Below are 144179 nucleotides of genomic sequence, written 5' to 3' on the forward strand. Positions count from 1 at the left end.
AGTGTGATCTCGCGAGATCACGCTGTGCCGTGAGTAAGTCCCACAGTAAATTTACCGTGTCTGGAGTGTGAATAGACATCGCGTCCTGGCTGGAGGTGATGTCTATTCACTCTCAAGACACTTCAGTAAAGTTAATGTGGGTGTGTATGTGACAGCACACTGTGATCTCGCCACATCACGCTATGCTGAGTTCAAATGGACATGAATGGAGAGAAGTGTATGACGCTGATTGGTCACTGATTGGTCAGCCTCATATACTTCTCTTCACAACGCCCACTTGGTCAAAAGTAAAAAAACGCCCAGTTGGGCATTAAGAAACGAATTAGCATAAATCTAAAATTGCTCATAAATTGCTCAAAATAGATAGTTTTTCAAAATAAAAACCACTGTTTTTATCTACATTACAGCGCCGATCACATTATGTAAGAGATAGGGCACTTATAATCTGGTGACAGAGCCTCACACAAATACAAACTACACGTTCACAAGACATTTTATGTATATGTCCCCCAGCTCAGACATTAGAGGGGATGTACAAAAACGAAAGAAAAGGAAACTGAACCAATCAAATCTGATTATATTACAACATGAGATGTGATTGGACACTAAAGATAAGTGCTCCAGTATTTAGCATTGTTCACATAGTGCAGATTTGCGGCAGATTTTTCTGCAATTTTTAAGTCAAAACCAGAATTGGATTCAGGAGAGCAGACACTTCAAATCCTTCCTTTATATATTTCTGCTGTAACTGGTTTAAAAATAAAAAAAAAATACATGCAAAAACTGCACTGTGTGAACAAGGCTTTAGGTTTTTACGCCTGAATATTGCGAGTAAATCACGGTCGTGATGGGACTTTTATACTTCCCTATCGGTAATAATTTGCACAATCGCAACATTTCTGACACATTCAATATCCCCAATATATATAACACCGCCCTTATTTCTACCTATCACCCCTAATCTCCCATATCACATTGTGAATCATTTCCTCAATGTGCTAAATAGTAACTCAAGTTATGTAAATCCAATCCAGCAATCGTAGGTGTTAAAATCTGCATGGCACACACAAGTGAATGGGTTAACTGTGCATTCCTGCTGAATGTGTTAAACACTACACGTATTGTGTTGCACACACGTACAGCGATTCCCTGCAGGGGTTAAACAGCTGAGCGCCCTCCCTCCAGCATTCCAGGCTTCGCTCCCAGATCTGCGCATGCGTCCTTTTGCGCCTTGCGCCCTGTGCCAGATCCCTACGCAGTGCGCCCCGGACATAGGACTGGAGGAGGGGGACGAGTGAGCAGAGCGCAGTGCTGCGGCCAATCACTCAGGAGCAGCAGCAGGGGCAGAGCTTCGGGTACACAGCACTTTGCAAACTTCTTGTGCCAAGCAAAAGTTGCCAGTGCGACCCATAGAGAGGGAGCTGCTACCCGCGGGAGCTACAAGGAAGCGGAGCAGATACTTTGTATCCACCTCTCCTCATCTCTGTTCCCGTCTCAGCCCACAGGACTCCCCTCTCCTGCATTCTTTGTCCTCTGCCTGCATCATGCGCTGGATATCCTTCTCCCCTCTGCTTGTTTGCACTTTAGCGCTCAGCAGCCTAAGTGTCCTGGCTGACAAGACTAAAAGTTGTGTGGAGGTCCGGAAACTTTATGAGTCCAAAGGCTTCAACCTGAATGATGCTCCAGTCCATGAAATCAATGGTGAGTGTATTTTTGGGGGATGGTGGAGGGGGCTTTGGTGAAATCTGGTAGGATTTCACTATATTAGGTAACAGATGGGTGAGGATTGGGCTGTTTATGGGGTGATATCGAGCACCTGGGACTATTGGAAGCGATCTTTGCGTCATGTCGTGCTGATGTGTCCGTAATTCCATATCGGAGCAGCCTGGAGTGGGGGGCGCTGTACCGGTGATTTCTCAGGGCTCTGGATAGGCTGGAGAAGAGAGGGCGTTATGGAAGAATCCTTACCCCACCTCTATTTTTCTGGCTGTGGGGCCAGGTAAGAAGGGAAACGAAGGAGCCTCCAGGGCCCCCGGGGCAGACCTTTTAGAGCACAGGGACTGTTTTGGGATCCTAAACTGGCCATAGACATGAAAAAATTCCTATAAAGAAAACAAATTGTTTCGAATTAGCCAAGAATCCCATAATCGACCCTACGATGTGTTACCGTGCGATCAGTTTTCTTTAAGTTTGACCCACACCAGAATGTCCAATGTCACCGCTCATTGGATCTCCCATGCTTTTCATGATAATGATCGAAATCCTAGCCATTTCAGTTAACCATATGTTGGTATTGTAGGATTATCATGACGAGGGCTCATTATTGGTTGTACCGTAGAAGAAATGGTTACGTTTTAGGCCAACTATAGTGATTCAGACTCCGGAAACAAGGTCTGGATTGGGTTCAGTCATCCAAGTGCCCCCATCAAGCATGTGTTATGCAGACGTGGTTTGCTCCTACATTCACACTCTTTTATTGCACCTTGGGGCAGGATTTCCTAACTCTACCTTATTACCTATTGGACGCTCCCTCCCATTGTTTGTGCTAATGCATTGTGCCATGTGTAGCTTGACTTCGCATTGTTTGCTGTACCCCTTGTATACTCTTGTTCAGTGCTTTATGTTCTTTGTCAGTAGGTGGTTTATAGATGCTGATTAGGTCCTATATGAAGCTGATTGAATTGTCTCAATGTTTCCATCTCATGTTTCTCAATCGGTTCAATCGTAACTATTTACAATATATTATTTATACTTGTAGGCTTTGCTATTTGTGTCTTACTTACCAGGTGGTGGTAGGGTTAATCTGATTGAACAAGAACCCTTTGAGTTTTACAGATGGTCTTTGAGAAGTTGTCTGGCACCTTCTTGTTCCTTTTCAAAATGTTTGGTTTAAAAATATTCCACTTAAACTTTGCCATGAAATCTGGACTTGAAGCAATGTTCTGGAGTCCTATGAATAACACAGTAGAGGGAATTTTTTGGGTTTGGTTATTCAATAATAAGTATTTGCTGCCAAGGAGTGGGCACATATCCTTTTTATAGGATCAAATTAGTGACTCTAGCTAAGAGGGAAATAAATTCTCAAGTCTGATAAACAGATTGCCTTGGGGGTCTACTTTAAGTGCTATGGATTTGGCTTTATGCAGCTTAATTGTAGTCTTAGTGTAACGTTGTATACAGGATCTTGCAATGGTATAGGTACGATTGCTTATTTACCCATCTTTCTAAGGTGCCCACATACATGAGCATTTTACCCTGCTCTGTCCTCTGTTAAAGTGGTTGTCCAGTATAAAAAAAACACAACACATTTTCCTACACCCTATTAGAGAGTTTTGAGTTAATAGAGGGGGGTCCTCTGTTCAGGATCCTCATCTCTTGGCCAGAGTGGAGAGAAGTTACAAAGAGCGTCTGTTGCTCTGGAGGACCTGTCCTGCATTATACAGACAACCCATTGATTTAAATGGGCACACTGTAATTCTTCATTTCCCCTGTGGTGGCGGTGCAGAGAAATGTCACTCTTACTGCCAAGTTTCCCCACAGATTAAAGCTGATCGCTGGGGATACCAATAGGGGGACACTTTGATAAGCTTTTTGTCAAAGGATCCTTCTAACAAGCAGCATTTGTCCGAAGTGGAGAACCCGTTTGAGCCTGTTAAAGAGGCTCTGTCACCAGATTATTAGTGTCCTATCTCCTACATAATCTGATCGGCGCTATAATGTAGATAACAGCAGTGGTTTTTATTTTGAAAAACGATCATTTTTGAGCAAGTTATGAGCAATTTTACATTTATGCTAATTAGTTTCTTAATGACCAACTGGGCGTGTTTTTACTTTTTACCAACTGGGCGTTGTAAAGAGACTTAGGGTATGTGCACACGTAGTAACCAAAAACGTCTGAAAATACGGAGCTGTTTTCAAGGGAAAACAGCCCCTGATTTTCAGACGTTTTTTGAGCAACTCGCGTTTTTCGCACCGTTTTTGTGGCGTTTTTTACGTCCGTTTTTGGAGCGGTTTTCATTGGAGTCTATGAGAAAACTGCTCCAAAAACGTCCAAAGAAGTGTCCTGCACTTCTTTTGGCGAGGCTGTAATTTTACGCGTCGTCGTTTGACAGCTGTCAAACGACGACGCGTAAATGACAGGTTGTCTGCACAGTACGTCGGCAAACCCATTCAAATGAATGGGCAGATGTTTGCCGACGTATTGTAGCCCTATTTTCAGACGTAAAACGAGGCATAATACGCCTCTTATGTCTGAAAATAGGTCGTGTGAACCCAGCCTTAAGTGTATGACGCTGACCAATCAGCGTCATACACTTCTCATTGTTCCAGCCCAGCTTCTTTCACAGCACAATCACGCTGTAACAATGGGCTGGAACAATGAGAAGTGTATGACGCTGATTGGTCAGCGTCATACACTTCTCTTTACAACGCCCAGTTGGTATCATACACTTCTCTTTACAACGCCCAGTTGGTAAAAAGTAAAAACACGCCCAGTTGGTCATTAAGAAACTAATTGGCATAAATCTAAAATTGCTCATAACTTGCTCAAAAATGATCGTTTTTCAAAATAAAAAACCACTGCTGTTATCTACATTACAGCGCCGGTCAGATTATGTAGGCGATGGGGCATTTATAATTTGGTGACAGAGCCTCTTTAATATATTTTCTTAGTTCAAATGGTCTCCTTCACTGGTAACGGATTCTGGGGGACAGCCACTAGAAGCAACTAATACAGTGCCCTTAAAGCCCCTATTACTCTGGCCGATAATCAGCTGGTGCAGCGAGCGCCGATCAACGAGACATTGTTGATCGGCGCTCGTTTGCTCCCGTCACAAGGAGCTTTGTATGGGAACGAGCGGTCGTTACTCTAATCACTCGTTTCCAGACGTTATGATGTCGGCAGCGCGTCTCCCCATTTACACAGTGAGATGTGCTGCTGCCAACGATGATATTTCACTTTTTTAAAACGATACGATCAGCAGATGATCGAGCGTTTGCTCGGTCATCTGCAGATCGCTACCTAGTTTAAACAGGCCCATTATCGGCAACGAGCATTTACACAGTGCCATTATCGGCAACGAGCATTCCCTGAACGCTTGTCTGCCCGATAATCGCCCAGTGTAAAACACCCTCAAGGCGATGTTCACACTTGTTGTATTTTCCATAGGCAAATCCGACATGGATTGTCCTGAGGAATCTGCAGCTAAATCCTTCTCAAATTCTCAATGTGTGAGCATGGCCTAAGGAGTCCTCGCTCAAATTTTTACAGACTCTAAATGACATGGACATCTGGATTCTTATGGAAAGTGATTCTGCAGAACAATAGCGATGTACATGCTATTCATGGTCTGTGAAAGGGTGACAACGCCTATAGATGGTATTGACCTCCATTAAAGGTTGCCACACACCATCTCAGAGCTCGCTGAATGCTTTTTTTTTTTTTTAAATAAAGAATTAAAAGCGCTAAAAAAAATTGCCACTGGTTCGCAACTTGCAATTGTAACTTGTTACTTTGTATAGGTAACTATGAACGTTTTTAACGTCTGGCTATTTCAAAATAAAAAAAAATAAAGTTGGCTTCTGGAGTGGTGTAACTGGCCACTAAGGGCTACAGTATTTTGTTCACCTAAAAGATGATCCGAACTCTTTAGTTGTTCAGGAAATTGACTTGTCCAATTACCACCAAAGTCACGCTACCCTCAAATCTTCCAGTTAATAGGAGGAGAAATGTAACATAATTTTTCTCCTTTAAACCTTCCAGTCAATATGGAAACTCAGCCAAGCACAGATCCTCTAGTGTTCTCCTCTGTAGGTGCGCTTTTCAGAGCAGCTGGTAGGCTCCTGTGTTTTTTTTTTTCCAGGGACGTCATTTAGGCCATAAATAGATACTGTTGGAGAAATGGGAAGTGTCACTCCATCGTTCTGCTTATTTCTGTACTCTGTAATGCATTTTTATTTGAGCGAACTGTTGTTGGCTTCCAATGCATGTGACACTACACTGCCCCACTACTGTACATCGTGACATCATTGCAACTTTTTGCTTTTAATGTGACATTTTTGGAGATGCTTTCGGCAGTCGCAGGTCTACTGCTGTTAAAAATCATGACAAATTCTCTAAAATAGTATCACAAGGTGCTAGAAATACTGCAAGGGCAATTGTACATTTTGTGGCTTCGATTAAAGTATAATGTATTCATATGGCTCCCTTTGTGTTGCATGGCAGCTGATCAGGGGCCCATTTATGATACATGTATGTAAAACCGAACTTGTAGTGATAGGTACTCTTCAACCGCCACCATTTGGAGGTTAAACAGCAGATGTTGTTGTGTTGGTTTTATTGCTGTTCTTACTGAATTAATTATAAGGCTACAGTAATTTGTATGTCCGGGGCACACATTACTGGAGACGCTAGGAGTCCGTATGGTTGTTTAGTAGCCAGGCAATTAGGACTTCTGTAGGCAAAACGCCAAAAAGTTGCCGTTTTCCACGTCCGAGGTGTACCCGTGTGGGACGCGTTGTCACGGATCCCCCACAGACTACAATCTATGGAGGGATGCGCGACACGCTGGAAAACAGGACATGTCCTATTTTTCAATAGACCGTTTACACGCTCCGTTGAAACAACAGTCGTGTGAACGGCCCTATTGAAATACATGGGTCCGTGTGACGGCAGTTGTTTTAACAGCCGTCACATGGACGAGATCCACATTCGTGTGAATGTGCCCTAACTCAAATGTAAGCTGTGAAAGCCCCACCCCCCCAGAAATACCAACCTACAAATAGGCGCACAGTTCAAAAAGTTGTCCTTTAAATACTCCTATCTTTATTGTACCATAGATTTAAAAAATAAATACATAATAATTAAAATAAAATTTACCGTAGTAAATAGCGGAATTAGAAATAGGAGATAAAACATTATTCACACTGATTGAGCGCAGTCCCCTACTGGAGTCAATAGTCAAATGTCATAGAACTAGAAGTGAAATATAATAACTAACATGTATCTGACTAATGCAAAGTAAAATTATAAATAGGGGTGATTGGTGCGGTTAGTTCTTATATGTCTAATTATAGAGTGGCATAGAAAAGTATATATACAGACCAGCGGCGTGCCCACGGCGCATTTCGCCGCTTGTTCTGGGGTCTTCTTTCTTCGCATTAGTCGGATACATGTTGGTTTACTATATTCCACATGTTTAGTTCTATGGCATTTGACTATTGCCTTCAGTAGGTGACTGCTTTCAATGAGTGATGTCTTATCTCCTGTTTTCAATTACGATACTTTACTTTTTTGTTAAAATCTTTTACAATAAAAATATGAATATTTTTAAATCAACTTTTTGAACTGTGTGCCTTTTTTGTAGGTTGTTACATTTTATTCTCTTCAAATGTCTGCTTTGTGAAGTTTACGGTGTGTGCTGCAGGCCTCTCGTCACTACCTGGAGCGTTGTGCCGTATTCTTGATGAGTCCCTTTCATCAGGCCAGAAATAAGTTGTAAAACAGACCCCAAAATTTGACTCCAATAGAGAGGGGCTGTGCGTTACAACCCTCATTGTATACCTGTTACAACTTTGTCAATTTTTTATTTTTTTACCACATCTTGATGCCCCATAAAGATTGCAAATAGTCTTCTCTCCCCTTCTCTCTAGTTTTGTCTGTTTCTGTGAAAGAGGCCGGAAAGACTGAATTTCTGCAGACGAAATTCGATCTGAGCCACCAGAAATTTTTGTACCCTTCAGAATGAGAAAAATGCGCAGAGAGTCTGCACTTTGAGTGAAGTCTGGTGATAGGGGGACATTTCATGTTTTTGTCCTTGTTCTAGGCTAGTCACACACACACACACACACACACACACACACACCACCCCCCCCCCCCTTTGATTCTCCTGGTTTGACTTTTTTCCCTGGTATTTTTCTCCATAGGCTTCATTCTAAAATTAAAAAAAAGGCAGGAAAAAGTACAAATGTCTTAAAGAGGCTGTCACACCACATTATAAGTGGCCTATATTGTACATGATGTGATCGGCGCTGTATTGTAGGTTACATCAGTGTTTTTTATTTAGAAAAACGATCATTTTTGACGGAGTTATGACCTATTTTACCTTTATGCTAATGAGTTTCTTAATGCCCAACTTGGCGTGTTTTACTTTTTGACCAACTGAGCGTTGTACAGAGAAGTAGATTGTAAGCTCTTGCGAGCAGGGTCCTCACTCCTCAGGTTTGAATTGTAAATTAACTTTGTCACTATGTAATGTCTGATATTGTTTGTTTTCATGTTCCCTCTAAATTGTAAAGTGCTGTGTAATATGTTGGCACTATAAAAATAAAGATTATTATTAAGTGTATGACGCTGACCAATCAGCGTCATACACTTCTCCCCATTCATTTACACAGCACATAGTGATATAGCTATATCGCTATGTGCAGCCACATAAACACACATTGACGTTACTGCAGTGTCCTGGCAATGAATATACATTACCTCCAGCCAGGACGTGATGTTTATTCAGAATCCTGACACTTCGCTAACACAACTTACTTGATCACTATGTACAGCCACATACACACACATTAACTTTACTCAAGTGTCCTGACAGTGAATAGACATCACTACCAGCCAGAACGTGATGTCTATTCACAATCCTGACACTTAGCTAACGTTTGTGGTTAATTTACAGCACAGCAAGCGTAGTCTCGCGAGATTAGGCTGTAAACTATGAAATTACTTTGTATATGTATTTAAAGGCTTTAGTGTTTTTGTGCAAGTTTATAATTAGGTTTTATTAAAAATTATTTTTACTCTTTGAGATACGCTGCTTTGTATCCTGTATACAGATCAGCTGTATCTTACGTTGAATCCTGTACCTGTCAGATCCGCAGGATCCACCGGTTATCTACCACATCTAAGTTCGTGTGATTGATTGCAGGACCTGCTGACACTGAACCAGTCAGTCCTGCAGACCTGACAGATTCAGGTCTTAGCGCACGATACAGCTACTCTGTATATGGGATACAGAGCAGCTGTATCTCAAAGTATAAATAATTTTTAATAAAAACTAATTATGGAGTTGCACAAAACACACTGACCTTTTTAATAATTTTTTTTTTTTTTTGCTTTAAGAGGTTTACGTAGCCTCTAAGGGAAAGAATGTTCCCAAGTTTTGCAATGCAAAGTTTTTGGGGAGGATGTCAAGTTGTTGCAGTAAAGGGCTTGATCAAAAATATACCTGTAAATTCATGACTACCCAGCCAGGTAAGTGGGGATTTAGCTTGTGACTTATCACTGACCATGTGATCCTGTAGGGTAATTTGAGAGTAGAGTCAAACATCTAGGGGTTCCATGAGTAGATAGATGTTTTCTTCTATACTATTATAGTCATCAAATATGGTAAATGTCTGCTGATAAATATCTCCAGTAATATTGTTTGGCCAAAGTTTAAATGTGACTGTGGAAGATTTAGCCAGAGACTAAAAGACTCCTTAAACTCCTGGCTGTGTGTTCTACTGTCATATTTTAACTTCAGACAAGAGTGCATCAAATAACTATACTGGAGGTACAATGTGAGCTTTGCTTTGAGCAGAAATGAATAGAAATTGGTGGTATTTTTGCCAGGTTTTGCAATTTACAGCAAAAAGAGTAACAAAAATTCAACTCCGACTTCGCGTTGTAAAAGCCCTTCTACACTGGGCGATAAGCGACCTGTGTGGCGAGCACCGATCAACGAGACATAGTTGATCAGCGCTCGTTTGCTCCTGTCACACGGTGCTATGGATGGGGACGAGCGGTCGTTACTCCGATCGCTCGTCCCCATCCATTATTATCATGTCGGCAGCGCGTCTCCCGGTTTACACAGGGAGATGTGCTGCCGACAACAATAATTCAGTCTTTGTAAAACGATACGACCAGCAGATCGAGCGTTTGCTCGTTCATGTGCTGATCGTTCCCCTATTTACACTGGGCAATTATCGGCAACGAGCATTCCTAGAATGCCCAATATTGTAAACCCACTTAATGGATGAAAGGGCATGCTATTTCTATAGAGGGGGATAGGTGGCTGCCAGACACGCTTGAATATCTTATGCTGTTAATCATTGTTTTTCTCAATAGAAGACAGGGGCGTAGCTAGAGGCTCATGGGCCCCGATGCAAAAATTCTTACTGGGCCCGCCCCCTCCCCCCCCGCAAACTTCTCATGGCCTAAGTGACCCAACAATGCAGCACTAGCAGCCGGGGCGTCACTAAGGCTGGGTTCACACACACTATTTACGGACGTAATTCGGGCGTTTTAGCATTGAATTAGTCCGAAAATGCGGCTCAAAAGCGTCGGCAAACCTCTGCCCATTCATTTGAATGGGGCTAACGATGTTCTGTGCCGACGGTCATTTTTTTTTACGCGCCGCTGTCAAAAGGCGGCGCGTAAAAAAGTGCCTGTCACTTCTTCAGACGTAAATGGAGCCGTTTTCCATGGACTCCATGGAAAACCAGCTCCAATTACGTCCGTAATGGACGCAGCAAAAGACGCCTGCACATGCCATTACGGCTGAAATTACGGTGCTGTTTTCTCCTGAAAACAGCACAGTAATTTCAGCCGTAACGGACGCTGCCGTGTGAACATACCCTCAGGGCTTAAAATGTCCGGGAAATAGCCCCAATACATGTGTCCGCCCCAAAAAAAAGTGTGTATATGAGACAGCATAGCATATCTATAGCACTACCACCCTATAAACTATGGATAGGATTAGATACAGTGGCTGAGCAGACAGTATCACACATGATAGGATTAGATACAGTGGCCCAGCAGACAGTATCACACATGATAGGATTAGATACAGTGGCTCAGCAGACAGTACCACACATGATAGGATTAGATAACAGTGGCTCAGCAGACAGTACCACACATGATAGGATTAGATACAGTGGCTCAGCAGACAGTATCACACATGATAGGATTAGATACAGTGGCTCAGCAGACAGTATCACACATGATAGGATTAGATACAGTGGCTCAGAAGGCAGTATCACACATAATAGGATTAGATACACAGCTCAGCAGACAGTATCACACATGATAGGATTAGATACAGTGGCTCAGCAGACAGTACCACACATGATAGGATTAGATACAGTGGCTCAGCAGACAGTACCACACATGATAGGATTAGATACAGTGGCTCAGCAGACCGTATCACACATGATAGGATTAGATACAGTGGCTCAGCAGACAGTATCACACATGATCGGATTAGATATAGGGCCCAGCAGACAGTATCATACATGATTGGATTAGATACACAGCTCAGCAGACTGTATCACACATGATAGGATTAGATACAGGGCCCAGCTCGCTGACATTGCGGCTCCAGCGCTGGACCCAGGATAGGTAAGAATAATAATTTTGCTTCTTTATGTGTTACTGATTATTTTTGTGTTTGTGTTTTTTTTTATAGGTTCGGTTGTTGGACTTCGGATACGAGGACTTCAATGATGGCGTTTTTTTTATTCTCAATAAAATGGTTAATGAGGGTTGTGTTTTTTTATTTCAATAAAATATTTTTTCTATGTGCTTGTATCTTTTTAAACTTTATTATCACCGCCTTAGTAATGGCCGCTGGCTGATTAACAACCTCCATTACTAAGGCGAGGCTTAATGTTAGCCGGTGCAGAGGCTACACTAACCCCCATTATTACCCCGGTACCCACCGCCACCAGGGGTACTGGGAAGAGCCGGGTACAAACCAGTACCCGACCATCTGTAGTGACGGGCAGGCACCGGGGTGGCCGCAGGCTGGTAGTATTAGGCTGGGGAAGGCCAAAAACAGTGGCCCTTCCCACCCTTGTAATGCTGCCTGCTGCGTTGTATCTGGCTGGTTATGAAAATTGGGGGGGACCCGACATCGTTCTTTCCAATTTTTTTATTTTTTTTTAAATGACGTGGGGTCCCCCCCATTTTCATAACAAGCCAGATACAATAAAGCAGCAGCAGCAGGCAGCATTACCAGGATGGGAAGGGCCACTGTTTTTGGCCTTTCCCTTCTTGATAATACCAGTCTGCGGCCACCCCAGTGGCTGACCATCACTACAGATGGTCAAGTACTGGATCGTACCCGGCTCTTCCCAGCACCCCTGGTGGCGGTGGGTACCGGGTAATAAAGGGGGTTAGTGTTAGCCTCTGCATCCGCTAACCCTAAGCCCCGTCTTAGCAATGGATGCTGTCAATCAGCCGGTGGCCATTACTAAGGCGGTAGTAATATAGTTTAAAAAAAAACCACAAAGACATAGAAAAAATATTTTATTGAAATAAAAAAAACAACCCACACAGCCCTCATTGACCATTTTATTAATAAAAAAAAAGCTGTCATCGAAGTAGTCCTGGAATCCGCCGTAGGCCAACAACCGAACCTGTAAGAAAACACACAAAAAATTATTAGTAACACATGTGTTAGGTTATGTGCACACACACTAATTATGTCCGTAATTGACGGACGTATTTCGGCCGCAAGTACCGGAACGAACACAGTGCAGGGAGCCGGGCTCCTAGCATCATACTTATGTACGACGCTAGGAGTCCCTGCCTCGCTGCCGGACAACTGTCCCGTACTGAAAACATGTTTACAGTATGGGACAGTTGTCCTTCAGCGAGCCAGGGACTCCTAGCATCGTACATAAGTATAATGCTAGGAGCCCGGCTCCCTGCAGTGTGTTCAGTCCGGTACTTGCGGCCGAAATACGTCCGTCAATTACGGACGTAATTAGTGTCTGTGCACATACCCTAAGGCTTAGATACAGGGCCCATGTGTGATACTGTCTGTGGGACCCTGTATCTAAGCCTACCACAAGGTAGGCTTAGATACAGGGTCCAGCAGACAGTAATCTTATACAGTATAAGATTACTGTGTGCTGGGGCCCTGTATCTAAACCTACAGTGTGGTAGGCTTAGATACAGGGCCCAGCAGACAGGATCACGCATGGGCCATGTATCTAAGCCTACCATGTGATTGGCTTAGATACAGGGCCCAGCAGACAGGATCACACAATCTGTGATCCTGTCTCATGGGCCCCCTAAGCCTGCTACATCGTAGGCTTAGGGGTTGTGCAGTCCCTAAACATTGATGGCCTATCCACAGGATAGGCCATCAATAGCTGATGTGTCGCCCGGGACCCGCAAATCAGCTTTTTTGAAGGGGCCGCAGCACTCGTACGAGAGCTGCTTCCCCTTCATTTCACTACTCGCTCACACTGTGAATCGCCGACACGGATTCACAGTGTGACCGGAATGAAGTGACAGGAATAAAGGGGAGCAGCTCTCGTACGAGTGCTGCGGCCCCTTCAAAACAGCTGATTGGCGGGTCCCGGGAGTCAGACCCCGCCAGTCAGGGCTAAGCTTACCTTCCTCTCCGGCCGCGGCGGGAGTTCTGTAGTCTCGATGCTGTGCGCGGCGGCATAGCGCTGTGACGTCATGCGCTGCGCATAGCGCTTGACGTCAGGACCTCCGCTGCGATCCGGAACCAGGAAGGTAAGTAAAGTATGTTACTATAGTAACAGGGGCCCGCGGCCCGAGTTACTATAGTAACTTTTTATTGATGTGGTGCGGGGGGCCGTGGGCCCCCCTGGCTTCGGGGCCCGGTCGCAATTGCGACCGCTACGACCCCTATAGCTACGCCAGTGATAGAAGACCTTGAGACACTTGGACTGTCCCCTTAGCTTGTTGATTTATTCAGCCAAAATTATCATGATCGGTTGACAACCACCCCTAACACTTTCGTTTTAGGTTTTAATTTCATAATATTTTTTCTTTAATGTTGCTGAAGCTCATTGAACATACTGGTTGTTGATTCTGAGTCAATGGCTGAGCATGTAAACAATTCTTCCTAAACTTGTAAGGCCTCATGCACACGGCTGTTCCCGTAATCACTGGCTGCGATTGCGGGCATGGCCGGCCGCGGTTTCTGTTCGTGCTCTCATACAAAGTACTGGCCATGCTCCCATAAAGAACGAAAAGTAGGACATGCTCAATAATTCCCGTCACAGTTCTACGGCACGGACACCTATCCGTAGTGATACGGAAAGGTGTCCGCGGCCAATAGAACCGGGTGGGTACGTAATTGCGGACCGTATTACGAACCGCAATTACGGAGATTTTTTACGGTCGTGTGCATGGGGCCATAATAATAGTTTTTGTTTAAAGGGTACCTACGTTTTCAGGGGACTCTTCAAGAATTGTTTTTATATGTGTCTACATCAGGAATAACACTATTTCTGGCCATTATATGACTTGCATTCTGCTTTTTTATTTTATTTTCTTAAGCAGTTTTCCCCTCTACAGGCTCTCTCTAATTCTCAGTTGTCTCTGTGGAGCCTAATGGCTATAATGTCTTCTATACACTGCACATATAGAAGAGGAGAGTCCTGCTCTCCTATCTCTATCACATATATATAGAAGCTGCAGCAGCATGGAGGCGATTATACAGAAGTAGTGAGGAGTGTAGCAGAGAATCCAGCACTGGGGTGACACAGAAATCTAACCAGCAGCCTGTGTCTTTGTCACTCTGCTCCTGCTTACCTCTCCCCTCTCTATAGACTTGTATGCAGTGTGTCTGACTCACTCTCTCTGCTCTCTCCTCCTGCTCCACCCTTTATGGACTTGTGTTCAGCATGTCTGTATCTGACTCACTCTCCCTTTCTAAAACCTGCCCTCCCACCCTTCTTTATGCGGTCCATCAATTTGGCTTGGTAACCAGGGATGGATTTCGCTTGACAACGGGGTGGACAGCAGATTACAGAAAGGGCGACGCCTAGTGGCAGTAACTTCATACAAAATTAGCATGGATTAAATAACTACATTTTAACAGTAAGTAAATTACAAAATTAATCTAGATCAGGTATACTATTATATCAGCATAAAGGCCCTTTTACACCGTCTGTTAAGCGGCCGGTGCCTTGCGCCGATCAACGAGACATCGGTCGTTACTCCGATCGCTCGTCCCCATACGTTATCATGTTGGCAGTGCGTCTCCCTGTTTATACAGGGAGATGTGCTGCCGACAACGTTGGGGTATGTTCACACGCAAACGCAAAATACGTCTGAAATTACAGAGCTGTTTTCAGACGAAAACAGCGCCTGAATTTCAGAAGTTTTTGCAAGTACTCGCCTGAATTACGTCTGAAAATAGGTCGTGTGAACATACCCTTAATCTTTTACTTTTTTAAAGCGATACGACCAGCAGATTATCGAGCGTTTGTTTGTTCATCTGCTAATTGTTCCCCTGTTTACACAGGGCAATTAGAGGTAACGAGCGTTATATTATTTGCACGAATAGAGTCCCAGCATTATATTAACGCTCGTCTGCACGAGAATCGTCCTGTGTAAAAAAACAACTTTTAGTTGTTTTAAAAGTTAGTGCCCATTTATAGTTTTGTTTACATCTGCGTCAGGGCTCCGTTCTGGCGTTCTGTTTGAGCTTTCCGTCACAACGGAGCCCTGAATGAAACCAACGAAAACCATAGTTGTGACGGAGTCCATAACGTAGTCGGCTGCCCTATTAATTCCCTCAAAACAACGGAACCCTTGCACAACGGAGACAAACGGAAACCATTTGCACCGGATCCGTCACCATTGAAATCAATGGTGATGCAAACGGAAACCTATGGTTTCCGTTTGTTTGAGTAAGGGTTCCGTTCTGACCGAAATCTCAGACGGAACACCAAAATGGAGCCCTGACGTAGATGCGAACGAAGCCTAAGGGCTCATTCAGACGCGCGTAAAACTCATCCGTGTGCTGTGCGTGAAAATCACACACCGCGCAGTGACCCGTTGATTTCAATGGGGCCATTCACACATGCAGGAGTTTTCACGAAACTCACAGCATGTCCAATATTGGTGCGTTTTTCACGCACCTACCCGCCAATTGAAGTCAATGGGTGTGTGAAAATCACGCACAGCACACAGATGCACATCCGTGTGCTATGTGTGATTTGCGCATCAATTCCATTGAAAAAAGAAACCGATGTGCTTTGCGAGTGCGTGAAAAACACATGCCACTCGCAAAGCACAGATGCAATAACGGACCAGATTTACGAGCGTATTTTAGGTGCATAAATCTGTCATGCTTGTGTGACTGTAGCCTAAGGGACAATTGGTTAAACAACCCTAAGGCCTCATTCACACGACAGGGTTTCCCGTCCGGGTGCCGGCCGTTCATAAATCGGCCGGCACCCGGCTGCATTAGGAATAATAGACCCCTAATGGGGCTATTCACACGACCGATTTTTTGACGGCCGGGAAATCCGGCCGTCAAAATATAGGACATGCTCTATTTTCGGCCGGGTGCCCGGCTCCCATAGAAGTCTATGGGGCCGGATAATACACGGCCATCACCGGAATGTGTCCCGAGTGATGGCCGGGTTTTCAGTGGCTTGCGCTTTATCTCCTCCTCCTCCTCACAGCGCAGAGTGCATGTGAGGAGGAGGAGTTGATGCCATTCGGACGAATGGCTACGATGTACACTGTGTGGCAGGGCCGGGGTGTACAGCAGGTGGAAGGGAGCGCTGCGCTGGCTCCCTTCCCCTGCTTGTTAAAAGCGCCCTGGCCTGGCGACACCTTCCATGGCGCCGCTAGCAGCAGCTGTTGCTGCTGCGGCTGCTACTACTGTAGCGACGCCACTATAGCAGAGCAGGGAGGTATCTCCCCGCTCTGCTATGTGCTAGCCCCACTTTAGCTCCTTGAAGGAGCGGAATCCCCGTGTTTTCGGGGATTCCGCTCCTGGACAGAGCGCTTGATGTCTCTGTCCATATCTGGGCAGTGACATCAGGGGAAACTCCTGAAGCGGAATCCTCGAACACATGGAGTTGCCGCTGATGTCACTGTTCAGATCTGCCCGGCCCGGCTGCAAAACTTTATGCAAACCGGCCGAGCAAAATGGCCGATTTTAACGGCCGATACTCGGGCTCGGGCGGGACCCGGTCGTGTGGATCCCGCCTAACAATCTCAGATCAGTCATCTATTTGAGATGTTGACTTGCTTTTAGATAAAGGAAATAACAAACACATTTATTGTGTTCAAGAGCCCATAATATGAAATATGTTTATCACGTTTTTCGAAGGGTCAGCAAATTTACTATTTTCTTAGGAAATGTTAGGCCCATGCACACGAACTTATTTTTGTGGCCGCAATTCACCCGCCAATCTGCGGGTGAAATGCGGCCCCATTCATTTCAATGGGCCCATGCACGTGACCGTGGTTTCCACGGTATGTGCATTGCCCGGGCGCCTAGACAGCCAAAAGATAGGACATGTCTTATTAGGGCCGCATTTTGCGGTCCAGGCTCGTTGAAATGAATGCACACGCAATGTACACGGGCCGTGATTTGCGGGTGGCACTCCGCGGCCGTCCGAGCCGCAAATCACGGCCCGCGTACACCACTACGATTGTGTGCATGAGGCCTTAGTCGTCTTTGTCTGGAGTTCTTATGCAAATAAAGGATGCTTCCAGTGAGGAGCTCAGCATTTCAGCTTTATTTGGTTTGGTTATGCTGTTTGTTTTCTTTAGTCCTGTCTGTTTTTTAGAATTCTCTTGAAAAATCAAATGTGTTTACTGGAATTTCTGTGGACATTTGGTGGTCATAAATGTGTGTTCTGTTGAGCTAATATGTTAGCATTGGAGAGAAGATTTCTAGGATGTTGGAAGTCTGGACTTTAATTGTTTACCCCCCTCCCCCAGGACCTGTTAAATCTGCTGCTTCCTCCCCCATCAGTATACAGCTTGCCACATCTACCACATCTTGACCCATATTGTTTGATATTTTGTTAGTTTTACATAAGTAAAAATGCAGTGAAGGCGCCATGGCATCCTGATAATTCCGTATGACCCATGGTCACACTTGGTGCATGTGAAGTAATTATAACGAACAATAAAAATCATGCCTATCAGAAGTAACAGCTCATTTGGACGTGAAGACTGCAACGTCATATTATGTTTATGATTAACAGGCCGGTCATTCGGAAGGAAACCGTCCAAACACTACAGTTTTTTTTTCTTGATCTTTCTAAAATAATACAGAATAAAATTCTGCAGCGGAAATGTAAGGCCGTGATCCCCCTGTGTTGTCAATTTGCAATGTGTCTATGAACATGTCCCTATAATATAGATCATTCTTGTAAAAAAATGTAACAGTGCCCATGACCTGCAACAGGGGATACAATATGGGTCCATCTTGTATTCCCATGTGCCTCCAATTATAATAAAAAAAAATAAGATGGCATGCCCAATTACTCAGAGAGGGAGGCACCATAAGGTGGCGCACAGTGTATATTCTAGCCATTAAGTGGATTGGAACGGTTTTGTTCACATTGCCGATTTGTGCCGCTTGTAGATCACGCTGTTTTTGGGTTTGGTTTTTCTCAGCATCTTAATGTGGACTTTTTTTCCCTAATGAATTGGGGGAAAAGTGTGAACCATTTTTTTACATATTGTACTGCTGCATTTTCCCTATTGCCCTTGTTGGCGCTGCATGTGTTGTCTACATAGACCTTGTCAGGAGCTCCTTATCAATGCACCTTGATTCAGCCACAGGCCTATTTATTAGACAGAAAACTTGCTTAGACTAGCACCCTGTCAATTATTAGCCGGCCCTATACCCTTCAGCAGCAGCAATGTTTTCTCTCCTGTTTGTAAGTTGTAACTCCGATTGGACGCGCGTTATCCTGATGTAACCTTTTACGTTCCCATTTTTAATGTGTAACGTGAACATATTTGACAACCTAGAAACTCTTCACTCACACCTGGGAAACATTTTTCCCCCTGTTCCTGGAATGGCGGAGGTCTAGAGATGTTTGCTGGCTCTGTCGCATACACCTCTTGTGTTAACTGAAGCTTTTTTTTTTTTTTTCCTTCTTCTCAGGAAATCCTGGTCTAAAAGAACCGTTTACATTTTCGGTAATATTTTAGATTTTGGACGGCTCCCCTCATACCAGGGATGCGTAAGCAGTGGAAAGTCTGGTGCGGTCTTTCCTGCCTCATAATGCTGCAATTGATTCCTTTTGGGACACGCTCAGTTGTTTGCTTGTCTAGGTTTGTGGCTTCGTACCTGCACAGGACATAGAGCTTTGCTCGAGGAGGGATAAAGAGGGAAATTGATACATATGGTAATTAGTAATTATTATTGTCTGATTTATTGTTTGAACAGATCAAGTTTTATGTTAAATCTTTGATATTGTTGTGCTCTCGAGATGGAGAAATCACTTTCTAAAGAAAGTGGTTACTAATGTTCTCACCCTACATTCTATTTTTTTGTCCTATCCCTCAGCTTCTTCCCAAGGCTGCTGCCTTTATTTGGACTTTTGAATGACCTACTGGACGGCTTTATCTTACAGAACAAAAGAGATGCCTTTTTAGCCAGAAACCTTGGGAGACCACCAAGGACTCTGAGCTCATGCAGCGCAACTCCGCACCACACTCAACAATAACAAAAATGTATGACTGAATGGTTCAAAAATGTGGAGTGGTAGAAGCATTCATTTACATCCAGAACACTGTCACAACACAGACAGACCCAAGCAAATACCGCCAGTCTGCTAAAATAGAAGGGAGCATAAGTGTTTACAGTTACTTGTATGACGCATATATGATCGCGTTGTCAGCCATATGTTCCACAACAAATCTGATCCATTGGCCGTTTACCAAAAATATCTGCAGCAAGATGCAGCATTCCAAATGTGTCTACATCCGTATATACATTTAAAAAGGTGTCTGCACTTTTGTGAAACTTATGAAAACGCTCTTGAAATTTGGTTTACATTTTTTATTTTTATTTTTTTTATTTGGCATAGAGTTCTGTGTAAAAGCATTTTGTCGTAATTTCACCCTTGTATTTGGATGAGTTCTACTAGCGAACTGCTAAAATCGCCGATTATCAGTTGGGTTTTATGCATTGTAATTATACCATGAACGATCTATAATCTGGTTATCGCGCTTGAATATGTTTTTGATATTTTTTATTTTATTGCCAAAAACTGAAGTAGATCCAGTTACCTATTCTCTACTACTTTCAGTGTTTGGGACCGTGCCATAGAAATATATGGATGTAATCCTGAATGAAAAAAATGGCAGTCCGGATTACACACACAGTTTTGAAGCAGGTTTTTGGCTCAATTTTTTTTGAGCCAAAGCCAGAAGTGGATCTAAAAGGAACGGTATAAAGAAAAGTCTGATTCATCTACTTCCTTTTGTGTCCAATCCTGTGTTTGGCCAAAAAACAAAAACATGGCCAAAAACTGCATCAAAACTAAAGCGTATGTGGTCTCCTGGCCTTACACTTCATAACCTGTTGATGGAGCACAGACCATTATAGGTTGTCACGGCTAGACACGGCGATCCTGGTGTCATGAAGGAGGAGATTCTAATCTTTTGTGTATGTGTGAAGCAGCTTCATTCTGATAGGACAGCGTCAGAGGCCGTGAGGAGGCTCCACCTCAGGAGAATCGATGCGGTTACCTCCCACTTGTCTAGTATGGCCTCATTTACATATTTCAAAAAAAGCTCAGGACTTTTAAAATAATAAACTTTTTGGGACACAATTTTCACTAGTATTATCAGTGTGACTGCGCCTATTAGATTAGTTAGGAGATAGGGCATTACTAAACTTGTGATGGGGCCTCTTTAAAGAGACATCCCCTTTTTCTACCTTCCTGTTAAATCCAGACCTTTTTTGTTCTATAGCTATTTCCGCTCACGATTACGCCCCCTCCATGCTGTGATCAGGATACTGTACACATTGAGAACAGCACCTTGCAGTGAAGTAGAATTCTGTCAGAACATTTGGTATTTTTAGTTACATGAAGGACAGAATTTTTCTTTGCACATATGTTCTAGTCTTATTTGTTCCCGTCTGCTCACTGTTGGCACATGTTCATTGATTTTTTTATTTTTTTTCCCTCAGTTTGTTTTGCAGACTGCACATACATTGTAGAATACACTTCCTTCAAGGAGTTCGGTGCGCTCCGGCCCAGTAATCATTTATGAGCGCACATGTCACAAGCTGCCTGAGGCTGTTCTAAACCTTGCTTGTTTTTCGTCTGCCCTGATGTCCTAGCCTGTCATCCACCTGGGGATGAATATGAATGATGGTCTACTCCTTAATATGTAGCAATGTTGTACCTTTTACTGCTGTTAGGATTTTTTGTCTTTTATTTCTACGTAATATGGTGGCAATTCATAGACTAGAACATTTTTGTTTTCAGCGGTTCTTTTCCTAGCCTGATATGTAAACTCTTATAAATATGTCCTCTGTGTCTCTTTAGAATATTCATGGGCGCCATTTATTATATTTGATTCAGACAGTAATGTTGGGGTGTGTTCTTGTTTTTTTGGCTGGTCAAGGTGCAAATTACGTCACTGGTGAAATTACTATTGACTATTTGTATATTTATGCCAACTTTTAACCAGCTCCAATGGACATTGGGAGACCATCTTGTATGCTTGTTGCACAAATTAATGGTTGGTAGTTGCTCAATCTGGTCTCTGGCTCGCTATGGGAAAAGCCCAGTGGTCGGAGGTGAAGAGTGCATAGATTATAGAAACTCCAAGACTTGCCCAAATTATTATTGGCTGCTCAGCCGCCATGTTATGGTGTACAATATCTGTAGTGTTTTTGGAGCTGTTGGAATATAGTCTCACTATCTGACATATGACTGTACAAATACATAACCTATCCAGAAGTTGAAAAATGTTTTTCACAATCCATCATTTTGGATAATTGAGGTATTACATAACATGTGTTCTTGTTGTCTCATCACTTGTCTTTCATTATTAGTTACAGATTATTCTGCGCTTTCTCCCGGCAGAATTTTTTTGATAACCTGAGATAGTACATCTGCTTTTATGCAAAGACATACAGTTGTTTCAGAGAAAAGTAATGTGAATGCATGTTTATCTATCCATGCCAAGATATACTGGGGAAAATGTTGTTCCAAGAGCTGTCGTGTGCCAAGACCTCCGATAATTTTTGAATTTTTTTTTTTAGTATTGGGTCGGTTGTTCTCCAGTCTTTGGCAGTACACAGTAGTCTTCTTTCAAAGGTTTTGTAAATATTAATTTTGACATCCTGAAAACACTGCCATCTTAACTTTTTGAAAGGAGTCCTGTTCATATTTATGAATGCTCAATACTGCTGTATTATGCCGATGTAGAATATGGCAATTAATGGGGAGATGCCCGGCATCCATTACAACAGCCATCTTTGCTCTGATTGAATCCAGCTTTTAATGAACCTAGGGTGTGTATATTGTCTCATGTAAAAGATCTGTAATCGTTTCATAGCAATTTATAAAATAATTCTCCGTGAAAACCCTATCCAATTCCTACCGTGGTCACTCGGAGGGGGATTTATGTAAATGTTCGGATATACGGTACTTTTTATTATAATATTTCATATCTATTCCTCAGTAGTTCACACTGTTCGATACTAGGTCAGCTCCATTTACTCTAAACCTATCAAGGAACGTGGGCATATTTCTGCAGTTGGATCATGATGATTTCATGTGAACTGTCAAACATTCCCCACCCTCTCTCCTTAATTTTATCTATGAAATTATTTCCGTTGCCATAATAAACTTTAATGACATGAACCAAACTTTGTCTTAGAGGGACGTCAGAGTTTAAAAGTTTAACTTCCATGCCATAGCAAATTAATATCTGTGGCCAAATATAAAATGAAACAAAAAAGACCAAGATATGATTAAGTGAAAAGAACTTTTGGCATGAACATCCCACATGATGCAGCGCAGAGTTTACACCATAATCGTTTTTTTTTTCTCTTTTTTTTTTTTTTTATCCGTATGTTAGAACTCTGACCTGTTTCTTGAAATGGCCACAAAGTTTAATACGTTCACTGTTACTTTGGGCATAAATTGTCCAATGTACAGACCTTGCTTTAATACCCTGGTCACATTTTGTCTAAACTTTGATAGACCCCATAGAGTAGCCAAGCTTTTCTCACTACCAGAACTTCATTCTCTGTTGTAATGATGGAACACAGTATAAATTATGGGTAAGGACTTATTCAGACCGATTGTAAACTTGGGTGTAGGGCTGAGCGATTAATCTAATTAATTCGCCATTTCAAGTTGACACGATTCTGGATTTGCCCAGAATCGTGAAATCGTTACAGGCCCCGCCCCCATAGCAGGAGAGAAAAAGCTTTATTAACAAGCAGACACGCTGCACAGCGCATCTACTTCAGTGAATGCCCACAATGAACAGGAGCGCGAGAGAGAGGATTGGGGTTTGCTAACTGTGTTTATCCAGAGATTGCTTTATTCAGAGTCCCGTTCTCCCAGGCGACTTCTTAACCCATTCAGTTTCTGGTGCATTTTAAGGGTTAAGAAGCTATAGCCACTCTATAGCTTCTTAAAGAGGCTCTGTCATCACGAGTGCCCTATCTCCTACATAACGAGCTGGGCGCTATAATGTAGGTGACAGTAATGCTTTTTATTTTGAAAAACAATCTATTTTCACCAAGTTATGAGCGATTTTGGCTTTATGCCAATGACTTTCTTAATGCCCAAGTGGGCGTGTTTTTACTTATGACCAAGTGGCCGTTGTGAAGAGAAGTGTATGACGCTGACCAATCACTGTGTGCCGCCATTTTCTGAGCGACTGCACAGTGTAGGTGGATTAGATACAGTGCTAAGCAGACAGTATAACACTAACCTACGCGAACATAATACACATATCACATACACAAACATAAATTACCTGCTTCTGCCGCCTCCGCTGCTGATTTCTTGCACCTTTGCTTCCTCGAACGTATGGCCGGAAGCTGCGACCGGAAGTCGTCATCTGACTGTCAGGCAGCAGCTTCCGGTCCACATGAAGATGACGCTGGATTTCGCTCTAACTAGCTTAGTTTTGGCCTGTGTGGGAGCGGCGCATGCGCCGTTCCCACACAGACGGCATACACTGCTGTGAATGGAACGGCTCCCGTTCGCATTCTCTATGGGGCTGTATGTGCCGTATTCCATCTCTGTATGTGTCGTTAATCGACAGAGATGAAAAAAAAAATGGCAGCCCCCATAGAGAAGTAAAAGTAAGAAAAAGAAAAAAAACACAAATAATTTTTTTTGATTTTTAATATCACATTAAAAGCAATATTGTAAAATAAAATCATGACCCCTTCCCTTTAATCCTCAAAGCGATTAAGTTGGTTATCCCACAAATCAGACCTCCTTATTGTCAGCCCTGCAGAGACCCATGATCTATCTGCACAGCGTTTCCTCTCTTGGTTTTTTGGTTTCCTCATTTTGTATATAATGCATTTTCTTGGTGTTCTATTATCGGAGCCGCAATATGTATTTGATTACGAGTGACACTTGAATCCTCACACGCTGAAGTTAATCGTAGGGGTAACAACAACGGCTTTCATTTGTCCAGTTAGAGGGAGTCTAGTTTTCCTTGGCAGACACTTCAGAGGAAGCAAGATACTTTGGCCCGAATAAGCAGTTGTTCTATTCACTCCAATGTATTGTCAAATTTTTGCCCATTGTCTTAATTGCCTTGCTAAAACTGAGTGCTGCTTATCCGCAGCCGAAAACCGCCTCGGATTCATAGACGCAAAGTGGATTACAAAGTCCTGGCTGAAGCGTCTTTGCTTTCAGGCATTGATCTATGACAAATTAGCGCTTGATTTGTGTAATTGTCTTGTCCAACCAGCAATAGATTGGTTTCACTTAGGGACTTGGGGGAAACAATAAAAGAAGATTTATGATGCAGTGATCAATGCTTAAGCCGTCTTGTGACCTCCAGATATGATCTCTACATTTCTAGACATTTATCTATAATTGGCCTTGTAAGTGGGGAGACAATGAGGAAAAAAAAAAAGCCCCTATTATCTCTGCACTTCCTTCCCTTCCTGTTTATGAAATTCACGCAATTATACAAGCATTTCATCGCTGTAGCTATGTCAATAAACGGCGGCAGGGAGGACTGTAGCGGCGGTGCTGGAACGCCACCGATCTGTGAGTTAATGGATTTTTTAATGCATCCCTCCTACCCCTGCTACTTTTTGGAATAACTCTGAAATCACCTATAATACCAATAAGCTGTGGAAGTAAATCCAAAAAGTCCATCACCAGCAGTCAATTTCAAGGTGCATTGGCAACCTGCCTCCCTCGACTTATCCAGCCCTGACTAAGGCTCCATGCACACGTTTTTTTTTTTTGTCCGTGTGCTATCCGTGTCTTAATAAATAGCACACAGACCCATTCATGACTAATGGCTCCATGCACACGATTGTGGTTTCTACTGGTCCATATGGACTCTCTCGCCAATTCAATTCACTCCTATGGAACATACAGAACGGATGCAGAGTACACAGTGGACTGCAAAAATGGACAACGGATTCGTGGCTTATAGACGCAATACACAAATTGTCATGTGCATGTATCCTAAGGTAGTAGATGAAATGGCAACCATTGCTGGATCGGCTGCTCAGCATGATTTTGCCCTATAATTGCTTTGCTGTACTATCTGTGTGGATTATCAGCAGCCACTGTTTTTCGTTTTTTTTTTCTCCATCTACTGAATGGTATTTTGTGATGGAATTTACTTAAAGTTGTGTTTAAAGAGGCTCATCAGATTATTAATAGACAACTGGGCGTGTGTTTACTTTTTTACCAACTGGGTGTTGTACAGAGAAGTGTATGACGCTGACCAATCAGCCTCATACACTTCTCATTGTTCCATCCCATTGTTACAGTGTGATTGTGCAGTGAAAGAAGCTGGGCTGGAACAATGAGAAGTGTATGACACTGACTGGTCACTCACTGATTGGTCAGCGTCATACACTCCTGTACAACGCCCAGTTAGTAAAAAGTGAAACACGCCCAGTTGTCTATTAAGAAAGTCATTAGAATTGCTCATAACTTGGTAAAAAAATTATCGTTTTTCAAAATAAAAACCACTGTTTTCTACATTACAGCGCCAATCAGATTATGTAGGAGATAGGGCACTTCTAATCTGGTGACAGAGCCTCTGTCTATAAATAAACTGTATGAAATGTGACAATTACTCCAATACGGTAAATATTCTGCTGCTGCCGCCCTTCTAGTGATCCTAGCTAAATAGTGCCGTTACTAATAAATGACCATGTGTTGGGAGTATTTGTTGTAATTTACCCCTATAATTTTTACATTTCTAAAATAAGCCTGCAAAATTATTATTTAGATTGTGACACTAGCGGGGCTATGATTCATTCTTTAATATTTTAGGCACTTGATTTGGTCAATGATGGAATTTCTGATAAACCAGCTCAAGGCAATGATCGCTCCATGCTGGATAAGTCATGAGAGGTGTTTTAGAAGGTGGAGGCACAATTGAGAGACACTGATCCAAAAAATAATGTTCATATTTTTGCTGCACTAGGCTGGTTTCACATGTGGCATTTTACGCCACGTATTTGGCTGCATTAGTATACAATTTAAACGTATTGCACTTTACACAAAGCTCTCCCCAGTACTGCACCTCATTACATCCCCTCCCTCATATGTCTACCACCCCACCCATGCTCCACGTTCTGCCAATGATTTTAGATTAACATCAGGGGCGTAACTAGGAAAGCCTGGGCCCCCTAGCAAACTTTTGACTGGGGCCCCCTCCCCTGGGTATCACACAACCCCCCCCCCCCCCTGGTAGATAGACCCTCCCTATAGATTCCGTCACACAGCACACCCTGTAGATAACGCCATACAGCCCCCAGCCCCCCCCCCCAAAAAAAAACAGCCTATAGTTTGTCCTACAAAAGAGATGTATCCCCTATCCACAGGATAGGGTATACATGTGTGATCGCTGGCAGCGATAAGGAGAACGGGGACCAAAAGTCCCACAAAGTTCTCCATGAGAAACATCGGACTTCTAGGGTCTGCGCAGTTAAATGAAAGGAGCACTGGTCACGCATGCGCACAAGCGTGACCGGTGCACAATTCGTTTCTATGGAGCTGCCGACAGACCCCGGAAGTCTGAGGTTTGTCATGGAGAACTTCGGGGACTTTCGGTCCCCCGTTCTCCTTTATCGCTGGGCGTCCCAGAAAACCCACATGTATCCCCTATAGGGACGCATGTCTTTTGTATGAACAATCCCTTCAGTGGCATCGCGCTGTAGCAGCCATATGGCTGCTAGCGGAGCCTCCAGCCATGGGGAGGGGGGCCGTGCTGGCGGGCGAAGCGGGCACCTTCATGCTGTGGGCCCAGTAGCAACTGCTACATCGGTAGTTTACGCCACTGATTAACATCCTCCTTAATTCGAACTTCCCACTCCAGTCTCCAAGATTTTTCTCATGCTGCACCAGTCCTCTGGAATTCACTACCCCGGTCAATCAGATTTTCACAATATTCAGAGTTTTAAGCATGCCCTGAAAACACATCTTTTTAGACAGGCCTATCACATTTTCTAATCGGACTCCTTTCCTTGGCCCCCTATTACATTAGTCATGACAACTTGACCCCCTTATTCAGCAGTATCCCCCACACGCCTTGCACCCTAATGCAGCTCTATTTCCTCAGATTGTAAGTTCTTGCGAGCAGGGTCCTCACTCCTTGTTTGATTGCTAATACGTTTTGTCGCTATGTATTGTCTGTACATGTTCCCTCTGAATTGTAAAGTGCTGCGGAATCTGTTGGTTCTATATAAATAAAGATTATTATTGGTGGAATTGTTGTGGATTTCACCCTTTGCATTGCATCTATATCTGCATGTAAAACATTACAATTATGCGGCGAAATTGCTGCTAACAAATTTGTGGGGTAAAAATATGGCACGTGTCAATCCACCCTTAGAGTCTACATATAAGGCCACGTTCACGTGGCATCTATTCAGGCTGAAAAATACAAGGCTGGTTTCAAGAGAAAACAGCCTCTGAATTCAGGCGTTTTTTTAAACTGATTTTCAAAGCGTTATGGATTTTTGTAAGCCTTTTCAAAACATATGTTGAGGCATGTATTCATTTTCCTGCAGTGTCGATGGGAAAATGCTTCAAGTTGTGACGTCACTTTTTTCTTCAGAAAAAGCGTGGTGAACAGCAGCACACGTCTCCCAAGTTTCAATCAATAAGTTCTTTTATTGGTCAAACATCCAGTAAAAAAGGCAACGTTTCGACCCGTGACAAGTGGAGGGTCTTTCTCAAGTCACTTTTTTCTTAGGACTCATGCCCACTTCAGTTTTTTTTCTTCAGGGTGCTATCTGTTTTTTTTTTAATGGATAGTACCCTGACACATTCATTTCAATAGGGCCATGCACACGGTTCAGTTTTAACTGAACCGTGCGGCCGTTCCGTCAAAAATAGGGCAGGTTTTACTCCTGCCCGTTTTTGACTGAACACTCTCGGCCTCTGCATTGATTTGTTCCGTGAAACAACAGAATGCACACGGAAGCCATCCGTGTGCGGTCCGTGATTCACGGAACAGTCATTAGCGGCCGTTTAATGGCTGACGGAAGTGTGCATGAGGCCTTGCAAGGCATTTTTTAATTCAGCAGCATAAAAATACGCCTTGCATGAACTAAGTTTTTCCTTAGAAATTAATGGAAAGCTTATTTAAAGTGTATTTTGGAGCGTAATAAGAGTCTTACTCTTCGAAATATGCCGTGTGAACATGGCCTAAACCTATAAAAAAAAAAAAGACATGCAATGTTGCTGCCACATGGAAACATTTTGTTTGCTCTGAGCAATGAACCAGTTTGGCCTTGAAGGCACGCTGAATGTACAAAATAAAGCTTTTCCCTTAATCTCCTCATTTCCTTTGATCCTACACTGTCATATTGCAGTCAAAACTGGTGGAATCATGTAATTATATGTGTCAGGAGAATTTATTTTTCCTCCTCCTCAAAAAAACCTCAGATTAGACCTGTCTCTGGCTGTTAGGCAACTGACTACAGCAGGAGCCCTTTTCTATCTGCTTTAGATTAGGTGCTCAAAAATCGTCCACACAGCCCTCTGCAAAATGGAAGGGAGAAATGGTAGCTGCTATTCTGATTTACTTTTAGTGCTCATTTCTTAAGAGGCTCTAAGAAACCAGATATAACTTCCCTATCTCCTACCTCATCTAATAGGCGCTTTGATGTAGTTTTTATTTTTATTTATTTTTTATTTTATTTAAAAAAATTGTTTGACCAAGTTATGAACTGCTCTTCATTCCAGCCCAGCTTGATTCAGAGCACAGTGTGATCTCACGAGATCACACTGATGTCACTTCCTCCCGTAGGTCCTTCACCGAAGCGATGGAAGACTGAACAGACATCTCCTCCAGCCGCTGCTGATTCGGGTAAACGTCCTGGCACGGCTGGAGGAGATGTCTGTTCAGTCATCCGGTGAAGGACCTGCGGGAGGAAGTGATAAGGAGACGAGATCACGCTGTGCTGTGAATCAAGCTGGATTGAAGAGAAGTGTATGACTGATTGGTCAGCGTCATACACTTTTCTATAAAATGCCCGCTTGATGAATAGAAAAAAAGGGCCAGTTGGCAATTTAGAAAATAATTGCATAAATCGAAAAATGTTTTTAACTTAGTCAGTACAAAATTTTAAAAAAACAAAAAACTTCTCTACATCAAAGCGCCTATTACATTAGGTAGGAGATAGGGAGGTTATAAATTGGTGACAGAGCCTCTTTAGTTTGGTTTCTGCTGGTACATACTTTATCTCTGAAAAAGATGGACAATGATTAGACCATGTGTAGTTAGCAAGCGGATGATTTATTATAATCCAGTCCATAACAAATCGTCATAAATTATTTTGATTTCTTCAGAGATTAATTTGTGACCCTAGGCTAAACTTTATCTTTACCCATAGTAGGGCTGGGCGATTATGACCTAAATCCAAATCACGATTAATTGAACATGTAACCAAGTACGATTAATGCAGTGCCCCCTATTTGCATTCCACACCATTTGAATTCAAATTTATCACCTGAGCCTGCTATATAATATACCCTGACACTGCCCCCACACAGTATATTGCCCCAATAGTGCTCCCCACACTGTATAATGCCCACATAGCTGCCCCCAAACAGCCCCAATAGTACCTGATAAAAATAATATACATGCTCACTTAACCCCGTTCCAACGACGAGTAGAGGAGATCCCTCTGTCCCTCCGCTCTGTATATCTCGGCGCAGACAGGCGTGATGATGTCACTGCCTCGCGTCTGGCATTACGTAGTGAATGGTAGAGCAGGGAATCTTATGGCGCACTGCTCTACAATTGGAATCCACTGTATATGCGTCTTGAAGATGCAGATACAGTTTAAAACGGGGAAAATATTTGAAAAAAATATTGCAAGAATACGTCTAATTGCTCTGAATTTTGGTTTCGTTTTTTTTTTTTTTTTTTTTTCCCAGCCCTAACTCAGTCAGGTTTCTAGTTTTCTACACAATGACCATAATACCCAAGAAATAAAGTCCTATTTTTAATTTTCTTTTTTTTTGGGCACCTTGTGGTTTTGCAAGTCTGGCTGTGTGATCAGTACAATTAACAAGTTTTTAACAAGTCTTTCGTCTTTACTTCACATAGAACCCACTGTGGGCCCTTGACTGTTCAGAAGGGAAATGTAAATTCAGCATTAACTGCTTTTGTCATATTTACACACCATTTTCTTTTGGTTTTCCTCATTTTGAGAGGATAAATTGTGATTAGAGAAGGTTGTCTTTTGGGAAGCCTTGACTAGGAATACACGTGTGGTTTTTATAGCACAATCCTCCCCTTCGGTGTTGAAAGTTTAAGCCTGGAAGAAATGATTACATTCTTACTTCCATTCCCTAAAGCAATAGTCATTTTCTCGTCTGGCCAAAGACACTTCAGCGGTTCGGAAGATAACAATATGGCTGACAGCTTGAAACTTCGCTTTTATCAAGAGCAAAAACTGGCAGCGTTCCCTAACTTTATTTTCCGCCTAAACTGATGTTACTAAGTGCAGCTGAACTTTATGGATTGTAGCGGTGTTGCAATAAAGGGCTTCTTCTGTTTCACAGCCAGATCTTAACATGAAATGTAATGATTTTTCTTACTTTTATAAACACTCGTAGATGTAAGAACACAACCGTTCCTATCAAAGAATCTGATTTAGATTTGGCCTTTTTCTGGTCGTTGGGGGTCTCAAAAATCCTCATTGATTATCCCAGTGCAGTGCCGTGACCTCCATAGTGGCATTACCTAATTTACTTGCCTTGGGCCACTTGTGGCTGCCATAGCTTCTCCTCTCCCGTGGTATGTAAACATTTACAAACACTGGGAACAGGTCCAAGGGGCATGCTGCCTTCTGCAATGGCCCCCCCTATGTAACCCTTATATACCGTATGTGGCCTGCTACAAGCCATTCTGCAGCCTTGTCCATGTCGCATTTCTTGCCCAAATGTCTGAACATCCCAGTCGTGTGTGATATTTAGTTCCTAATGCCTGAATATCCGAGAGCTAGTGTTATGTTACTCTTTTATTTGACTTTTGTGTGGCTGGTGAAACTAGTAGATTAACATGTTGCGTCACTTCTGACCACTTGATGGCGTGAGTACCTGTTAGTATTTTCAATGACACTGAAATCTTATATACATTGGGGATACGAATATGAATATCATTTTTTTTTCCATCTGCCTGGTCTTTTTATTTACTTGATACAATTATGGACTATACTATCGCTGCTGAGCAGAGGTTGGAAATAAAAGTTGTCCAGGGGCTCGGAGGTGGAGGAGTCTGTTTTAGTTTTTGGTCAGCTAGTCCTTTTATCTTTTTAAGGTTGTGGAATGCGGAGCAAAGCCTGGCTTTCTTGGAATTCATTAATGGGTCTTGCTTGCAAGTCTGACGTTGGTCTTATGGGTCAAGCTTTGAACATGCCTGGCTGCTCATCTAAAGCAAATGCATTCTCAGCTCTAGGGGCATTGTCTCTTCGTTTCTATGTTTATAGCAAGCCAATTGTTTAGCAGAGCTCTTTGTACTTGTACTTTGTAACTCATCTTTGTTTTTAGTCGGTACCGGTATATAATAGAGTCAAACCGTAAGCCTCTAGGAGGGAGTATTGGAAATCTTTTCAGCATAACCAAGTAATCAATGGAGTTTGATAATTAATGTATTGGAATTTATTCACGGTTATTGTCTAGTTCGTCTAAACTCGAAGATTGCTTCGGGATTTTTTTTCTACTTTTGTACTAATTTCTGTATTTCAAAATTTTAAACCGCAGTTGTCACAGAAATAGATAATAGTCAAAGTTCATTCATATATATATATATATATATATATATATTTTTTTTTTTTTTATTTATTGCAATTAAATGGAGTACTTACCATGTGTAATTTAAATGTCTATTATAGGGATTAGTGATCCTTACAATGGGTTATTTAAAGTGAAGCTTCTCTAATAATGAACTCAATGCGTGTTTTATATATTTATCATTTGTAACTTTTAGGAATAACACTTTGAAATAGAGAACATTGCAAATCAAAATAAAAACTGTACCATGAAAAAGAATAATTGCAAATTAATTTATGTAATTATATTTCTAATAAAATATACACATGATGATGAGCTTTATATTTTAAGTGCTCTTGGCTGAAAATACATTGGATGGTGACCTCTGCCATTTCTTTAATGTCTGGATATTTGGGCTGTGCCTTGGACCTAGTGAAGTGTTTATTTGATGATTTGCCTGTGGGCAAACTGCCTACAGATTAATTCATAATGTGTGTGGCCACAATGAGATTCTTCAAACAAGCATGCATTTTTAAGGTGGTAATTAAATTAATGATATTACCTTTTGTTCCATCTAGTAGAACTTCATGGTCCTTGCTGCCATTTAAGGCTTCGTTCACATCTGCGCTAGGGCTCCGTTCCGACGTTCCATCGGAGCTTTCCATCAGAACGGAGCCCTGACAGAAACCGTAAACCATCACCATTTCAATGGTGACGGATCCGGTGCCAATGGTTTCCGTTTGTCTCCGTTGTGCAAGGGTTCCATCGTTTTGGAATAGTGCAGTCGACTACGCTATTGATTCCGTCAAAACGACGGAACACTTGAACAACGGAGACAAATAGAAACCATTGGCACCGGATCTGTCGCCATTGAAATCAATGGTGATGTAAACCATAGGTTTCAGTTTGTGTCTGTCGGGGCTCCGTTCCGATGGAAAGCTCAGACGGAACGGAGCCCTAGCGCAGATGTGAACGAAGCCTAAGCTTGTAATTTTTGCCATCTAGGGTGCTCTTACCGGAACGTATATTGGAACGTATATTGCCACTTGACAGTGTTACTGAGTTGTTAGCGTGTTTCGACAGGCATTTAGTACTATCTGTATGATTGTGTTGGCTCTGAATTTCTGACATTATCAGCTTTGGCAGTTAATTCATTCTTTTGTGTATTCAGCTCAAGTTAAGAAATCAATTCAGATCAATGACATTAAAACTTTTAACATCCCAATTATGTAGGTGCGGCGTGCTCTGTCCTGACAAGCTTAATTCATAGTAAACAAACGTCTACATCTCATTTGTCACTTTGCGAACTACAGCTCCAAAGTGGATAATACACAATAAATCAAAATTTTCTGATCTCCATGTATTCTGCTAATTGGACTAAAATTAATGCACTGTTTTGAGTTGATATCCTTTTGCCTTGGAAGAAATGTATCTTTGGTAGGCGATAGAAAAAAGTGCCCTTTCATGGCTCCTTGCCTCTACTCTGCCTCAGTTAAAGAGACTGTCACCGCATTATAAGTGGCCTATCTCCTACATAAGGAGATTGGCGCTGTAATGTAGGTGACTGCAGTGCTTTATATTTTGAAAAACGATCTATTTTTACCACATTAGGAGCGATTTTAGCTTTATGCTAATTAGTTTCTTAATGCCCAAGTGGGCGTGTTTTTACTTTGGTCAGCATCATACACTCCCCTGTACAACGCCCTCTTGGTCTAATCAGTGACCAATCAGCGTCATGCACTTCTCTCCATTCATTTAGACAGCGCATAGTGACACTGCGTTATTTACTATGTGCTGTCTTATACTGACATATTAACGTTACTGAAGTGTTTAGACCGTGACTAGACATTCCTTCCAGACCGGACGGGATGTCTATTCACAATCCCGGCACTTCGTTAACTTAACTTCCTTTTAAAGGTTGTCGTCCCCCCCTCGTAACACTTTTTAACAGGTTACCTATAGAATTAATCTAGCAGTAAAGGAGTATTAGATTTATATTGCATTATAGGCTAGGGCTGCATTCAGTTATAAATGTTGTCATTGGAACCAGCTGACAAATGTTTAGTCAGGCACCTAAGCTTTGCTGAGATCTCATAATGCAGTAGGTGAGTTAAAGAGGCTCTGTCACCAGATTTTGCAACCCCTATCTGCTATTGCAGCAGATAGGCGCTGCAATGTAGATTACAGTAACGTTTTTATTTTTAAAAAACGAGCATTTTTGGCCAAGTTATGACCATTTTTGTAGTTATGCAAATGAGGCTTGCAAAAGTCCAAGTGGGTGTGTTTAAAAGTAAAAGTCCAAGTGGGCGTGTATTATGTGCGTACATCGGGGTGTTTTTAATACTTTTACTAGCTGGGCGTTCTGACGAGAAGTATCATCCACTTCTCTTCAGAACGCCCAGCTTCTGGCAGTGCAGACACAGCGTGTTCTCGAGAGATCACGCTGTGACGTCACTCTCAGGTCCTGCATAGTGTCAGACGAGCGAGGACACCGGCACCAGAGGCTACAGTTGATTCTGCAGCAGCATCAGCGTTTGCAGGTAAGTCGATGTAGCTACTTACATCGTAAGTGTTCGAATAATGATTCCAGACAAGTATTTCCAAACTTATCTTAAATCGTAAAAAAAATATCATTGTTTACTCGCCTATTTAACAATGTTACATGTCGACTATCAAACGATTCCTGTTTACATACCACAATGTCAGAACGACCAACGATAATTTTTATGTTCGCATAAATTATTTGCGTGATCAACCAGCGTTTTATCACTAGTCATTACATTTCTACACCTGTTTACATAACGTGATCATCGTGAACGATCGCTCGATAGCTTTTGGATCTGACGATTATCTGCTTGTCACTGGGCTTTTCAGATAAATACATAGTTCCTGGTGTAAAGAGGACATTTCCAAGAAGGCAAGTAACCAGAGCAAGCAATGTGCAGACTGATCCACCGAGAAATACTGAGAGATCAGCTCTGAAGCCTACAGAATTGTGGATGCAGCTCTGGGCTATGCTACAGGATGTAACTCTGGATCAGTAGAAGATAAATAATGCAGTGTATTACAAGAGAGATATACAATGCGTATCCAGATTTGGAAATATACCTTAACCCCTTCCCGACATTTGCCGTACATGTACGTCATGGAAAGCATTGACTTCCCGCATCTTGCCGTACATGTACGTCAAATGCAGAAGGGGTTACCGTATCAAAAATAAAAGTTTTAAAGTAAAGATGGCTGCTGTTCATAACAGCAGGACATCTGTACACGATGCCCAGGGGGGTGTCGCCTCCCCCCCGCATCGGCGATCGCCGCCATTGGCCGTTCAATTCAGACCGGCCAATTGCGGCTGTTTGCGGCTTTTGCCAATCACTGTGCCACAGGGCACAGTGATATGGTGGTGATTGGTGCTGTCTAGGACAGCACCAATGACTACCATGTTCCATGTAAAAAATGGCGGTGATGCCAGCCCCCAGATCGCTATGGTTGGTCGGTCAGCACCGACCGACCAATCGCAGCCATGGCGGGTGTTTGAAACACCCTACACCAGCCCTGCCCACCTCATTCCGGTTAGGAACGGTGAGCAGAGCTGGTGTGACCGTCTGTGAAGCCAACTTACCGAATCTGAGGCCTTCTGTGCTGCGATCCTGCTGTGACGTCTTCATCCGACTGCTTCCTGCAGAAGAGTGAACCGTCATCATCATCAACTGTGCTGCTGCTGATTTTTTTTTTTTTTAGCAGCAGCACTTGTTTTTTTTCCTAAACTTCTTATCCCTGTACCCTCCCCCCCCATCCCACCCTCCCCATCTTTCCCTTTTTACGTCCTGCGGCCGCCGAGTGCGGATCAGTGACCGCCATCACTGACCGCCAATTTTTGGCACAGGACTTCCTTTTTTTTTGTATTTTGCACCTCCCTGTGTGCGCCCTGCGGCCACTGAGTGCTGATCAGTGACCGCCATCACTGATCAGCATCCGTGGTAATTTTTTTTATTTTTTGGCCTTTTTTATTACTGCACCTTTTTTTTGCGTGCGCCCTGCGGCTACTGAGTGCTGAGTCTAATAATCAGCCTCAGTGGTAATTTGTTTACGCAGGTTTTTTTTTGGCCTTTTTTTCTTCATTTTATAAAACTGTAAAAAAAAAAGACTAGCATTAGAGTAGCGGACGTTTACTGACGTCCGTTTTGTAAAAAAAGATATATAGCAGAAGTTCTAGCTATATATTTTTTTATACAGTTTGAATAAATTGACTTCTTATAGTTAGCGTCCATTTAGTGACGGACATTTAGTTCGTTCACTAAATTTTTGATAGCGTAGCGACAGTTAGTATAAATTTATAGCGTTATAGTCAGTGTCCGTTTAGTGACGAACATTCAGTTTTTTTTAACTGAAGTTCGTTCACTAAATTTTTGATAGCGTAGCGACAGTTAGTATAAATTTATAGCGTTATAGTCAGCGTCCGTTTAGTGACGAACATTCAGTTTTTTTTAACTGAAGTTTGTTCACTAAATTTTTGATAGCGTATCGACAGTTTTAGTATAAATTTACATCTTATAGTCAGCGTCCATTTAGTGACATACATTCAGTTTTTTTTAACTGAAATTTGTTCACTAAATTTCTGATAGCGTAGCGACACAGTTGTAGCTCAGTTTTTTTTACAGTTCTATATTGAACGTTCAATAAATTTCTTTCTCCTAAATTTTTCTTATTCTTCTCTTCTTTTTCTTTTTTTTTTCCTATAAATTTCATATTACACGTGTAAAAGCACAACATACAAAACCACCTCTATAAAGAGTATTACACGTGTTGAAGCACTACATACCCCCCTAATAAAAATGGCCCAATCATCTCAAAGGCTCTACTCCGCTGAGGAGGCATACGCCATCCTGGCCTCTGACACTGAATCGGCCAGCGAGGGAGAAGAGGAAATTGCCCCATTCATCTTGACCTCATCATCCTCATCCAGTGATGAGGAACCCCCGCAAAGACGCCCCAGGACATCAGCTGAGGCAACCCCCCAAATGAGCGATACCCTGTGGAACCCACCCCCTGATAATTATGAGCCTCACATTCCAGATTTCACAGGGAGCTCTGGAATTCTATTTGAGACTGTAGGCCTCGCAGAAATTCACTATTTCAATCTGTTTTTCACTGAGGATTTTGTTAATGTAATGGCGGCCCAAACAAATTTATATGCCCAACAATTTTTAGCCCAAAACCCCACGTCATCATTTGCTAGGTGGACCCCCATAGAGGCAGCGGAGATGATGAAATTTTGGGGCCTTGTCCTACATATGGGCCTAGTAAAAAAACCAGAGATTAGGCAATACTGGAGTGCGGACATTTTATACAGCACCCCATTATACCACATGGCAATGACCCGGGCACGATTTGAAATTATTCTGAAATTTTTGCATGATAATGCACAGTGCCCGCCCCGTGATGACCCCACATACGACCGCCTATTCAAAATCAGGCCAATGATTGATTATTTCTGCACCAAATTTCAGGAAGTGTACACCCCCGAAAAGAACATAGCAATAGACGAGTCCCTTGTACATTTTAAGGGGAGACTAAAATTCCGCCAATACCTGACAAGCAAGAGGGCGAGGTATGGAATTAAAATGTACAAGCTGTGCGAGAGCAGCTCAGGGTACACCTACAGGTTTCGGGTTTATGAAGGGAAGGACACCAGGATAGAACCTCCAGAATGCCCCCCTGTCCTGGGAGTTAGTGGAAAAATAGTGTGGGACTTGATGCACCCACTGCTGGACCAGGGTTATCACCTTTACGTGGATAACTTCTATACCAGCATCCCACTATTTAAATGCCTCTCCACCAGAAGTACTGTAGCATGCGGCACCGTGCGCAAAAATCAGAGAGGCCTCTCTAAAAATATGATTGGGCAACCCCTAAGAAAAGGAGAAAGCAGGGCACTACACAGCGATAACTTGTTGCTGGTCAAGTATAAGGACAAGAGGGACGTCCTTATGTTGACCACAATACACGGTAGTGGCATCACCCCTGTCCCTGTCCGAGGTAGCACCACAATGACCCCCAAGCCAGACTGCATCCTCGGCTACAATAAGTACATGGGAGGTGTTGATCTCTCTGATCAAGTACTGAAGCCGTACAGTGCCATGCGTAAAACAAAGACGTGGTACAAAAAGCTGGCCGTGCACGTGGTACAGATGGCATTGTATAACGCTTACGTGCTATACCGATGTGCAGGCCGGACAGGGACATTCCTTCAGTTTCAAGAAGCGGTTATCAAGGCCCTTGTATTTGGGGACCAGGAAGGGGAGAGCCCCAGTACTTCTAGAAGCGATGGTCCACGTATTGTACCAGGGCAACACTTTCCTGGCGAAATCCCCCCCACTGGTAAAAAGGGAAGGAGCCAAAAAAGGTGTAAAGTGTGTTACAACAGAGGGAGAAGACGAGACACAACTTATCATTGTGAAACCTGTCCCGACAAACCTGGCCTGTGCATAAAAGAGTGCTTCAAAGTTTATCACACATCCATGGATTTTAATTGAAACATTTTTTTAAATGCTCACTATACCCCTAGATAATTTACTCAAGGGGTGTAGTTTCCAAAATGGGGTCACTTGTGGGGGGTTTCCACTGTTTTGACCCCTCAGGGGCTTTGCAAATGCGACATGGCCACCGCAAACCATTCCAGTTACATTTGAACTCCAAATGGTGTTCTTTCCCTTCTGAGCCCTGCCGTGTGTCCAAACAGCCGTTTATCACCACATGTGGGGTACTGTTTTACTCAGGATAAACTGCTCTACAAATGTTGTGGTGCTTTTTCTCCTTTAGTCCTTGTGGGAATGAAAAAAAATTTTGCTAAACCTACGTTTTATTGGTTAAAATTTACATTTTCATTTTCACGGCCTACTTCCAATAAATTCTGCAAAAAGCCTGTGGGGTCAAAATGCTCACTATACCCCTAAATAATTTACTCAAGGGGTGTGGTTTCCAAAATGGGGTCACTTGTGGGGGGGTTCCACTGTTTTGACCCCTCAGGGGCTTTGCAAATGCGACATGGCCACCGCAAACCATTCCAGTTACATTTGAACTCCAAATGGTGTTCTTTCCCTTCTGAGCCCTGCCGTGTGTCCAAACAGCCGTTTATGACCACATGTGGGGTACTGTTTTACTCAGGATAAACTGCTCTACAAATGTTGTGGTGCTTTTTCTCCTTTAGTCCTTGTGGGAATGAAAAAAAATTTTGCTAAACCTACGTTTTATTGGTTAAAATTTACATTTTCATTTTCACGGCCTACTTCCAATAAATTCTGCAAAAAGCCTGTGGGGTCAAAATGCTCACTATACCCCTAGATAATTTCCTCAAGGGGTGTAGTTTCCAAAATGGGGTCACTTGTGGGGGGTTTCCACTGTTTTGTGCCCTCAGGGGCTTTGCAAATGCGACATGGCCTCCGCAAACCATTCCTGCTAAATTTGAGCTCCAAAAGCCAAATGGGGTTCCTTCCCTTCTAAGCCCTGCCGTGTGTCCAAACAGCAGTCTATGATCAAATGTGGGGTACTGTTTTACTCGGGACAAACTGCTCTACAAATGTTGTGGTGCTTTTTCTCTTTTAGTCCTTGTGGAAATGAAAAAAAATGAGCTAAACCTACGTTTTATTGGGAAAAATGTAGATTTTCATTTTCACATCCTACTTCCAATAATTTCTGCAAAAAATTTGTGGGGTCAAAATGCTCACTATACCCCTAGATAATTTCCTCAAGGGGTGTAGTTTCCAAAATGGGGTCACTTGTGGGGGGTTTCCACTGTTTTGTGCCCTCAGGGGCTTTGCAAATGCGACATGGCATCCGCAAACCATTCCTGCTAAATTTGAGCTCCAAAAGCCAAATGGGGTTCCTTCCCTTCTAAGCCCTGCCGTGTGTCCAAACAGCAGTCTATGATCAAATGTGGGGTACTGTTTTACTCGGGACAAACTGCTCTACAAATGTTGTGGTGCTTTTTCTCTTTTAGTCCTTGTGGAAATGAAAAAAAATGAGCTAAACCTACGTTTTATTGGGAAAAATGTAGATTTTCATTTTCACATCCTACTTCCAATAATTTCTGCAAAAAATTTGTGGGGTCAAAATGCTCACTATACCCCTAGATAATTTCCTCAAGGGGTGTAGTTTCCAAAATGGGGTCACTTGTTGGGGGTTTCCACTGTTTTGTGCCCTCAGGGGCTTTGCAAATGCGACATGGCATCCGCAAACCATTCCTGCTAAATTTGAGCTCCAAAAGCCAAATGGGGTTCCTTCACTTCTAAGCCCTGCCGTGTGTCCAAACAGCAGTCTATGATCAAATGTGGGGTACTGTTTTACTCGGGACAAACTGCTCTACAAATGTTGTGGTGCTTTTTCTCTTTTAGACCTTGTGAAAATGAAAAAAAATTAGCTAAACCTACGTTTTATTGGGAAAAATGTAGATTTTCATTTTTCACATCCTACTTCCAATAATTTCTGCAAAAAATCTGTGGGGTCAAAATGCTCACTATACCCCTAGATAATTTCCTCAAGGGGTGTAGTTTCCAAAATGGGGTCACTTGTGGGGGGTTTCCACTGTTTTGGCACCGCAAGAGTCCTTCAAACCGGATATGGTGCCTAAAATATATTGTAATAAAAACAAGGCCCCAAAATCCTCAAGGTGCTCCTTTGCTTCGGAGGCCTGTGTTTCAGTCCATAAGCACGCTAGGGCGACATGTGGGATATTTCTAAAAACTGCAGAATCTGGGCAATAAATATTTAGTTGCATTTTTCTGGTGAAACTTTCTGTGTTACACAAAAAATGGATTCAAAATGAATTTCTGCAAAAAAAAACGAAATTTATAAATTTCCCCTCTATATTGCTTTCATTCCTGTGAAACGTCTAAAGGGTTAAAACACTTTCTGAATGCTGTTTTGAATACTTTGAGGGGTGCAGTTTTTAAAATGGGGTGACTTTTTGGGGGTTTCTAATATATAAGGCCCTCAAAGCCACTTCAGAACTGAACTGGCCCCTGTAAAAATAGCCTTTTGAAATTTTCTTGAAAATGTGAGAAATTGCTGCTAAAGTTCTAAGCCTTGTAACGTCCTAGAAAAATAAAAGGATGTTCAAAAAACGATGCCAAACTAAAGTAGACACATGGGGGATGTTAATTAGCAACAATTTTGTGTGTTATAACTGCCTGTCTTACAAGCAGATACATTTAAATTGATAAAAATGCTATTTTTTGCAATTTTTCACTATATTTTGGTGTTTTTCACAATTAAATACTGAATGTATCGGGCAAATTTTGCCAGTAACATAAAGTCCAATGTGTCACGAGAAAACAATCTCAGAATCGCTTGGATAGGTACAAGCATTCCGACGTTATTACCACATAAAGTGAAACATGTCAGATTTGAAAAATGAGGCTTGGTCAGGAAGGTCAAAAGTGGCTAAAGAGGGAAGGGGTTAAAGTGAAATTGGTAGACTATCTTCTATCCTATTGCCATCTTATCATTGTGATACATAAGATTGAAGTCAATCTGTAAGAAAAGTATGACACAACCATTTTGCAAAACTTAAACTGCGTTAATGTAGGGGGCATTGCTCACATTAGAATTTGTAAGGGGAGAGAAATGGGGGAAAAAAATGGCTACTTACAGGAACAATGTTGTCTTTTGCATACCTTCTATTAGCGAGACAATCGGTGTATAGATATCAGTTGGCTAGTGGTGCACTCTGGGGCTCATTACAATTATTCTCTTCTGTTGCAATAATATGTGGCATTATTTAAGATTGACCAGTGACTTGTCAATGTGGATTTATGTTTGTTCTTCAACTTGCTCCAATTTCTTAAAGTGGTGAAAAGTAACCATCCCTGCTAATAGTTGAGCATTACTTGGTTTGACTTTCCAGGTGGATTTTTTTTTTCTTTCTTCTGTCAATTAGTCCTGTGTTGAAATTTTGGTCTCCACATATGTTTCGCAAATCCCACCAAAGACGCTGCTGACCTTTTATGAATGGCATAATGAAGAGTTGTTGAGACATTAGGATTATAGATGTGGAAAGTATGTCTGAATTTATAAAACACAAGATAAAGACTGCTGAAAACGCCTGCTTACTGCAGATATCTGCAGGGGGATGATTTAATCAAGGAAATCATGGGTTTTGCAGTTCCCAAACATGTATGTGAAAGATTCTGGAGATTGACTGATTTCCAGATGTTTCCCTGTTTACCTTGGAGACCGAGTTCCTTTAAACAGCAAAAACGTTCCAGCTCTCAGGCATCCCAAAGTAGAGATTTCGCTAACTTTTTTTTAATATTTAAGAACTAACCAACAAGCTAGAAATGCTTACGCCGATCTGTTCAACCGGCTGTCTCAACAAAGACCAGGGATTAACTTTCACTTGACAATTATTTATGGATGCCATTACAAGTCTGGTATGTCCTGGCCCTTCTACATGTATCTCTGTAGGCTTCTAATGTCTGCGCTGGATATGGTCATCACCCTCTGGAGACTCCAGAGTTATGACGTTTGTTTTTTTTGTTTTTTTTTTTGTTTTTTTTTAAACTTTGTTTATTAAAGCGTAACAGAGTCTTACATCACAAAACATAGCAATATTGCAATATCAAATGATAAAGTGCATCAAAGCAACATCCTGGAATTCACAGTATACATGAGTCAGAATTAAATTAGCAGGAATACAGGTCGTACAAGTAAAGTATATTATACAGATAGCGTAGTATAATCACAAATACATTCACAATTGTGATAACAAAAAGTCACGTAGATCAGCATATATGTGTGTGTTGTATATTGTGTAAGCGGTGAATCACACCACAGGCCCCACACCTTTATACATTTCTCCACACATCCCCTATGTCTGTATACCAGTCTAACATAAGAGAGCATGGAATTTACGAAGGCTTTCCGTCGGGACAGAGTAGGAGGCCTTGGGCCCATCCATCTAAGGGCAATTGACTTGCGAGCCTTAAACCGTGCCTCCCTCAAAAATGTCTTAGTGTGACAAGTCCATATGTCCTCAGAGGTAATCCCAAACAAGCACAATGCAGGCGAGAGGGGGAGTGGAAATTGTAAAATCCTATTGCGTAAGTCTAGAACCGGCGTTTGCTTATTTTAACCAAACAGGTCCATGGCATGTCTTGTACTGGAGTGACCTCCTGCTGCTGCTGACCCTCCGAATTAGGTGCACATCTTCACAGCACAAATGGTCTTATCTGCTCCAGTTGTGGTTTATTTTTTTTTTATTTTTTTTTAAAGTCCTCCTCCCTGAATTCATTTTAGGTCTTGTTTTTGGTAAGGGCTCATATGTTTAGCACATGTGCGCCTTTATGCAATTTTTTATTTTCATGACTATAAAGCTGTTAACGTTTTTTAATTTGTTGACTTGGCCTCAATAACTTGATTTGGTAAATATGGAGTTTGAGTTTAGGGTTGTTGTGTATCGTCATTTGGAGCTATTACTCTGAAGATGAAAGGGATCAATGACGTGGCTGCCATAATTTGATCCGGAGTTTGAAATTTCCACTCCTCTACTAGTTTGGAAGAAGTATTTTTATGACTATATATGTTTTAGATTAGCACCAGTATCCGATGCTATTTTCGGTATATACTTCCTACAGATCACTCTCGCTTTTCTTTGTAGGAAGCTTGTTTTATGATCTAAGCCGTCCATGTGCGCCTTCTGCTGAAGAACAAGGGTGATAAAGCTATGGTTCCTATTTCTAAACTCCGGCATTGCTATCTTCTCAGATGTGCTAATTGTGTTTCCCAGAAAGGAGAGATCCGAGATTGTCCTATAGATAGGACGAATACCTGTTTGTGGGAACTCAACTCAATAGCTTAGCCACTGGGATCCATGACCTCACAGTTCTTTGTTCTTGGTCTGTGAAACCAATAAAGCTGTAAGCAAAGTGAAATGGAGAACTGTCAGAAGAGGTGGAGGAGTGCTTCTTAAAGGGGTATTCCCATCTTTGATGTTTATGGTTGTGATGGGGGGGGGTAGGGGGGCCCATTCGAGAGATAGGTGCCGGTCCCAGAGGTCCTATGGATATGTCATAAATGTCCAGGATGGGGGGGGGGGTGATGCAGGGTAAGGGGGACCCATTCGAAAGATAGTTGCGGGTCCCAAAGGTCCTATGGATATGTCATAAATGTCCAAGATGGGACTACCCCTTTAAACAGTCATCGTTTATTTTTTTCCCGGTTGGGGTTGAAGCGTTACTCGGGGAAGCAATTTTGTACTTCTATGAAGACTTTGAATTTTTAACAAATTGGTTGCCTATAAAGATAAAGCAACTTCATGTCTTAAAGAAATGATGTACTTCTTTTAAGTGGATTATGCATAGCTTCAAATACAGTGGCTTAGTTCGATTTGGGAGTCCATGTTTTAGCTTTTCAGTCTTTTCATGTGGATGGTTGTTTTATGTTTTGCACCATTTGACATGTATACTTTATCAATTTTCTTTTAGCTTTTATGTGAAACAGACATGTGATTCTCCAGCTGTGGCGGAAAGTGTTTATGTATTTCCTTTTAGTAGTGTCTTGCTCAACACACGCATTACATCAGAACATGTGTCATGTGTCTTATGTGCCTGTTCTTGTATCTGTTTTCGGTTGTGTATACCCCTATACCTGAAAACTAGAAACCTATGTAGGGGGGGTTCAACTTGTCTTAAGATGTTCCTCAGGCGAAGTTATTAGAAATTTTTTTTTTAAAAAAGGCTTTTTAGCGTACATTGAAAATTTTAAAAAGCGGGATTATCTGTGTACATGCGGAAATAAGATTGACTGGCATTATAGGCCAAAGCCTGAGCTGCTTATTTCCAAGGGTTACCCCTCCAATTTGATATAAAAAATGTACTCTACTCTCTGCTGCCCCCTGTTTCCTCAGGCTCTCCAACCAGGCCGCACACATACAAGGTGCCCTACCTTCTTATGCTCCAAAGAATATAGTTTTACGGCATTTTTCAAAATTGGCCCGAGCTACATAAACGGACCAAGTTGCAATTGTGACTTTTGAGCCATTTTTTCGACTTTTCTACATCGGAAAGCTGTCGTATAAAGGCTGATTAATTTGCCCATTGTGTAGATTCTTAGTGCACTTGAAAGAAATGGGAACAGGAGAATCTCTCGGCAGTTTAGTCTCGGGTTTAAGGCCTATAATTTCAAGCAATTATATCTCAGAATAGCCGTATTTACATTTTTTTTTTTTTTTTTTTTTTACATTTATCAAAGTACATTAAAGAGACACTCTGGCCAAAATGCAGCAGTTCAAATAGTAAGTACAGTATACATAAAAAGTGTAAAGTGTGGTATACAGTCAGGTGGGGAATGCAGACATGGAAAGTTGTTTCCACTGGAGGTCGGCTTCTTTAATGGGATTTTTTTGGTTTACATTTCTTCTAGTAGATATCCTTCCAAAATCTCTGTAAGGCTGTGTTCACCTCAGCGTTGCCCTTCCGTTGAGGGGTTCCGTCTGAGGTTTCCATCGGGTTAACCCCTCAATGGAAAGGAAAACGGAAACCTTAGCTTCCGTTTGCATCATCATTGATCTCGACACAAACGTAGGTTAAGGTTTCTGTTTGCCTTTCCGTTGAGGGGTTAACCTGACGGAAACCTCCGAAGGAACCCCTCAACGGAAGGGCAACGCTAGGCCCTAATCTGTGGGATAACCTGATAGTAAGTGTTCACTTTCTGTGCGGCGCCACCACAGGGGAAATTAAAGGCTATGTACAAATTTTGAGGGCATACTTTTTTTTTTTTCTTTTTTTTTTTAAATAAATAGATTAGTCAGTGTGATTTAGTGTAACTTTATTAGTCTTTATTTAATTTTTATATTTTTTTATCATTTTCGGGATAGTGTCCATTCATTTCAATGGATTGTCTGTTAAAGCAGGACAGGACAGATCCTCCAAAGTGAGAGATGCTCTTTGTAACCGCTTTCCACTCTGACCAAGTGATGAAGATCCTGAACAGGGGACCACCTCTTAACTCCTAATTCCCTAATAGGGTGTATGATAATGGTTGTTTTTTTTTTTATAAACTAGACAACCCCTTTAAGAGGAGCATGCATTTCTAGATGCCAGACACTGATTGTTGGCTGTCATGTGGACATTCCTTACTCTGCATAGAAGTGCATTTTTCTTGGTAACTATTCCAAGTAGGCACAGAAGTTACAAGCAAATGGCAGTGGGATGAACATATACCGGATTGGAGTAAGGAAGGGGGCCAGTGGAGCGGAGGTAAGAGTTTCGGTGACTGAAGCCTTGGTGACTGAGTGACTAAACTGCTCCTCCTCCAGAACTGATGTAGTAAGAACTTTGCTGGCTGAAGGGCTGTTTACACACTACTTAATTCAACATATCATTAAGCAGCAACTGTTCAGGAAGGTTTTGTAGTGAAAACACACCACTTTATTTTTTGTAATTATGCAGGAAACGTCATTTCATATTGTCCTTAAATAACTTGGCCACTTGTAAAGCCTGTCTTGTTTAAGTCTGTACTTTATTAGTTGTCTGTGGGTTTTTTATCATCGACTGTTCTATCAACATTCACGTCTTGGGACAGAGCGAATTCTTTCCATCTTGACGTTAAATGTATCAAAGGATGTATTCCTTAAGTGTATAGGATTCATAGCGCTGTATGCGGCCAGTTTTAATGTGAGAATGAGGTGCCAATCTTTAGGGACAGGGTGGGGACGTGTCTTTTGAGGTTATCTATACTCTGCATGATTGTGGGAATAGGGACCAGTTCATCTCCATTTCTGCCACGTACATATTTTAGTGGCACCATGTGGTTTGTTTCCAGCGATGGAGTCCCTTATGCTGTGGGAAATGTCAGGAGTTTAGAGGGTGTTTTTCTTACTTGTGACCCCTGCAGAAATCTGGCAAATCATTGCTTATTTGTTCCTAGTAGAGAATGACTGACTTGAGGGTCAGAATCTGCCTGTGAGCCATGGCTCTCCTATGTCTCCACTATTCTCATAAATCTGTTTGTAATCGGTCTCATACGAAAGGCTTTATTTAATTTATTTTTGTAGTTGCATCGTGGAGCCTATTTGGGCTTTGCCTGTTGTACATGAAAGTTGAGCAGCAATAGTGTCGGTATACATTTAATGTGCATGAGTAAATAATGGAATTCACATGTTTAGTATATAGAAGATGCTGACAGGACTATAAAGATGCTTTTTTAGTGTCCGCATGTCAAATAGGAAATGTATAGACTGCTTACCAAAGGCCTGTGTACACAGAGCAAGTATTGGTCCAGTGCAAACCATAAATAACATCATGACAATGATCCTTTTTAAGTAAGTTAACAATATAATTTTATCGTCTGGAAAGTTTATAGTGTATAAATAAAAAAACAAAATAGTAACTAGGCCAGTTATGTGAGACTGCTGCGATTAGTACACTTTCTCAATACACATGGGTCGTGTTCAGACGTGTGTGTGTATAAATAAACTGCAGCAGCATGGAGGAGATTACACAGCAGTAATGAGCAGTGTAGCTATGAATCCAGCACTGAAGTAACATATAAATCTTACCAGCAATCTGTCTTCTCTCTGCTCCCTCCTCTTGCTTCCCCTAGCCTTGCTATGATGTTCTGTGTGTCTCTCTCCTCTTCTCTCCTATGAACTTCTATGGGCAGTGTGTTTGTGTCCTTCTCTCCCTGCAACCCCCCCTCTCATCCATAAGCTTCTATAGGCAGCGTGTCTCTCTCCCCTCTCCAAAGATTTCTAGAGGCAGGCAGTGAAGACAATGGAGTGTGCTTTAGCAGAGACCCCCCCCCCTCACTTCCTGCAGTCAGTCTCCTTTGCTCTGTAATTGGAGACTGATTTTGCTTGACAGCAGATTACAGGAAGGGAGACACCTAGTGGCAGTAGCCTCACACAGAATTTGCATGGCTAAGGCTTCGATCACATCTGCTCTAGGACTCCGTTCCGACGGAAAGCTCTGACAGACACAAACGGAAACCATAGGTTTCAATGGTGACTGATCCAGTGCCAATGGTTTCCGTTTGTCTCCGTTGTGCAAGGGTTCCGTCGTTTTGACAGAATCCATACCGTAGTCTGCTACGCTATTGATTGTCAAAACTACGGAACCCTTGCCCAACGGAGACAAACGGAAACCATTGGCACTGGATCAGTCACCATTGAAATCAATGGTGATGGAAACGGAAACCCATGGCTACCGTTTGTCTCTGTCAGGGCTCCGTTCCGATGGAAAGCTCCGTCGGAACGGAGCATTAGCGCAAATGTGAACGAAGCCTTAAACAGCTAAATTTAAACCGTGCGTTAAGGGCCTTTTACACCTGTCAATATTCGGCCAGTGCAGCGAGCGCCGATGAACGAGACATAGTTGATCGGCGCTTGTTTGCTCCTGTTATACGGAGCTATGGATGGGGACGGGCGGTCGTTACTCCGATTGCTCGTCCCCATACATTATCATCATGTCAGCAGCACGTCTCCCTGTTTACACAGGGAGACGTGCTGGTGACAATTATAATAATTTACTTTTTCAAAATAATACGACCAGCAGATGATCAAGCGTTTGCTCGTTCATCTGCTGATCGCTGCCCTTTTTACACATGGCAATTATCGTCAACGAGCATTATATGAACGCTCGTCTTCACGATAATCGACACGTGTAAATCCCCCTTAAATGACAAAGTTGATTATATATCGGGTATTGTATTAGATTAGCATAAGTTGTTTAAAAGTTATTGTCCAGTAATAAAAAATAAAAATAAAATCCTATTGCAGTGATTGCATAAATAAATCAGCGGTTCAGTTTAAGTATTTTTCAGGAGATCTGTAATTTTTAATAGCATTCACTGACCATCTAAAGCTGGCCATACACATGAGAGCAGTCGGCTGAACTCGACAGATATCGACAGTCTCAAAGTTGATCCCATCGGCGCTGTAATGTAGGTAACAGTGGTTTTTATTTTCAAAAACGATCATTTTTGAGCAAGTTATGAGCAATTTTAGATTTATGCTAATTCGTTTCTTAATCGACAACTGGGCGTATTTTACCTTTTTTTTTTACCAAGTGGACGTTGTAAAGAGGTGTATGACGCTGACCAATAAGTGTCATTAACTTCTCTCCATTCATGTCCATTTGTACTCGGCACAGCGTGATCTCGCAAGATCACGCTGTGTTGTCACATACACGCACATTAACTTTACTGAAGTGTCTTGAGAGTGAATAGACATTGCCTCCAGCCAGGACCCGATTTCTATTCACACTCCTGACACTTTGGTAAAGTTTGTGTGGGACTTAATCACAGCACAGCGTGATCTCGTGAGATCACGCTCTACTGTGCGGTGAAGTTTTTGTGTGAATAGACATTGCGTCCTGGCTGAAGGTAATGTCTATTCACTCTCAAGACACTTCAGTAAAGTTAATGTCGGTGTATGTGACAACAGGAATGGAGAGAAGTGTATGACGCTTATTGGTCAGCGTCATACACTTCTCCTTACAACATCCACTTGGTAAAAAACGGCCAGTTGTCGATTTAAGAAAGTAATTAACATAAATCTAAAATCTGTTCTTTACATTACAGCGCCGATCAGATTATGTAGGCAATAGGGCAACATAATTTGATGACCGAGCCTCTTTAAACACTAAGGAGCGCCAAAGATGTATATCACTTATACCCCTTCCTCTCCAATTGACTTAATATTCATATTTGGTCAAATTGAATGTTTATGGGCGAGTCGGGTAACGTTTTAGGAATGGTATATAATTTTTGAAAAGAAAACATGGCTGATAGAAAAACAGCCAAATCGTACGCTTTTACTTTACCTACATGGAAGTGTTTTCTCTTTCTACACAGCTTATAAGTAGGTATGTCCCTAAAGTAAGACTGATCCATTGTGAGGCTTCCTCCTGCCTTTCATCAAGCTTTTATTGCTTCAGAATCCCATGAGGATGTGTAAGATACTTCTAAACATTCCTTACTTGCGAATCTAAAATGACCAAATATTTCGTTTTTACGTTTTTTGTTCCTTGTCGGCAAAACAAAGTGTTTTCAATAAATGTTCATTGGTGACTCTGACCACTCGGTTATTGGGCTCGTTCTGACCTGGCCTTCGAGTTTTCTGTATGCGCAGGACCACAAAAGGAATAAAGGAATTTCTGTGTCATAGCTAATTAAGTATGCTTGGATCTCCGATCATTTTTCTGCTCTGCTTCACAAAGTAATTAGACTTCCCTTCTGCTGTGAGCTCGCTTTTCAAATACTGTGATCTAGAAAGAACATCTCTCCTGGTCAGTGCTCCAGCGGAATTCCATTCTCAATGTAAAACGAGATCTAGAATTGTTTCTCGTTTTACAGAGTGTGTAATTGTGTCAAGGGGCTTTTTGTGAGTTTCCCGAATTTAAAATAGATTGTTTCTTAAGAAGCAGTGTATAAGGAAGTAAGCACTAGTTCAGACGACTGTCATGTCAAAGTAGAAAATTGTGTTTTATATTTTTTTCAACGTCAATTGACCGAAAACAAATGCAATAAAATTGCCAAATGGGAATAAAATATTTCACCCATCTGAAGGTTAGAGTCCTGGAAATGTCCTGGTTAGATTTCCTTCATAGTCTTCTCTGTTAAATCCAGGGCTTTCGCCGATGGAGACAACACGCGTAGAAGATTGGCATCTGACAACACCTGTGCGACGTTTCGGGGGACCGCCCCCTTTCTCAAGCATACCCGTCGGACATTCTGTGCTCATTTTTAAATGGTGATGAATTAACACCTAGGCGCACCACGACACAACTGTATGTCCTGGTGGCAAGTGTCTTAGCGCACGAGGACATACAGTTACTGCGCGGTTCCCGTTGCACACTGTCTGTGACCGTGTGAACCGGGAGGCCAGTTGACAATCCACTGTTAACAATCAGCGACTCATTGCCGCTGATTTAGGCAACTCCTTAAATGCGGCGATTGATTGCAATGGCATTTTAGGGGTTTCTAGCACATCGGCAGATCTCACAATGAAATCGCGAGGTTTGCCGATGGTTAGCATGGCGACCGGAGTCCAAACAATGGCCTCTGTGTCTGCCATGTACGGAAGCCTATCAGGACCAGCCTCCTGATAGGCTTCCTGTCAAGAGTGACAGAAAGTTACTGTGTCGTTCCCCATGCACACTGTCTGTGACAGTAGGCATCGGGTTCCGGGAGGTCAGCTGTCCACTGACTATCAACGGCTCATCGCCGCTGGTTTTGGCAATTAACTCATTAAATGCGGCGATCGATTGCGATCACCGCATTTAGGGGGTTTGTAGCACATCAGCAGTCCCCGTGCAATTGTGGGGTTTGCCGATAGTTGTGATGGCATACGGAGCCTCTGGCTGGTCCTCATAGGCTCACTGTCAGAGTGACTGTGACGTGTCACTGACATTTGGAATACGTTACACTACCTAGGTAGTGTAATGTATTCTAGCAGCGATCAGTGCTGCAGATAAAAAAAAGTGTAGTAATGTGAGGAGATGGAATTCTTGGACTCATTCAAAATATTTTGTTTAATTATGATCTTTAACCCCTTAATGACCGGGCATGTTTGTACCTTAATGACCAAGCCAGATTTGTCAAATCTGGTATGTCTGACTTTATCAGAGAATAACTCTGTGAAAGTTTTGAATATCCAAGTAATTCTGACATTGTTTTTTCGTCACATGTTGTACTTTATTTTAGTGGTAAAAGTAGACTGATACGATTTGCGGAAATTAATTAAAAAATAGAAAAATTGAAGAAATTTTGTAAAAATTACCATTTTCCCCTATTTTTAACTGCAATATGTCACATATGTACACACATACTGTACAATTTTTTTAATTAAATATATATTTCTATCTCTTTACTCCATTTTGGCAGCACTTTTGAAAAAATAAAATAAATTTTCAGCAATTTAGAGGACTTACAAATTGAATAATAATTTTATACATTTTGAAGTACATTTTGTTTTCCGGCACCAAGCCAGGTTTTCAGAGGCTCATAGGTCTGAGTGATGGAAACCCCCACAAATGACCCCATTTAGAAAACTAGACCCCTTAAGGTATTTACCTAAGGGTATAGTAAGTATTTTGACGCCACAGTTTTTTGCTAAATTTAATACATAGCAGGTGAAAAAAAAAATATTTCACTTTTTTCATAAAAGTATCAGTTTGAAGACCAATTTCTTTGTAAAGCGACCATGAGAATGAAGAAACACACCACAAAATCTATCACCCTGTTTCTCCTGTTTTCAAAAATACCAACATTGTGGCCCTAATGCGCTGCCTGGACACACGGCAGGACCCAAAATGAAGGGAGCACCCGGAGGCTTTCAGGACTCATATTTTGCTTGAAAATGTTTTAGGCCCCACTGTACATTTGGAGAGGCTTTGAGCTGCCAAAACGATAGAAACTCCCCATAAACGACCCCATTTAGAAAACTAGACCCCATAAGGTATTTATTTAGGGGTATAGTAATTATTTTGACCCCACAGTTCTTTGCTAAATTTAATGCATAGCAGGTGAAAAAAATAATAATTTCACTTTTTTCATAAAAGTATCAGTTTGAAGACCGATTTCTTTGTAAAGCGACCATGAAAATGAAGAAACACACCCCAAAATCTATCACCCTCTTTCTCCTGTTTTCAAAAATACCCACATTGTGGCCCTAATGCGTTGTTTGGACACACGGCAGGGCCCCAAAGGAAGGGAACACCCGGAGGCTTTCAGGACTCATATTTTGCTTGAAAATGTTTTAGGCCCCAATGTACATTTGGAGAAGCTTTGAGCTGCCAGAATGATAGAAACTCCCCATAAACGACCCCATTTCGAAAACTAGACCCCTTAAGGTATTTATCTAGGGGTATAGTTAGCATTTTGACCACACAGGTTTTTCGCTAAATATATTGAAATTAGTCTGTAAGAATTAAAATGTACTTTTTTTCTGAAACATAGAAATTTTTATTATTTACAAGGAATAACGAAGAAAATGCACTCCAACATTTGTAAAGCAATGTCTCCCGATTACGACAATACCCCATATGTGGTAATAAACTGCTGTTTGGACCCACAGCAGGGCTCAGAATAGAAGGAGCGCCATTTGGATTCATGATTTTGCTGGAATGGTTTTCGGTGCCATGTCGCATTTGCAATGCACTGGAGGGACCAAAACAGTGGAAACCCACCAAAAGTGACCCCATTTTGGAAAAACCTTCAAGGAATTTTTCTAGGGGTATAGTGAGCATTTAGACCCCACGGGTCTTTTGCAGAGTTTATTAGAATTAGGGCGCGAAAATTAATATCAAAATTTTTTCCACTAAAATGTTGCATTTTCTCATTTTCACAAGGGATAAAGGAGGAAAAAAACAACCATTTTTTTATAAAGCAATTTCTCCCGAGTACGGAAATACCCCACATGTGGTCATACGTTTTTTTCATTAGAAATGAATTAACCCTTTCAGGACTGATCCATTTTTTGCTTTCATATTTTAGATTTTCACTCCCCGCTTTCCAAGAGCCATAACTTTTTTATTTTTCCATCAATAGAGTGGTGTGAGGGCTTATTTGTTGCGGGACAATCTGTAGTTTTCATTGGTACCATTTTGGGGTACATGCGATTTTTTTTGATCACTTTTTATTCAATTTTTTTGCAATCCTGAGCAAAAAACAGGAATTCTGACACCGTTTTTTTAGGTTTTTTTTTTTGCGGCGCTCACCGTACGCAATAAATTACATTTTTAATTTATTCTGCGGGTTGGTACGATTACGGCGATACCATATGTATATAGGTTTGGTCATTTTATTGCGCAAACGCAAAAAAAAAGGACTTATTTATAAAAAAAAAAAATTTCTGTCACCATATTCTGAGAGCCATAATTTTTTAATTTTTTAGTCAAAAAAGCTGTGTAAGGACTTGTTTTTTGCGGGACGGATAGAAGTTTTTATTGGTACTATTTTCGGGTACATGCGACTTTTTGATCACTTTTTATTCTTTATTTAGGGAGCGGTGGTGACCCAAAAAATTGCGATTCTGTCGTAGTTTTTTATTGATTTTTTTTGGGGTGTTCATCGTGCGGGAAAAATAACATTATAGTTTTATAGTTGGGTTCGTTACGAACGCGGTGATACCAAATATGTGTACTTTTTTAACGTGTTCATTTTTTTTCTATAATAAAAGTCTTATTATAGGGAAAAAAAGCATTTAGTGTTTATAGAACTTATAACTTTTATTTTTACACTTTTTTTAAAACATTTTTATTACTTTTTTTTACTTTTTTAACTTGTCCCACTAGGGGACACTTAGTCTTGCAGCTTTGATCGCTGCTAGAGTACATTACACTACACACGTAGTGTAATGTACTCTAACTGTCATTGTGACGTGACTGTCACACTGACAGGAAGCAGAGGAGGAACGGCCGGAGGCTGTTCCTCCGAGGCTTCCGTGCATGGCAACCCGGAGGTCATTATCTGACCTCCGATTGCCGTGACAAGCATCGGTAGCCCCCACGATCACTTCGTGGGGGCTGCTGATGTGCTTCAAACCACTTAAATGCGGCGACGGCAATCCGTCGCCGCACTTAAGGGGTTAACTGCCGAAATCAGCGGCGATGGTCCGCTGTCCGGCAAGACTGATGTCTCAGCTGTCGGGGACAGCTGTCAGCGCGGGTCTGTCACTCTGTGTTTACACAGAGTGACAGTTTGAAATGCGGACGAAAATGTACGTCATGGTGCCGGAACTAGCAGCCGACCATGACGTACATTTTCGTCCTTGGTCGTTAAGGGGTTAATAGATAATTTGAGATGTGTTTTACTTGTCTGGAATGTCAATCTAACACAAACAGTATTTTGTGTTTTTCTGTTTATCTGATTGATGTAATGCTTAAACTGGACTCTGGTTCTTTATGTGTATTTTTTTGTATTGTATAACATCTTTCAATAAAAATAGATTTAAACAAAAAGTGTAAAGCATAAAAAAAAGTAATAAAAACGTTTTACAAAAGTCTAAAAAGAAGTTTTTGTTTTTTTTATTATAGTAAAAAAAACAAAACTTTAAACAGTACACATATTAGTTATAACCGCGTCCGTAACGACCCAAACTATAAAACTATAATGTTGTTTTCCCCGCACGGTGAACACCGCAAAAAACAAAACGATAAACAATGCCAGAATCACTTTTTTGGTCACCATCCCTCCCAAAATATAAAATAAAAAGTGATCAAAAAGTCCCATGTACCGCAAAATAGTGCCAATAAAAACGACAACCCGTCCTGCAAAAAACAAGCCCTTACACAGCTTTTTTGACTGCAAAAATTTTTTTTTAAGGCTCTCATAATATGGGGACACAAAAAAAAAATTTTATAGAAAAGTGACTATTGCGCAAATGCAGCAGAACATGAGAAAACTATATTCATATGGTATTGCCGTAATCGTATCAACCCACAGAATAAAGTAAAATTGTCATGTATAGCGCATGAACGACGTAAGAAATAAAGAATTTAAAACGCCAAGATCACTGTTTTTTTTTTTTTTGTCATCTTCGCTCTAAATAAAATGTAATAAAAAAAATGGTACCGATAAAAACTACAGCTTGTCCCGACAAAAATAAGCCACCCACACCGCTCAATTGACCAAAAAATAAGTTATAGCTCTCAATGTGATTCAAAATATATATATTTTTTTTAACAAATAGTTTTTTCTTTGTAAAAGTAGTAAAATATATATATATATATATATATATATATATCTATATATCACCGTAATCGTATGGAGAAGCAAAATAAAGTGAAGTTGTTCGTTTTTTTACCGTACGGTGAAAGTGGTAAAAACGAAACCCAAAAAAAACAATGGAGGAATCAAATATTTTTTCTCCAATCTTACCCCGCAAAGAAGTTTTTTTTTTTGTATTTAAAATTTTTATTCAGTTTTACAAAGAAAAAGTTGGATAGGGACACAATACATTCCTCATGTCGGAACACACAAGAATTTATGACAACCGTATAAGGCAGTTAGTCAAATACAGCCATCTTGTGTGAATACTATATACTCACAGTGGAAATCCGGAGAGAAAAATATGAACACATACCTATTAGCATACATCCACATGACCTTTTACCCCCACTAACTGGACCCTGAAAAGAATTTTATTTTCGGTTTCCCAGTACATTATATGGTACTTTAAATGGTGTCAATAGAAACTACAACTCCTCCCACAAAAAATAAGCCCTCACACCGCTCTACTGATGGAAAAATAAAAAAGTTATGCCGTTTGGAAGGCGGGGAGAGAATTACTAAAATGGAAAAGCAAAAAGATCAGTCCTGTAAAGGGTAATTAATTTGTAATAAAAACAATTACCGTATGTGGGGTATTGTCGTACTCTGGAGAGATTGTGTTATAAATGTTGGGGTGCTTTTTTTCTCCTTTATTCCTTGTGAAAATGAAAAAATGCAACATTTTAGTGGACAAAAATATTGATGTTCATTTTGACGGCCTAATTCCACTAAATTCTGCAAAAAACCTGTGGGGTCAAAATACTCGCTATACCCCATTAGAGGTGTAGTTTCCAAAATGGTGTAAATGGGGTCACTTTTGGGGTGTTTCCACTGTTTTGGTCCCTCCAGTGCATTGCAAACGTGACAAGGCACTGAAAACTATTCCAGCAAAATCAGCGCTCCAAAATCCAAATGGCGCTCCTTCCCTTCTGAGCCCTGCTGTGGATCCTAACGGCAGTTTATGACCACATATGGGGTATTTCCGTAATCAGGAGAAGATGCTTTACAAATGTTGTGGTGCATTTTCTTCTTTATTCCTTGTAAATATTAATGTCTGTTTTTCAGAAAAAAAGTTTTTCTTTTTCTCAAACTAACTACAATAAATATAGCTAAATATCTGTGGGGTCTAAATGCTAACTATACCCCTAGATAAATTCCTTGGGGGGGGTGGGGGTTTCCACTGTTTTGGCACCACAAGACCTCTTCAAACCTGACATGGTGCTAAAATATAATCTAAAAAAAGGAGGGCCCCAAAATCCACTAGGTGCTCCTTTTGCTTCTGAGGCCTGTATTTCAGTCCGTTAGCACACCAGGGCCACATGTGGGATATTACTATATGGCTATACAGTGGCAAATGTCGGGGAATACTCCTGACGTATACCTTCAACATATAACCCCCAGCGTGATGTGAACAGATCCGTAGAACTTTAAAATTGGGGAATTTTCAAATGATAAAAAAAAAAATTAATTCTGTTTGTGCTTTGCTTTTGTTTTTTGTGGCAAGCACGAAATAATGTGTTCTACGAAACCAAAATATTTTCTCAAGTTCCTTTCCAGTTGGGAACCATTTCTCTGAAAGCTTTTCTTGTGTGTCGGAGAAGAACGGTGCTTGTGGTAATCGTGCAAATCACTTCTAATGGTTTGACTAAATGCTGCTTTGGACCATCGCTTTTTCTAAAGTGTTTGTATTGGCTCCTTATTAACGAAATATGGATGATACAGCATTAAGCAGAGGGTGTTACTGGTAATGTCCAGCTGACATATCACTTTATTAAACAGTAATTCAGCCAAAATATACATCCCATTTTTTTTTTGGAGTGCTTCTATTATTGTAGCGCTCTGAAAATAATCTGTCTGGTGGTTTTTAATGCATTCTTCTTTGGCTTTCCCTTGGAAAATGAGAAATTCTAAATCCTTCAGAACACGTTGCTGCTCAAGTTACCGGCCCATGAGAAAAGCTTTTCCCAAAGAGTCGGGTTTCTTTGAACAGTGTCATTTTGTATCAGACAATTAATATTGTAATTGCCTTGGGAGTTGATTGGACATATGAAGCTATTGCCTTTTTAGAAAATGGGTTGCTGAAGTTGAGGGAAGAAGCTTAACACCATAAACTTGTGGTTGTTCTACACATTTGCACAGCTGTGAGATCAGGTTAATAGTTATTCACTTGCCCAAGAGTCGAGTGTCTCGAGAACAAAGCTGAGCAACTATATGCTATTAACAAGTACAAATTGCACTTGTCTATGATGCCTTTTTAAAAGATTTTGTTTGATAGATAGCCAGTGACATGCCTCGGTAACAGGATTGACTTACTTGTGACCCACTAAGACACACTTTTTTGTTCTTTGTGGCCCAAAAGATGGCATATAACAATATTGCATTTTTACTTGCATATTGAATATTTTGACTATTAAGGTACCGCTATGGGGATCTTGTGCACCTCCAACGTGTACTTGTATTTTTTGCCAAATTTTGTTGTAGAGATGCGATACTCATGCCACATTTAGGCCCCGTGCACACCTTGTTCATGACCTACGTTTAGCGTATGTTGGGAAAGCCCCCAGCAAAAAAATTAAATTAACTTTTTTTTTATTTTTTTTTTAATTTTTTTTTTTTAAATAAAGGATATTAGAGCGTAGTTGACTAGGCTATAACATCCCACGGGATCCTGCAATAAGCATATACTGCGAGGTAGATTTCTGTCATATTTATTTATGTGGGTTTATTAGAAACTGTTTGACTAGACTTTCAGATGTATGTTATCCTGGCACCCAACTCAGTACTCGCCAAATTACTTTTTGCTCATTTCAGGTTGACCCAGGCAGCTGAAGATTTCCGATTGTAAGAAAATAGTATGTCTGAGGTTTATAGGGATTTAATCTAATAATTGCGGAACATATCATCGGTTACTTGTTTTCATCCATATGTGAGGAAGGATGTTGGTATTTTCATTGTAATTAAATTTAAGTAATTCCAGATTATCAAAGCAAAAATATCCTATTGCAGCCTTATGTGACCTCTACGCTACTGGTTTAAATGAGGATGTTTCTGTACATTGTTTCTAGTAATGTTAATACACTGATTTTGCAGCTGCAGCCAAATCTGTGGTGTATAAATACAGCGTGTATGAATTAAGCCATAGGCCTCATGCACAGGACCGTAGTGGTATGCACAGCCCGTGATTTGCGGCTCGGACGGCCGCAGAGTCATCCGCGAGCCGTCCGCAAAGTCATCCGCGAGCCGTCCGCAAGTCACGGGCCGTGCACATTCATTTCAATGAGCCCGGACCGCAAAATGCGTCCCATATAGGACATGTCCTACTTTTTTGTAGTCCAGGCTACCACACAATGCACGGACCGTGCAAACCACAGTAGAGTGCATGGGCCCATAGAAATGACTGGGATCGCAATTCACCCGCAGATTTGCGGGTGAATTGCGGCCGCAAAAAGACTTTCGTGTGCAGTCTAGTCTACTAAAACCTTTACGGCTGAACTTGAGCTGTAATGCCATATTTACGATAGGGAAAGTCAGTATAGCTTTCCAGATTGGCAAACCACGAGGGAATAAAGTTTTAATAAGGGGTTGTCCCAAAGTGAACAACCCCCTTAAAGCTTAAAATGCAGATCTTCAATAGTAGCTAATAAGATTTTAATTTGACGGTGTCCGTCTTTGAACAGTGAATCTTCCAATTACCAATACAAATGATCCTTTTGAGAGCCCTATACAGCTGAGTGAGGATTTCTGATTCTGCCCCCTAACCAGGAGACGCGACTTTAAAAATGTGCTTGCTGTCTTTTTATTTTTTATTGAATGAACCTTTGCCCTGACACACCGAAACTGGATCAGACTGAGTCTCTTTCACAGTTCTCTCGTAGACCTAATAAAGAGCCTTTTTTTCCTTTCTAGCATACAGCAGTTTTATTAGAGCACATGGGGTTAACCAGCTTATAATCATTTTTTGTACCTAATCCAGTCATCCTCAGTGTTTCTGCTATAATAAGGGAAGCGTGAATTAAACGTGAGCCGTCTTTAACTGGCCATGCATGGTTTAATATTTCGGCCTGATGCGACAATACTAGAACAACGTAGCGTCATAAAAAAAATTCTGTTGATCAAAAGCACTTTATGGAAACACTAATCCTTTTTTTTAATTTATATTTTCAGGTGACCATCTCAAGGTCTGTTCACAAGGACACACGTGTTGCTCTCAAGCAATGGAAGAGAAATACAGCCAGCAGAGTAAACATGATTTCAAGGCTGCGGTAACTGAGCCATGTAGTACTTTGCAGAATATTTTTTCTTCCAGATACAGCAAATTTGACGGTACGTGAATAAATATCTATATATTTTATTTTTTTTAGCAAAAATGTGCCATAGGAGACCACTTCCTATTATTATATGTTCACACAAAAGCACGACGACACTGAACCTTGTGCATGACTAGGTGCCCGTCTTTGTGACCTTTCCCACCACCAGGTGGAAATCGGATTTTGAAAAGGGAGCACCCCAATTTCATATGCGTGTGGGTATTTAGTCCAGCCGTATGTGCACCATGATGAACATTAGCATGCGATGTTCCGGACGAACACCGAGGCGGTTATGTGCTCGTTGGTTAAAAAAAAAAATAAAAAAAAAATGGTGTCTCCTGTGCTAGCCCAAAACGTTGCATTTTAATGTATGCCGTGATGCAAACCTTGAAAAATCCAGCCGCTTGTGCTATTCGAAAAGTCTTAACTTTCTTTTACGGGGAGAGATTTCTGTTCCTTAACCAGAACTAAAGCTACTGCCATTTGTGTCAGAACTGGTCCTTCGATAAATTCTATAGCCTCAGTCTGGCCACATTTTGGCTGATTAGTGTCCAGTAGATCAGTGGCAGGCCAACCATTCCACCTTAAATTAAAGAACTATAGAATAGGTGGGCATTAAGCCTTCCAGACAGGGAGGTCTGATAACAATACATTGCGACTTTACAATATTGCAAAAGCACATGCTTACTGATTCTTATGAAAGTTCTTTGCTTAGGAGGAGGAGCATGACTTTTCTGTCTCTGAAGGGTGCCTCTATTTCCGTGATCTATAGGGGCATCTTAATGTTGGCACACTGAGCACCTTGGTAGCTTGCTCTGAGGAACATTTAAACCCTATTCACACGACAGGGATTCCCGGCCTCAGTAAGAACAATAGACTGGGCCAAATGGGGCTATTCACACAGTAAATTTTTTGACGGCTCTGTAAACCGGGCCATCAAAAAATGGAGCATGCCCTATTTTCGGCCGTTCTCCTGGCCGCACGGCTCCCATAGAAGCCGTGCTTTACATGTCCCCACAGACTGTCACTCGGATGTGATCTGAGTGACGGCTGTGCTTTCTGACGCTCGTTCGCTCTCCTTCTCATAGTGCGAAGTGCATGTGAGGAGGAGGGTATTTTTTTTTTGCTCCCTGTAGGAGCGCAATCTTCGGCCACAGCGTTGCCAAAGCTGTGGCCGGCAATTCCACTCCAAGAGAAGTCCCTAACTTCACTGTCTATATATGGACAGTCACTTCAGGGACTTCTCCTGGCACGGTGCTCTACTCCTGAAACGGAAATCCCTGGCGCTGTGGCCGGTGTTTCCGCTCCAGGAGAAGTCCCTGACTTCACTCTCACTCTCCATATATGGACATTGAAGTTAGATTTCTACTGGAACTGTCCCTTACAATGGCGCTATCTACAGGAAGGTAGGGTGGTGCTATCTATGGGGGGGGGGTGTAAAAGGGGTGTAAAAGGGGGAAGTGGGGCATTACCTACAAGGGGGGTGTGTGTAGCATTACCTCCGGGGGGGGCTGTGTGGCATTACCTATGGGGGGGGCTGCGTGGCACTACCCACAAGGGGGGGGGGCTGCGTGGCACTACCCACAAGGGGGGGGGCTTCGTGGCACTACCCACAAGGGGACGGGCTGCGTGGCACTACCCACAAGGGGACGGGGCTGCGTGGCACTACCCACAAGGGGAGGGGGCTGCGTGGCACTACCCACAAGGGGACAGGGCTGCGTGGCACTACCCACAAGGGGACAGGGCTGCGTGGCACTACCCACAAGGGGACAGGGCTGCGTGGCACTACCCACAAGGGGACAGGGCTGCGTGGCACTACCCACAAGGGGACAGGGCTGCGTGGCACTACCCACAAGGGGACAGGGCTGCGTGGCACTACCCACAAGGGGACAGGGCTGCGTGGCACTACAGAGGGCAATGTGTGGCAAAAAATTACACCCATTTTTTAAACGAACAGGGGAAAAAATCGGGTGAAAATCGTCCCGAAACGGCCTAGAAAAACTGACCAAAACAGCCGTTTTTATCGGCCGACACTCGGACCCTGTCATGTGAATTGAATAGAGCCTTAGGCCTATAATGAGGCCCTGCGCACAGCATAATGCCCAGCAATTTATTGCAAATTACTTCTCCCTTTCATGCCAAGAACGCTAGCCCTTTTCGGTGTTTAGAGATCACTTGGCTCCGGCTCGACAAGAAATATAGCTTGCTTACCAGAAAAGTCTGCCCTCTGGGTTTTTCTAGTGGCTGGTACATCAAATGCCTATACCTTCCATCACTAAAGGTGTCAGTGTTTGCATTCCAAGTAGCCTTAATTAAGATGTTTCTGTTTTGATACCTGTTAGATAAAGAGTTCTGTCCTAAGGCCCTATTCACACGACAGGGTTTCCTGGCCATGTGACGGCCGTTCACAAAACGGCTGGCACACGACCGCAGTAGGAAAAATAGATCCCAAATGGGGCTATTCACACGGCCGATTTTTTTTGGACGGACCGGGAAGCCCAGCCGTCAAAAAATTGGACATGCCCTGTTTTCCGCCGTTCTCTCGGCCGCCCGGCTCCCATAGAAATGTGTTCCGAGTGACGGCAGTGTCTTCCAGCGCTCGCTCTCCTCCTCCTCACAGTGCGAAGTACATGGGAGGAGGGTATTTTTTTGTTCACCGTAGGAGCGGAATCCCCAATCCCTGGCCTGTGTGGCATTGCCTACGGGGGGGCCTGTGTGGCATTGCCTACGGGGGGGCCTGTGTGGCATTGCCTACGGGGGGGCCTGTGTGGCATTGCCTACGGGGGGGCCTGTGTGGCATTGCCTACGGGGGGGCTTGTGTGGCATTGCCTACGGGGGGGCCTGTGTGGCATTGCCTACGGGGGGGCCTGTGTGGCATTGCCTACGGGGGGTGGCCTGTGTGGCATTGCCTACGGGGGGGCACACGGCCCCCTTGCAGCTAGTGCCGCACACGGCCCCGTTGCATCTAGTGCCGCCCCCTAACTTCCTATAGGGGACTGCTCAAGGAGAAGTCCCTGACTTCCCTGTCCATAGATGGGCAACGCTGATGTGAACATGCCTTAATACTGATCACATCTAAGTTCATTAACTTAGATGTGATATTAGTTGGATCCTGTGTGTCTGAGACACACAGAACTAGCTTTCAGCCGAGCAGTCAGTCCAGCTGACCTGACGGAATCGGCTGTGACGGGAATAAACCGCATCTATGTATACAGGATATATAGAAGCTGACCTCTTCCCGACATCTGCCATATATATACGATGCACGTCAGGTGGGGGAACATGAAGCGGGCTCATGTCCATAGAACGAGTGTGTCGGCTGTGTTACAGCCAACACTTCAGGTTAAAGAGCGCAATCCTGCACGTTTAACTCGGTTAAACGCAATGGTCACTATTTAAACTACTAGAAACGGGGGTGACCCCCTGTAACGTTGCAACGGCCACCTGCTACGCAATTGCAAGGTGCTGTTGGTTGGCATGGCAGCCTGAGGGCCTGATGAAGGTCCCCAGATCTGTCATCTTCATACTATGAAGGAGTGTGTCTGTATCACAATATATTGCCATACATTAGTGTTGGTGGTTCAAGTCCCCAAAGGGGACAAAAAAAAAAGTTTAAAAAAACACTTATTTTTTTTTTTAAATACATTTTACAAAAAAAAATTGTATTCAAAAATAAAAAATTAACATAACTGGTATCACCGTGTCGGTAAAAGTCTGAACTACTACAATATGTAATTTAGGCCGCACGGAGAACGGCGTAAAAAATTTAAACCGCCAGAATCTCTTTTTTTGATTACTTTACCTCCTACAAAAAAATTGAATAAAAAGTGATCAAAAAGTCTCATGTACCCAAAATGGTATCATTTGAAACTACAGCTCGCCCCACAAAAAATAAGCCCCCATGCCGCTCAATAGATGGAAAAATATAAGAAAGTTATGGCTCTCAGAATATGGCGACAAAACTCAAATTTTATTTTTAACAATCGTTTTTTCCTTGTAAAAGTAGAACAAAAAACGATATAAATTTGCTATCACCGTATTTGTATTGACCCGAAGAATAAAGTCAACATGCCGTTTTTACTGCACAGTAGACACCATAAAAACAAAACCCCCCCAAAAAAATGTAAATTTTATTTTTTTTCTTCCACCCCACAAATATTTATTTTCCAGTTTCCCACTACATTATACGGTACAAAATGGTGCCGTGAAAATCTCCAACTCGTCCTGCAAATAAAAAGCCCTCATATGGTAATATTGATGGAAAAATAAAAAAATGTATGGCTTTTGGAACGTTGGGAGAAAAAAAAAACCCACGAAAAAACTAGTAAAAATCCAGAAAATGGCTGCGGCGGAAAAGAGTTAAAACGGGGGGGGGGGGGGGGGAGCGAATTAGTCCATTGAAAAATCACCTAAGATATTGTTTGAACTCCTTTTATAAAATAGAAATTAAAAAAAGGTGTGCATAGCTTTTAGGCTATATGAAAACTTGAGTTGAATATTGCCTGGTTCCGTTGCTAGTTGAATATACCTTAAATTGGTTGTCTACTTTACACAATTCCTTTTCGCTAGCACGGTCCTTCGATGGTAAACTATTCGCATGGTGTCACGCTGTTGGACCCCTACCAGTCAGCCATAATCTATGAAGGAACCTGGTGGAAAATTTAAAATTAAGAATTCAACAGTTTCTCCAGAGCAAGTGACACTCTTCGTAGCAGTTCTTCACTCGGACTAATAGATTAGGGTCCTGAACAAGAAGCCCCCTCCTCTATTTACTCATAATTCACTGAAAGGGTATTTGTAAAAGGATCGCTTTAAAAAGACAACCCCTTAACTTGTGTTTTTTCATGTTTATAATGGGTAACCGTATCTAGTGCGCACACTTCATAATGTACTGTCGCTTTTTATGGAATTCTGTTTTTCCTTTTGATTTTCTGCACCAACCACTTCAGGAAATGTAATAAAACATTAATTGTAATTTATTTTTAATGCAGCATGTTTAATTGACATACTTGGCGTATCATCAGAAAACCCTTGACTGAACACTAATAAATCAAATTAATTTAGTGGATCCCAAAATATTGTACTGTTGAATCGCTATAGATTTTTAATGGTTTAGTCTACATATGTGTGCATTAGTGGTTTGCTAGATTCACGCAGGACGGAAATGCCAGAGATTTTCTGCATGGATTACAGCCCCAGCCTTGTGAATAAGATTTGAACAAATCTCATTCACATGCTGCGGAAAGTTTTTGGGACGAAAATCGGAGAATGCTGTGGAAATCCGCAGCATGCTCATTGGATTTCGGTTAGGCACTGCAGATTGTTAAAGGGGTGAAATCCGCCGCAAAATCCACAAGTAGCATGCGGATACGCTGCAGAGAATCGTGAGCTTTTCTGGCCTGTGGGAATTAAGCCGTAGGCAATGTTCACACGTTGGCCAATTTGGTGCGTAAAATCTGTATAAAAACCACAGATAAATGCAGGTAAATTCCGCACATAATATTGTGGGTTTCTTTTGTATGCGTTTTTATTTGCAGATTTTACATTTTGATGTGGGAACAGGTGCAGATTATCTGCTGTGGATTTTGGAGGATTTTTTTTAAAATAAACTTTTTAGATACAATTCTAAGACGGAAATGCGAGAGAGATTGACATGTTGCAGAATTGAGAATCCACAACACAGGTTAAATTACATGCAGAAAAATTTTGCAACATGTAGAGGAGATTACTTAAAATTCCTTTATTTTTCTAGCACTGGATAACACTAGGGAAAATCGGCACCGTAGTATGTTGCTTAAATGTGTTTTTTTATCCCGTTTCTACTGCCTTTTTTTTTTTTTTTTTATTAGGTTCCAAATCTGTCAGAGGTCTAGTAGCCCCAAGCTTCCTTTATATGAAGGGCTTATTTTCTTTTTTTTTTTTTTTTTACTTCTAGACGTCTGGTGTAGCAATTGAGCTTTTCATGTGCGGCCTGCTGACCTTTCCCCCTCTGCCACCAAATCTTAAGTGCCCTTAATTGCTATTTAACCAAATCAAATTCAGCTTCCAACCAAAGAGCATTTATTTTAGGATAGGGCTACATCTAGACTTTCAGTCGCTGATTACAAAAATCGCTCTGAAATCGCTGTCTACATATGGCTTAGTAGGTAATTTTGTAGTAGTAGGTACTTTTTTCATCCATAGAGTAACCTGAAAATTACTTGGAGATTTCCTGCAAACTGCTCGTTACAGTTTGGATTACACTATGGGTCGAAGGCCCCCTGAAAATCAGTGCCATTCTTCTGAATGGGGTTATTTCTGCAGCAAGCTCAAAATCTGCCGTGTGTACTGTGACACATGCCCTTTTGATGCAGTTTTTTTATTCTGTTTTTTTTTAAGCCACAACCAGTAGAGTATATAAAAAAAAAAAAAAAAAAGATATATATTTTTTTTTTCTATGTACTTTCTCTCTTTACTATCCACACGTAGCATTGACTTAAAGGGAATGTGTCACTAGAAAAATGTTTTAGTTTTTTTTAGTTAAACTGTTAGTATATAAATGATAACACATTGTTCTAATTTTTTTTACCTTTTTTCACAAGTCAGGAAATATTATTATAAATTAGATTCTAATTTATAACATTTCCATGTGCTGGTCACTAGAGGGAGCAATTCCAAAAATTGCAGCATTGGCATGTGGTAGTGCAACCTCATTGCTTTATGCTGCAAAATTGGAGAAGGCACATTCGCTCTAGTGTCCTCAAACAATCCCCCCTCCTTTATCCTGGCTAGTGCCCGGAGAAAGGAGGGGGTTGAATGTTCAAACCTCCTACACTGTGTGTCGCCATTTTTTTGAGCGAATGCACAGTTTTAGGAGGATTAGATACAGTGGTAATCAGACAGTATAACACGAATATATACACACATCACCTACACAAACATAACTTATCTGCTCCTGCTGCTGCCTCCACTCCTAGTCCTTGCTTCTGAATATATGGACGGAAGCCGCGACCGGAAGTAGTTATTTTACTGTCCGGCCGCAGCTTCCGGTCCACGTGAAAATATATATATAAAATTCCCATCAAAACTGCATAGGTGAACCCATTTTAAGGCCTCCATCACACACAGAATTTTTCTAGCAAAACTGCATCAAAAAGTGCTTAAAAAAATGCTAAGGTTATTTAAATGTGACCTACGTTTTCTATGGCGTCTGTAGCGGTGTTTTTTTTTCTGGCGGTTTTAAAAGTCCTATAGCGAAGCCTATGTAAAAAAACGCCATTGATCACAAAATTGCCACATACTAAAACGAAGTTGTATGTAATGTTTTTTATATTTTACTATAGACTGTAATATAACATCTGGCTGCGCTAAAAACACTATTGAAAATGCACAAAAACTTATCAAAATGATGTGTAATGACCAGCCTTAGGCCTCATGCACACGACCGTATTTTTTCCCACCCGTAAATACTGGCGTAAATACGGGTCCGGTGTCACACGTATTCCACCCGTTTTGCACCAGTATTTACGAACCCGTGCTCGTAAATATGGGTCCGGTGTCACACGTATTCCACCCGTATTTACGAGCACGTTTTTGGCGGCAAAATAGCACTGCACTAATCGGCAGCCCCTTCTCTCTATCAGTGCAGGATAGAGAGAAGGGACAGCCCTTTCTGTAATAAAAGTTAAAGAAATTCATACTTACCCGGCCGTTGTCTTGGTGACGCGTCCCTCTCTTCACATCCAGCCCGACATCCCTGGATGACGCGGCAGTCCATGTGACCGCTGCAGCGATCACATGGCCTGAAACGTCATCCAGGACGTCGGGCCGGATGTCGAGAGGGACGCGTCACCAAGGCAACGGGCGGGAGACCGGACTGGAGGAAGCAGGAAGTTGCCGGTAAGTATGAACGTCTTTTATTTTTATTTTTTACAGGTTTATACTGATCGGTAGTCACTGTCCAGGGTGCTGAAAGAGTTACTGCCGATCAGTTAACTCTTTCAGCTCCCTGGACAGTGACTATTTACTGACGTCGCTTAGCAACGCTGCCGTAATGACGGGTGCACACATGTAGCCACCCGTTATTACGAGAGCTCCATAGACTTCTATGGACTGTCCGTGCCGTTATTACGGCCAGAAATAGGACATGTTCTATCTTTTTTAACGGAAAGGGCACCTTCCCGTGAGAAAACGGGAAGGCACCCGTCGCCAATAGAAGTCTATGAGCCCGTTATTACGGGTCGTGATTACGACCCGTAATAACGGGAGTTTTTACGGTCGTGTGCATGAGGCCTTAGGCGAACATGTTTTTACACACACACACACACACACACACACACACACGACCGTGGTTTACACGGACTGTGTGGGGGCCGCAATTTCGGACCACAAAAACTCAGGACGAGTCATTTTACAGTCCACTAATGAAGTCTGGCACCATTGAAATTAATGCACGTCTTTTGTGTGCAGTGTCAGTATCTGCGGATGAGACTCCACATGTGCAATGAGGCCTTAGGCTTAAATTCACACATAGCAGTTGAGGTACAGTTAAAAACTATATTAAAAACGCATCGGAAAAACTGTGTCTTTACTGCGTTTGGTGCACATGTTTTTTAAAATTTTGTTCTTTTTATGTATTTTTTTTCAACCACACCTAAACCGTAGTTTCTACAAAAAATGTAGATGTAGCCCCAGCTTTGGGCTGGAATCACACATGCAGGTTTTTTGGCAATTTTGAGACTAAAAAAACCCCACCAACAACTGCCAGGAAAACGGCATGTGTAAATCCAGCCTAAAAATGGATTTGTCCTAATCATAGACCTCCAAAATCTGAACATGTCAGGGGAGTATAATGGACATCTGTGTAGATGTGACCTTGGCAGCTGGTGGGAGTTACTTCTAGAGGTATTGTACTGCGTGGGGAGGGGGTTATATGTACATATTTAGAGCACATTCGTATTCCAGAGTTACTACTGCATTCTGCGGCAATATTTAGATCACTATATACGACTCTACTGCGCAGTTATTTTAGAGTTTCTATTGATGTGTATGTGTTCACACTTTTATCTTACCTTTTTATACTTTTTTTTTTTTTTTCATACTCTTATGCCCCCTCCTGAAATCATACACAAGTTTATAAGCCGTACAAGTCTCATGGTTTTTTCTGTTCTGCAGTGTGGTTTGTAATCGGGATCTCACTCCCCCCTAGAGAGAAACTTTCAGCATACTGTGTATACAATGACTGACTCTCCCTGCCTTTCAGATATCAGCATACGCATGTGTTGCAGGTTGTATAACTGCAATATGAAACTGAAAACCCCCAATGCTGGTGTCTAGTTACCTTCTTCCCTTCAAGTTTTCCTTTAATCTGCCCAGTTCAAGCTGCTAGTCCATGTTTTATTGTGTAGCGCCAGCTGTGGGGTGGAGTGAAGTTCTCATACACCTTGTCTCTTGGGAAAGCCGGGGCAGCACACGCACACACATACACCCCAAAGAATTTAAATATGGATGCTACAATTTGTATTATGTCTGCTCGGACTTAAACTAGCAGCCACGCCTTGAAGGTATTAATTCAGGGAGTGCGTACATGTGTCTCCCTTAAACTGACCATACATTATGGATTTTGGATGTCAGTTTTCTGAATGACTTGTAGTTCATGGTTGCTCTGTGAAGGTTGCCGTGCTGGATGACCACTAAGTTAAAACGACAAATCAACAATTGTTATCTGCCTTGATCTGTGGCCTGGTCTGGGCTTCCATTGATTGGATGCAGATCTGTACTTTGGGATGAAACCGACAATGACCCAACAAGGCAGATCAACTTTTGTACAGTTATCGGTCTTCATTCACGCTCGTTCGTGTCACAAAAAGTCCCTGATGGTTTGCCAAAAATTGTCTAAATTCTCCATTTCAACCAACAAAAATCTTGTGTATGGTTACCTTTATTAGGCACCAAAACTGTCCATCACACAATCGATGTGTTAACTTTACATATGTTGAAGTTCATAAAATTAAAATGTAATATTATCTATATATCAGCATTTTTATACCTACAACATATCGGTCCCAAATTTGAGCTTAAGGAGGCTCTGTCACCAGATTATCAAATCCCTATCTCGTATTGCATGTGATAGGCGCTGCAATGTAGATAACAGTAATGTTTTGTTTTTTTAAAACGATCATTTTTGGCCAAGTTATGAGCAATTTTATATTTATGCAAATGAGCCTTTCTAATGGACAACTGGGCGTGTTTTCTCTTATTTCCAACTGGGCGTGTATTGTGTTTGTAACATCTGGGCGTGTTTACTTGTTTTACTAGCTGGGCATTGTGAATAGAAGTGTATAATGCTGACGAATCAGCATCATTCACTTCTCATCGTTACCACCCAGCTTCTGGCAGTGCACAGACACAGCGTGTTCTCGCGAGATCACGCTGTGACGTCACTTCCTCCTACAGGAACTTCATTGCGTCGGACGAGCGAGGACACGCTGTGCATTGCCAGAAGCTGGGTGGTAATGATGAGACGTGTATGATGCTGATTCGTCAGCATCATACACTTCTATTCACAATGCCCAGCTAGTAAAACAAGTAAACACGCCCAGATTTTACAAACACAATACACGCCCAGTTGGAAATAAGAGAAAACACGCCCAGTTGTCCATTAGGCTCATTTGCATAAATATAAAATTGCTCATAACTTGGCCAAAAATTATCGTTTTAAAAAAAACAAAAAACTTTACTGTTATCTACATTGCAGCGCCGATCACATGCAATAGGAGATAGCGATTTGATAATCTGGTGACACAGCCTCTTTAAAGCTTAATTTGCATGCCAGAGGTGTATTTTTATTCAGGACATCATTTTATAGCAAGCCTCGTGTTTATAAAGGCCATACACTGGAAGATACAGATCTAGCCCTAAGGACGTACAGCTTCCACAAGGGAACTTACTCTCACCCATCAAACTCCCCTGATCCTGGATGTCCTCTTTAAAGACCACCATTTCTGATTGTATAGCTTTACTACACCTACTTTTCTGGTAAAACAGGAAAAGTGCAGGATCCCTTTCTATCTGCTGTAAAGCACTAATGTCTGCCCATTGTTTATGCCATATGCTTCCTCCAAACCGCACAGTAGCCGATCAGTGAGGTTTCCAGGTTGTTGTAGATCTTGGTTGACCTCTCGCAGGTCATATGTGGACCTACAGCTCATCGATAGTGGTATAGAGCCTATGATCTAGGTACTTGCACCCCCATGGGATACATGCCCGGTCTCTATTAAACCTATTAAAAGCACAGTGGAACAGTGTATGATCATAGCCGTGGACGTTTTTTTATGTAAGTTGTTTGATTAGGGGGTACCTGGCTTAGAAATGTTGAGAAACGCTTGTATGTATATAGGACATCTGCCTCATAAAGGGCATTATAATAGAGTTAAGTTTAGAAGACGACTTGTATGGTTTCCTAGTTTCTGGAGATGTCTTACAGCCTTAGACTATTGAAAAGCATGGAAAGGACACGTAGTCATGTAGTCTCTTATGATGTGAATCCTGATTTAGTTCGAGTGTGCATGTCTATTTCAATGGGGAGAGTGGTAGAAGCCACTGCCAGACGCCTCTGGTAGGTAGAGGCTCTTCCCCAGCATGAACATATCCAACGTGCTCAGTTCTTCTTACTACTGGCAGGTCATTGATGGGCAGTCCGGAGACCACTGTACACATTACATCATTCACTGATACTGACCAAAGCTGAGGGTATGGCCGACTTTGCCACTATATATATATAAATTAGGGCTGGGCAATTATGTCCTAAATCAAAATCGCGATTAATCGAACATGAAACCTTGATTACGATTATTTAGTCCACGCCCCCTTTTTGCATGCTACGCCATTGAATTAATATTTATCCCCTGAGCCTGCTGTATATCATCTACACCCTGACACTGCCCCCATACCGTATATTGCCCCCATGGTGCTACCCACACAGTATAATGCCCCATAGTTGCCTCCACACCGTATAATGTCCCCAGAACTGCCTCTACATAGTATAATGCCCCCATAACTGACTTCCACACAGTATAATGCCCCCAATAGTGCCTGATAAAAATAATTATATACATACTCTCCTAACCCTGCTTCTTAGGGTCCCCTGCTCTACCATTGGATTCAACTGTATCTGCGTCCTGAAGGTGCAGATACCGTTTAAACCAGGAGAAAATAATTTATAAAACCGAAATTCCCAAGATGACGTTGATTGATTGTGCTGAATTTCGATTTAGATTATTTTTTGATTAATTGCCCAGCCCTAATAAATGAAAAAAATAAATATATCTATATATAATATTAATATCTATCTATTCAGAAGACAGGCAGCACTCCACACATTTATCCGGTAAAAATAATTTTATTCCCCTATAATACATATATATTATTTTGTAACTTTATTTTCCGACAATAATGTATTGTAGCATTGTAAGTTTTTTATTTATGTCCCGAGAGTGCAGAAAGGTATGATTTGTCTGTCTTGAGTACTTTGTGTGACAGTCATACATTGAACTTGTGTTGATGTAGTGATTTAATGAGTGTAGTGTATTTGTCGTGCTGCTATAAAACATGTTTATACAGCACGGCTAAATAGAAAAGTAATCCTGTGTGTTTGTGTGTAGGACTTTGTTCAACTGACTTACAGCAGAGGTGTTAATTTATGGAACTATAAAGTCCAGACGGAGAAAAACCTACATCTTTTTCTCTTTTCAAACAAAGCAGTGGAACTTCTAGCTTGTTTTCGTGCCTTTTCTTTATGACACTGACAATATATATAGTAGTGGTAACTATATCACAGAATATTAGATTTGTAGAACACTTACTATTTTTTATATTTGTATTGCTGTGTTGATTTTTTATAATATAATTTTATGCTTTTGCGGTCTTGTTTGTTGTTTTTTTTTTTGTTTAATTACCTGCGCACATTGAGGTGTACAATGAAGGACTTCAGTGCTCTTCAATTTATCGTCTACTTTTATTTTTAAAAGTCCTATTTGCAAAGCATAGGATGTGGCCTGATGCATCGCCCACTGTTCATACTTGGGATGTAGATTTCTCCTAGATCTGTATTCAGGAATTCAATTTCCGAAACCACAATGGTCTTCTCAGTGAAAATAAAAGCCCTTTCAGCGGTTTGTCTTCCAAGATGCACCCTCCACCCTTTCACATTTGACAGGGCAAAGGTGGTAGTACAAAATTACATACATGTATGATAGAAATATTTTTGTCAAGCCACACAGCCCTGTATTTAATGGTTAGCCAGGAAGGATGTGGCTGGTATAAATAATTTCCAGATTATTAAGTTATTCGTTGCCACACAAATTCTAGACATTCAATAAGAAACCCCAAATTCCTCATTCAGACAGGAAATACTGCTCATTATTGGGACTTGATTTTATTGGAGCTTCGTGTGTGTGTGTGTTTGTTTTTTTTTAGATTGTGTTACGTTTATATAGACAGGGATATAAATGATGATTTACTTGAATGGGCATGCACATTTTATCAGAGTTTTCTAGTTTTTACAAATAAGTTTATTGTATAGTGAAGTTATACATTTTTCTAATATACGTTATCAATTCTTCATCATTTTCAAGAGCTCTACTTGCTGTCAGTGAATAGAAACCTTAATTGTTTGCTTCCAGTGCTTTAGGTTGTGCCTGCCTAATCAAATTCTGTACAGTGCTCGGTTCACATTGGCATCTTTGCCTGTTCATTAGGCTTTTGATGGCACCAATGGCGTAGACCTTGCCGTCAAAAATACTGGATCACTCTAAAAAGCCTGACTATTTTAAAAGGCAATGAGGATTCCTAGTGTTTGCAAGCAGATACAGCCTAGCTGTCATGGGTACTTTATAAAGAGAAGTAATGATACTAATGTGAACAGAGCCTTAATGGCACATATCTTAGGGTGCGCATTCTACTTGCTGGCAGGGTACTGCTTTTATTTGCCTTGGGTCATCACAATTTATTCTTGTGCAAGTAAAAACAAAGCATTGTCTGACTATGTACGAGTCTCTTCTTCTCCATTCTCATTTTCTATACTTTTTTGTTTTCCTAGAATTTTTTAAAGAACTTCTGAAGAATGCAGAACGATCACTGAATGACATGTTTGTGAGGACTTATGGACGGTTGTACATGCAGAATTCAGAACTTTTTAAAGACTTCTTTATGGAGCTGAGAAAATACTACGTCAGCGGGAATGTCAACTTGGAAGAAATGCTCAATGACTTCTGGGCTCGGCTGCTGGAGCGCATGTTCCCGCTGTTAAACCCAAATTTTCACTTCACTGATGAGTATCTGGAGTGTGTGAGCAAGTACATTGACCAGCTTAAACCGTTTGGAGATTTACCACGTAAACTTAAGCTTCAAGTTACCCGTGCCTTTGTGGCAGCCCGCACCTTTGCACAAGGCCTAGCTATGGCCAGAGATGTCATCAACAAAGTGTCCATGGTAAGAGAATTTACTTTTCAGCTGTGGCCGTCTTTTGATACCCTTGGCATTCATTTCATGTGTCTGTAAAGGACTTTTTATCGTGACCGTCTGAATGCTGCTCTGTGCTCAAATTGTCAGGTTAATTAAATTGGCCTGGCACGAAGACCACACACATTTACCACCTGTATATATGCCAGTTTCAAGAAAAGGGGAACTTTATGCCCGTAGGCAGGTTCCGTCCTGTTTAATACTGATGGGTTCTTATAAGACTTGGCAGCAAAACCATTAGCACTTTATTTTTTTCCTCGCAGCTCATAGCTTAAACTATTTTATTCATATAGGTTATGCAATGGAACCGAGGAGGCATAATGGCCTGCTTCTTATAGGTAACATCTATAGATTGGGGGAGGGACCATAGGCACAAACCATGTATGGCCTTATTAAACGGTAGCTGTCACTTGTTTATATAGTGCCAATATATCCAGTATTGCTGTATTGAGAATCCACTGCCATGAGTCCCTGTCCCCAGTGGACGGGTCCGTTTTATTTCCCTACTATAGGCACAAAAGCGCACCCCTTCCCATATACACTAGAGATGCTATCGTAGGATCCCAATAAGGTTATCGCTATGCTTTTTGAATTTTGTATGCATTACCTTTGGAGATATGGATTGTTTAAGGGCCCAAAGCTGGTCATACACACTTGATGGGACCCAACTGAGATGGTAAATTTGACCGATTTTATAAATATATAACCATGCAAAAATGATTAGCTCCAAATATGAACATCCAGCGGACTACAGACTACCAAGGTACCCAACACAGCGCGTCATTCTAACCGCACCTCAACCGCAGCGTGTGAATGGAACCTTCATCAGAATGGAATTGAACATCTAAGCCAACCGTTATCTCCTATATTTGGGCTAACTATTGTTTCGTTTGACCACAGGGACATGGCTGGTCAAAAACCGAAAAGAAAAAAAATAAGTTCTGACATATTTACCTTACTGTTACTAGTAGCCTGAGCATGTTCATCTCTATATGTTCAGGCCCAGGATAGACGATGATATTGCATACATGTTCTTTCTTGAAAACTGAGGTTTTGTTCCTTTTCACTTGCAGTAGATCATATAAATCTTGAAGTTGCCCAAGGCCAGGATCACACAGAGTTTTAATGCGTTTTTTGGCTCAGTTTTTTTTCAGCTAAAGCCAGATGTAGATCCAAACGGAAGGAAGAGCATAAAGAAAAGACTGATACGTCTCCTTTATTTTGTGCCCACTTTTGTGTTTGGCTCAAACAGCATCGAAACTGTGTGTGTGATCCTGGCCTAGATTTAGTTAACTCCTATGCAGCATGACCATAACCTGCATTCTTCACACTCCAATGGAAGTCAAAGAAAATCTAAGTGTATGTTCACACACTAAACAAAAAACGGCTGTAAAATACGGAGCTGTTTCAAGGGAAAACAGCCTCTTATTTTCAGCAGTTTTTTAAGCATGCTGCGTCGTTGGATGCATTTTTTAACGCCGTTTTCTGAGCGGTTTTTCTATTGACCCAATGAAAAACTGCTCCAATAACCGCTCCAGAAGTGAAATGCACTTTTTTTTTTATTTTATTTTTTTCAAACGGACGCATAAAAGAGAACGACCCGTCGGAACGAAATGCAGTTTTTTCCCCATTGAAATCAATGGACAGATGTTTGGAGGCGTTCAGCTTCAGTATTTTCAGCCGTTTTTCGGCAGTGTGAACATACCCTTATAGGACAACTACAGCATGACATTTACATAGACATCTGTTACAATGCCTGGCATTAAAGGGTTATTGCATGTCAGAAATGGCATCTTAGCTTGGATAGTTGTGTACTGCTGTCTGAACTGGTTATGGCTTACATTTTTAGCAGCTCAGTCCCGGCTCTGATTTTAATATATTTTTATTCTTTTTTTAAAATTTCCAAAACTGCATGGTTCATGTTTTTATTATTGCACTTGAACATTGGAAATGAACCGCAGTTGGGCACTTGTGTACTGTAATTGTCTTATGATTCCTTTTGATTTATATGGCCCCCATAGACACCCACCTACGTCATCAGCGTTCTGAGGAACATGGACCGTACTTTGCTAATTAAACATTGCTGAAGTCTTGAAGAGATTCCAAGCCTGCTTGCCGCTTAAGGGCACATGTGCAGGATGTATCGGACTACAAAGATATTCTCTATTTCCGTCGTGTGCAGATGTTTTTTTTTTAATATAGCAGTAATGCAAACATTGAGCAATGCGGTATAATACTATAAGTTATAAACTGTTCCCTAGAAGAGTAGTACAGTAACATTTCTTCAGGGAAATCTTATAGGTCATAGGATTCACTTTGTCCATAGAAAACATAGCTTAAAAGGGTTTTCTTAGGGATACACATAGTTGGCCTATCGTTATGATAGACCTTCAATGTGTGATCACTGGGAGTCCAACCCTTGGGACCCTCATGGGTTATTGAAATGGAGTCCCTGCTCTCTCGGCATTAGTGTTTTTCCAGAAGACCCCTTTAACGTGGTTCTGTCAGGTCCCCTATGCGGGGATTCTGAGCTGGCAAATGTATAGTTTAAGTTTGCTTTATATCTGATGTGTTCCATGCAAATTTTTTGGCCGGACTCGTAGATTGTCAGGCCAACTATAATATTAACATGACACCAAAATACAGTATAAAATAATATAAAACAATATATTACCCAGCTCAACCGCTCCCATCCTATCCTACGATTAGATCCTAAAAGAGGAAATGTTGTTGGTTAGTATGATCAACTCTGGAAACAGGTTCTAAAATGAATGTTTTTATCTATGTAAGCGCAGTTGTAACGTGCCATTCATATTTGAATACCAAATATTTCTATGAATTTTTGGAACGTTTTTTAGTACTGAGTTTGTACTGCAGAACATCTGCTGAGTAAATTGATTTCAGCCCTCCCATTTGTCATTCTGAATGTTCCATAAATTGATGTTACATGAGTATATCGAGTATAGAGATTTGTATTTATAATGATATATTTTTAATATGAGTCTGCTGATCCTTAGAAGTTGAAAAAGGGTAGACTTCATGTCTGCTGTTGTCTTTGGAGACCGTTACCATGTATGTATAGGTCTGTAAATACTTTATTTAACATGCTCTTATTTCATGCAATGTCATTTTATTAAAATTTTCTCTACTTTTTATTAGTTCATATTGAGTTTCATGTTCATTTTAAAGGGGTTGTTTTACCTTAGACCAGTTCTTAATCTCGGAGGCAGTACTTACTAGTGCGGCGCCCCCTAGTTGCAGGTGAGATACACCTGGGGAGACCGTTTTGACAAGTTCTTATATGCTGCACAGGCTTTTCTATGGTTGCACCAATCTCTGGTTTAGCAACATAATGGACTTCTTTTGTGCTTTATTTTGTATGTGTGATATTGTTTTTACTGGCACTGAATTTTATCACTGGTTTAAGGATGCAAAGCAGTCATTGATGGAGACCTAGTAGATAGACAGTAATACAGTGAATGGGTGGACTACAGTATAGTGAGGAGTGACCTAATAACTATGTATAAATATATCAAGGGTCAATACAGAGATCTCTCATGAGCTATTTATATCCAGGATTGGAACTATAACAAGGGGGCATCCTCCACAACTTGGGGAAAGAAGGATTCTACACCAACATATGAGGATTCTTTACAGTAAGAGCAGTGAGACTATGGAACTCTGCCAGAGGAAGTTATGGTAAATTCCATGAAATAATTCTAAAGAGGCCTGGATGCCTTTCTTGACTTTTAATAATATTACAAATTATGGTTACCAGATTTCTGGAGATGGGTCGTTGATCCAAGGAACTTTTCCCTAAGATGAGGAAATCTGGTATTTGCCTCATGGAGTTTTGCCTTCCTCTGGATCAGCACTGCAGAGTAATAGGCTGAGCTGGATGGACGTATGTCTTTTCTTTTCTTGTCCTTACAAACTATGAAACCCCCGTCCTTCATAAACTTCTATCTGTACAACGAAAAAAGACACCGCTTTCAAAAAAGCGATGGTAAAAACAAAAAAGTTAGTATTTTTCACCCATAGACGAAACATTACATATGGATGACAGACTTTTTTTTTTTTTTAACAATGTTTAAAACCATGTTTCAATGATTGGATTGTGGAGCCACTTCTATTAGGATTATTTAGCAGGAGTGGATCTGCACACCAAGATCTTCTGGGATCAGACAGGAAACACTGATAAGGTTGAAGGGATTCTTGTCTTTATAACTTGTGATGGACTAACTTCTGTGCAATGTATTTGAGATGCCGAGACCAGATAGCAGTTGGTGGAACAAGCCATGTGTATGGCCATCCTAAGGGTATGTTCACACGCAAACTCAAAAACGTCTGAAAATACGGAACTGTTTTCAAGGGAAAACAGCTCCTGAATTTCAGAAGTTTTTTATTCAAGGTCGTGTTTTTAATGTCTGTTTTTGGAGCTGTTTTTCTATAGTCTGAAAAACGGCTCCAAAAAGTGACATGCACTTCTTTTTCGTGGGCGTACTGTTACGCAACCCTTTTTCAAAAGGCCGTGTAAAAAAACGGCCCGTCAGAACAGAACGCCATAATTCCCATTGAAGTCAATGGGCAGATGTTTGGAGGCGTTCTGCTTCCGATTTTTCGGCTGTTAACTGAAAATCAGTTCTATTCATCTGAACGTGGTAGTTTCTGCTGCAGGTGCATGGATTTCTGCAAATTTACATTCAGGTGTATATAAGTGATTTTCAATCACAGTAAATTCCTGCAACAATATATGGTGCCTGTGGCTGCACTCTTAAAGAGGCTCTGTCACCACATTATAAGTGCCCTATCTCCTATATAAGGAGATCGGTGCTATAATGTGGGTGACAGTAATGCTTTTAATTTGGATAAACTATCTATTTTAGACCACTTTATTAGCGATTTTTAGCTTTATGCTAATGAGTTTCTTAATGCCCAAGTGGGCGTGTTTTACTTTACACCAAGTGGGCGTTGTACAGAGGAGTACTGGACGTGATGTTTATTCAGAATCCTGACACTTCTGAATCTTTTCTGTGAGATTCCAGCAAGGCAAGCGTAATCTCGTGAAATTACGATGTAACCTGTCATTTCAAACGAGATTACGCTTGCCTTGCTGGAATCTCACAGAAAGATTCAGAAGTGTCAGGATTCTGAATAAACATCACGTCCAGGCTGGTAGTGATGTATATTCATTATCAGGACACTACAGTAATGTTAGTGTTTGTGTATGTGGCTGCACATAACTATATAACTATATCGCTAGTGCAGTGTAAATGAATGGAGCGAAGTGTATGACACTGATTGGTCAGCGTCATACACTCCTCTGTACAACACCCACTTGGTCTAAAGTAAAACACGCCCACTTCGGCATTAAGAAACTCATTAGCATAAAGCAAAAAATCGCTCCATAAAGTGGTTTAAAATAGTTTTTCTAAATAACAAGCATTACTGTCACCTACATTACAGCGCCGATCTCCTTATGTAAGAGATAGGGCACTTATAATGTGCTGACAGTCTCTTTAAAAAGGCTCTGTCACTAGTCTAGTAATGCTCCATCTCCTAACTAATTTAATAGGCGCTGTCACACTGATAATTCTAGTGAAAATTGTGTCCCAAAAAGTTAATTATCTTAAGAGTTATGAGCTTTTATCTAAATATGCAAATCGGCCTATACTAGAACAAGTGTGAGGTAACAGCAGCGATTCTCTTGAGGTGGAGCCTCCTCACAGCCTCTGATGCTGTCCTATCAGCATGAAGCTGCTTCACACAGTGTGAGAGACTGAGGCTGGAGGGAAGGGGGATCAATTCAAATAGCCACATCTCCTGCTGTGGACCACCAAGAACAGTGGTTCTCGTGGCATATGAAAGATGAGATTCTGTGTTGCTGTAGCTGTGAAGCAACCGGAGGTATCACCAGTTAAATATAGTCGGGGATGGAAGCTGTTTACAATATGATTATGCTGTCTTGCTGGGCTGGGAAGAGGAGAACTGTATGAGCTAATTGGGCAGCGCCATACAGAAAACATTACACCGCCCAGAGTCAAAAGAAAGAGTAACCAAATGAACAAATTTAGAAAATGCACACAACTTTGCGTATAATTAACGTTTTTGGAGAAAAATCACTGGTTATCAGCATCATAGCGCCTATTAGATTAGTTAGGAGATAGGGCATTAATAAACCAGTCACAGATCCTCTTTAAAGATGTTGTACAGAACTAGAAAAATGGCAGCTTTCTTCCAAAAACGGCAGCACACCTGTTGGTGTGACCTTAAATTGGTTGGATCTTAAATTGCAGCTCAGCTCCATTGACATGAAGGGGGCTGAGCTGCAATACAATACACAATCTGTGGACAGGTATGGCACTATTTCTAGAATAGAGCAGCCGTGTTTTTCTGATTCTGTACAACTCCTTTAGGCTTACTTTTCGCACACTTTTTGTGTGGCTTTTTTCGGCCCAAAAAAAACAAACCTTTTTTTTTTTTTTTTTTTTTTTTTTTTTGCTAATAGTGTTAACTACCGGCGTGGTTTTTATTTTTTTGATGTGTTCCACATTGTCACATTAACATTGTGATGCAATGATTCCTCTTTGCAAAACATTTGAGAAAATGGCATTAAACAAACTCACCACACATTGACACACAAAAACCTACAAGGGTCTGTGGGAAAAAACAGTCACTAAATGTTGAAAAAAATTCTACTGACCCCAAAAACACAAGACAAAATACATATAAAAAAAAAAAAGACACCTAAAAAAAAATGCCATGATTGAGGCATGTTTTACATTTACTGATTGACTTCATGCGAACATCTGTCCGCAGCATTTTTTTGCTACATAAAAAGTAGGGTTTTTCCGAAAGCCACTCTAATACCATCCATGTTTTATTTACCACCCTGGAGGCAGGATAACTGTCAAAAGCATGCTCTATTTTAATGTAAAATTGGCTTTTCGTACTATAAAACTAGATTGTTGGAAAACCAAGTCAACATAGGAGACCAAATTTTAACAGAATGTAGTAAATTTCTTTTGGGTGAATTAAATGCTCTTTGGATGAATCGGTCTACATCATCCATGTCACCCAGCAACTATAGTCTATGGCCTGATTTACTTTTATTAGGGTATATAATGGGCTCTCTTTAAGGGCTCATCCAGAATCGCATGTATTACGTTTGTGTGACGGCCGTTAAAACAGCGGCCGTCACACGGACTCATGTATTTTAATGGGGTCGTTCACACACCCCTCCATAGACTAGTCTATGGGGGACGCGTGATAACACATCCCGCACCGGTGCTCCTTGGAAATGAAATATGGCCGTACCTCACGTCCGAGGTTGGACACGTTCATGTGGATGTAGCCTTAATGAGTGAATATTGTACAACTTTTGAAATAGTTAAATTTTTTTTATTTTAGCATTTATTAAGTACATTTAAGTCCACAACATATAGTCATAGTTTTCTTTGGTGACCTGTTAATTGTAGCTACTTAAAGCCATATTTTATGAATTCTGTGAATTTAATTAAATAGTCTTACTTAAGAAGGGGAAATGATATTTAAAAAAAATGACTTTAAAACCGTTTTAGGAAGAAATTAGTCATTGACTTTACAGATGTTAATTATCCTTACATAAAATAAAGACAGGTATTATAACGACCTGGTTATTTTTACAAAGTTTGTAAAACGCCATATATATATTTTTCCTTTAAATCTTTCAGTGCTTTTACACATGGGCTCTGTAGTGTTGTAATTTGGGAAGTGAAGGAGTTAATGATTATGCCTCCTGTTGCTCCAAGTAATAATTAGTCAATTCCCTTTATTCCCACTTGTAGACCAGTCATGGCGCTAGGTGTTGAAATTCTGAACGGTGTGACTCAGACCAATGAGTCACCAGGGAAACATCCTGTGTAAATCCACACTAAATTGCCTTCCCTAATACCCCCCTCGCTAAAAGTCTGACACCTTCTGGCTTCAAACTCCAACCACTGAGAATTAAGGGGTTCCTGTCGTCCTTGGGATGTATGAGTTTACTGTAAAATATTTTGCAATGGAACAAAGTTAGAGCAAACGGTGTATCATTTTTAGTATTTTGTAGTATTTGAGCACCTTTGCAAATCTGTTTTAGTCTAGATTTTCTCGAAGTGTTTCAGAAGTTGGGTGGGGGTTCTCCATAGAAAGTCACGTGTGTTTCACCGTAATGTACATACTGTAGACTTAGGAGCCAGTCTGCCCACTACAGGAGCCATTTTTACTTTAGTGGCCAAAAAAACAAAAAAAAAAACTTCAATAAACAATGTGAAATAGCGTGACATTTTTTTTCTGCAGGGAGCATGTATAAAATTGAGAACTGCGTTTTAGGGACTGAATTTTAGCAAGTGATAGTGTTCCTCCCACCTACTAATATAAGTTCTCAACGCGCTTCTTCTATAACCCCCGAGAAAAATGTATCACAATGTGACAATGAGTAATTTCATCTTGACAGCGGGATATGTCTATTATTTATTACCCATTCTTTATAGCATGTTTCTTCGTTACTTTAAAGTCTATAGTGAGTTCTCGAAAAGGCTACATAAGTATTTGGTTTGTGGCGTATGGGTTTTCGCTTTTTTCTCATAGGCTTCTCTATAGGACTTGAAAATTGCCAGAAAATAAAAACATGTATAGAATGACACAAAATAAAAAAACAAAAACCCCATAAAAACACATTTTTTATTAAAAAATACATTTTTTTTTTAAAAACTGGCGTTTTTCTCGGCAGTAAAAAAACACCATACAAACAGCCTGTGTGAAGGACGCCTTACGCCTTTGCCATTTTCAAGGTCACCTTGACATCCTTACCTGAATTAGAGGCTCTATAAATTAAGTGTGCACAGAATTGAAACTGGTTTCTGAGCTTTCTAATCCCCAAAACCTGCTGGGCCGGGCTGGAAAGTCCAGACTCCTTTTTGTCTAGACTGGATGCGTTCCCTGAACTTGTCCCATGGCAGGGAAGCCGAGTACTTGGCAGTACAAGTAAATGGGATATATGTTAAGTTGCACGTCACAGAAAGCATAGAGAACTGAGACACTCTCGCCTGGGGACTCGGACAGCTCAAGGTCTGCTTAGCCGACATTCACCATATATTTGGCCTGGCAGGGGAAGAGTTAATGTTCTAAATTCCAGGGCGCACAAATTCCACTTAATGATCATTCTTGAATTCTTTGTGTTTCTGGCTCTCCCCCCCCCCCCCTCTTTAGTTTCCTAGCAAAACAAGCGTTCTGTAATGACGAAAGTGCCGAAGAGGCTAAATCAACTCCATATGTAGGCATTCTCCTATGGAACGTTGAATGTGTCTTTGGACTAGTTGCGGATAAAAATTACGGTCGTGTGCATGAGGCCTTACACGTCACATATAGCCTGCCGTTGGCTATACAGACCGCATGTCTTTGCAATAAAACAGAAGTAAAATCGTAATTGTTTCCCTTTTATGTATAATTGGTAGTTACGCAAATCCGAGAATTACGTAATTATATACCTATAATATTATCCGGTTCTATCACTTAATACATAGTCCCTGCATATAAGGGGACGTATAGAAAATGTCAGGATTCCTGTGGTTGCCCAGCAGGAGCAGTCGGCAGAATATAGGAGGCATTTATGTTCTTTGAATGTGTATTAAACACTCCGGTATGATCCAAGTCTTGTCAACATCAGTGCAAATAGACCACTTATTAGTGAACTTCTGTCCCGAATGAATAGTCCTCTGATAAGGTCTGAGGTCACATGCTTGAGACTATTAATATGCATGTCGAAAAAGCAAAAATGCACATTTAGGGTTCATGTTACGATCAAAATAGATGTTGGCATTAAGGTGTCAAATGTGTTCTTGCAAGTAAAGACACAATCGTAATGACGGTTCAGCCATAAATTGCAATTAAGTGAAGGTTCACTTTAAAAAAAAAAAAAAAAAAAAAAAAAGTTTGGTTACTCAGCAGTCTGACAGTGTAGTCTAATGGCCTTGTGACAGCTGCGAGGGAGCAGTCCAGACTACAAGGGCACACTACTGTGCAACAAATGGATGATTTGTATTTATTTTTACTTCAACTTTGACCAGGAGGTGAAAGTTTTTATTACATATTTGTTTATTCTTAGGTTTACCATCAATTAATGAAAAGTATTTTTAAAATGACTCCACACTTTAAAGAGGCTCTGTCACCAGATTATCAAATCCCTATCTCCTATTGAATGTGATCGGCGCTGCAATGTAGATAACAGTAAAGTTTTTTTTGTGTTTTTTTTTTTTGTTTTTTAAAAACGATCATTTTTGCCCAAGTTATGAGCAATTTTATATTTATGCAAATGAGCTTTTCAATGGACAACTGGGTGTGTTTTCTCGTTTTACCAACTGGGCGTTGTGAATAGAAGTGTATGGCGCTGACAAATCCGCATCATACACTCCTCATCGTTCCCACCCAGCTTCTTTCACTGCAGACACACAGCGTGACGTCACCCACAGGTCCTTCAACTTTGGCGTCGGACAGAGAAGATACATCGGCTCCAAGCGTCCAAAAGGTTAATATGCTCATCTCTAGGGAGTTTACTATGCTTACCTGCATATGGTGATGCTGCTGCGCTTGCTCCCTTCCCCTGCTTGTTTTAACTGGTTCCCGACCGCTGGCTGTATTTTTACGACCAGCCGTCAGGGTCCTTAAAACCCGAGCCATAGACATTTTACGGCTCAGGTTTTAACTTGCTGCCCGCGCGATCGGGCAGCTGAATGTCGGGTCTCCGGCTGTCAGTGACTGCCGGGGACCCTGAGGAGAAGATAGAAGCAGCTTTCAATGAACGCTGTGTATAGGAATAGAGACGGGAGCAGCGGCGCTGTCTCTCTTCCTCCCGGTGATCATGTGACTGGTCACATGATCGCCGGGTGCCGTTAGTAGCAGACTGCTGCTGGGTCTTACAAGACCCAGCACAGCCCTATTAGTGACAATCGTCACTATGCGAGGGCTGATTTCCCCTGTAACTGGGGCTGCTGTGCAGCTCCAGTTAGTTGAAAAGCATGGTGTAAAAGAAAGAAAAAAAAATAAAAGTTCCCCAAAGGTCTTTTTTGACCTTTTGAGGGACTGACCATAGTAATAAAAAAATAGTAAAGTGCAAAAAAAAAAAAAAATAATAAATACACACAAAATACCCACCACAAAAAAAAACGTTCGTCCCCCGCCAATCATTGTTGTAACGCTAGCGCTGACCCAATTACCCTAATATAGATATAATGGTGGTTTCTCTTGGCTCAAATACCCACAAAATCTCTCTCAGACCGGAGCAGGCAAAACTAAATTGGGTATGATCCAACAAATACCCTAAATAGCATATATAAAGTACAGTGAAGTTTACCGCTCAGACGGCACTGGTAACAGTCCAATATCATTCAGTATAGACACTCTCTCCCAGAAAAATGCAGTGGACAGTCCGCAATCCAATTAGGGTGTGGATGGTAATTCTTATCCTTGTAGTTCCACCAAGCTCCTTATCGTCTCCCTCCACATTCAAAGAACTCCTGGTAGGAAAAGGATCTTATGTCTCTAATAGATGGAAAAAGGAAGACACATAGTGCAACACCCTCTGAAAAAAGATTGCTCCACGCCAAGTTTAATCCATACTCTCAGAAGTAACAAGAAATAAAAGCATCAAGGTAAGTAAAAATCTTAAAAATTCCTAGGCGGCACGCCAAACACTCTCGCCCGACCCTGGGTTTCGCCCTTCCGGCTTCCTCTGGGGCATGTGTGACGTGTCTAATTAACAGGTTTATATAGCCGCATATCATTTAAATTTACATAAATTTACATACATAAAAAATGGTTAAAAAAAAAAACATATACACCCACAATGATCTCTGCAATATATAGAGATAATCTGATCTTACCATCATAATCGTATACATATATATACACTTTTATTATTATTATATAAATGCCTAATCTCTTTAAAAAGTAAAAAAATATATATAATATATTATGCTAAACAAGCCTATTTGCCACCTTTATAGTTGGTTAGATTCCACATATCATCCCATATCCATTATATTGATTTTTATTTATATTTTATCAGTTGTTTTATATTTTTTCTGTCTCTAATTTTCCACTTAGTCTGAACTGTGGCCAATCTCTAAAGCTTCCAGAGCTTCAGTGAGCTGCATCTAATCAGAACAATTAAGTTCTGCTGAGACAAGATCCCTTGGTCATAATGCTATGTGTGAACAAGTCTCTTACTAATACTATACATAGGGCATTTTTTGGCATAATTGTTTTCATAACATGGAACTACAAATATGGACCAGAATATCTATCAGATGGTATCTCACCAATATTAATAAATACTTGTATAAACAAAACAAAAAAAACAAAAAAACATTTTTATAAAAAACACTTCAATTCGAAGTCTGAATTGAGTCCTAAGGGCTGAAGCGTTTTTAATTGATAGATCCAAAAACTTTCTTGCTTGCTCATTTTTTTAATAAAATCCTCCCCCCTCCAATGATTATCAATTGTCTCAATAGCAAAGAATTTAGTGTCCTTAGGATCTTTATGGTGGAATTTACAATAGTGTGCTGATACACTATGGTCCATCTTGCCTTTTCTGATGTTATTACAGTGTTCTGCTATTCGAGTTTTCAATTTGCGGGCTGTACGTCCTACATATAACTGCCCACAGGGACACTGCAATAAGTATATAACCCCTTTAGTATTACACGTTGTAAAATGTTTGATCTCATATTTTCTTTTATTTTCGGCATCCATGAAAAAGGTAACATTCCCCTTTCTTTTATTATACCCCACTTCTTTACAAGCTTTACACTTGTTACAGGAAAAAAATCCTTTTGTCGCAATAATTGGTTTTGTAGGAGCTTTTATAAAACTATGAGTAATTTTATCCTTTATATTAGGTGCCCTACGATGTACAATACTAGGATTTTTGGGCAACCTAGATCCTATAACGGGATCGTTCCTTACAATATGCCAATTTTTTCTAATAATATTTCGTATCAATGAAGAACTTGTGGAATATGTGGTAATGAACGGAACCCTTAATGTTTTATCATTATCATCAATTCTCTTTGTATGAAAATTATCAATTTTTTTGATGTTATCGCCAGAATGGACTGCGATTTCTTCTCTAACCTCCAATGCTGACGACACCCTCTGTTCCTCATAATTCCTTTCTATCAAACGAGATTTAATAACTTGTGACTGTACATCTAAGTCCTCTATTTTTGTACAGTTTTTCTTTATCCTTTTAAACTGCCCTTTTGGGATATTCCGAAGCCAAGGTTTAAAATGGCAACTTGAACATTCAATATAACTATTACAGTCAGTAGGTTTGAAATAATTTTTGGTGTATAGTACATTGTTTTCTATAAAAATTTCCAAATCCAGAAAGCTAACTCTATTTTTATCATACTCTGAAGTAAAGGTCAGATTACATTTATTGTTATTAATATAATCTATGAAAGTTAATAAATTCTGTTGTTCCTTCCCAATATAGACATGTAATATATTAAAATTTACGGTAGACAATGACTATCACAAATAAAAGGTCTATTTTAGGGTAAAACTATGTTATTACCACAAAAAAATTGCTGAAACTTAAAAAAGCTTATTTTTTTTACTATTTTCAAACTTTATGAATAAAAATTCTAAAATAGCAAAAAAGGTGTGTATAAAAACGATAAAAAAAGAAACCTGCATTGTCTACGGAAAAAACTTCGCAAAAATCACGTAGTTAGCCCAACAAATAAAGTTAAATGGCTATAACTAACACGTGCTAAAAAGGGCTAAACGGTGTCTGGTCCTGAAGGCGCAAAATAGCCCGGTCCTGAACTGGTTAAAAGCGCCCTGGCCCAGCGACACCTTCGATGGCGCCGCTAGCAGCTGCTGCAGCTGCTACTATTGCAGCGACGCCACTATAGCAGAGCAGGGAGGTATCTCCCCGCTCTATGTGCTAGCCCCACTTTAGCTCCCTGAAGGAGCGGAATCCCCGTGTGTTCGGGGATTCCGCTCCTGGACAGAGCGCTTGATATCTCTATCCATATATGGACAGTGACATTAGGGGAAACTCCTGAAGCGGAATCACCGGCCACATGGAGATTCCACTTCAGGAGTTGCCCCTGATGTCCCTATCCAGATATGGACAGAGACATCAAACGCTCTGTCCAGGGGGACATACAAAAGAATGTTGAAAATTAATGAAGTAAAGAATGAACATTATTAGTAATGTGAAGATAATATAAAAAAATTCATCCAATTAAAAAACGGTCATGGAAAAAAACGGATGCAAATCGGCCGGTAAAAACGGCAACACGGAACAGAATCGGAACGGATGCAAACCGGCCCGGAAAATCGTCCAAAAACGGCCGATTTTCCCGGCCGACACTCGGACCCCGTCGTGTGAATGAGGCCTAACTAATCTAGTTGGTACTATGATGCTGATAACTACAGTGTGATTTGTTTCCAAAAACCTTTATTTGCAAAGTTATAGCAACTTCTAAATATGCTAATGTGGCTCGTAATAGCCAAATAGGTTACGCTTTCTTTTACTCTGTGCGGTGTAATGTTTTCTGTATGACGCTGTCCAATCATCATACAGCTTCTCCCCCTTCCCTGCCCAGCAACACAGCGTGATCATATAGTATACAGCTTCCATTCCTGACTGTGTATTCAACTGGCGATATGTCCGGTTGTGTCACGGCTAGACACGGCGATCCTGGTGTCGTATAAAAAATTAGAATCTCATCTTTCATATGACACCAGAACTGTTCTAGGTGGTCCACAGCCGGAGATGTGGCTGTTTTAAGTGATCCCCCTTCCCTCCAACCTCAGTCTCACACTGTGCGAAGCAGCTTCATGCTGATAGGACAGCGTCAGAGGCTGTGAGGAGGCTCAACATCAGGAGAATCGCTGGTGTTTCCTCCAACTTGTCTAGTATAGGCTCATTAACATATTTAGAAAAAAACTCCTAACTTTTAAAATCGTTTTGGGACACACTTTTCACTAGCATTATCAGTGTGACAGCGCCTATTAGATTAGCTAGGAGATGGGGCATTACTAATCTAGTGACAGATCCTCTTTAAGGCTTCATTCATATCTGCGCCAGGGCTCAGTTTCGTCTGAGCTTTCCGTCGGAACGGAGCCGTGACAGACGCAAACGGAAACCGTAGGTTTCGGTTTCCATCACCATTGATTTCAATGGTGTCGGATCCGGTGCAAATGGTTTCAGTTTGTGTCAGTTGTGCAAAGGTTCCGTCGTTTGTCTGTGAACGAAACCTTAGCTACACCACTTAGATTTAAACTTATGAAGTTATCTTCGTTTTATGGTGTCTCGCACACGGGTGGTTATATCACTGCTGGGCTGTACAAATTTGTGCCTTATCCTAAGATGGCATGACTATTGTAATGGGTTGGGGTTAAAGTCATAGATTTTGGCTAGATGTTCACCTATCGCTAACACCCCCCTTCCCTACCCTAAATCCAGACAAGTCTCAAGTTCTGTTTTAACCTGGTAAATCTGTTTTACTCCCGTGTTAAGGTCCTCTTACATGGGCAGATATTCTGCCCGTTAAACGACGCCAATCGACAGTACAGAATGTTGATGGGCGCACGTGTGCTCCGTTCAAACAGAGCAATGATTGCAAGTATGGGGCAATGAAACGTTAATACGATCATTCGTCCCCATACATTTTATAGATTGGTGGAAATGTATCCCCTAAAGGGATGTGCTACTGACAAGAAACCGGATAAAACATGCGATCAGCCGATGTTTGTCAGCTGGTCGCTGCCCTGTTCACACAGTATGTACGATAGAGCGGTTCGTTGCTCGTCGCTCGTTCACACGGCCCACGTTGGGCCATGTCATAGGGACCTTAGTGGTCAGGACAGCACTTGCTACCCCCTCACACCACGTCCCCCACCTTGTAGGAAATATCTAGTTTTGATAAGGGAAAGTATGGTTAGCCAAACCATTAACAATGTGTCGTGTAAATGGCTTGTGTGAATTTATTTTTGGTCTAGAAACACATTTTGCAATCTAGTTATCGATTCGTCTGACACTACCGGTAAAACAATCAACCCGCTTGTTTGTCTACATCACAATATGGAGTGTTGGGCAGGCGCGGCTTCCTTAATGACCCGAAGTAAGTCGTTTGGCGAAGGACACATTTATGCTTTTCTTTAGTTTGTCAGAATAGATAAGATTAACTGATTGGTCCATTCAAATAAAAGATGTTTCATTGTGCCAGACTACAATCTGCACTGTTTTATGACCCTTCACTTGTGTTTGCTGCTCTGGCTAATTGTTAACTTGACTCTTTCTGCTGCTCAGATTGTAAATGTTCAAATACAATTTGAGTAATATGTAAAATCCGGATACAGAATGGATGTTCAGAATACCCCATTTACCATTTTTATTCCTTTATAGCCTTGTAAAAGCGTTCCTCCATTCCTGCACCAAGATTTTAGTGTTTGAAGGACTGATCTTTTATGTAGTCTAGTACTTTCATGGGCAGACATACCATTGGTCGAGCTGCACAGGGGCCCAATAGGTAAGGGGCCCACTGTCTCCTTATTAGCAACCTTGTTCTATTAGTTTGCATGTAAATGCCCGAGCTAATGAGTTTTATGGCTAACAATTACTGATGGATTGTTAGAGACCTGTTACGGGGCGATCTATGATGAGATATTGGAGAGCAAGGGGGTCCATAGACTGTTCTTGCACAGGGGCCCGCAGCTGTCAGTGTCCACCACTGAATACAGAGAAACCTCTCCAAAAAGCTGCATCTTTGAGAAGACCCCTCCCATCTAGACAAGATTTTTCTGTGCCAAATTTTTTATACCCCTATCTTTTGTGTATGCCTCTTCTTTGGGTAGGCCACCTAAAATAAATATATATATATATATATATATATATATATATATATATATCATTTTTTACTGTAAATTTGGGTGGCGGTCTCAGGTTTCATTGTATTTGTTTGCTAGTATAGTCACCCATGTATATCATACTGGTTAATTTGTTTATTGTTCCAAAAAATAAACTTTTTTGATGTTTAAGGCCTCAATCTTTAATATGTATAAGCGTCATGGACACAGAGCATGGTTCCTATGGGGGTGTATTTTGGAGCCATAGGCACATGTGTATCACCATAAGGGGCCTCCACATGACACCACATTCCCCCCCTAGAAGAAATTATTCTGGGGGAGAATACCTCTGAAATGGTTTGCGATAGCACCATATGGGCCCATGCATTTCCATGAGGTCTGTTTTACAGATCCATACTGCAGCTGTAGGAGCCCTAAAGTTACTGTAGTCTTTTTGAATTAAGAGAGTATGGCTGAGCAATTCTGACCTAAATGAAAATCATGATTAATTGAACATGTAACCTCGATAACGATTATTTAGTCCACACCCCTTTTTGCATGCCACGCCCCCTATTTGCATGCTGCACCATTGAATTAATGTGTATTGACTGAGCCTGCTGTATACTACTGTATATAATATACCCCCTGACAAAGCCCCCACACAGTGTAATACCTCATAGATGCCCTCACACATTATAATGCCCCCATAGCTGCCACCACAGAGTATAATGCCCCCGCAACTGTCCTCCACATCGTATAATGCACCCATAACTGTCCTCCATACCGTATAATGCCCCACATAACTACCCTCCCCACAGTATAATGCCCCCATAGCTGACTTCCACGCAGTATAATGCCCCTATAGCTGCCCTCACACAGTATAATGCCCCCATAACTGTACTCAAGTCTCCCATAGCTGCCCCCAATAGTACCTGATAAAAAATAATATACATACTCCCCTAACCCAGTTCCAATGACGAGTGGAGGAGATCCCTCTGTTCCTCTGGTTTGTGCAGCTTGGCGCAGACATGCACGATGACGTCACTGCCTCGCGTCCAGCGATACATAGTGAATGGTAGAGCAGGGACATTATGGTACCCTGCTCTACCGTTGGCTTCAACTGTATCTGCGTCCTAAAGACGCAGATACAGTTTAAATCGGGAGAAAATAAATGCGAATACAGAAATTTGCAAGATGACGTCTATTAATTGCGCTTAATTTCGATTTCTATTTTTCAGTTGATTGCCCAGACCTATAAGATAGCAGTTACTTCAAAAAAGTACAGCGTACGTGTCCTTGCGTTGTGCACTTCTGGTACTGCGTATAATTCCCTCATGGTTTTCAAGAACTCTGCTTGATCTAATTGGTTCTATGTCTAATACTTTGTAAAGCAAAATTTTGTTTTCCCGTCCATGTTGTTTTCGCCCATTGATAAGAATTAATTAAAAAATCCTTTCATAACATGCCTGCTGCAATAAGCTACCACAGCAGCCAGAAAGCAATACTCACAACACATGAGGGGAACCTATGTGTAACAATAGCTTTACTGTTTGTATAGCCTCAGTTAATGCCAAATTATTGAAAGGGGCTATTTAATGGTGGTATCGGCCATTGTGGGATATTTGCCGTCCTGACACAATGTTGTCGATAGCAGAAATGGGTTTCTATTTGCCTTCCCCCTAAATCAACATGATAAAGGTTGAACCTGCTGTATCTGTGTCCTTTTAATTAACTTTTGTAACTAGGTAACCAGTGTATCTGGTTTAAGGTGCCCAAAATCTAGTGGTGTTTTTGTTTTTTCATTTTTTTTTTTGTTCGTGGCCAGCAAAAGAAAAAGAATGTGTGAAATAGCTGTATTTTTATCTAATTTTCCAATGTAAATTCTCTGTGTAGCTTAGCTGACCATAGAAATGTAATAGTCGGCTGCCAAGAATAACTAGTCGGCACTTTTTTTTTTTTTGTGGTCATGTTCATTTGTCCCTCGTGCCAACAGATCTATTAAATTGTATCCGCCATGTTGGTTTTGTTTGTAAAATGGTGTGTATTGAACAACATAAAAATTGCCAGGCAATCGGATGTTATAATAGAGCATGTTTGACACTTGACCCACCAGCTTGGATTTGTTTGAAGTGGTATTGGGCAGAACTGGGTATATACATTAATCTACAGATTTATATTGGCACTTTATCATTTTAATCAGAGCGTTTTATTCTACATTTTCTTAAGACGTGTATGCGTATTAACAAAAATTGACCAGTTTTAAACTTTCGCGCTTTTTTTTCCCCCCTTCTTTTAAATGGGGCACTATTAAGCCCTCTAAAATAACCTCGATCTCCAGTAAGTATCTCCTAACCTTTCAAGCTTGCCCTATTTTTATCTTTTGTGGCATAGCCCCATTTAAACTACTTTGGCAGCAGATTTAGTGGTATCTCAGAGTTTCTGAATTGCCCAACGCTCAGTAGCTATGGGTTCTCCTTTGTCCTGTCACAGTCTTGTCATGCTTTCCGAAGTCAAATTCCTGGTAAGCATACAGATGAAGTATGGCATGATAATCTGATCGGTAAATATGTTAATCTATTCCTGTGTCGCGCAATGCTGTTTTCTGCTGCCCCTGGTTACTGCAACTCTATCGAGTAAAATGCATTGTCCTCTTGAACAGTTCCAGATCTCGGAAGACTATATACAAATGAGAACTGTTGCCATGGTGAAGGGTGATCTACTGTACATTACAGGCGTGTAAGCCGTCAGCCCTCCAGCTGCGGGATAGAATACAGATCAATGATCGGCATTGCGGTGAACCCATCATTATATGCAATTTATTAGTATACTATTTGCTATAGTGCTATCACAAATCATTCGTAACACATTTTGGGTTTATTAACTCTTACATATTTTATTATATATTTTTTTACTTTTTACCCTGTTTAAAATCTTTGTTCTCTTCTGTTGTAGGTGAACCCCACACCTCAGTGTGTACGGGCAATGATGAAAATGACGTACTGTCCTTACTGCCGAGGACTTGTAACAATCAAGCCTTGTAACAAATATTGTCTGAATGTATTGGGGGGCTGCCTGGCCAATCCCGGTGATCTTGATACTGATTGGAACAACTTTATAGGTGAGTGAGAAGTTGTTTAGAAAGTGAAGAGAAATCCTTTATTTTCAGTCGTTTTTAAGGGCGACAACATCTTGGGGATGAAAAAAAAAATTCTTGATGTATGCTGTACAGCCTTCACTGGTGCATTGCTATCGGTTGTTCTTAATAGGGGCAAATAGTCATTGGAATAGCGATTTCAGGGTTGTAGTGATGATGTTTAAAGGGGTGGTACGGGATAAGAAAAACATGGTTACAATCTTCCAAATAGAGTGCCACACCTATCCTGAGTGCTACACCAAATTGTTCCAAAGGAAGCAGGCCAGGAGATACCTTGAGATCATTACAGGATCCTAGGAAGATCAGATTTGGGGTGATGACCAATCAACCCAAATTCTAGCAAGCCGAAATTTTCAATTTACCTAAACTGACACTAGAAATGCCTTTTTATCCCGACATCCCATATAGCATAAATACAGAAAGTAATAATCATTTGAACTATGCCAAGACTAGAAATTCTTTTGATAGTAGCAGATTTTGTGTTTTCATTTTATTTTGAGCTCTCAAAGATCTTCCACCATTATGTGAGTTTTATATACATTTATATGCCCGTCCGATAATCCAGAATGTTTGATAATCTTGCAATTGTTTGGTTCCATTGATTCCAGATTAAAGTTTTTTTTACTGCACTGTAATTGTATTTAATTAGTTTAAAGTTTTTTTATGTTGCGTGCTAGTTTTAGCTTAAATTTAGGGATTTGGTGTTATGTCTTTGAATATGGAATTGTTTTAAGTAACACTATAAAATGTAAGTAGCGCTTATTTAGTAACCGTTTCAGCTTTAATATCTTTTTGGAAATGCCTTTTATTGAGGCTTAATAGGTTGATTTTATTTCATTATATTCCCTTTGTACTTTAAGGGTATGTTCACACGGCCGTTTTTCGGGCCGTAAACGCCCGAAAAATCCGAAGCAGAACGCCTCCAAACATCTGCCCATTGATTTCAATGGGAAAACAGCATTCAAAATATACGCGTAAAAAAACTGCCGCGAGTAAGAAGTGCAGGACATTTATTGGGACATTTTTGGAGCTGTTTTCCATAGACTCTATTGAAAAAATCTCCAAAAACGGCCGTAAAAAAACGCCGAAAATTTCGCCAGTGGCACAAAAAAGGTCTGAAAATCAGGAGCGGTCTTCTCTTGAAAACAGCTCCGTATTTTGAGACGTTTGTGTGTGAACATACCCTAACTGTGAAGAGTTTCTACGAGACCTCGGCTGTTCGAGCTGAATATTGCAGTGCGTGAGAGTATGAAGAGATAATGCAGATATTTACTGAGGATCAGGAAATGTTCTGCTCCTTTATCTGCTTTTTTCCACTGTACAGAACATTATCGCCCTCAGGTGGAATATCTGTTGCCTATTTAGTATGAATGACGAGATCCCAACAGTGAAGGAAATTGTAATGCAAAAGTGTTTTAAGATTTTTAAATGAGGTTCATAGCCGGATTGATGTGCTCTTGAGGTTTATGGGTTCTTCTTCAGTGCCAATACAAGTCTATGGAGGGAGGAGCAGGCGCGCGCGCGCGCACACGCACCCCCCCCCAATAGAAGTCTATATAGAGGGGAGAGAGACACAGATACGGTCTATGAAAATTATTTACCCCCTCTGACTTGTTTTTTTTTTTTAGGTTTTATATTGGCATTGAACGGATGTTGGATTTAATAAGGTATTTGTGGACACTGATAAATGGTTAGACTTGTCACCACTCTGAACTTGTGTCTGTTTTGGCAAATAATTTTATTCCTCATGAAAAATTCTGGTACGCCTCTTCTTAGAACTCTACATTGTGCCATTCTTCTTTTTTTTTTTTTTTTCCTCCTAGAAATTTAGGAAGAAATTGACAACTGGGTGTAACCAGTTGGGGGTGTGTCCCTACATATTCTGATTATCAAATCAGTGCTGACCTAGTCAGTGTGTATAGGGACACACTTCTTTGAAAAGTGAAATGGTAACACCCAGTTAATTAATACATACATTTTTAGGAGGAACAATCGAGGAACAGCGCAACACAAAGTGCTAAGAAACAATGCTCCAGAATTGTTATTTTATGGAGAATACATTTATTTACTAAAATAAACATGTGAGGAGAGTTCCTCTTTTGGGTTTTTTTCAAATCTCTGGAAACGCTAAGTTCTTCAAACATTAAGTTCTGCCTAAAATGCAAAAATAAACTACTCAATATACTTCCCTTTTAGGTTCCCCTCATCACATCTGTTTACATGTCAGTGTGATCCCTAGCCAGGCCACTGTAGTGACGTCACTTTGTTTGACCTGTTACTGCAGCCGCCATCCCATCTGGCAGTTATCATACAGGTTTTTAAAAAGATGTGACTGGGGACCTGAACAGTGGCAGCGACAGAATAGATATTCTGAAGGTAAGTATATTATTTTAGCATTTTGGGCAAAATTCAATTTATTTTTTTCTTATCCACAGTAAAATTACTTTTTAATGTGAAAATGAACACATTACTACAAAGGAAACTATATTTATAGGTACTAAACAGAAAATAGTTTATTATGTAGCACTATAACCCATTGACCTCAATAAGGAAAATGCTGTACTTTTACCACTGCCACATTCGTAGATCTTGTCTGATAAATTGAGGTTATTAAGTGGACACTAAGTTTTCAAACAATTTCTGCTCATCTAATAGTATACCTGCTATGTATCAACTTTGTAATTTACTTACTGTTCAAATTTACTTGTTATATTCATGTAAATTGTGTGTAAAGTTACTGCCACTAGGTGTCTCCCTTCCTGTAATATGCTGTCGACCTCCTGTTGTCAAGCAAAATTAGTCCCCAGTTACAGACTGACTGCAGAAGGTGGGATGGGTGTCCTCACTGCCGGCCAATACAAGTCTATGGAGGAAGGCGCAGGGAGAGAAAGACACGCATACACACACTCTGCCCATATAAGTCCATAGAGAAGGGGAGGGAGCAGGGAAAGAGACACACAGATGCTGTGCCTATAGAAGTCTATGGAAAGGGGAGGAGGGAGCAGAGTGAAAGAAACTGACACACAGACGTGCAACAGCTACTGGTAAGATTTAGGGTATGTTCACACGTAGTCAACAAAAACGTCTGAAAATCCAGAGCTGTTTTCAAGAGAAAACAGACCCTGCTTTTCAGAAGTTTTTTTACCAACTCGCATTTTTCGCGCCGTTTTCGCACCGTTTTTTACGTCCGTTTTTGGAGCTGTTTTCATTGGAGTCTATGAGAAAACAGCTCCAAAAACGTCCAAAGAAGTGTCCTGCACTTCTTTTGACGAGGCTGTATTTTTACGCGTCGTCGTTTGACAGCTGTCAAACGACGACGCGTAAATAACAGGTCGTCTGCACAGTACGTCGGCAAACCCATTCAAATGAATGGGCAGATGTTTGCCGACGTATTGGAGCCGTATTTTCAGACGTAAAACGAGGCATAATACGCCTCGTATACGTCTGAAATTTGGCCGTGTGAACATACCCTTATATGTCACCCTAGTGCTGGATCTCGACTACACCCAATTTATACTTTTAAATTACATCAGCTCATGATTAAAATCCAGTAAATCACATCATCCTACGTGACTGTTGCTCTTTTTCAATGTCTGAAACTAAAGATTCAAAAAAGTAGAGGCTTTTTAAAGTAGAGGGTTTTTAGCAATATTCAGCACCAAATTAGAGGCTCTGTCACCACATAAGTGGCCTATATTGTACATGATTTGATCGGCGCTGTAATGTAGATTACAGCAGTGGTTTTTTTTTGGGGAAAAAAATCATTTTTGACAGAGTTATGACCTATATTAGCTTTATGCTAATGAGTTTCTCAATGGACAACTGGGCGTATTTTACTTTTTGACCAAGTGGGCGTTGTGGAGAGAAGTGTATAACGATGACCAATCAGCGTCCTACACTTCTCTCCATTCATTTACTCTGCAGATAGCGATATAGCTATATCGCTATCTGCAGCCTCATACACACACTATAACATTACTGCAGTGTCCTAACAATGAATATACATTACCTCCAGCCCAGACGTGATGTGTATTCATAATCCTGACCACTTCTGTAGCGTCTGTGATTTACAGCATACCAGGTGTAGTCTCGCGAGATTACGCTGTAAACTGTCATTAACAGCGAAATCTTGCTGTGCTGTAGTCTCACAGAGACGCTACAGAAGTGGTCAGGATTCTGAATACACATCACGTCCTGGCTGGAGGTAATGTATATTCATTGTCAGGACACTGCAGTAACATTAGTGTGTTTATGTGGCTGCACATAGCGATATAGCTATATCGCTATGTGGTGTATAAATGAATGGAGAGAAGTGTATGACGCCGATTGGCCACTGATTGGTCACTGATTGGTCAGCGTCATACACTCCTCTGTACAACGCCCACTTGGTTATATAGTAAAATACGCCCAGTTGTCCATTGAGAAACTCATTAGCATAAAGCTAATATAGGTCATAACTCCGTCAAAAATGATTGTTTTTCTAAATAAAAACACTGCTGTAATCTACATTACAGCGCCGATCACATCATGTACAATATAGGCCACTTCTAATGTGGTGACAGCTTCTTTGAATGTGCTACACAAAACAATATATTTTGTGTTGAGCAAGGTGATATATTTTAAAGCAAAAACTTTAGTAACTCTGAGGTTAATTATTAGATATTCAAACAAAGATATAGAAAGATATTCAATCGACCAAGTGTCTGTTCCATACTAAATTTCTTCTACAGCCACAAGGTCTTACAAATAAACCTAGTTATACTAGAAAATATTCTTACACCGTCAAGTTTCTGTGCTGAAATCATTCACAAGTATCTTGCCTGCCCTGCGTTTTTGAACAGTGATTCCAGAGTTTAAAGCTACGTAAAATGGAGAGTAAGGACATGTTTACATGAGTCGTTTTTTGGCGCAATCTCAGTAATCACGTCAAAATAGACATGTCTGCTGTGAAAACCGCCACAAAAATTATTCGTGAACATACAGTAGTCCCGTCCATACTCATGAGATGGATGTCAGGCAAATGCACGTTTGGCCAACACTCTTTCACCCGAGAGTGCATGTCTTTCGATGGCCGAGCTTGTCTGACTATTACCTGTATGGTCTGCTTAACTGTGTAAACATGTTGTGTAGATTTTGACTCCTCTTATGCCTAAAGCTAAATCCAGAATTCAGATGATTTCCTCACATTATGGGAGCTCAGATAACCCAGTCAGAACTAAGCGGTATATATACATAAATACATACTCACACAGGTTTAGGTGACATTAGTGTTTGCAGCGTGCTGTTGCCGTTTTTTGTTTGCTGTATAAATTTGCAGTCACAGGTGTTCTTGCACTTGTATACACGTTTTGTTTCATTTTGCTGGAATGTGCTGTTCAAACTTTTGTGTTTGTTATTCCTATATGTGGGGTTAGTGACTGCCTCCATTTTTTTGGTCTTGCACTCCCCCCGTTCTTCCCTGGTGATTTTTTAATTAGTTTAATGCTGTTTCCTACCATCCCCAGATATATGTAGGCTTAGTCCCAATTCTGGGTGTATGTGCAGCGTAGGTTCCCACCTCAGGTGTCGCCTTGTCATGGCAGGTGGGCCCACACAATTTGATCAAAATGTGCGCGAAGAACCTCCCTATTGTAAGTAAATTCAGCAGTAATGCAGTTTTTTTTTATATTAAGTTTAGGTTTGTACACTTTTTAAAGTAGTGTCCGAAAATGATTATCTGCTTTTTGCCAAGATTTTCAGCCAGGGAGGAAGATTTTATCTGTTTTTATTATTTTTTTTACCGTATGCATTGGAGAATACTGTAATCGTAAATCAGTTCTGATGTGCACTATAATCCCATAGCCAACTGGCTGTTTCTATTAGGCGTTTCTTTTAGATGATGTCTGTGGAAGTATTTTTGCAGTCTTGCTGGTATATACGGTACTCTTGTTACTTAATACACGTCGGGTTTCTGACGCCCAGGGCAAAGAACAATGCTCTAATCCCCAGAACCATGTCATGAATTTAACAAAATGCTTTAATTAATCAGTGCTCTGCTTGCGGAGTTCTGCCCTTTTTGCTTTGTTTCAGATTATTTCTTTGCCTTTTTGTCTTTTTTTTTTTTTTTTGTAGATTTTTTTTTTTTTTAAACTAATTAAATACATTTTCAAGGAATGTGACATACTTCCTGAGGAGTGCACATATTAACCGGTTTGTAGTCAACAGATTGCAGAACTTGTTTAACTGTGGTTTAACTCTTTCCGTGTCTTAGACTTGAATCCGTAAGAAACAAACATCTCATAGGGAATACAGTTCAATATCTTTAGTTTTGGGGACAGGGCCTTACAGACCGTTTGGGGGGTTTCATTATTGATGTATGTACATTGCACTGCCCCTCTTCTTTCTATTTTCAGAATATATCAGCTGTACATGGTGTCTAATCTTCTGGCAGTACCAGGCAGAGCAGTCACCGATATAGTTCTTCCTCTACAATTCCTTTTCGAAATATATTAAAGAGGCTCTGTCACTACATTATAAGTGGCCTATATTGTACATGATGTGATCTGCGCTGTAATGTAGATTACAGCAGTGTTTTTTTATTTAGAAAAACATTTTTGATGGAGTTATGACCTAGATTAGCTTTATGCTAATGAGTTTCTCAATGGACAACTGGGTGTGATTTACTATATGGCCAAGTGGGCGTTGTGGAGAGAAGTGTATGACGCTGACCAATCAGCGTCATACACTTCTCTCCATTCATTTATACAGCACATAGCGATATAGCTATATCGCTATGTGCAGCCACATAAGCACACTATAATGTTACTGCAGTGTCATGACAATGAATATACATTACCTCCAGCCAGGACGTGATGTTTATTCAGAATCCTGACCACTTCTCTGCACTTCTCTGTGATTTACAGCATAGCAGGCATAGTCTCGCGAGCTTACGATGTAAGCTGTCATTTACAGCAAGATCTCGTTGTGCTGTGCTGTAGTCTCACACAGACGCTACAGAAGTGGTCAGGATTCTGAATACATATCACATCCTGGCTGGAGGTAATGTATATTCATTGTCATGACACTGCAGTAACGTTAGTGTGTATGTGGCTGCAAATAGCGATATAGCTATATCGCTATGTGCTGTATAAATGAATGGAGAGAAGTGTATGACGCTGATTGGTCAGCGTCATACACGCCTCTGTACAACACCCACTTGGCCAAAAAGTAAAACACGCCCAGTTGTCCATTGAGAAACTTATTAGCATAAAGCTAATATAGGTCATAACTCCGTCAAAAATGATAGTTTTTCTAAATAAAAAACTGCTGTAATCTACATTACAGCGCCGATCACATCATGTACATTATAGGCCACTTATAATGTGGTGACAGATCCTCTTTAAACATTTGCTATTTTTCTTCAGTTCCCTAATATACTAGTAAACTTTTATTTGGACGTAAATCTCCAGTCTCATACATTGGAGATCAACCCTATTTATTTTAATACAGAACACTATTAAATTAACTTCCATAGTAAACGCACTGCGTCTCCTCTGCTGGTGTTCAGTTCTATGGGACGCTCGAGCAGACCCATATTTGACGTTCGATAAATCTTCCTGTCTTCTCCATTCACTCCTCTGCATTAGACTTTGCTTATGCACTCCTGTGCTATTCAGAATAGCATATTTAGCTATTTTTTCCCAAGTGAAATTATATTTATTAGATATAATGTACAGCTTTTGTACTATGGTGCTATTTTCAGTAGTATTTTATTTGCCAGATTGGAATCCTAGCCCCGATATGTAAACCACTGTATCCTAGGTGCATACTCTCTCCTTTTGCACTCTATCAATGTCTATCTGCTACAGTTGACTATCATTTTGTGAGCCAATTCTTATTATACTTATCTATTATAACTTACTCTTTAGAAGCTCAGCTGGAGGCCAAATGCATTTGCTATATCAACAATCAAAAGGAAGAAAAAGAGATCTTTGCATTCTTTAGCTGTGATACATGTACTGCCATGGCATCAGGAATAACAAAAGAGCCAGTTCATACACAATTCCCATGCTCTTGTGTATGGCCTGGATAACTGGGAATTCACAAAGACGCCAAACAGCCAGAAGAATCGGGGGTTTGTGTTTCCTTTCAGGCTCTCCTTAACACATTATTAATCTGGGGCCTTTTGTGGCCCCTAAGGGAATACAAAGTTACCAGATTAAATAATTTGCTCTTCTAGTTCACATAGGAGGTGGAAAAAAAAAAAAAAAAACTATTTGTACCTGCCACTTTTATGGTGATAGATTTTTATTTATTTTAAAATAATTTTTTTTTGCAATGTCTCAGATTGTCAAATACCAAATATTTTTTTATTTTTTTTTAAGTATTGTGTTGGGGGGGGGGGGGGGGACACTGACAACAGCCAGCTAGCTTGGCATGCGTGTTTCTATTTACCAAGTCTTGTTTGCTGACACATCAAAGGGATTTTTCTCCTCCTGTGTCACAATGGTATATTCATGCCATTGGTCTTTGCTCCATGATTTGAAGCAACTTTTTTTTATTATTGAGGCCATCACAAATATGTCTGATTTACTTTTGTTTTATTGTGTTTTTCTTGCCTTTCACTAAATATGCGTTTAGCCAGATTCCTGTCTCCAGGTTGAGTCAATTAAATACCATAGTGAGAGGCGTTGTCATTCCTATAAATATTTGGGGATATATTGGATAACAGGAGCATTTTGTTTTTTAAATCTATTTAAGGAAATTGTCCACCTAAAGAAAAAAACCTTGTGCTTTTTACTTTTGAATTTTTGGTATTTCTTTTAAAAAATAAGTTCTTAGAAAGATTTAAGTCCGTTCTTGGGCATTGTGCACTATGGAATGAATTTCGATCTGATGGTTTTTACATAGGTTACCAGTTTAAAGAAAGAGAACAATATTTGTAGTACTCTGGTTTCTGCGCAAACATTTTTTTTTAAAGGAACATTGTCACGAAAAAAAAATTATTAACATCAGTTTGATTTTAGTCTTTTATTAAAAACTTTTATATTTGTGTGTTTGTGTTTTACTTTTTTTTATTTTTACACTTTTTCTTCCATATGGGGGCTGCCATTTTTTACTCCATTTCTGTATGTGTCGATTAACGACACATACAGACATGGAATACGGCAGCTTACAGTCCCATAGTGAATGCGAATAGGGCCCGTTCCATCCACTATGGTGTACGCCGTCTGTGTGGGAACGGCGCATGCGCCGCTCCCACACAGTCCAAGTTGAACTGAGCGCCGTCCGGCGCCATTTTCCTGTAGACCGGAAGTCGCTGCCGGACAGTAAGATTACTACTTCCGGACGCGGCTTCCGGACTTGTGCACTTGGAGCAGCGGAGGGAGCTGCGGCGGCAGGAGCAGGTAAGTGATTTCTATGTATGTTCGTGTTTCAGTGTGTGTTTACTAGTGTATGTAAACCTACTACACTGTGTGTTAGCTCAAAAAATGGCGACACACAGTGTAGGAGGTTTGACCGTTCAATCCCCTCGTTTCTCCCGGCACTAGCCAGGATAAAGGAGGGGGGGATTCTGAGAGCTCTCTAGAGCGAGGGATTTTTTTTCCAATTTTGCAGCATAAAGCAATGTGGTTGCTTTACCACATGCAATGCTGCAATTATGGGAATTGCTCCATCTAGTGACCAGTGCTGGGAAATATTATAAATTCTAATCTAATTTATAATATTTCCTGACTCGTGAAAAAAAAAAAAAAAATTAGAACAATGTTTAATCACCTACACACTAATTGTTTTTACTAAAAAAAAAAATTTTTTTTACTAACACATTCCCTTTAAATCAATTCTCCGTAAAAGTGACTACATGTTGGGCTTGAAGTAATGCTTCTAGGTTAGAAAAGCTCCAAAATACGCAATGAAATAGGGCATGCCACAATTTTTCTTGTGGATTCTTACAGGATCCTCTATCTAAAATTGGAGGTATACTACTTGCAAATATTAGGCTATAGGTGACTTCTAGATCTGTACAATATGGAACTGTAATGCGGCTGTGATGAAATTTACAAAGTGTAACCACCGTGATCAAAAGATTGCGACCATAACACATTTATTATAACATCCATGTAAAATAACTATTTTTCTTAATCGTAGCCTATGATCTGAAAAACGCCCAGGCATCATTTACAGGGATCTATTGAAAAGAAACCGAAAAAATGTGATCTTCTCTCGCTAGTTTTACCTTGGACATGTTGTTACATTAAACTTCTGGTTAGTTGTAATAGCCCAGTATTTTGTAAGTCCAGCTTTCTTCCTCTGACATAAAGACCAGCATTGCATGGTTTGGTACAAAATACGTACTGCTCAAATTTCTTTCGAAAAATGTCCAAACGTTTCTCTTAAATACTTTAGTAATTTAGATTGGTTAATGTGTTTGACCTTTTTGTTTCTGGTAAATTCCAACAAACCTTCATGGTCTTGGCTGTATTAATGGCTGACATTCTGCCAGTGTAGATTTCCTGCTTTAACAAAATGTACAGTTTATATTGAAATACTAGTAAAAAAACTTCACAAAGTGTTCTTTCAGTAAAAATATTCACTGATCAGCCTTAGTTAAAGATAAATTGTTAAAAAAAAAAAAATGGTTTTAAAATTTGTAATAAAAATTATAACATTAATGATCATTCTGTTGTTAAAAATGTCAGGTCGACTAAGTATAAAGTTGAGCCTGTGCTGTGAGCTTGATTTTGAAAAATGCTTTACATGCTGCTGCCAGGCATTAATTTTTGTTTTTCTTCTATTTTAGATTCCATGTTAATGGTAGCCGAACGACTGGAGGGCCCATTCAACATTGAAACGGTTATGGATCCCATTGATGTTAAAATTTCAGAAGCCATAATGAACATGCAGGAAAACAGCAATCAAGTGTCTCAGAAGGTTTGTTTCCAGGCTACAATCTGCAATCCCCATTATATTTTTATTCTACTAACAAACCCGCTTCCACCTCGTCTTTATCCTTTTGTTTGCTCTTCTTTGGACTTTAATGCTCTTTTAGGGTATCTTGCAAATACCCATCTGCAATCATTTAGTGCACCTAAAACAATCTCCCCTTGTACATGTAAATAAAAGTGGTCTCCGCACAAACCACCCCTTTAATATCAGAGCACGGTGGCGATAATCTGTTTGCCTCTGGTCCGATCTTCTAAAGTAACGGTAAGTTATGTTTCCCATGATGCTGTTGAGTCCACTAAAGCGAGACACTGTTAGCGGCTTTCCACTCTGGCTCATAGAGGGGGGTCCCAAGCACAGGACCCCTTTTATATCCTTATGCGCCTTATATGGAATATGCCAGATGGGACAACCCCCTTGGGCTGTTTCTGGGTTTGCAGAGTAGTGCTGTTTCAGGGTTAACTAGTAGACACTTATTGCTAATCTGATGCTAACCTTTTACTTTGTTGTCAAGATACTACGCTATTGTATTAAAGGGATTTTTCCACTAGAAACATTGAAGGCATATCCCAGAGGTTACCACATGTGTACGGGTACTCTTGTTATAGTGAATGGGAGACACTGATCACCCACGGAGCTGTCAATTGTAGCATATCAAATTGCATTAGATATCCCTAGAGGAAAACCTGACTTAATTCCCCCTAAAAACTTTAAAAGGAATCTTCGTGCACCCTTAAGATGTATGTCTCTTGGTTCTGCCTCATGGTACCCACATATGTTAAGCCTCTTGGGGGCTTTGACTCTAATCTTACCATCACATCACTCAAGCCAACTTTTCTCAACCATATCATTTTTCTATCTTTTTAATAGGTTTTTCAAGGTTGTGGACAGCCCAAGCCACTCCCCCCTACAAGGGGATCCCGATCTATATCAGACAGTAACATCAATCATCGATTCAGATCCTACAGCCCAGAAGAACGGCCAACTACTGCTGCTGGAACAAGTTTGGATAGACTAGTGAGTTTTATTTTTATTTACAAGTTACCGTATTTTTTGGCCTAGAAGACGCACCCAGGTTTTAGACAACAGAATATAGGAAAAAATGATTTCATATTTTACTACTTTTACAACGAAAAAACAATGTGTTAAAAAATAAATTGCTTTTCACTACATTCTGAGAGCCATAACTTTTATATTTATTTTTATCGATTGAGCGGTGTGAGGACTTATTTTTTTGCGGGACGAGCTGTAGTTTTTATTGGCAGCAATTTTTGTTACATATGATTTTTTTGATCTTTTTTTTTTTTTTTTTTATTTCATATTTTTTTTTTTTTTGTCCGAATGTGACCAAAAAACAACGCTTTACATTGTGCTTGGGAAAAAATGGGGAAAGTTTTTTTTTTTTTTTTTTTTAACACGTTTTATTCGTTCCACTAGGGGACTTGAACCAGTGATCGTTAGATGGCTGGTACAATACACTGCAGTACATGCATGAGTTACGGAAACCGCGTAACTCGCTGACTTACGCTGTTTCCGTAACTCCCATAGTAGTGAATGGCATTTACAGAAGCCGCGTAGCATGCGAGCTACGCTGTTTCCGTAACTACTATTCAGTTTTATGGGGTTTACAGGGACCGCATAGCTCAGTGAGTTACGATGTTTCTGTAACTTTACATGTAATCGGTAAGTGGCCGGGAGAGCACAAAAATCTAGAACAGAGTTTAGGGGGCCCCGTTTTAGAGATGGGTACGAGTCCCAGAGTTGGGACCCGCATCTATCTTACGTTTATGACAGATCCACATCCTGTGGATCTGTCATAAATGTACTTCATGGGAAGACCCCTATAAATGCCACAGTCGCTATTGACCGCGGCATTTAACTAATTAAACAGCCAGGAACAGCGCGATCACTGTTCCTGGCTGTTAGAGCAGCCTGTCCGCTATAAAACACAGCTGATACCTGAGGTGTATTGAGCAGGCTCAGCGCGTGAGCCCGCTCCAAACGTAGTCATGTTTCGCTCCAAACATAGTCATGGGTCAGGAAGGGGGTTAAGTAAGGAGCGGTCAGGGGGCCAGCGCAGCTGGGTCCCTCGACTGCCGACTATAAGACGCAGGGACTTTTTAGCAAGATTTATAGTCCGAAAAATACGGTAATTCCTTTTTTTTTTAAATTATATTTGATCACATTTTCAAAGGAGCTGGCCATACACATAAGATAAATGTTGACTTCGATGGGATTGACCAGTGATCTAATGTCTATGCGGGTCTCTCATCCGCCCCCTAGCGGCATATGTTGGGTAAAGATGAACGGGCATGTTTGATTTCAACATGCCTGAGATAAGCTGCTGATAGGTGTCTGACAGCAGCTTATATGCCTCTGCCTATTAAAACTAGTTGGGTGAAGTAACTATAAGCAGAGTTCTTTCTTGTGTATGGCCATTTTCACAATAGGCAGCAGGACAGCTGGATCGCATTACATAGTAAACTAACAGATACGGACACCCTGAAGTGCGCCCCGCTCCAGCACTGCGGTCCCGTTCGCCACTGCTCTGATCCCCCGAAGCTCCTGCAGAGCTTACGTGCCATTGCCAATCACTGGACTCTGCAGTCATGTGCCGTTCATGGCAGCATCACCACTGAGGCCAGCGGTTGGCTGCAGTGGCACGCGACTGCTGCAAGAGCTTCCGGGACACTGGTGGCATAAACAGGACCTCCGCACTGGAGCGGGGGACACTTCAGAGCTCCTGTCAATTTATAAGGTAATGCCACACCCTGCCCTGTTGCGAATTATGAAAGTATCCCATAACCCCTTTAAGTTTTGTAGAGCTACAGGGTGGTCCGGTGTTGCAGCCATAGTAAAGACCCGGCTGTGTGAAACTAGCCTTAAAATGATTTTGTAGATCGTTAAATCTGGGTACAGACTGTACCCAGATTTAAAACCAATTTAAATAGAGATCTTGCCATTTTTTTGTCCAATGTATGTCTCTTCACCAAATGTGCTATCAATCAGGTTTGTATTAATCAAATAAGTCCTTTGAGTCAAGATTTGTTTGTCCATTCAAAAATAGTTCTGCCATCGCTGTGCTGTCATGGCTCTGTTATGAACATGCAAGCCATGATGCTAATGTGTACAAAGCTGCTTACGACCAGCAAAACCCTAGGGAAAAAAAAACATGTTCTTTTGGTTTTGAAGTTTAGACTACGAATTAAGAAATGTTCCCTTATTTTCAAAATATTCTCTTTACAGGTGTCTGATGTGAAACAAAAGCTGAAGGCTGCCAAAAAGTTTTGGTCTGCTCTGCCCAATAACATTTGCAAAAACAACTGGACGTCAGGAATTAATGAAGATGACTGCTGGAATGGGAGCGATAAAAGCAGGTTTGTGTTTTATTCCTGTTCTTGGGAAAGCTGGTATCGGCTAATTGACTATCTTCCAAGTGGCCATTTCAAGTCTTCAAAGTCTTCATTGCAGAGGAGAAAGGCTAGACCTAGCTACGCCCCTATTCTATAATGTAAAACAACTGTTGTGCTATACCGGTATCCACGGCAAACAAAGGGGTGTGGAAGCCAAGTCCTTCATTCTGTTCCAGGAATAAATGGCAGTCCCTGCTGGCAGTAAAATGGCCTGGCATTTTAAGTCTAATAGGAGCTTCCTACAGCAAAGCTCTCAAAACATGGATTTAAAATCAGCATTTCAAACATTTTTGAGTTGTTGTCCGACAAAAATAAAAACCCTTTTATTATTTTTCTTTTCTGAAATGAATTAACTTTGTAATATTCTTTCTTTCCCAAACCTGCATGGATTGCGGGTGGACCCAGAAAATCAGAGCGGCCGTTCTTATGGTGACATGCTGAAACAGGCTCCGGGGGAAGGAGCTCCCACATCCTCTCTGTGTGTCTCTGACATTGATGAAGGGGCTTGCTGCCTGGCTCAATTCATCAGTTAAACCAGCCTCTTCTCGATCTTTGTCAGCTGTGACGAAGGAGGAGGCTGGCATAGTTGATGAATTGATCCAGACAGCCAGCTCCTTCATCCACGTCTTCAACACACAGAGAAGAGGGGGAAGCTCCTTCCCCCCCTGGAGCCTATGTTGGCGCGTCGCCACATAAATGGCCCCTCCAAACTTCGGGTCCACGTGACCGGGACTGAAAGCATGCGATCTGTGCAGGTTTGGATAAGGAAGTATATTACAAAGTTTTATTCATTTCTGGAAAAGAAAAAAAATTTTTTTTTTTATTTTCATTGGGCAAGCTTGTTTCAAAGCTCCACGGGGCATCACTGTTCATATTTAGACAGAGACATCAGGGCAGGGGCTCAGTTTATGAGCGAAATCCCTGGCCAGGTGGATTCTGCTCATACAGGGAGCTACAGGTGGGTTGGCGCGATCTACAGAGTGGGTTGGCGCTATCTACAGGTCTGTTTTATATGTGGGCACTGGCACTTTATATGTGGACGCTGTGGCACTATGTGGGCATTATCTGCAGTGAGCACTGTGGCACGATCTACAGGGACATTGCCGCACTATCTACATGGGCACTGTGGTCTTCAGGGGATTGGGACAAAAAAAAAACCCCAACAAATGAAATCCATCCATCCTTTCTATTTATTTATTTTAATGGCCATGAAAGACGGATGGCAAACTGATGACAAATGGTCATTAAAAACTGACAGGCGGACTGGAAATGGATGAAAATTTGGAGACACACTGATGCAAAATGACCATGAAAAACTGACTGTTGACCGGTTTTTCATGGCCATATTTTTTTCACTGTCGTGTGAATGTAGCCTACGTCTGCTTTTCTTATTCTTGATAAACTTTATTGCAGGTATATGTATGCAGTCATGGGCAATGGTCTAGAAAATCAGATCAATAATCCTGATGTGCATGTGGATACCACAAATCTGGACATTGTCATTCGTCGTCAGAAGGTGGCACTCCGTGCTATGACAAACAGAATGAAGAGTGCTTACAATGGGAATGATGTGAATTTCATTGACTCAAGTAAGTATTGTTTTTTTCAAGATTGCTGAGAAATTGTGAAAACCATAGTGCACTCCCACTACTAATTTTTTTTTATATGGATATGATTCAAAACTTATCTTTGTAAGGACATCATAGTCCTGGGACAAGTCTGCTCACCTATTAGCCCAAACAGCACAAAAAAAATATTATTTTGCGTTTGGCTAATAGTCTGCTGAAGAATTTTAGTATACTGTATTCATGACGGGAGCACTCCTTGCCCTTTCACCCCTCTGACCAGATGGGGGCTATCTTGTATCTGCATGAATACATGGCACCCATCAATAACTTCTGATAGAAGTGACCATTTCAGCATTACCTGTTCAATAATACCATTGTACCGTTAGTCTTTTAAGCATCTCCACCTATTGTATAATTTTTTTTAAATGTATTTTAAGCCTTTTCTTCCTATAATTTTGTTCTATTCACAAATACTTCAGTGACGAGTCTCTGCTTTGGTTACACAGGTGATGAGATGAGTGGGGAAGGTAGCGGAAGTGGGGACTGTGAGCTACAGAAATGTACAGATGATTCGGTCATCAAATCTACAGACCATCCGGACAAAGCAATACCAAAGATCAAGACTGGTGATAAGACTGTGAAAACAGGGAGTGCCGCCCATTCCAACACTGCTTCATTTACAGTCCTTGTACCAAGTATCATACTCTTGGTGAGGCTTTGGAGATAATAGTACTTTTTCACAATCTTAGCAAAAAAAAAAAGACTTTTTAATCAAAATGGAAAATGCACCTTTTCCTCTTTCTAAATCCATCGAACAGTTTTTAACTCTTTGTACGTCAACGGACAAAGGTGTATTGTTTATTTTTAACACCGTGCCACCAAGTCAAGTGCTGGATTCATTCTTATTCCTCGCTGTGCTGGAAAATATGGACTCGTCTATCTGTCCGATATAAGATTATTGTGGCCAACAGGCTTGTATATACAGATGTGTAGGTAGCTAAGCTTTAGTGTTTTATATCACCTTTCCATGTCATTAATCCCAGTGTCACATCTAGAAATAATAGTTTGTTTTTTTTGTTTTTGTTTTTTTTAAGTGTTATCTGTACAGAAGCTAATTTTATTTATCATGTTATAATTTGGGATAAAATGACCAAGCAACCAACAAAGTTACACTTTATTTAGTGTTATACCATTGTTTTAATATATTTACAAAATAGGGTCTTTGGTTTTGTCTAATGTAGTATTACAGGCCATGTTGTATTTGGTACGTTGACCAAGTGTCAAGTTTTTTCTTCTGGATGAGCTCTCGTATGTTAAAAGCGTATTATGAACATGTATTATACAAAAGGTCTTTGCTTTCTCTACATTGGTTCACTTAACAAAATTTTTTTAAATACATCTTTTCTTTTACCACAATCACACTATTTACAGTGTTTTTTGTTTTTAATTTTTGCAATTTTTATTTCTTTACATTGGCGCTTTGTATTGGTTTGTTGTGTTAATCCACTGTGTGGCAAGAGAAAACAATGCTCATGGGAACTTGGACAATTGTGCTATAAGTGCCCTTTGGTGAGGGTTTACTGCACATTCATGCAGTATTTCATCTGGCCATTGGCGACTTATTTGACCACTGCCTCCTTGTTTCTCTAACCCATATAGCTTCAGCTTGTTGAAAGCAATTGGTGATCCCTGGAGGTTTATTGGCTCAGGAAGACAAAATCTGATCATCTAATGACATAGACCTGGAAAGCAGTTTTGACGTAAATTGGAAGTCCAAGGATTAAATGTATTTTTTTTTGTTTTTTTCATCCCTCACCCCAGGATATCATTTCCTTCTTTTTTTCTTTTTTTTTTTTTTTTTTTTTTTTTTACATTGATAGCTGTTCTATTTAAGTTTTTAGGAATATATCCATTTGTATGTTTTTTGTTTTTTTTTGTTTTTAACATCCAGATGTTCTGTGTTTGAATATAATTCTGTGACCTTATTAAGTAGGTATTAATGGTACATCTAGCAATACAAGTATTACTCGTTGGCTATGTTTGGTGAGGAAATGTTATATACTATCTTGTCTATATAAATTAAAATATTCAAATATAGTATCTGTCAATGTAAATGTGACCCACAGCAATGGGATGTAATTTTTATATATATATATATATTTTTTTGTACAAAGTTAGTTAAACCTACTGTTATACGGAGGAGTCTGAGCTTTGTAAATTTGTCTAGAATAAACATTAACAAATTTATATCGATTTCATCCATGAATAAGTACCAACTGGTTTCTTTTAGAATATTCATTGCTATGCCATCTGACGTTTTGGGATATCTTGATTAATCATAAGTTAACCCATTATTTATTAAAACCGTTTCATAGCATGGATCTTTTTAAGATTTTCTTTTTTTTCTAATTAAAAAGCAAACGATAAAGAAAAATGACCCAAAAAATATTTGGTAAAGAGGCATTGTAAATAACTTGTTTAAGATAAGGAGAATGAGAAAGTGTGCTTCTATTTAGTAATAACTACCTCAATTCTGAGGAATTTTCTTTTTCGCTCTGAGGGCTATTATTTTTAGTAGGAGTGAGCCTGGTCTCCAAAATAGATCCAGTAGAGCTACCCCTACCGGCCTAGTTAGATTTATTTTTCACATACAGCACTGAATCCTTTCCAGCTGTTCTTTAGAATTTTTATTTTTCACACTTTTTGCCTATGACTAAGTGCCAATAGCATCCCAAAATATTTGTCATCTTTGTATAGTATAAAGGTATCATACCTATTATACTTTTGTCTTTTTTGACACAAAAGTATTTAACATTTCATATTGTATAGTTTAAGAAATGTACATCGTCATTTGATCTTTTTTGGGCTTAATTTTTCTCGATGGTACAAACTAGGTTGAAGAAAGATACATTGAGTCAAGGCAAGTATTGTCACCTTCATTACACACCCTAGGCCTCTGTGAAAATTGATTAAAATTAATTGTTTATACATATAACATTTTAACTTTAGAAATAACCCAAAATTCCTTATTGCTGAAGTTAATGGATATATTTCTATGTTTGTCATGGTTTTTAACAACTTCTTACTATGAAATGGCAAAAAAAAAAAGTTTAGGTCTGCTTACCAAATGGTTACAATTATTGTTTTTGTTTTTTTTTCCTAATAAAATCTATAAGGGGGAAAATACATTCGTATCATGTAAAATAGTATATGAAAATAATTTCTAAATATAACTATCGAATATTCGTGTTTTTTTTTTTCTCTCTAATGGTAAAGATGCCCCCATATTCCCTGGAGTATTTTGTAGCCATTTGAAGATTACAGCAGGTTGGTGATCCTGGAGATGAAGGGCAGATGCGTGTCTAATATTGTCTGCATATGCTCATATTTATTTTAAGCTATGAAGGAAAGCATACGTAGGTGTATATTAATCTATGATAAATTAGGTGTGAATATAATTCTTATAAATGTAATCCAGATACACTATTACCAACTAACCTGGATATAAAACAATGTTACTCCTAGGGGGTAATCCACAATGGCAAATCTGAAAAGAAGTTGTGTATTTCAAAAGCTGCACCTTTTTTTGTTTTTTTATTTATTTTATTTTTTTATTTTTATTGGTTCTTTCACTAAAAATGTTTGGAACTATTGCCCATTATTTATATGAATGCACTTGATATTGCATTGTATAGTGTGTTTACTAGTTCATAGTGGCTCCTGTGCTGGTGGAGATAAGAACCCAATTTCCATGCTGTAGTGTAAGGCCGATTTCATAAAGCAACAATTTCTCCGTTTTTACATTGTGGGGAAAAACTTGAGCATCTAAATGAAAATACAGATTCTGCGATGTTGGAAATCAATCCAAAAACCATTTTAGAGGGAGGCAATTTTTAAAAAAAAAATGTTTTTAACCCCACTTACATCATGGCCCTCACGCATCAGCATACATATATTGTCTTCACTCCTGTGAAAATCCAAATTCTTGTATGTAGGTTTGTATATATGTATGTTCATACAATTGATCTATAAATGTTTATTATATCCTTCATTGCTCTGACTGCTTAGCTAACGGGAGGTGGTGGACACTGCTGACTCTTGTCAGTAAGTGATGCTAGTTTATCATAAATAATTGGTCTGCCTTAAATATGTTTTTTGTTAATTAAACGTGCCTTTTAAATGTATAAAATGTGCTTTTGCTGTGGCGGTCATACTATAGTAAAAAAAAAAAAAAACTTATATTTTTTTTTTTTTTTAGAAAGACGAGCCATTTTTTTTTAGATATTAAACATGTACAGAAGTTTGTGGGGCATACACATTTGTGGTTCAATATTAAAGCCATACTAATTATAGTGTCTCCTTTTCAATTTAGCATTTTCTTACAAAAATGTATGTGACTATTTTGGTCTTGAGTATTTTTTTTTTTTAATTAAATCTTATACAGATGTTGAGAACCACAAATGTGAACTGTTTGGATAAATCCAATACCCCATTTTCTTCGCCTTTTTTGAACGTGTTGTACATGCACTAAGTATGGGAAAAAAAGTTGAGTTTCCGTGTTTTTTTTTTTCAATATGTACACAGTGGAATCAACTTTTGCTGAGTTTATTTGCACAAACCAAAACATGACATAGTTACTCAGTACTCAGTAACTATAAAATAATTTAGTAAAGGAAGACTGACGGCCTTTGCAGGGTTTTGTAAGTATTTTAGGTTTATTGGAAACATTTATATATGTGCCAAGAGGTATGTGGTGTTTTGGTAAAACAGTGGTACTTTCTAAATTATTTGAACTATGTGTAAGTATATTTGGGTTGCATTATCAAATCTGGAAGTTTTTAATGTTTCCTTAATATTTCATCTATAATTCTAATTAACTTGTTGGCTACAATGTCATGTAGTTGTGAACTGGTTGAGGTCAAATGATTTTTGTCTTTTTTTTTTTTCTTTTTTTTATCCCATTATAAGTAAATTAAAATGTGTAGTGGCCTATGTCTAAATGAACAATACAAATGTATACATTGTATATTTTTATATGAGGATTAATAAATGAAAACAAAATATGCCAAGTTCTTTTCAAATCTTGGTGTATTGCCAATTGGAAGTGTTTTTTTTGTTTTTTTTTCTTATGCAAATAAGTTATTAGGGAACTTAACCAGTTGAATATCTGTATCATCTGAAATTCTACTTTAAGTTGGACAACTTCTTTATTTGGCTAATTTTTAAAGTAAACATGTTTTTTATTTGTACAGTAATTGCATATATATATATATATATATATATATATATATATATTAAAATAGGACAGATTGTTGCATATTCCCATTATCTTGTGTTTTTGTTTAGGTTGTCTCTTTCAGTTATAATGTGCATGTTGTACAATCTGTTTTTCGTGTCAAACGTTCCTGGCATTAAACACCTGGACCTTATGCTCCAAAAGATCGAATTAAATAAACGGAAATACATTTTCTTCCTGTGTGGTGATTTTCGGTCTGTTTTTCTTTTGTTGGCTTGAGAAGCTCAGTTGGGGATAGAAGCTGTGACACTACTAACATTATTATAAATGCTTTTGTTACTTTTCTGAGAATGTGAATGTAAACTGTTTATCTGATGAATCTTGGTTAATATGACTCCGTTACTATATATTTTCCAATATAATTTTACTTGCCTAATTTTGAGAAGTTTACTTCACATCAAGGCCTGCGTGAGTAACCCACATGATCTGTACTGAGACATGGATAGTTCTGTCTTAATGCATGGTCCAAAACCAAAAATAGCAGACCCCATCACAAATACCCCCATCAGACCCACTCCACTATCTCACAACCACTTACTGTTGCCACCTTTTCTGGCCGCTTGAGCCTATTACTCCTTTCTTTCAAATGGGCGCCCACCATAATGGTTTTCGTTTAACAGAAATCGTAGCTCACAAAATAAGACTATCAAAACCATTCTCTATTGAGGCTGATTTGGGTAAAAATGCATTTGTCCATAAATTCACTTTATATTGCTACATGTACTGAGTTCCATGTAATATAAGTTGGTAAATGATACCTGTTGGAGTAGAAATGCATTTGTTGTCCACCATACATTGCATAGAGCACAGCACATGTATAGGTTTTTTAGGGTCTAGGCCAGGGGTCTCAATCTCGGCCGGGTAAGTGGGCCGCATATAGAAAAAATGGGAAGTTGATGGGCCGCATTACTTTCAAATTTGATACAATACAAAATTATTCTTAATCAATTAGTTATTTGAACTACTATAACACTATATTACTAGAATAATAATACATTACTATAATAATACCGCTAGGTTTAAAATGTGAGAGATTTCTCCACGTGCTGATTTCAACAATCCAGCTTTCCAATTTAAGTGTCGCTAAATGCAGTCCGGTGGCTCAGTTAGCACACATGTCAAGATTGAGCAGCCCCTTTTTAGATAGTGCCGCAGTGCCCTCCGCGGATGCTGCCGCAGTGCCCTCCGCGGATGCTGCCGCAGTGCCCTCCGCGGATGCTGCCGCAGTGATGTCAGGGGCTTGTCCAGAGCTGGAGTCCCGGAGCACAGCTGCTTCTGGCACTCTGCCTGGGATTCCAGCTCTGCTCCGGACATCACTGTCCATATATGGACAGATGTCAGGGGCAACCCCAGAGCTGTAGTCCCGGGCAGAGCACTAGTAGGCTCTTCCAGCTGTGCTCCTGACATCACTGGGACTCCTGCTCTGGGGAAGCCCCTGACATAATTGTCGATGTATGGACAGCGATGTCAGGGAATTCCACAGAGTCCCGGAGCAGAGCCGATACAAGCGCTCTGCCCGGTCTCCGCTCTGGGCAAGACCCTGACACACCGTCCATATATGGACAGCTATGTCAGGGAATTCCAGACTCCCGGAGCAGAGCCGATACTAGCGCTCTGCCCGGGACTCCGCTTTGGGGAAGACCCTGATACACTGTCCATATATGGGCAGCGATGTCAGGGAATTCCACAGAGTCCCGGAGCAGAGCCTGTACTAGCGCTCTGCTCGGGACTCCGGCTCTGTGGAAGCCCCCAGACATCGCTGTTCATATGTGGACAGCGATGTCGGGGAATTCCAGGGTCTCGGAGCAGAGCCGATACTAGCGGCTCTGTGGGCCGCAGATGACAGCCCCAGGGGCCGCGTGCTTGAGACCCCCGGTCTAGGCTGTGTATGAAAGAATTTGCACAGACCCTATCGAGACTGTCTACAGCTTAGCATGTGCGCCAATGTAAAATAGTGGACAATAAATTCACTTGAGTAGCCCCTATAGAATCTGATAACTTCTAAACTTTTATATCATATACTATAACACTATGTAAAGACCGTAATGCCAAATAATACCACCATGCAGTGATCATATAGTGGTCAGATACCAGTTCCAACTCGCAGCTCTACATGGTAAATAAGAGAATACAGTACTGACTAAACCAAGTCACAGGCAGAATACTTAAAGATTTAAATCCAGTGACTGCAAAGTGTGTTTTTTCTGGGGTCTTTATGCTTTCTTCTTCATCATCCAGACCACCATGATGACTGCAGAGTCAGCTACTCAGACCTCTTTAGATGCCTTGCTTCTGCAGCCCATCCCCGCCCTCCTATAGGAACACAAACCTTCTCCCATCCTGCTGCTACCCCGAATTATGTGGTTGCTGCTGCCCCAGATGCCCCCTTTTGATATACCGACAGTAATCCCAAATGCCCCTAAAATAATAGCTCCTGAGGACGTGAATACAGTTGAAAGCAGGGGCCTAATAGAAAATGCTGGGCCATGTAGCAAACTTTTGAATCACTCCTCCCTCATGATTTTACCAGCTCCATGTGAAAGTTGGGTGAGGACACATTTGCTGGCCTAAAATAAAAACTAAAAAAAACACATTCTGTGAAAAGTACATATCCCAACATGACAAATAATAATGCATCAGACTTCAATTGGAGCTGCAGTTTCATAGAACAGGTATCGCAACTCTTGTGAAACAAACTTTCAGTATGACCTGACAAATAATCAGATAATGCTGTAGTTCCAAAAACAATGGTAACATACACTTTATGCCACATAAGTAGAATATTGAGATGGCAGACCCTAAAACGAATTTAGAGCCCTTAAATAAAATCAGACGAAAAAAAAAACCAAAACCCCACTCCCGCTCCTTTTCAGCTCAGAACACACGCATGATCCTGACACCATCCAGCCTCTGGACATTGCATGCATCGGCTAACCTGGTTTTGGGGGAGGACCTGTGTGCTCTCATTATAATCTGACTCTGTGCCCATGAGGTCTCCACATTTTTTAGGAAACTTTCTGGTAGATGAGGCACCTGAATTTAACTCCTAGCACTATAGAAAATATGTAACTGTAGATGATCCACTGGACTAAATTATTGCATTCCATGTAAACATACTGTACCATGTCTGTTTAGTTACAGTTACTGTGATCTAACCTTGGCACTGAGGGCCTGTTCATGTCAAGTTTGTTATATATATATATATATATAAATGTCCATCTGAGGTATACGTTGGGTGGGGTTCTTTCGTATACCTCCAATGGAAGGCACTGACCTAGCACACTGTATAGGCATACAGTGGGATGCGTCGCCTGAACTCAGGCACAGTGCTACTTTAAGCATTGAGCCCGGGCAAGCCTGGATGTCACGGTATTGGGGGCTTGATGCTCTGGCCGGGGACTTGGTAGTTGAAATCGCCTGACATCGCTATCCATACATGGACAGTGACGTCAGAGGATTCCCCAGGGCTGGAATCCCCAGGTCGAGCGCTACCTGATGCTCTTCCCGGGGATTCCGGCCCTGGGAAAGCTCCCTATGGTAAACATGTAACGTTTACCTGTGACTGATGCCATAGGGTGGCATTCGTCACACACCGGCATCTGTATAAAAAAAAAAAGAGCCTGTGAAAAGGACTATCTTTTGTACTCGGTCGGGCTACTGGAGCTCTTTGTATGCGTTTTAGCATGTACATAGGGAGGTTTCCCGATGTGCATGCAGAACGTAGGGCCAAAACACATACATAGACCCTAAGCCGGTAATAATATATCTGTGTCCATGCGTACCATGCGTTCTTCAATAAACTTGTTTAATAAAGTCCCTGAGCACCCCTTTTACCTGTAATAATGTGCCACATGGCTCCAGTAGTAAAATGTACTTTTAGCACTTTATTGCTAGCTATTGCACAGTGGTTCAGTACTTTGGGTGACAGCACATGTACCCATGTAAAATAGCATGTTTCTCAACTTGCCCTCCTTGGCAGCACCACAGGAGGTTTGGGCTCCGCCTCTAATAGGGACAGGAAACGGTAAGAGGTTATATTGACCCCACCTCCCAATCCTCAGTGTTTTCTCCTGTCCCTATTAGGGCATGCAAGAGGATTGCTACCACCTGGTAGCGTCTTCCATGGAGGTCTAGCTGGGATTCTAACCAGGGTGTTCGCTGCTACCGCCGGATTGCTGATGCAGCCTTCGGTCTCTCCTGCTTTGCTGGTAAAGTGAGACCTGAGGTGCCAGCTCTGCTTCCTCTGAGTTTCCCAGCTGTGCTGCCCCTCCCCTCTTGATGGCACCTGCATGGCAAGATCCATGTATAGATGGCTAAACCCGCTAGAGTGTCACCTACTGGAGGGCATCGGTAGAGAGGATATTGCCTCCTTCCCTCTTCTTTCTATGGAAACTGGCTTCCTGGCTGATTCTTCTGCTGAATCTATTAAAATATCTTCAAGAGCAGGTGTTTTATCTAATGCAACTAGAAGAGGATGGGATTAATAGCACTATATTTTTTTTTAGTTTTATTTTTTTGCAGATGTCCCCAAGCGATGTAGTAATGTTCAGTCTATGGAAGATGTTAATGAATTGCAAGCGGAGTTAAACAAACTAAGTGTTTGGGCGTCCACTTGGCAAATGAAGTTTAATGTAGATAAATGTAAAGTTCTGCATCTGGGTACCAACAACCTGCATGCATCATATGTCCTAGGGGGAGCTACACTGGGGGAGTCAATATGTAGCCTATCGCAAATTCAAGATGGAATCCATACAATCTACCATACCCCTAATCGGGAAAGACTGTATGATGGCAAAGTTAGACTTGCACGATGCATACTATCATGTCCCAAGGCATCCAACTTATCAAAAGCTTCTAAGGTTTGCAATTTTACAGGATCAACAGATCTTTCCTTACCAATTCAGGGCACTTGCCTTCACGAAGATAATGGCAGGAATAATGGCTTTTCTCAGGAACGAAGGGATCCATATAATCCCATACTTGGACGACCTACTCCTGGTAGCACCAACAGCCCTCTCTCTCTCTCTCGTCACATCCAGCAGGTTTCTCAGACCTAGGCCGGATTATAAACAAAAATAAATCGGATCTTTTACCTGCAAGAAGGAAAGTCTTTCTGGGGGTACTACTAGATTCACACATACAGATGTCCTTCCTACCTAAACAAAAAAAAGATTGCTCTAATAAGAGACAGATTATCTGTCCTCATTCAAAAAAAAAAAAAAAAATGCCTAAGGCTGTGTTCACACAGAGTTTTTTGACAAGTTTTTTTTATGTGGAAACCGCGCCGCAAAACTCATCAAAAACAGCCTTAAAATGCCTCCCATTGATTTCAATGGGAGGCGGGGGCGGTTTTCTCCCGCGAGCGGTAAAACAGCGGTTACGCCTCTGACCTCCCATTGACTTCAATTGGAGGCAGAGAAAGCTTATTTTGCGGCGTTTTATGCCCGCGGCGCTCAGTGCCGCGGGCGAAAAACGCCGCAAAAATCGGCGTGCAGGGAGAGGAAAATCTGCCTCAAACTTCCAAACGGAATATTTGTGCATTTTTCGCGCATCACGCACCCATTGAAGTCAATGGGTGCGTGAAAATCACACGCAGCACACGGAAGCACTTCCGTGTGTCACGCGGGATTCGCGCAACAGCAGTAAAAAGTATGAATGAAAACAGAAAAGCACCACGTGCTTTTATGTTTACAAACATACAAACAGTGTCATAATGATGGCGGCTGCGCGAAAATCACGCAGCCACACATCATACGGGGCTGACACACGGAGCTGTTAAGTACCTTTTGCGCGCGCAAAACGCACATGCTTGTGTAAATCCGGCCTCAAGTGTGGCAATGCCAATTCTGGGGTCTCTAACATCCTGCATTCAGTCAGTGGCTTGGTCTCAAAGCCACTCCAGAGATCTGCAGGCGGCAATACTTTTTCTGGGGGACAAGTGCGTTCTATCCTTGGACAAGAAATTTACCCTGTCAAAAGCAGTAAAAAGATCTCTCCTTTGGTGGCTGAAACTTCAGAATCTCGAGAGGGGAGTCACATGGCACCCCTTTCCAGTTATCACAATTATAACAGATGCAAGCATAAGAGGATGGGAGCGATTGTAGCCCAGAATTCATTTCAGGGAAATTGGCCACTGAGAATAAGCCAACACTCCTCAAATTTCAGGGAGCTCAGGGCAGCACTGGAGACATTAAGAGTTGCAAGTCACTTTCTCAGGGGTTCTCACGTCAGAGTCTACTCCAACAACACAACTATGGTAGCTTACTTAAGACATCAAGGAGGCACAAGGCAAAGAAACCTTCAGAATCTGACAACTCAGATATTTTCATGGGCAGAAATTTATCTTCTCTCAGCCATCCGCCTGAAGGGCTCAGAGAATACCCAAGCGGACTTCCTAAGTCGCAGAGACCTGAGACCAACAGTGGTGTCTAAACCAAAAATATTTTCTCCAGATTATCAAAGAATGGGGTTCCCCAGATGTGGATTTGTTTGCAACTTCGGAAAATTCAAAAGCCCCTCAATTCTTCTCCCTAGATTCAAGGGAAAATGGTCTGGGCAAAGATGCTCTAGCTCACAGCTGGAACTTCAATCTAGGGTATGCTTTTCCCCATATTCCTCTGCTTCCCAGGACGCTCCAAAAGATCAGAGAGGAAAGGGCAAAGATAATTCTAATCGCTTCATATTGGTTCGGCCTGCTAAACAGCTTAAAGATGACAGAACCTTGGGTTCTTCCAATATCTCAAGACCTTCTCTTTCAGGGACCAACTTTCTATCCAGACCCACAGAAATTAAATCTAGCAGCTTGGCTTCTGAAGCCCCCGTCATGAAAGCCAAAGGTTTATCTGAAGCTGTTAGGGCGGATTTACACGAAAGTGTAATACGTCCGTACAACGCGCGTGCTTTTCACGCGCCTCACACGGACCTATGCTAGTCTATGGGGCAGTGCAGAATGTCCATGATTTTTGTGCAGCGTGAGTCCGCTGCGTAAAACTCACGACAGGTCCTATATTTCTGCGTTTTTCGCACATCACACACCCATTGAAGTCAATGGGTGCGTGAAAATCACGCACACCACACGGAAGCACTTCCATGGGACGCGCGTTATTCGCGCAACAGCATTAAAATAATGAATGTAAACAGAAAAGCACCACGTGCTTTTCTGTTTACAAACATCCAAACGGAGTGTCATAATGATGGCGGCTGCGTGAAAAGAACGTATGAACATGACGCACGGAGCTGTTAAGTGCCTTTTGTGCACGCAAAACGCCGCGTTTTTTGCGTGCGCAAAACGCACACGCTCGTGTAAATCCACCCTTATCCTTACATTACAAAAAAGTAGGAAAGTGATAACAAATTGCAACTATAATAAGGTGTGGAAAAAGTTTCTTTCCTGTGTGGGGATAATAGTCCAGACATAGGTCACTTTAATGTGGCTCAGATTCTTGATTTTTTGCAGGCAGGTCTTGAAAAGGGTCTTAAACCCAGTACCCTAAAAGTACAGATTTCAGCTTTAAGCTCATATTTTGATAAAGACTTTGCTTCTCACAGGTGTATAAAAAGGGTTTTTGTAGCAGCTTATAGGTTATCTCTAAAAAAAAGAGATCGCTCTTTCCCACATGGGATTTGGAAGAAGTCCTTAAGGGGTTAACATTAAGTCCCTTTGTGCCAATTACAGATTGTAACATCAGGAATCTCTCCTGGAAGGCCACTCTTCTGGTAGCAATCACCACAGTTTGTAGAGTAGGTGAAATTCAGGCCTTTCCATGCGTGAACCCTACCTAAAAATATTAGAAGATAGAATAATATTTCGTCCTGATCCCACTTTTCTACCTAAAGTGGTATCAGATTTTCACATGTCCCAAGAGATAACACGTCCTTCTTTCTGTCAAACCCCAGCCAACAGGACGGAGGAGGAGTTTAATTCTCTAGGTGTGCGTAGAACTATCCTCAAGTATCTAGAAGTCACAAAGGACTTTTGGAAATATTTCAATCTTTTTGTTCAATTTTGGGGTCCAAATATGGGGAAGAAGGCCTCAAAGACCACGGTTGCAAATTGGATTAAAAAAGCTATGCATGAAAACAATAGTATTCAGAATTTAACCCCTCCAGTAAAAATCAAAGTCTGCTCTATTCGTGCGGTGTCCGTTTCCTGGGCAGAAAGAGCAGAAGCCTCTCTAGACCAGATCTGCAGGGCCGCAACCTGGTCCTCGGTACATACAGTGAAGGAAATAAGTATTTGATCCCTTGCTGATTTTGTAAGTTTGCCCACTGTCAAAGACATGAACAGTCTAGAATTTTTAGGCTAGGTTAATTTTACCAGTGAGAGATAGATTATATTAAAAAAAAAAAAAAAAATCACATTGTCAAAATTATAAATATTTATTTGCATTGTGCACAGAGAAATAAGTATTTGATCCCCTACCAACCATTAAGTGTTCAGCCTCCTCCAGACCAGTTACACGCTCCAAATCAACTTGGTGCCTGCATTAAAGACAGCGGTCTTACATGGTCACCTGTATAAAAGACTCCTGTCCACAGACTCAATGAATCAGTCTGACTCTAACCTCTACAACATGGGCAAGACCAAAGAGCTTTCTAAGGATGTCAGGGACAAGATCATAGACCTGCACAAGGCTGGAATGGGCTACAAAACCATAAGTAAGACGCTGGGTGAGAAGGAGACAACTGTTGGTGCAATAGTAAGAAAATGGAAGACATACAAAATCACTGTCAATCGACATCGATCTCTATGCACAATGCAAATAAATATATATAATTTTGACAATGTGATTTTCTGTTTTTTTTAAATATAATCTATATCTCACTGGTAAAATTAACCTAGCCTAAAAATTCTAGACAGTTCATGTCTTTGACAGTGGGCAAACGTACAAAATCAGCAAGGGATCAAATACTTATTTCCTTCACTGTACGTTTACCAAACATTACAGACTTATTTTATTGTCACGCAGTGACCTTTTCTATGGAAGAAAGTTCTTTATGCCATAGTCCCTCCCAGATAAAAAATATGCTTATTTGATAAGTCTCCTGTGGTGCTGTCATGGAGGGTAAGTTGAGAAAATAGAATTAGACTTACCGGTAATTTGATTTCTATGAAACCCTCCATGACCGCACCCTTATTCCCCTCCCTATGTTTTTTTTGTGGGTAACACGTTTATGAATTAATAGATATGTTCCCACTTTACTTTCCTAATTTGTTAGTTGAAATACACTGAGGATTGGGAGGTGGGGGCAGGCTATTTAACCTCATTTTGTTTCCTGTTCCTATTAAAGTCGAAGCCCAAACCTCGTGTGGTGCTGTCATGGAGGGTTTTGGAGAAACCGAATTACCGGTAAGTCTAATTCTATTTTTTGACCATAGGTGGTGCTTTGGGTTCAAACACCTGTCTATATGCAAATAGCCACATTAATTATGTATTTTGGAATAAACTCCCAAGTGAATGAATAAAGGTTTTGATTTAAATGTAAGCATTTGATTATAAAATTTTAATTTTGGGCTCAGCAGTTTGTAAAAAGTTGCTATTGTAACATCATAATTTGCATAATTTGTCCCTACTATGAACCACATCGTCATGATCGAAAGGTTTATCCTTATATATTGGCAGTCTGGGGCCTAAAAAAAGGCCCTTGGCACGGTCCTGTAAACATAACTTATCAATGCTAAATTATATGGTACATAAAATTAACAAAATTGTACTCCAACATAAAAATAATGTGCCACATATATGAAAATAAAACTGTTATAGTGTAATAATGTGGGGAGGCAAAAAAAATATTCCAGTCCAGGCCAAAGTTAGATTCGTCCTTAGGGAGCGAAAACAACCCAGCAAAATATTCGGCCTGTTAAGGACCAACCTCCATAAATGTATGGCGCGAGTTTATAGCTTCTGTTTGTGCAATCTAGTAGGAGCAGGTGATAAATTGTCCACTGTGAAAGAACCCATTTAACTTATATTATCCAAGTGCTGCTGCTCTGTGTCTTATTAATATATATGCACAGAGAAAAGTAAAACTAATAACATATAAAGTAATAAAATAGAAATAAAGTAAACAAATCATACACACCAACACAAATCGTAGTCAAAACTGCTCTGTCACGAAAACAATGTAAAAGTACTTTTGCTAGTCTAACAGATTAGAAAAAAAAGTCAGGGCAATAAAACCCCCACGTGTGCTAAATTGCTAAAAAGTGTCTCGTCGTTTTAGGACAAAAAAACTAGTTGTTATAGGATTAAAGACACTAGTTGTCCTTTGTTATAGTGTAGAAACAATGTGCAGCTATAGAACACACATGAATGGGAAACATAAATATGATAACTGATTTTTCATCTTTGAGTGGAGATCTTTTTCTACGGAACCATAAAAACTAGTACAACACTTAGATAGATAGATAGATAGATATAGATGGATATATATATATATATATATATATATATCTCTAATAGTACTCAAATGTATGTAAATGTGTTATTTTTAGATACTTAGCGATTTCTATGAGAAACCTGCAAATTGGGAGAATTCCAATGTCCATATAGTCTGAATATTTAATCCACAAGATGGCAATGTTAGTGTGATGACTGTTAGAAGTAAAATAGTTATAAAGCCAATAGCTCAGTTTACATATCAATTTCAGTAATAAATGTACGTCTTCCAATGAACTTGAGAATTACTTTTTGCTATTTACTATAAATCACTACTACATAAAGCATCAAACAAAGTGATAGCAAGAACATGTCCCTTTACTGGAGCTACTCCAATATACTGTACTGGTATACATGGCACTGCACCGTGGACCTGACTGTTTCAGTGTCGGCTCTGTAATCTATCACATTGATGTGATCGTTTACAGGTGGATCCTGCATGTCACCCTGCTGTTTGTTTTATTTTTTTTTAATACAAAATCAATCCCAAAAATTATTTATAAAAAAAAAAAAAAGCATTTGGACAAAGATTTACATAGCATTTACGTACTGTTTCTAGAGTAGAATACAATGACTTGCAGACGCACCATTGGGAGACAGTGTCTTTACATTCAGCATTAGTCTATACCTACAATGTAAAGTTGTATGTTATATGTCGTAAATGCTGTGGACACTTTTGACATTAAACTATTTATTTTTAAATATTTTAGTGGTTACTTGTGTATCAGCGCAGCTTTCTCTCTGTACTGATAACCTGTATGATTCCCCCTCTGCTTTCCTCCTTACCTACACTCGTACTGACAGCCTGTGTGATCTGCCCTCCCTGAAGAATTGGAAACTCCATCCCTCTCCACACTCTTATCTGCCGAGGACAAGCTCCCCCTCTCTCTGCTGCTATCTATAACACTGAGAGAAAGGAGAGCAAATTACGTCAGCCCATGAGGAGCAGTGGTCTGATGGATTTCAGTTAGGAACAGAAGCACAGCCTGTTATCTACAGGAGCTGCACAGACTCTACAGCAGCAAAATGGTAGGACATTTATAATAATGACTAATAAGAAATTTGCTTAATTTTGAGCAGTAAGGTTGAAACGTATATTTTGCCTTGTATAGAGAAGAGGGGATTGGGCACTCCTTGTCTTTACCTACTCTGGTCATTTTATGAAGTATGCGTGGTTTCAGGTATTACATTTTTTATTGCTTCATTTTGCATTTAGGAAGCATGTGAAAATAGAAAAATGTTAGTGCAAAGGTGGCAATAGCCTTTGCAAAGTGACATTTGATGCAGTCATTTTTTCTTTACCACATAAATCATGTATTTGGGAGTGTAATATAGAATATGATTTATTATTTAAAATAGTTCAAATCCCACTGTCCACTATATATTGAGATCGATCGATCGTGCCTTGTATTCACCCTCCTGGTGTTTTGCTTTCTGTTTTGTTACATTACAACCTGGAATTAAAAGTGATGTTAAATTTGATTTCTGGTCAAACCAATTAACTTCAGAAGTCACACCATTTTTTGAATAAGGGTCCCCAGTGTGCAATCAATGTGTCACATGATGTCAGTGTAAATACGCCTGTTTTGAATGGCGCCTGAGTCTGCAACACAAGTAAGCAAGCAGCATGAAGACTAAGGAGCTTTCCAAAAAGGTCAGAGACAAAGTTATGGAGTAGTATAGTTCAGGATTGTATTATAAAAAGATATCACAAACTATGAGCGTCCCACGGAGCACCATTAAATCCCTTATTAAAAAAAATGGAAAGAATATGGCAAACTACAATCCTAACAAGAAGGCCGACCACCAAATCTCACAGACCGGCCAAGGAGGGCATTAATCATAGATTCAACAAAGACAACAGAAATAACACTGAAGGAGCGCCAAAGATTCACCGGGGCGATGGAAATATCTGTCTATAGGAGGACTATAAACCGTAGACCCCACAAAGTAGTTTTTTATGGAATAGTCACTAGAAAAAAGCCATTGTTTAAAGAAAAACATCCGAAAGCACATTTTGAGTTTGTCAAACAGCATGTGGCAAACTCCCCAAACACATGGAAGAAGGTTCTCTGGTCAAATGAGACTAAAATGTAACTTTTTGGCCATCATAGGAAATGCTATGTGTGGCGCAAATGCAACTTCCTATTACCCCAGGAACGCAATTCACATAGTGAAGCATGGTGGGGGAGCATCATGTTGTGTGTATGCGTATTATTGGTAAGGACTGGAAAACTGGTCAGGAGTGAATGAGAGATGGATGGCAGTAAATACAGGGTAATTCTTGAGGAAAACATGTTTCAGTCTGTCAGAGATTTAAGACTGGGACAGAGGTTCACCTTCTAGCAAGACATAAAGCTAGAGCTACTTTGAGTGGTTGAAGGGGAAACATTTAAATGTCTTGGATTGGCCTAGTCAAGGCCCGGACCTCAATCCAATTGGGAATCTGTGGCATGACTTGCAGACTGCTGTACACCAACACAACCCATCTAACTTGGAGTTGGAGCAGTTTTGCCTGGACGAATAGGCAAATATCCCAGTACCTAGATGTGCTAAACTAATAGAGACATACACCAAGAGTCTTGCATCTGTAATTGCAGCTAAAGGTGGCTCCACAAAGTATACACTTTCAGTACTCATACTTATGTACATTATAGTTTCGGTTCTTCTCTCAAATATTGTTTGTGCCACAGTAAGAAATGGCAGCTTGAATATGGTAGGCATGTTGTGTAAATTAAACGGTACAAACCTCCCCCCCCCCCCCCCAGAAAATTCATTTTAATTTAAGGTAGTAATGCAACAAAATGGGGAAAACACCAAGTGAGGTGAATACTTTCACAAGGCACTGTATCTAGTTCTAGTCTATCATTTATTTACCCATCTATCTGAAATACAAAGATATTCAGCATTCCAAACAGTTCACTGGAAAAGTCTGGATTCTTTATTCACCCATAGGATTGAAATATCACAGATATCTCATTCATCTATCTTTTATGAAAAAAATCCAAGATAGCCAGCTGGATTGAATAAAAGGAACAAAAACATAGTTTGACTTCGAAAATGGAACATACTTTTTCCTTCCAGAGAGGTGGTGTTAATGAACCATCACTTTTGTTGTGCTTTATACAGTCTGTTCTTTGTTACCCATCCCAAGCGATGTCTTCTGAAGAAGTCTAAGGCCGGGTGGTGTTTATAAAGTCACTGTGCAGCTGCAAGACCCAGTTCTAACGTAAGTTTTATAAACACTTTCCATTCCATTGAAAACATTTCTGCACTCTCAACCTTCGACTAAGCAGATGAGATAGGTATTTATTCAGGAGTGGTGCTGAGCCTCTCAATATAGTCTATCAGTATACAGGACAACTGTAGTTAATAGTTGCAAATCATTTTCTATCAATAGCGGTTTTTAGGTTTTGATCAATGCTATAAGAAAGCTTACTACAATGTGTTTTAAATTAATCTCCACCTTTTAACACCATGTCGTTAAAACAAGAGATTCAACAGCTAATTGATGAAATTCTGGCTGCCTGCCGCAGCCAGGGAGCGTTTAGTAGCTTACTGCACACTATTATTATTGAGTTCACTGTATGAATAGTATGAACAGGTTGAGTGCTGTGCTGCTTCATTTTTGATTGGCTCCTCTCGACTTTCCTCCGAAAGCTGAGCGAGTGGTGTATGGGCTCAATAGAAAGTCAGTGAGACCATACACTGCTCGCTCGGCTTTCCAAAGAAAGGCGAGTTTAGCTGATCAGAAATAAGGCGGCACAGCACGCACCTGAGCACTTCTCCCACTTTGTTTTAGCGATCAGTCGGGGTCTCAATTCTCAGACCCTCATCCATCAAAACTTCTGACATGTTACATAGTTGATAAGGTTGAAAAAAGACACAGGTCCATCAAGTCCAACCTATAATGCTACCGTGGTAATTCAGAGGAAGACAAAACTCCTATGAAGTTGAGGCCGATTGCCATATTTCAAGTCGGGTAGGAATTTTTCTCCTAATCATGCAATCAGAATAAATCCCTGGATCAACGTCCTATCTCCAGAATCTAGTACTTGTGACTTGTAATATTATATTTTTCAAGAAAGGCATCAAGTCTCTTCTTGAACTTGTTCAGAGAATCAACCATCACAACATCCTGTGACAGAGAGTTCCATAGTCTCACTGCTCTTATAGTAAAGAATCCCCCTCTGCGATGGAGGTGAAACCTTTTCTCCTCTGGACGTAGAGGATGCCCTCTTGTCCTTGTTAAAGGTCTAGGTGTAAAAAGATCATTAGAAAGATCTCTGTACTGTCCAATTATATATTTGTACATTGTAATTAGATCGTCGCTTTTTTTATTTTATTTATTTTTTTATTATGAACATAACAATACACGAGTACAACAAATAACCCCAGAATCACCTAATCCGGGATGGACAAAAAAAGAAAGAAAAGAAAACCATCAAAGTGGAGCGTTTAGCCTTGTAGAGACGCCTTCTTACAGGGCAAATTTAACCCTACCCCAGTTTCTATATTATCCTCCCAATCCTGCCAAATCTGATGGAGTCGAGACCCTTTGGTCCATATCGTATTTTTCTGCAACAAACAGCCAGTTCATCCTAGTCACCCAGCATTTAACACTAGGAGGCTCCCCTGTTCTTCCACTCTTGGGCAATTAATCTCCTTGCAATTTGTAATCCCTTTAAACCCATCAGTCTATTTAATCTACCCCCCCTTATACCAACTTTACTACCCCATACTATATTAACTCCTTCAAAAGGAATCTCAATATGAAACGACTTTTTCAATCTCCCCATTATAAATTGCCAGTACCGATGTAGCCTTGGGCATGTCCATATCATATGAACAAAATCAGCATCGGGATCCCTACATCTCTGGCAGCAAGAGTCTACTCTAATCCCAAACATCTTTTTAGGAGACCAGTACACCATATGTATCACAAATAACTGAGACATTCTATATGACATATTCATAGTCGTCTCCACCACCATATTAAGAGCATCAATCCACTTGGGCTCAGACAGGTCGCCCAAGGCCTCTTGCCACTTGGCATACAATAACACTAAACTTGGACTCCCAGCAGCTTTCTTTAGACAGGTATAAACTTTCAAGATCGCATTTTTCCTAGTACCAGTAACATGTAAAAAATTCAGATCTTCATACTGTGCAGCTCTTAAATTCCCCCCTAACTTACAGCTTCTTAACGCGTGATATACTTGTGCATAAAAAAAAGGGACATTTTTAAACCATAATCCATCTTCAAATCCAGAAAACTCTAAATATTCTCTTTTTCAATGAATTGATAAATATACAGAATGTCCGCCTCTTAAGCCAACGGACTATTCACTAGTTTCCCACAACCAAAACGTTTATTTCCCCAAATTGGTGTAAATGTCATATAACCGCATATCCCCAATATTTTATTTTTTACTTTTTCAAAAAATGTTTGCACTATTTTTAGGGTCAGAAGCCTACTTTCTTTAAATGGCCCAGCTTCCAAACACATACAATAGTCATATCTATTATGTATAAATTCACTCGTTGATCCCTTAATGTGTCTTACTAACCATCTTCCCTCTTTTATCAGAATACACAACTGTGCCACGAAAAAATAGAATTTGAAATGTGGCACCAACAGCCCCCCCCCCTTTATCCCTATCTATCTGCAACTTCTCCAAACTTGGACCAGTTAATTAAAAACCCCAGAACATTTGCCAAATCTAATAATCCTCATTACATCCCCGATCGACTCCTGAACGTTCTCCAAAAAAATCAACACAACGTCCGCATAAAGCAGCGCTCTATCTTCCATCTCTCCTAATCGGAATCCGCAAAAGTGCCTTCTCTCTCTCTTAATTGCTGTGCCAATGTCTCAATCATTAATGCAAATAGCAGAGGCAAGGGGGGACAGCCCTGCCTAGTTCCCCGCCATAAAGAGAAAACCGGGTATGCTTCCCCATTTACACTAATCCTTGCCTTGGTTCCTGCATACAAGAGCCTAACCCACTTTATAAATTTATCCCCAAAACCGAATCTCCTAAGGACCTCCCAGATATAAGGCCACTCGATGCAAAGCTTTGACCGCATCGAGAGAAACCACCGCCAGGTCCACAAACCCTTGTCGGTCGTCCTGCAGAGCCAAGAAGCACCGTCGCATGTTACTAGACGTAGCCTTCCCAGGCATAAACCCTGCCTGATCTGGGTGAATTAACTTTTCAATCACCCCCTGCATGCAATTGGCCAATAATTTTGCTATAAATTTATAGTCAGTTGATTAGAGAAATTGGTCTATATGAGGCTACTTCCGCAGGGTCCTTCCCCTCCTTCAGGATCAATACCACCAGAGCTTCCCTCATAGAGGGGGGGGGGGCAATATCTCTTTTCTACCAGCATCATTAACCACTTCCAAAAGCAATAGGCATAATATAATTCCATACTTCCCATACTTCCCATTCCATACTTTTGGGCTATTTCTCACCACTTGCACAAGTTCCTGATGAGAAAAGGGGGAATCCAACGCGCTCCTCACTTGCTCCTCTAAAGTTGGTAATCTAATACCTTTCAAATAAAGGCATAAAGCTCCGAAAAATATCTCACCAACACCTCAGTTTTTTCCACCCTATCCCTAACAATTTTACCTTTTGGAGATTTATTCGCCCAATGAAATTTCTCTTACGTTGGGCTTTAATCACCCCTGATAAGATCTTAGGGTCCATTTCACCGAGTGCCTGGAACTTAATCTTGCTTGCCTGCGTACTAGGAATTAGATCGCCCCTAAGCCGTCTTTTTTTCTAAACTGAATAGCCGCAAATTTAATAACCTTTCTTGCTACTGCAATCCGCCTATTCTATATAAGGAGATCGGCGCTATAATGTAGGTGACAGTAATGCTTTTTATTTTGAAAAACGATCTATTTTAAACCACTTTATGAGCGATTTTTAGCTTTATGCTAATGAGTTTCTTAATGCCCAAGTGGGCGTGTTTTACTTTAGACCAAGTGGGCGTTGTAAAGAGGAGTGTATGACACTGACCAATCAGCGTCATGCACTTCTCTCCATTCATTTACACTGCACTAGCGATATACTTATATCGCTAGTGCAGTCACTTACACAAACACTAACATTACTGCAGTGTCCTGATAATGAATATACATCACTACCAGCCTGGACGTGATGTTTATTCAGAATCCGGACACTTCTGAATCTTTTCTGTGAGATTTCAGCAAGGCAAGCGTAATCTCGCTTGCCTTGCTGGAATCTCACAGAAAAGATTCAGAAGTGTCAGGATTCTGAATAGACATCACGTCCGTGCTGGTAGTGATGTATATTCATTATCAGGACACTACAGTAAGGTTAGTGTTTGTGTAAGTGACTGCACTAGCGATATAACTATATCGCTAGTGCAGTGTAAATGAATGGAGAGAAGTGTGATTGGTCACTGATTGGTCAGCGTCATACACTCCTCTGTACAATGCCCACTTGGTCTAAAGTAAAATACGCCCACTTGGGCATTAAGAAACTCTTTAGCATAAAGCTAAAAATCGCTCATAAAGTGGTTTAAAATAGATCGTTTTTTGAAATAAAAAGCATTACTGTCACCTACATTATAGTGCCGATCTTCTTATATAGGAGATAGGGCACTTATAATGTGGTGACAGAGCCTCTTTAAAACCTACCTAATTTATTTTTGGCAGGAAATAGTGGCCCTTTTTTTAGAATGCATTATGTCCCACCTCAAAGTAAGTGGACTGAAAATGCAGTGGGTCATTTTCAGGAGTGCAGTCATAAACTTTACATGGGGGGCTTTCCTTGAGCTGTTTGCTGCTGCCGCCCAAGCAGCCATGCTCACTCTTGTCCACACGGCATACGCTTCACCTTTGTAGGCTCTGATGACTGTCTACCTCTCTGTGACGTGCTGCTTCCGGGGGTCTACTTAGAAATAAAATCATGGGGGGAGTGTAAAAAACACAAACAATGGTACCATACACACTATCAGCCCCTTAAGTAGAAAATGTAGGCATCAAACCCCAGACCAGAACCCAAAATTCATACAGACCCCAGACCAGACCTTAATTTTAATGAAGATTCTACACTAGACCTCCTAAATAAATGCAGACCTCAGATCAGACACTCTAAATAAACGACACCAGATCCCTAAATTAATGGACCCCAAACCAGACCCCCTAAATAAATGGAGACCTCAGGCCAGACACTGTTTATTTTGGAGGTTTGGTCTGAGGTCTCCATTTCTTCAGAGTGTCTGGTCTGAGGTCTCCATTTATTAAAGTGGTCTGGTCTGAGGTCTCCATTTATTTAGGGGGTCTGGTGTAGGATCTTCATTAATTTAGGGTCTGGTTAGGGGTTCATTTATTTAGGAGGTTTCGTCTGAGGTCTCCATTTCTTTAGAGACTTCAGACTAAACCCCTTACATAAATGGATACCTCAGACCAGACACTCTAAATAAAATACAGACCACAGACAAGTTTGTACCATTTGCTTATCGCTCCTCAATAGCGGGTCCTCTCGAACTTCAGGCGCCAGCATCAGGACATTGAAGCACACTATGACCTGAAGCTATTAGCGTCAGGACTTATTTCGGCAGTGCCTGGAGTTGAAAGGACCTGGGAGCCAGGAGCCGTAAGTGTTATTTATTGGACGGATTTGCATCCTGTAAATCCAATCCAATAGATTACATCCGATTTAAAATAAAAAAAAAGAGGGGGGGCAGTGGATGCATTTTTAAAAGAATTTTGTAATGGTGAGGCAACCACTTAAATGGAGACTAAAGGGTGATAACTGCTGGCCATAACAACCTTTGCTTAGCAGTTACTGTATGTGTATGGCTGGCAGAAGAATACTTTGACCTAGGAAGGGTCCTGAAGATGTTTGTACCATATCTTATACTTATGGCTGGATAACCTTGAAAATCTTTTGTAACATAGCTCAAAAAATCTGAAGCATGTCTCAGACATCATCTCTATCCACTTATATTTCAAAGACTAAACCCGCTCAGAAATCTCCCTATGACTGAATGATCATGCCCTGTTTTGACTGACTTGGCACCTGAAGGTCAAGAAGACCCGGTAGTGAGGAAAGATAAGTAAATGGTACAAACTGCTCTAGGGTCTGTATTTTATTTAGAGTGGCTGGTCTGTGGTATTCATTTATTTAGGGGGTCTATTTTGAAGTCTCTAAAGAAATGGAGACCTCAGACGAAACCTCCTAAATAAACGGACCACAATCCAGACCCTAAATTAATTACTACTTGTTTGGTTGCAATGTAGGCTGCATTAGATTTGATTTACAACCAGTCCAGAGTTTGACTTGAGGGCATCATTGAAAAACATTGATTTTCCAACCGTTTACAATAATGCACCTGTAGTCACTCAGGAATTCTCACAAATCCTGGCTTGAGGCAGAGGAGTACTTAAAGACAGGATTAGAAAACAATTAATTAGAAATCTCAAGTTACAAAAAAAGTGACTGGGAAAAAGTGCATGTCATGAATTGCTATGAAAATTCTAAAATTGTACTTCAGTTTAGTCAATGAGGACTTTTAATATTTAAAAATTATACATGTATACACACCTTATATCAGAAATCCAGGGGGAACAACATCACATGTTATTGGCCTGCAGGTATTTTTTAGTTCCAATAAAAGAAGTGACATAATGCAGGCGTAAAAAAAAAAAGTTTTTCTCATGTCTGTTCAATTGTCTTGTGAAACTTTTAGTTCTATGTTAACTCTTTATGGACACAGGACATTTTTTGCTTCACTGCATAACTTTTTGTATTTTTTATGTGGCTGTATGAGGACTTTTTGCATGATGAGTTGTCACCATTTTGGGGTATATATGATTATTTTTTTGGTTGTGTGGACTAGATAAAAAAGCAATTGCATTGTTTTTCTTAATGTTGTTCACCGTCCAGTATTAATAATGTTCAATTAATTCTACGGGTTTTTATGATTACGATGATACCAAATATTTGTATTTTTTATGTTTTATTACTTTTATTTAATGGAATCTGTTTTAATGGGAAACATGAATTTATTTTTACTTTTGTATTTTATTCTTCTCAACTTTATAAAAATAAAATATTTTTTTTGGCTACGAAACTTTTACTGATCATTTAGACTTATACTATTCTATAATGCATTGCAATTTTGTTAGGTCCCCAGCTGCCATAGCAACCCACCGGCACCCCACAATCTCAGACTGCCGATGCAGCAGAATGTTAGCTCTCAATAACAGCCAGCAACCTTGTAATGTGCAGGAACAGCTCCTATTTATTATTTATTTATATCAGTTACTTATATAGTGCTGAGCTTGGGCCATCATTGTACTGTAATAGTACGTCAGTTTAATGATCCACCTACCACAACATACTATTATTGAGCAGGGCAGAAAAGGGGATAAATGTATCTGTTGCAGATCTAGGTTGTCTACTAAGCAAACTATGCAGATACCTAAGCCTTAACAAATCTCATCCACACGCTGCATAAAATTTCCAACCATAAATTTACCTGCGATGCATATTTTCGTACCGCAGCATATCAATTCCTGCTGTGGAATGTGGACTGAATTGCTGCGTTTTTAAGAGGAGATGTCACCATCTCCTAACACTGAGAATAACGCAGCAAATTCCTCACCATTTTCTGCAGTAAAACATGCAGGAAATGGTGCGGGTTTTCCGCAGCGGAAATCCTGCTGTTTCTGAAATTTTCTGCAGCAATTCCGTTACGTGTGGACAAGCCCTTAAAGAGAAATAAAAACCTGTTATTCAAATTTAATATTACCCCTCTATAAATCCTTTGTAAGGCCACATCTTGAATATGAAATTCAGCTTTGGCCTCCATATTGTAAGGCCTTATTTACATGAACGTGTGCATTTTGCGCGCATAACAAAATGCAGCATTTTGCGCGCATTGCAGTTCCGTGTGTCATCAGTGTTTGGTGCGTGTCTGCGTTATTTTCGCTTATATGGCATCCTTATGACGCGGTTTTGACGTTTACCAAATGAAATGAAGGAGGTTGTTTTCTTTTCCCCATAATTTCTTGAGCAACTGGTGCGCAAATCACGCACAGCACACGGATGTGCGTCCGTGTGCTGTCTGTGATTTTCACGTACCCATTGACTTCAATGGGTGCGTGATGCGCAAAAAAACGCTCCAGTATAGGACATGCAGTGAGTTTCACGCAGCGGACACGCGCTGCGTGAAAAACACGGAATGTCTGAATGGCCCCATTGACTCGCATAGGTCCGTGCGACTCGCGTGATTTTCACGCACGTATCACGGACGTGAAATACGCTCGTGTAAATAAGGCTTAAAAAGGCGGGAGAATAGATTATTAAATAAGATGGGACGTGTCCCTTACAATGACAGACTGGAGATATTGGGCTTGTTCAGCTTGGAAAAAAGATGCTCTAGATCAGGGGTCTCAAGCACGCGGCCCACGGCCCGCATGCGGCCCCTGGGGCTGTCATCTGCGGCCCGCGGGACACAGAGCCGCTAGACTCTGGAATTCCCTGACATCAATGTCCACATATGAACAGCGATGTCTGGGGCTTCCCCAGAGCCGGAGTCCCGTGCATAGCGCTAGTATCGGCTCTGCTCCAGGACTTTGTGGAATTCCCTGACATCGCTGTCCATATATGGACAGTGTGTCAGGGTCTTTCCCAGAGCGGAATCCCGAGCAGAGCGCTAGTACAGGCTCTGCTCCGGGACTCTGTGGAATTCCCCAGAGCAGGAGTCCCAGTGATGTCAGGGCCACAGCTGGAGTCCCAGGAAGAGCCTACTAGCGCTCTGCCCGGGACTCCAGCTCTGGTGTTGCCCCTGACATCTCTGTCCATATATGGACAGTGATGTCAGGAGCAGAGCTGGAATCCCAGGCAGAGTGCTAGAAGCGGCTCTGCTCCAGGACTCCAGCTCTGGGCAAGCCCCTGACATCACTGTGGCAGCATCTGCGGAGGGCACTGCGGCAGCATCTGCGGAGGGCACTGCGGCAGCATCTACGGAGGGCACTGTGGCAGCATCTACGGAGGGCACTGCGGCAGCATCTACGGAGGGCACTGCGGCAGCATCCACAGAAGACTCTGCGGCAGCATCCACAGAGGGCACTGCGGCAGCATCCACAGAGGGCACTGCGGCCGCATCCACAGAGGGCACTGTGGCACTATCTAAAAAGGGGCTGCCCAATCTTGACATGTGAGTTTGCCAAACGCTGCCAACTGAGCCGCCGGATTGCATTTAGTGACACTTAATCTGGAAAACTGGATTGTTGAAATAAGCACGTGGAGAAATATCTCAAATTTTAAACCTAGCAGTATTAATATAGTAATGTAGTATTAATTTTATAGTAATGTAGTATTATTATTATTATTATTATAGTAATATAGTGTTATAGTAGTTCAAATAAGTAATTTATTAACAATAATTTTGTGTTGTATCAAATTTGAAAGTAATGTGGCCCGTCAACTTCCCATTTTTTCTATATGCGGCCCACTTACCCTGCCGAGTTTGAGACCCCTGCTTTAGATGGTGATCTTATTAACACGTATAATATATGTGTGGTCAATACAAAGAACTAGCACATGATCTGTTCTTTCCAAAGACTGTACTAAGGGGCAGGGTATATACATTGTGTGTGGAAGGAAAAAGTTTCAGACATCAATATAGGAAAGGGTTCTTTACAGTTAGTGTAGTCAAACTATAGAATGACCTACCGCAAGAGGTAGTAATGGTAGATACTATGTCAGAATTAGGGGGGATTCACACGAACGTGTATTGGGTCCGTGCGGGCCTCGTGGTTTTCACGCGCCACGCACAGACCAATACAAGTCTATGGGGCAGTACAGACAGTCCGTGCTTTTTGCGCAGCGTTTGTCAGCTGCGCAAAAAGCGCGACATGCTCAATATCTCCACGTATTTCGCGCATCACGCACCCATTGAAGTCAATGGGTGAGTGAAAACCACGCAGGTCGCACGGAAGCACTTCTGTGCGAACCGACTGAAACAGAGCACCAGCTGTCAAAAGGATGAATGTAGACAGAAAAGCACCACGTGCTTTTCTGTTTCCAAACATCCAAACGGAGTGTCTTTGAGATGAGCGAACCCGGACAACCGAACCGAACTTCACCGGGTTCGGCCGAACTCGTTTTGGCCGAACCCGGCAAAAAAAATTCCGGTACGCGACGTCAGGAGAAAGTCACTGTCCAGGGTGCTGAAAGAGTTAAACTGTTTCAGTACCATGGACAGTGACTTCCGATCCCAATATACATGAACCTGTAAAAAAAAAACGAAGTTCTGACTTACCGATAACTCCCGGCTTCTTCCTCCAGTCTGACCTCCCGGGATGACAATTCAGTCCAAGTGACAGCTCCAGCCAATCACAGGCCAAGCACAGGCTGCAGCGGTCACATGGACTGCCGCGTCATCCAGGGAGGTGGGGCCCGATGTCAAGAGAGGCGCGTCACCAAGGACGCGTCACCAAGGCAACGGCCGGGAGGGAAGTTCTCGGTAAGTACGAACTTTTTCTTTTTTTTTAACAGGTTAGCTCAGTTAGCTCTTTCAGCACTTTGGACAGTGACGGGCGTCGACTAGCCTCATCTCTATGATGGCGGCTGCGAGAAAATTACACAGCCGCGCATCATACACGTATGACACACGCAGCTGTCAAGTGGTTTTTGCGCGCGCAAAACGCTGCGTTGTTTGTGCGCGCAAAAACGCAACGTTCGTCTGAATCTGCCCTTAAAAAAAAAGTCTAGATTATTATTTACTGATAAATGGCATTGAGGGTTATAACTAATCAAGCAATGAATGATGTGTAATTTTTGGGGAAAGGTTGAACTAGATGGACCTGTGTCTTTTTTCAACCTATGTAACATATTAGTGTAAAATTTTATATGTAGAAATTTTAAGAATTCAGAATGTTCATACCTTCAAACGGGCAAAATATGGTTTTATCTGAGTTCCACTGATCCACTGATTAGTCACCTACATAAAGAGTTGAATTAGATTTTGCTTGACCTCTTTCCTGAATTGTCCATGAGTCACTTGAAAAAAGAGAAGATCCCAAATCCGCAGGAAGGCTGGCAAGTTTTCCACAGTCAAAAAGTTAGGGATTGACTGAATAGATTCCCAACCACAGTACCTATGTGACTAAAAAATGCAGCGTATTTGTGCATTTCATGCCCGTGTGCCATCAGTGTGCGTTGCATATGGCATCAGTGGGCATTTCACGTCCATGCAAGCACTTATTTTTTTTTTAATTTTCTGCATTTCCTTACAACCTGATGCGTGAAACACAGACAGCACACGGATGACGTCCGTGTGCTGTCCGTGGTTTTCACGCACCCATAGACTTCAATGGGCGACAAGGTGCACAAAAACGTATCCATATAGGACATGCAGTGCGTTTCACACAACGGACACTCGCTGCATGAAAACTCATGTATGTCTGAATAGCCCCATTGAAATAAATGGATCCGTGTGCTATCAGTTATGTCAACATATCGCACACGGACAAGTATTTTGCTCTTCTGAGTGAGCCCTAAGGCCCCTATCACACGGCAGTATTTTAAAGCCAAAACAAGGAGTGGGTCCAAAACACGGAAGAAGTACAAATCTTTCCATTACACCTTTTCTGACTATTTTCAAGTCCTAGTTTTGGCTTCCAAATACTAATGCAAAATACTGAATAATTACTGTCGTGTAAAAGTGGCCTAAGAGGGTACTTTCCGATACTGAGATCTGCAAATAAGAGACATGTAAGCAGCGGCTTGTTGGCGGCACATATTTAATTTCCTTCAGTGCTGACCTATTGGCAGGCACTCTCTGTCTGGCACTGTTTATGAGGGAACTCAAAACCTTGAATACTCTTTATATAATCACTCTCTGGCTAGCTTGTATATGGCACTATTAGGGTCCTCTTACATGGTCCGTGTAAACAAGTGTCGATCAATGAGACAGCTCGTTGATTAGCGCTCGTTTCCTTCTTTCACAATACGAACGCTCGTCACCATGCATTTCCATCATTTCGGCAGCACATCTCCCTATTTACACAAGGAGATGTGCTACCGACAACGATAATATTTCATGCTGAATAAACGATACAATCAGCCGATGAACGAGTGTTTGCTCGTTCATCAGCTGATCATTGCCCTGTTAGCACAGGGCAATGATCGGGAACAAGTGTTTATATGAACGCTCGTTTTCCTGATAATTGGCCCGTGTAAAAGTGCCATTACTGGGGGTAGTCTTGTCAGGGATCATTACCATGTATATTGTTTGCAAAAATATTATCCTTACATATATATATATATATATATATATCAGTATATTACACAAAGAGATTGGATCTATGGAACACAAAGGAGCCTGCATCAGGGACACGCCTATGGAAGACACCGCCCCTGGAATGCAAGAGGAGTGTACAGAAGAACTTACAGCTGAGGAGCCAATGGGGCTTAAGCACGTTCCACATCTCTAGGGAGGGAACTTGTGATTCTTTCTTTGTTCAATAAAAAAGTTCAGTTCTTACTTCCTACTGGACTGAGGGAGGATGTGTACCATCATTTGTCTGTCTGGTGTACTTTTTCCACGCATGCTCTCAGTTTTCAATTTACAGAGGTGGCTATTCGGTGTGAAATAACAGGGAAAAGGAAGTTTTACCCTGACAATTGGCGCCCGAAGCGTGGGGCCATACTTGAGGGGATCTCGGAATCTGGACAACCGACAATCACAGGGTGCAACAGACGACCCAGGATTGCCCACTGAAGGAGCCTGATCACCTCCACAATAACACGGTAAGTCAGTTGATTTTATAAATCTTCGACTTATCTGTGTTAGTGGACGGTCTTGTGGGAATCTGTAGAACCCTGGTCGATTGCCTGGATTAGCTCAGGCGACAGGGGCGACATCCCCGCTGTGTGGTCACGAACCCGTAAGAAATTAGTCGCGCCCGACTAACCATCCTTTGGATAATTAGGGACTAGTTAGAATATATAGCCTGTTTTATACAGGGGCATGATAAGTCGTGAGTAATTTTCCAGCAAGACCTGTGAGTGGCAGACTGGGAGATTGTAATATTCCAGCTAGATTTAAGAAATTGCAGACTGGGAGATTGTAATATTCCAGCGAGATTTAATAAAATTGCAGACTGGGAGATTGTAATATTTCGGCGAGACCTAGAGAGTTGCAGACTGCGAAATTGTAATATTTCCGGCTAGACCAAGAGCGTTGTAGACCGAAAATTGTTATATAAATTACGTGTATAATATAGACTGTTAAAATGGATGGTTTACGGTCCATATTCAAATCATCAGGATCACCCGTACCCGGACGATCCTATTCGTATGATTTGGTGAAGCGAATGGAAGTTGGAAATAAGAAAGGCATTGTATGTTATATGTATTAGAAAACATAGGACCAGCCGCCGCCCTGTAATGGCGGCCGTACCTCATGTTGAGTGTGTCCTCATTGTGGGCAGCAAAACCCCCCTCACAGCTGAGCAATGTGCTTCCTGTGGGAGAGGCTGCCCCCCACCCCCTGATGAGGTCACGCCCAGCCCAATCAAATCAGTATGAAATGATAGCCTTGTTAATTTTGTCATTTCCCTGACAGTAACATATGCTGCAGTGTTTCTTCTATTCTAGATTCCGTCCCAGGGGTGCAGGACGCTGTGCACTTGTGAAAAGACACATCATCATTATATAGAGATGGTGGCCGACAGATTAGACACTGTTACAGATTATGTGTTTGATGTTTTGAACGTAGAAAATTCCTATACAATAGTGTGATGAATGATTGCAGATACGTACGTTGTTTTGCTGGCATTGAAATTGTTAAGATTGTGAGAATAGAAGCTGAGGAGTGAGTGTGTGACCCCCTCCTGTAGAATGCGATTGTGTGGGGGAGGGGGGCTGTGTGCAGTGTGTAGTGTGAAGCAGACTGACTGGTATACAGGGCGTGGACTGATGAGACAAGGGATTACAATATTGCACTGATTTTAGATCTATATTGTATGCTCTTATTTATAACAGCAGTAATGTCTAAAAACAAAAATTCTTTGTGTTTTTTGTATGAGATTAAAATCAGTTTCTTTTTTCTGTGTACAGGAAAGTTTCTTATCTTTGCGTATGCGCTGTTGTTGATAAAAGTTACGCTGCACATTTATGTGTTATGATGTGATAAGATTTAATGTGTTTTGATGTTAATTCAAATGTATTGAACTACAGATATTGTGAGACACGGGGTCTTGAAAATGTATGTTCCCCCACTGTTCCTTATTTTTATATACAGTTTATTGGTTTGCAGTAATTAATATTATCAGATATATTATTTTCCGTTTTATTGAATAACTAATTACAATTGTTTTGTTTTCACACATGAGGCACGTGCTATAGTGCTGCCTAAATGTTATTTTGGAAAATGTGAAATGTTTTACAGGTAAATGGCTGCAAGTCATTTTAAAGATAACATTTATTTTTTTTGTCAGGAGAAAGTCATTTTTGTTCCAGGCTGTTGTGTATTACAGGGGATTAAACTAGTGCCCCCCCAGATAGAGTGCCCAACCTTATTATGTTGAGATTTAGTTTTGAACCCTGCTACATTGCTTTTGCAGAGTCCAAAAAGGGGGGAATGGTGAAGGAACTGATCAGGTACAATTTTGGTTTGTTTTGAATTAATGAATTTGGTTCCAGGA

The 144179-nt window shown here is 40.8% G+C and overlaps 1 protein-coding gene across 1 annotated transcript; it reads left to right on the forward strand.

Annotated features, from left to right (window-relative positions):
- The first annotated feature begins 1276 nt into the window (after positions 1-1276).
- GPC4 (glypican 4) lies at positions 1277-112984 on the forward strand. Its single transcript, XM_075835950.1, has 9 exons — positions 1277-1701; positions 60151-60309; positions 74371-74762; positions 94632-94797; positions 105614-105744; positions 106627-106773; positions 109003-109133; positions 110583-110758; positions 111244-112984. Exons 1-9 carry the CDS (start codon positions 1545-1547, stop codon positions 111462-111464), a joined length of 1680 nt encoding a protein of 559 aa, XP_075692065.1. The 5' UTR covers positions 1277-1544; the 3' UTR covers positions 111465-112984.
- Positions 112985-144179: the final 31195 nt, after the last annotated feature.

Source organism: Rhinoderma darwinii, chromosome 8 (assembly GCF_050947455.1).
Source record: "Rhinoderma darwinii isolate aRhiDar2 chromosome 8, aRhiDar2.hap1, whole genome shotgun sequence".
Taxonomy (NCBI): Eukaryota; Metazoa; Chordata; class Amphibia; order Anura; family Rhinodermatidae; genus Rhinoderma; species Rhinoderma darwinii.

Coding starts and splice junctions, on each gene's coding strand:
- GPC4 (XM_075835950.1), top strand. CDS start 1,545: ATGCGCTGGATATCCTTCTCCCCTCTGCTTGTTTGCACTTTAGCGCTC. Junction 60,310..74,370: donor CAGATACAGCAAATTTGACG/GTACGTGAATAA, acceptor TTGTTTTCCTAG/AATTTTTTAAAGAACTTCTG. Junction 110,759..111,243: donor TGTGAATTTCATTGACTCAA/GTAAGTATTGTT, acceptor TTGGTTACACAG/GTGATGAGATGAGTGGGGAA.